This window comes from Cheilinus undulatus, linkage group 15 (assembly GCF_018320785.1).
Source record: "Cheilinus undulatus linkage group 15, ASM1832078v1, whole genome shotgun sequence".
NCBI classification, from domain to species: Eukaryota; Metazoa; Chordata; class Actinopteri; order Labriformes; family Labridae; genus Cheilinus; species Cheilinus undulatus.
In genome coordinates this window covers 40,105,268-40,224,519 of record NC_054879.1, presented here as the reverse complement: position 1 = coordinate 40,224,519, position 119,252 = coordinate 40,105,268, and the positions used below count along the sequence as shown (strand labels likewise).

Sequence of the window (119,252 nt, the reverse complement as noted above, 5' to 3'; positions counted from 1 at the left end):
AAACTGAAAACACCAATAAAAGGGGCTATGTTAGTCTCTAGTGATTATAAAATAAAGAAACCTGTGTCTGGAACCAGTCACAGGTTGAATAAATGTGTCTATGTCTGTAAGTGATCTGCTTTTATAAACACATCCATTAATCCATCATCCATCCATCATCTATCCATCATCTATCCATCAATACATCCACCCATTATCCATCCATCATCCATCCATTCATCCACCAATCATCCATCCATCAATCATCCATCCATCCATCCATCCATCAATCTATCCATTAATCCATCATCCATCCATCCATCCATCCACCAATCATCCATCCATCCATCTATCCATCCATCCATTCATTATCCATCCATTAATCCATCATCCATCCATCAATACATCCACCCATTATCCATCCATCATCCATCCATTCATCCATCCATCATCCATCCATCCATCCACCAATCATCCATCCATCCATCTATCCATCCATCCATTCATTATCCATCCATCCATCCATCATCTATCCATCAATACATCCACCCATTATCCATCCATCATCCATCCATTCATCCATCCATCATCCATCCATCATCTATCCATCAATATATCCACCCATTATCCATCCATCATCCATCCATTCATCCATCCATCCATCCATCCATCCACCAATCATCCATCCATCCATCTATCCATCCATCCATTCATTATCCATCCATCCATCCATCATCCATCCATCAATCCATCCATCATCTATCCATCCATCAATACATCCATCCATCCCTCCATCCATCATCCATCCATTCATCATCCATCCATCCATCCATCATCATCCATCCATCCATCTTTCCACCCATCCATCCATCCATCCATCCATCCATCCACCTATCCAGCCATCATCCATCCATCCATCAATACATCCATCCATCAAAACATCTATTCAGCCATCATCCATCCATCAATCATCCATCCATCCATCCATCCATCCATCCATCCATCCATCCATCAGTTTTGGCACAAAACTAGCCAATCATAGCGAGTATGTGAGGAGAATGTTTAGGTCTTTTGGCAACAATCAAGTTTATGTCTAGCATAAAAAGTATTTGGGGATTTTTTTTGTGTGTTCATGCTGCTAACAGCCACTTTAAACAACAACAGACCTGCTGCTTCAAATTTAGTTAAAGGCACATATTGTTTGCAGTACCTTCATCTGATACTAACAGTTTTAGGCTCTAAGATTTATTTGACAAAAATACTTTTTTTAATTCCTAACAGTCTTATTTGTTCTAGATAGTTATAAAGCACTATTCATTTCAATCTGTTTCATAAACATCTCGTCATGGGAGCTTCAGTCAGCTCTCATTTGTATTAGTCTGGACAGACTTTGCCCACATTCACATACCTCTCCTGACCACTCTTCATTTTTCCCTCACTGTTAGGCAGTTGAGCTTGGCATGTGGTGCCCTGGGAACAGGCTCTTCCTGTGGGAGCTCTGGGGAAGGGACCTGTGTGATAACATGACATGTGAACCAGCACTGTATGGCCATGATAAGGATTCATCAGATACCAGGGTCCACCAAGCAGACAGGGGAAGTGGTGATAAGAGGACGGCCTCTGCGTTTGATCCACTTATTTGGTGCTGGTGAGGTTTTGGAGTGCGGCTCTGAGCAGATTCTCATCCAGACTTCCCGTTGTGTCATTCCTCTGCGGGATAAGTGCAGCTCTGTGAGCTTCCATAGAAGAAGCCTGCAGGATGTCAGAGTAAATGTTTGGCTTACACAGGTCATGTATGTAGGCCTTTAGAATACCTTACAAGTTTGGTTTCAGATACATAGATCCATGCTCTCTCTCTTTCTCTCGCTACATATATACAGTACATATAATTTCTGTTACCCATAATGACAAAGTGATTTTTTTGCAAATTTATTGGAAAGAAAAACTGACAGAAATGATCAAACCCTTTGCAAAAACATTTGAAATTTAGCTCAGGTTCCTCCCACTTCTCTAGATAGGTGTTGAGATGTTTCTACACCTTGATTGGAGTTAACCTGGCAGACCCCTCTCTATAAAAGGCTTCACAGCTGACAATGCATATCAGAGCAAAAACCAAGCCATGAGGCCAAAGGAGCTGCCTGCAGAGCTCAGAGACAAGATTGTTGCAAGGTGCAAACACAAAAGGTTGCTTGGAGTTTGCAAAATAGCACCTGAAGGACTCTCAGACCATGAAAAACAAGATTCTCTGGTCTGATGAAACAAAGATAAAACAGTTTGGCCTCAATTCTAAATGGTATGTCTCGAGGAAACCAGGCACCACTTATCACCTGCCCAATATCACCCCAACAGTGAATCATGGTGGCAGCATCATGCTGTGGGGGTGTTTTTCAGCAGCATGGAATGGGAGACTAGTTGAGGGAAAGCTGAATGGAGGAAAGTACAGATAACCTACAAAAGAGTCAAGGCTGTAATTGCTGCCAATGGGGCTTTAACTAAGTAAAGAGTCTGGATACTTATGTCAGCGTGATATTTCAGTTTTTCTTTTTAACACATTTGCAAAAGTTTCTAAAATGCAGTTTTACCATAATGAGGTACTGAGTTTTGCATTAGAAATATAATGAGGCAGTTTGTGCAGCCTGCTGCCAGTAATGCTGTCAAGATTTCTCTCTGGAACCTTGCAGGTTTCTGGGGGTGTATGTGGGAGGTATTTTTTCCAGATGTTTTGTTAAGTCAATTCTTAGTGCCACTGGGGATATTAGAGGAAATCAAAACAGGCTCTGAGATTCCCTCATGTAAGCTTGCCATGTAAAACATAGACTGATGTACCTTTTATAATGTGTGAATACTACATTAAAATGCACTGGGGACAGTTGAACAGATTAGTGGATGAAGATGAAGACCAAGACATTCAATGGACTTTGTCTGTTTGACTGGCAGCAGATGATTGAATGAGTCAGCATGGCTTTAGCTGAGTTTTCTCCCTTTATGAAAAAAAACTTTTTGACAACAAGCCACTAGATGGCAGTAGAGCATGTGTATTTCTTTTGAGTGATAAGAGAATGCATCCGTTCGTCAATTATACTGCTTGTACCATTTGGGGTAATAAAGGCCTGGAGCTGATCCCAGCTGTCATTGGGCGAGAGGAGGCGGAACATCCTGGAATAGTCGCCACTCAGTCACAGGGCTAAAAATAGAGTACTGAGACAAACATGCACACTTTACAGACAATATAGAATCACCAATCTTTGGGCTGTGGGAGGAAACAGCCCTGAAAGCAGGATGTGATAAACTAATGAATGACTTAGGGAATCTACCTGGGTTTGTTGATGCACTAACCAGACTAAGCTGCTTTGGGGCCTGGGAGCTAAAATGATTTACTGAGCTCTTATTAACCCTCAATTCAACCCTGCAACAAATGTGCAATGTTTCAGCATGAGGATAGTACAACCAAAGGTTTACTGTGTGGAGTTTAGATGTAACTAAATCTACTTAATATAAGCATTTTGGTTTGTATCAAATAAGAGATTTTCAGAGACAGTCTTGAGATCTGGGAGTATAGAGTGATCCACCCCAAGGCCCTAGTGGATATCATGTTTCATTATCATGTTATACACCCAAACAAAATTACACCTAATCACAGCTACACAAGAGAGCTGAGGGCTGTTGGGCTCCAGAGGATCTGGGGGCCTGCAGTTGCTCTTCTATTATAAAACAGAAATACACATGCAATCCACAGCTACAGCAGAATACTCAAACTTTATGATTCTTACAGTCTCAGTATTTGCTCACTTGCATGCTGTGATGCTGTGAAATAAAAGACAAAGCACCTGTTCACACACCTGCCCACAGATTTGGCTGGGCTCCTGACAAAGCCAGAGAATGGCCCTCCCCATTTCTGATTTATTAATAGAATATACGTGTGTTGGATCAGTAGCATTGTTGCTAGCATTTTGGCTCACAGTTACCTCATTTTTGAAAAGAAAAGTATGTCAAGCTATTGGCCTCTGATGTTGAAATAATTCATTTGTGCCACTTTTTTTTAACCCCTTTCTAATCACTTTCTGTTCCATTTTGCCAGTATATGGTGCCCCTTTTGTAATCATTTTTTCCCCATACTTTTAAGCATTTCTTTAACCTCTTTTTACCCATTTTGACATATTTCAACCCATTTTCATTGCTTTTCCCCTCCATTGTGCCACTTTAAAACCCATTTTTGCCACTTCCAATGCATTTTTTTCTACTACCTTTTCCATCCATTTTTGTCACTTTTGCCCATTTTAACCCTTTTTCTGTCCAATTTTGAATCTTTTGAACCAGTTCTACTATATTTAAGTCTATTTGTCACATTTTATACAATTTACAAAATATTCATCCAATTATTGTCACTTTTAACCCCTTTTTGTCTCTCTTTGAACCTCCTTTCACCACCTTTTCTGCTCATTTTTGCATCATTGGACCAATTTCTGTCACTTTCTATTTTTTTTTACCCTGTTAATCCATTATTGCTGCTTTTAACCAATTGTTGTCACTTTTTTAATCCCATTTCACCACCCTTTTCACCATACCTAAGCCATTTTACCAATTTTGATGCCCTTTCACCACTTTCTCTGCTTATTTTTGCCACTATTTACCCATTTTTGCCACTTTCAACCTTGTCTGTGTTAACCCAATTTTTTTTCCACTGTTAACGGCTTTCCACCACTTCTAATGCCTATTTTGCCCCCTTTTACCGCAGTTCACTATTTGTTATGCCAATTTTCCCCACTTTTAACCCACATTTGCCACTTTTAACCTCTTTTTTGTCAATCTTTAAACCCCCTTTCACCATTTTTTCTGCCCGTTTCTGCAGCTACACACCCATTTCTGTCAACTTCTGCTTTTTGTTGCCCCTCTTAACCCAACATTGCCTCTTTTAACCAATTGTCGCCTTTTTCTTAGTCTTATTTTACCACCTTTAATGCCTTTTTTGCCACCCTTAAGCCATTTTGCCAAATTTGATACCCTTTCTATCACGTTTTCTGCTTGTCTTTGCGACTATTAACCATTTTGGCCACTTTTAACCCCTTTTCAACACTTTTATGCAAGTCATATCAATTTTAACCATATATTAGTATATATTTGCATATTTGTTATGCCAATTTTTGTCACTTTCTTCCTACTTTTTTCCCCTTGGCTGTCTCATTTTTACCTCTTTTAACCCATTTTTGCCACTTTTAACCTGTAATAATTGTTTTGAGAAAAGGAGGCTATATACTACGGCATTAATTAATTAAAAAAACATTCATGGCTTTGATAGAAGTGATTATTATCCAGGTAAAAAAAGGTTTGGTTATCACATGTTAACATTAAAATGGACCAGGAATTTGTTGACTTCTGTAGACCCCCCATTTGGCCCCAGAAAGCTCTCCCCTTTATCCCTCCTTATGGGCGGCCTTGCCTGTTCAATAAACATCAGCAACTACTAATTTGTAATTGATCATTTTTGTGAAACATTTTAACTCTTAGCAAAATAATTTTACCTAGAAGCTTCCATGGTGAGTTTTCCTGCTTATTAATCAGATTTAAATTAATATTGACATCTCTTATTGACCTACAAAAGCAAAACAAAGATCAGCATGCAGAACAGTTATTTCTATTATTAGTCAATCTTCATGCCTGAAACTGCTGCTACAGGGTAGGTGTCAGTAAAATGTTTCACTAAATGTGAAAAAATGGCTTTTTTTTTAATGGACAAAATGAGTGAAGAGTTAAAAGGTACCAGGAGCTGAAAATGAGTGAAACTAAACACATTTCCTTTAACTGGGTTTTTATTTCAGAATCAGTTCCTGCCTTTCTTGTAAGTCTGTGTTTGACTATGGTACTGCTTTCTACATGCATGTTTAATCTCAATGCTTAAACACTCTGGATACTGTGTATCAAGGAGCTTTGAGGTTCATCACTAACTTCAAAGCCCCCACTCATCAGTGTCAGGAACACTCGTCATACATTTAACCTTTTTATTGTAAAATGGATGAACAGTTTTACTCGGCGGAGAAGGCTCTGCTCAAAAGATGCTCCCTTGGTTAGTCGATGCATAATGAATACAATAAAACGAACTCAAAAGTGGTGAATACATAGTAGCAGGAATCTCAACACGCAACAAGCTTTATGCTAAAAAGGAGGAGGCTGGGGTGGAAGAGGTTAAGCTTTGCCAGCAGCAGCAGCAGCATGGTGCATCAGCATGAATGCAAGCAGGGATTAATGGGAAGTAAAATATATTTAAATACAGCGCTGTGTTGAGAGAAAGAGTTGGAAGAGCTGGGAGGCAATAATCGCGGCTGGGTGTATAACTACTATCTTCAGCATTAACTAACTCTCTCACATATAGACTAAAACATTGGTGTATTCTTATCTATAAGGCTATTCCTGGTCTACTTCCTTCCCATTTTCTGACCTAAGGGGTTCTCAAAATTTTCAGCCTGTTGTAATGATACATTAATACGTGGGATAAATGGGTATGAAGTGGTTAAATGGGTTAACTGTGGCAGGAAAATTGGAAGAAAGTGCAAAAATGGGCAATAAATGCACAACATTGTTGAAAAGTGCCAAATTATTGTGGCAAAATCCTCCAAATTGGTAAAAAGTAAAGGTAAAGGTATCTGGCAGGAAATTGAGGCAAAAAGAACTGGTATAGAAGTGGAGAAAATGAGGAGAATAGGTGGTGGAAAGGTTTTAAAAGTTACGAGAATGGGGTAAAAGTGGAGAAGAGGGTCCGAAAATAGGGTGAAATTGGATTAGAGTGATAGAAATTGGTTTAAAGTGGCAAAAATGGTGGGGAAAAGTGATGAAAATGGGTTAAATTGTGGCAAAATTTGTGTTAATTAGGGAAAATGGGTACAAAGAGGCAAAAATTGCACAAAATTGCACAAAATTGTTGAAAAGTGGCAAACTATTGTGGCAAAAATCATCAAAATTGGTAAAAGGTAAAGGCAAAGGCACCTGGAGACCCCCTCTAAGTGTTTTCTGACCCCCCAAGGGAACCCAAACCCCCACATTGAGAACCACTGTTCTCACCTACATCAGTCCGAAGAACTCTGGAATCAAAATCTCCAACCACAGGATCTGTTCCTTCTGTCTGTCAGTGAAATAACGTGTAGATACAGGCAATCAGCTAAAACCTGAATATTGGCTCCAGTTATCAGCAAGTCTGATCAAAAGTCGACTACTTCCTGAACTTTTGCTTTTATGTTATATTGTGACTAAGCTCATTTTAGTTTGTGTTGATTTTTCCCACTTTAAAGGTGCAGTGTGTAAAACTGAATATCAACATCTAGAAGTGGGTTCTAGATTTTATTTCTCTGCTGGAAACTGTGGCAACCAGTTGAATTTAATGTGTATCTGTAATGTGAATCCAATACAATATAATAACTTAATTTATCCTTTTTTCATCTATGTTACCATGGAAACATGTAAAAATCCAAGATGGCGGCATCCATGGAGGCGACCCTCCCTATGTATGAATTAGAGGTTTATTCTGAGTTGTTTTTTTTTTTTTTTCAAAATAGCTATTTTTGAATTCAGATGACTAAACACTTACTTTGATAGACCGTCTTAGAAATATTTTGCTTTATTTTACCAAGTTTGTTCAGCTAAATGCTACTAGGTTAAATATTACACACTGCACCTTTAAAATAAATATTTTCCATTTTTAGAGGTTGGTGTCTTGCCTGACATCATGTTCCCTCACAATAATAAAGTAACAGCTTTAAAAATGGTACAAATTTGCTCTTGAAAATATTTGTACACAAACTTAACCCTCAGAGCTTCACAAAGGGCTTTTTTCAACTGCAGGAATCACATTTGATCGACCTTTTCTTAATGCCCTGGTTTAAAATTGAACAAGATAGTTGCTGAAATGACAATACCGACCTTTTTTGTTTATTTAATGAAATATGGGGCACTTAGCCTGAGATCAAATTCATGTGAAGCTACTGTGCAGCATCTTTAATACCAGTGTTTTCACCCTTTTTCAGCTTAGCTCTGATCAAATGCAGTGCCTCCTCTCTGTCACTTGTCTGTGCTGGTGTGCTGCTGAGCACAGATTTACAGCAATCAGCTGATGTTATTCTATGGTTTTCTAGTGTTATAAAGCTTCAATTATACACATCAGAACGAGAATAGGTCCACTGGGCTTGCTAAAGAGAGAGCAAAACAGCACCTTTGAAAGTGTTGCATATGCTATTCTCTTTATGACACCTATTTCTCTGCCATTAGTGTGCAGATATTGACAAACAACACCAGTCAGCTGTAATGTAGCTGGCTTGTCTCAAATGGCAGCTATATAGGAGGAAATCTTAAAATGCCTGCTGTGTAGGTGGGAGATATATTTTCTATTGCATCATTTCCCTGTATGTCTCCTTCTCCCTCTTTAGTAAAAATGGTAAGGTTCACTTTAACGCAGCAGAAATGCCAAATTTTAACTGTGTGAGTCATCACAGACACCCCATCATTTCCAGGCGAATGCACATCCAAGAATCAAACGTGTAAGGCTCTGGTATGCCAGCCTGTTTTAGAAAAACAGCTGTCCTTGAAGATGTTGAGACAAAACAGCACTTTCACATCCCTGTATTAGAGAGCAGCTTTATCAGATTGTTCACCTCTATTATTACTCTGATTACCACCTCTTATATTTGATAGCACATCTTCTCTACAGTGAAGGGGAAAATGGGAGTAATGGTGAGAGGAAAATGCAATCTAGATGTCAGATAAGCTCTCGATTAACCACTTACAGAAGCAGACTCTGCGTCAGGACCGGGCCATGCCATCTCATGTTTCCACTCAGTCCGATCCTTCAAACATTACTGGCCACAAGGTATTGATTTTTCATCCCCCTGAATATCCCTTTGCCGTTAATAGAATTTACACCAGACTACCAATGTATCAAGGGGGCCTGCCTGCCCCCCCCCACACTGCTGCCAGGATCTTCTCACCCACAAAGAAGGTTCACTTGAAGCCCGCCGTCCATTAGCTCCAGTCTGTGTGAGTCCACCTGAGAGAAGACATGGAATCTGACGAGTCAGGCAAAAATGAGATTTGTGTTGGCGCCCGTTCGGACCAAAAACAGGAGCGACAGAGGTGAGTCTGAGGCTTTCGTATGTCTTCTTAAATTCAAAATTGACTGACAGCAGGGAGGTTCAATCATGAGCCATTTGGATATTTAGGATGGTGCCCCACCCATCTGTGTTATATCCTAGAGACGGCGAAATCAAATCTGATCTATAACTGCATCAGTATTGATTGACGACAGTGTGTCCCATTTAGAAAACCTTATGTTTTCTAATGACAAGACACGTAATGAGTTTAAAACTGAGGTTTGACTAACTTTAAAGCTCCTTTGAGGAGTTTTAAGCTGGTTATGAAACAAAGATGATTTATTTCTACATAGATTTATTGTATGACTGTCACCCCTGCCGCGGGGAAGCATCAGATGACATGATTAAAAGCCTTTTTAGAAAATGTTCCACCCAAAAGACTCAGCCTAAGCTGCTTTAACATGAACTCTTTAGAATGCATAAGATCAACTAGGAGATAAATCCATCCACTTCATCAACGCTAAAAGTTAGAGTTAAAATACATTTCCTCAAAGGAGCTTTAATAAAATAAATTCTAAAACTTTTACATTGAACTAATAATTTAGAAGATTAGAGTCCTGATTTTAAAAGAATAAAGTCGAAAATTTCTGAGATTAAACTCACAGTTTTCCAAAATAGAAGTCCTAAATTTATAAAAATATTGTTGCAGTTAGTCTATGGTTAGATGTGTTACTTTGAACAGTAATATTTTAAAAAGCAGCCAAACTTTCTGCTCTAAAATTATGAATCTGGAGTATTTTACAGTAATAGCCTACTTTAGTGTCTTCAGTGTTGTTTCTATTATTTTTTGTCCTTGTTGCTTATACAGAATCCATTTCTTTTTAGTTTATTTAATTTAATAAATGAAAAAAATAACTTCCTGCATTCTTTAAAAAAATCTAATTTAAGACTTTTTAAGACCTGAAGTGAGAAAAATTAATACGACTTTTTGTGCAGTGAATGGACAAAAATGAAAGGCATGAGATTTCTTAGTACACCAGACCAGGACTGAATTTTCTGATTTAATCAACTGTTTAAGAAACACCCAGATTTGATCATTTATGGCAAAACAAATCTCCTTAAAAATGTATATATTTTTATTCTTACTCGTGCAATATGGGTTTGTGCAATATACTGTATACGTATGTGGGCTGCTGGTCCTGATGGATGTGCTTCTTTATTGGTATGTGTTTATCTGTGTACTTGTTGGAATTTGTGTATAAAGGTGGATTGCTGTACTTATTGTTCTAATTTATTATTTCCCCAAGCAGACAATAAAGTGTATTGTGTCGTATCATATCATATCATGTTGAATCATATCCTTTCGTCATATTGTATTGTGTTTATTCTATCGATATGCCATGTACTAATATTTATCATAACATATTTTAGCAGCTGTACTATTATGATTCCAAATTATTGAAGTATCAAAGGAAGAAAAATGTTTTGGTTGGGGAAAACCAGTTAAAATAAGGGTGGGCTGCATGGAATTTTAAGTGGGCAACCTGGTAGCCCAGATGTTACATAACTGGACTAGTGAACAGTGTACGTTAAAGTCAGCCACATAAAATCAGAGAGGCGTCTGAGGGGTTAGGAAATGTATGACATTCAACCCTAAGTTCCCCATACTTTAGAGAATAATTATGCAACATTTTGTGGAATAAGAGTTGTTTAAAATTGTTTAAGGATAGCTAAAAAAAACTTTATTTATATATACTTGTCTCTTATCTCATAATATTACCACTTATCCTCTCTTTGATTTCTTAAATTTAAGAGACTTTGGTCTTGTTGTATAATATTACAACTTTAATCTAGAAATCTCAGATTTTTCATCTTTGTGACCCCCTAACAGTCCCTCATGAGAAATATAACAGTAAAATTAACATCTGGGGCACAGATGGTTCAGTTTCTTCCCCGGCTGTGGGACTTACCAACTAGCTGCTTAACTGACTGAGCCAATGGGGATGAATGCACATGAATCCCATTTCTGGAGTGCAAATATCCTCTGTCCATTATGTGGGCCAAGGGGGACATTTTTTCTTTCCTTTCCAAACTGTTAGATAATTATCTTGTCTTTTTAAGAAAAAATTAAAGAACAAATTGGAGCAGCATGATTAGCTTACAGGTAACAGGAAGTTGTTGACTTTTTCATCTGGTGTCAAAATTGAAGACTAATAGCAACGCTGTTTAGTTTTTCAATGCAAAAAATGTAATAAATAGTCATATTATTATAACGATGCAGATTTGTAGAATCAGAACTCTGAGCAAACACTGTGCTTTGTGCCTGGATAAAAAATGCGCCAGGGGAAGTATGTAGATCAGCAAAAAGGTAACCTTCCGATTGCAATTTACAATTTATTTCTGAGATATTGTAAACAACGCGTGCACCACTGCATTTAAATTTCTCTTTGTATTTTTGGCAAGCATCCCGGGACCCCTCCTTAGTGTCCCATGAACCCCACACGGTCGCGACCCCCACTTTGGGAACCACTGGTCTAGTGGTTAGCTCTTAAAGGGATACTTCAACATTTTGGCAAATTCGTCCATTGCCATAATTCCTATAGTCTTAGTAATAGGTTCGTTACCTTCAGTTGTCGGTGCAAGATGTTTTTAGATTGCTGCTGCCGAGTTCGGACCTGCTGTGCCAGCTCAATGTAAGCAGACGGTATTCCGGCCTTTCCTCATCAAACTCATCAAATACACTATCCAACAACTCCAAAACGCTCTCGTGGACAAGTTGTGACCTGCACATTCACCACGCTATGAAATAATCATAGAACATTATGAGACGGAGATTTTTTAAAGCTAAAAACATCTTGCATCGACAACTGAAGGTAACGAACCTATTACTAAGACTAAAGGAATTATGGCAATGGACGAATTTGCCAAAATGTTGAAGTATCCCTTTAAGCCTGATTTATGCTTCTGCATCACATCGACGGCGTAGCCTGACGCGCTCCTCCAAAAAATCCTAACTGTCATGGTGACGCGGACCGCAAGGGCTGTGATTGGTCCACTCAAAACGTAATTTCCAGCAGTTCTCAGCCTGGACTTGTTTAGTGGTTGTACAGACCACCTCCGTACATGTCTTCCCTGTCGCCTGCACTTCAACATTTGCAACAAAAGAATTTGTTCGTCGATATCGATGAGCTCCAACTCCAAACACACCCGCTCCACCTCAGTCGCCATTGTTTACTGTGACCGGAAGATAAATAAGGATTCGGATGTGACCTCTGAAACCACACACACACACACACACACACACACACACACACAGCCACACCCCTCTAGCGGCATGGCGGGGAATTGCAGAGCGACGCGTTCCCTTGACGCAGAAGTTTGAATGGTCAACGACAGCGTTGCGTCAATGGTGTAGACGACACAGAAGCATAAATCAGGCTTTACTCCATGAACATGGCAGCCCGCACTCAAGACTGGCCTGTGGCTCCTTTTCTGTATGCTGTTCCCTACTCTCTCATCAATCAATTAATCTTTGTCTGTATGGCCCAAATTCATAACCAAAGTTAAGAGCTAAGAGGGCATGTCTGTGGCCTAACATATATATAGACCAGTGTTAAACATGAATTTTATAAGAAAGAACAGTGTTAACACAGTGAGCATAGAACTAGCAGTATTTAGCCCTGTTACAGCCCCCGTCTCTGTTTCTGATTCTAGCCACTTTCCTCCTCTACAAATGAAGCATGAAAAAAGTCCAATGATAAATTATGATGAAAAAAAAATGTCATCCACAAGCTGGTGTACAAACTATCAAGATGATCTGTGAAATGATCCCTTCATAACATGAGAGTTCACATATAATAGATGACTAAAATCTCTAATGACTACAACACATTCAGAACCAATTCTATTCCACATCGTCAGGTCAATAATTATCGTAATCCATGGCATCACAAGTGATGCGTGGTCTCACAGCTGCCTCCTGATTGGCTGAGAGCTCAGCCTGCAGCAAACGCACAGCCTCTGATTCAAGCAGCAGAGCCGGCTTGGTGACCTTAGCAGCTTTCCATGGGCACATTGATTTTTTCTCCCACATTACAGATAATTGCTGGATGCTGCGAATCCTATCCTCCCAGGCTAGCAGGGTGGAGCTTCAGTAGTGTGTTGACACGAGGGTGGTTATCTGATTTGAGGAATGTGATATCCTGGGATCTCATTGACTGCCATTGACTTTTGTGTACTTCCTGTCTCCGCTATAAGTATATTTACTGGTTTATTAGGACAATTGTTTTTTATGCCTGTTGGGCTTGTTTGTGTCCCACTTTTCTGATTATTTGTGCCCTGGAAAATGTAATGAGGAGAGATCCTCTGAAAAGCAGTTTCATTAAAGAGCGCACGTTGATTTTAATGTTCGATTCAAAAGCACCTTTCAGACTTTAATGAGCTTTGTCCAACTTTGTTAATCACTTTCTAATTTGTTCAATGCATTGTGATTAATGACCTATTTGGTATTCTTCTGTGATGCAACAGATAATTATCCCAGTAAAGATTCCTAGTCTGAAAGTGTAAATCACATTATTGGGATAAATACAGTCAATGACTTTTACAAATACTTCTGTAACCTTTCATGAGGGCCAAGCAGCTCTTATTATATTAATATGAGTTTTCCTGTTCTGCATGAAGCCACTCTCATCATTTTATGCAAATGAGTGCATCTTCTGTTTGTTCTGCTCCATAAAGTAATGAAAAAGTCACTTCCTTGTTGTTATGTGAGGAACAAATCTGCTCTGATAGAGTGAAAACTTAACATTTGACAAATGGATGTTGCAGCATCTTTTGCTCGTTATCAGTATTTATTGTCAAAAATAATCATATTTTGCTTTCATCCGCCCTTAAGAGTTTTACACTAATTTAAGAAAAGATTAAAATTGAACTCTGCTGTCTTATAATCTGTCAGAGCTGTTAGCGAAAGAGCATGCAGCTTCTTATTGTTCTCAGAAAACAAATGAGCAATCCCCCCACGCACGCTGAGCAGCACATTAAATCAGATGAGTCTCAGAACACACACAGCCTATCATCGCCGTGTTAAATCATCTCTGTTGTGACCCCAAGACAACATGCTAAACGTGATCCTCGGTCGAGGAGGGTTACTGCACTCTGAACAGCCCCGCTCTAAGTGATGCGCCCTGTGTGTCACGGAAAAAAACAGGCCACTGATGCAGCGCGCTGTGGCCCAGAGGCGGGTGTCAGGCCACATGATTGGATGGATTCATGTGAAGTATTTATCTCGCAGAAAGGTCTGCTTTTGTCTGCTTTAACCTCACGCATCGCACCATATGGCCCTGCACAGCTACTGTGCAGGCATAAAGAGAGAGTGTGCTCCATTTGCACAATATTCCTGAAAAAGGAGCCTTTTTTTTAGTTAGAACATAGAAAGAAATGCTGTAACAGACAGGGTTTTTGTAACACGGTGAGTTAAACTTTCAGTTATCATAGCCTGCTGTGTGTACATGGCATGAGATGTGTTATGCAAGCACTTCTATTTGCTTGCAGAGGCAAAGACACGTGCCTCAGTTCATAACTAATGGAAGACTTTGTATGCCATTCATGCATGAGAGAGTCTGCATGGCATAATCCAGCGTGAACTATCATGATGCTAAAAAGCCTTGGCTTTAAGGAAAAATGCCCTAAAAATCTAAAATGTCGACTTATGCATAAATATTGAAAAAAATGATTGAAAATCCTGCATCACATGCTGAATACCTGATGCCTTCCTGCAGCATTTATGTTGAGATTTAATTCTCTGATTTATATAGGATTTAGGTTTGGCTCTGTTAAGGGTGACAGTTGGCAAGCAGATAGTGATAGAGTTTGGATTACGGTGGCAGCTTAATTTTTAAGCTCTCATGGATGATAAAACACATGCCATTTCCAAATGCCTCTCACAGGGATCAGATTAATATTTCAGATACTGCAATTTGGTTATGTGCTGCAATGTTGTAAATGATACAATCAAAATAATACGTCTACTCTCAATTGAATGGAGTTAAAATGCAAAACGTCACAACCCAAACAGAGCATGTTTTGTTTCCTGACAGCCATGCTTATAGAGGCAGCCTTTAGCAGCACAGCAACTCATTGGAGTCCAGCTGTTCGCCATTGATCCCTGTGTGTTTTCTGATGCACTGGCCCGGAATGTGATGTTGTTTCATTACCGAGGCAGAAGCGACGGGCTCGGTCTCCTCCCCCAGGGCACTGGCCACTCAACTTGGGCAGGGGCGCTCGTATGTAATCACAACTGAACGGCTTAGTCAGACAAGTTCAGTTGCCCATGGAGTGTCCAAATCAAGCACGGAGAAAGTTTGGAGGCAGGAGGTAAGACAGGAGCACACATCAGAGAGTGAGAGTTGAAAGGCCTGGACAGGAAAAAACACAGAAACAAGCACTGCATTAAAGACTTGTCATCAGCAATGGACCCAGACGAGAATGAACTCGGCATCTTCACTGTCATTCAGTGAGTAGTGTGCTGTGCTTACTTTATTATTCAGTCAGAGATGATTACTCGCTGCTGTCATGTCTGTGTATTCACTGCTGCTAGTTATTCTACAAAGAGTTTTGTTTGTAGAGATCATCCAAAGGTTGAAGTTTTTTGTGTTAACAGTTCATTCAGCGATGGCTTTTGTGATAAGAATTCTTGATTTTAATTGCGTTAGTTATGTCATGCTGTCTGAAGGTCATGGATTACTCATATTTTTCTTTGCCACTCATCTACTGTATGTATCTATGGATAGATTTTCCATCAAGAGTCAAAGGCCCTAGAGATGAAATGCTGCTTTCTTAGCTCTAGGCAGACATGCATTCATACATTATTTTGCTTGGTTCTCCCATGATAATGAGCAATTTTTGGTTCTTATTCAGATCTCAGCTTATTTATTTCATCATATTGGGGAAATAATGGTGGTTTCTCTGGCATATTTAATCAATATTTTAAAAAAGCATCACTATATAGTTCACTCATTCTATCCCACAATGCATTTTGTAAAGTAGTGAACAACCGATGCTCACTAGCCCTGCATTATTTACCATCATGCATCATGGTTGCTGCTCTGAGACATGATGGATGAATGAGAGGAGCAAAGGAACAAATATAAAAAATCTATTTAATACTTTTTTGTTTGTTGGTTTTAACCAAATCTGTAAGAAAATGTTAAGGATTTAAAACTGAGTAACTTTTCCCCCTTTGAGGATTACAAGACATTAGACCATCATCCTCATGCCAAAATAAGATACATTACACATAAAAATGTACACTATTTTGCCACTAAAGACACAAGCTTTTTAATCTATTAGTATTTTTAGTTTTGGGTAAAATACATCACATTTAGTATCAGTTTTTGGAGAAATTCTACTGTTAATTGCAATCCTCAGCTGTTGTCATGGAAATCTACGAGCCGATGTTGTTAAACGTTTTAATTGTGAGACAGGGATGACGTCATTGCCCACGGCTGGAGTAGTGTCTGAAATCTTTTTTGTTTTTTGCAGGTGAGTCCATTATATAGTCCACTATATGATGCTCACTGTACTGGAAAGGGAGTAGGCAATGAGTGAGTGGTTTCAGACACAGCCAGTGTTATCCCAAGATAGCGAGATCTTGTACTAGCATGCTGAAACTTGTGTATGGATGCTCTACAATGCTGCATGGATACAGATCATGCTCTGAATAGTTGATTGTGTTTCATGCATTGTATTCTCTACAGAGGTTTTCATTTTGGCTGCAGTCACTGTTCTTTAGGCTACAGTAATGTGAAGCCAAAACATGCCTAATAACTTCCAGTCTGTTTATGTATACTCATATATATTCATATGTGGATAGTCAAAAAATGCCTTAGTAGTAATGGGGGATCAATATCTCTTGATCCACTCTGTTCTGGTTGCAATAACCAAGGAGTTTAAGGGAACTCCCTTGGCCAATTTCAACTGAAAGTTTTGGGATGTAGGCTGTATTACAGGCTCAAGGTGAAGGTACAGATAAGGCTCGGCTGAGACTTCATGTCAGTAGCAATACTTATTTAAAATGTCAGCAGCCTTTAAAGCACTTTCTAACAAAACCATCTCCAGTTAGATCTACATGAACTGATTGGGAAGTAAACTAGTAAGTTTAATGTTGACTGTGTAGTATATAAGCATGGACAACACTTCTCTGTCTCTTCTGATGTACAATATTGAAGTCAAATACTCCCCACTTTAAAATAATTTGCTGGCTATATAATTCAGACCCCAGACATTCACAGATCAGAACTGGTTAGAGCCACAGAATTGATAGCACACTCTTTCTGTTCACCAAAGCTTATTATAAAACATTAAAATAACCTAACACGCTTTATATACCAATAGCATGGATATATTTCCCATACATCTGGGTAACCTCCCATACAAAGCGTTTGGGAATTGCAGGACTATTCAAAAAATTCTCTGAAGGTTCTGACGTGTTCATGACGGGCCAATCAGAGAAGCTTTCAGTGGGGCACTTTGCAACCGTTTTAAAGAAAGTTCTGATAAAACTGCTACTAAAGCTACATCTAAGCTAACTGCTACACAGGTAACAGCCATTGACTGGCTAACAATACAACAAACCCCGCCTGTAGCTACAACCTCTTTATCCTAAAACGGCGGTGATTGTTCTGTTTTCAGTTCTGCATAAAAGATATGGATTGGAGCTTTTAAAGATGGATTTGCCTGATGACTGACACGTCATCTGGACAATCCATCTGCTTCACAAGATTAACATTAAAGACCCCTAAGGTCAGAACAGTCCACTGTGGAACAGATTCTTGCGTTAGATTGATACTTAAGGCTAACATCTGTAGCGTTATTTTTGTGACATTTTCAAAACCGAGGAGCCAGCCATGACGTGACATTCGCTTATCTTATACATCAAATATCTATTAAAAAAAAGTGCATAAAGAGGAAGAAGAAGAGTGGGAGTAATTACATAAACTGCAGCCAGTCAGCAGGAGGAGCTCTAAATCTTTTGGCTTCACTCAAAGACAGCTGTGTTGCTCTGTCCATCTTAATATACAGCCTGTGGAATAGTGGAGTAGTTTGATGCAATGTTTTTTGCACAGTCTACAGTGTGTACAGACGTTCAGCTGCACAATGTAGCTATGTCTTTAGTCAGTGTCTTCTTGTCTGTTAACGTTATAAGGATCCTCACTCCCTGAGGCAGAAGACGTTAGGAGACAATGTGCATTAAGGCCTATTTTTAGATTAACTAAATATGCAAGATGGTCTTTTTTATACTTTAGGATGGTTATCTTTAACCGGGAGGGGGGGGCTTGAGAATGTGGATAAATTAGGAGTGTAGGCACCACTACACCACTGCTATTAGCTACCATCAGACAGAAGGCAAAGTTCAGCCACTCAGCCACTTAGTTAGCATTTATGTATAATAATAACTGAATGATAGAGCAGGTGGGTATTAATTCAACAAATTAACATTCATTGGAACATTTATTTCAGCCTGAGATAATATTTGCTTGAATATTTACATTGACAAAAGAACATTCACTCTGAAGCTCTGTCTTCAAATTCAATAAATACATGTTGCTTGTTTAAATATTAAATTTGATCCAGGCTCTCTCTGGATTTTTCAGTAATTATTATTACTATGAGACGCCACATCTGTCAGAACAGAAATACATGCTAAATCCTTCAAAATAAAATCGGATTAAACTGAGGTTAGCGTAAGGGTTAAGGTAAGCTACAATACCAAAAAATTATAAATTAAAAATGTGACCTGCAAAAACCTGATAACAAAGACTTTAATAAAGTTGTTAATTAATGAGAAAGAGTCAAAGATTCAAAAATCCAACCACTGTTTTCAGTTTGGTTTGTGGTAAATTTTGACTTTACACTGTTGTTGATTTATCATTTTGAAAACTTGAAATTTTTTAGTCCTCAGTGTCAAAAGTAGTCTTTTTGACAAAGAAATTACAAATTTTCTCATAATTAAATGACTTTCTAAATTCTGAGTTTGTTTTCTTGTTAATTTCCAACTTTACAATCTCAAAAAATGTATTTGTTTTACCCCCAAAAACTTCTTTTTCTTTCTTGCTTTGAACATATCCTTTTTATTTTATAAAAGCTTGTCCTCTGTAAAAATATTCTAACACAGCCGAAGTATCTAAATAAAGAGCTCACAAAGTTCATGAATGTCTATGCCAGTAAAGCTATGAAGTTAACATTAGCGGCATTGAATCAAAAGCTATGTAGCTACATTGTCTACATAGCTTGCGTAGCTGTTTGCTTTAGTTACATTTGCTAAAGCTCACACTGCTAAAGCTAACTTAGCTACATTGGCATAAATATATTATCTACATAGTTGATGTGGCTACATAAGCTTACATTACATTTGCTAAAGCTCACATTGCTAAAGCTAACTCAGCTATATTAGCATGTAGCTACATTGTCTACATAGCTTACAAAGCTATGTTAGCTTTACTTACATCTGCTAAAGCTCACATTTCTAAAGCTAACTTAGCTAGCTACATTAGCATATGTATCCAATTTAGCAAAGCTATGGAGATTACATTAGCTACATAGCTTCATCATCTGCATAGCTTATGTAACAACGTTGTTTACTTACATTTACTAAAGCTCACATTGCTAAAGCTAACTTAGCTACATAGTCATAAATACATTATTTACATAGTTTACGTATGTAGCTCTATTAGCTTACATTTCATTTGCTAAAGCTCACACTGCTAAAGCTAACTTATCTATATCGGGTTAGCTATATTATCTACATAGTTTATGTATGCAGCTCTATTAGCTTACATTTCATTTGCTAACACTCACATTGCTAAAGCTAACTTATCTATATCAGCATAGCTATATCATCTTTTTATATTTATTTCATTCAATAAAACAAAACAATCATATCCAATGTAAAATGATCCACTTTGAATGAAAAGTAACAGAATGAATAATAATGTTATATCTGCCCTGTTTAGCTGTGTAGTTTATGTAGCTATATTAGCTTACATTACATTCCATCTGCTTAAGCTCACATTGCTAAAGCTAACTTTGCTATATTGGCATAGCTACATTATCAACATAGCTTACATAGCTACGTTAGATTCAGTTATGTTTGTTAAAACTCACATTGCTGAAGCTAAGTATATGTATAGTGGCATGAACTACGTAGCTAGCATAGCTATAGTATGTTAGCTTTAGCTACAGCTTACAAAGTTAAGTTGAGCCACTGCTGTTGTATCTACTTCTAATATTGGTCTATAGGTACACCCAGATTAGACCTCTGACCTTTTTCTCTGTTTTATTTAGGAAATGTCGCCTAGTCTGTAATGTTTGCTATGTGGTTATTTCATGAATGTAACTGCCAAGACATTTTTTAGGAATAAAGTTGTATTAAAACATTTTAAAAATAGAAATATGTTTTATTTGCAAATTATGGCACTTCCATGGTGACAGTCTGTGGGAATGTGGCCTGTTGGGGCCAACCACAATTCCTTAGTGCAACATAAAATTCAGGAAATAGGAGATTGCAGGGCTAGGTAGCTAACTCGATCACCCTCTTTATAAGGATTTAGGGCCTTTGTCTAACATCATCTTAAGATCTTTGGTATGATGTACAGCAGTATTAATACAGACATACTGCCTATAACTGTTTTACTTCTGTAATATCAGATTCAGAACAATTTAAGTCAGCATTAGTCATCTTGATTGTCACGAAACTGCCTCAGTGGCCCGCTGAAAATTGAATAAAAGGCTGTGTTTGGCCTGACCTGGATCAGGATGAGACCAGGTGCATCTGCCAGAGCAAATCTAACCGTACCTTTTTGATACATCTGGATTTGAGGCTAAATGTGTTGAACTAGAAAACATTTTATACATCTGGCCTCCTGGCTACTCAAAGAAGAGGTCTGCAGATACTGTGAAAAGGATTTGAGTGGAGGATAAATTGATTGATGGATTTATCAAACCCGATAATGATCTACAAGTGTAAGCTAAAGTCTTGACAAAAGCCAGACAGAAATCTGTAGGTATAGACCCTCTACTCCCCACAGCCTCCAAGTGCTACTTTGAACCTTATCAGCAGGTGTATATAAACTGGCGAACCAAATCTGTAATCTTTTTAAAGCGTAGCATAACTCTGCCAGGTAACACTTCACTTCTTATCCCAATTAGTCCCACCGCTGAATTTTCATGGCAAAACTGCAATCAGATCTTTAAACTCCCTCTTAAAAGCTGTTTAATTCACTGAATAAATCCACCACAGCAGGTGTAATTTGTGCCGCACTAACAAATTGGAAAGTTCTGAGGTGGCTAAAGGCAGATGTATGCATGCAGAACAAACAGATAAGAGGGCTGTGTGTTGTTTTGTTCTGAGGGCAGTTTGCTGTTGTGGTCGCTGACACACATCTGGTCTAGGTCCAGGGGCCATTAATGCTAAGTTGGGATCAGAGGGCAGTAAAAGCTACAAAGTCACATCACTCCAGCCTGCACTGTGGTCTATAATGCTGCACAATCTGCAGTGCAACACTTCACATGGAAACATACTCAGGACATTTCCTGATTAAATCCACTGTTAGGATCCTTTTTAGCGCTACGCATTTATGCCCAGGCATGGTTAGCAATTAATGCAAAGTGGATGCACACTGCTTTTAAGGCGAGCAACGTGATCCAAAGGCGGTACTTGCTAAATTTGAGCACTGCTGGGTTTTAAATTGCCAAGTGTGCCAGAATGAGTGAAATCAGCTGTTTTAAAAGGGACTCAGAGAGCAGGGAGTTAGGGATCAGCAGGGCAGCAGGCTTTTATCGGTCAAAGCTTCTGCCGTAGTCTCCTTAGATCTCGCTCCTGTTTGACCCTAATATCCTGTGCCACTCATGTTGGCCTCTGGGCCGCAAGCCCGCATGGACCAACATAACTGTCCAGAATACGCTGAGTCTCTCAATCCTCCCGCCACAGGACACCATGGCTGCATCTGAAGCAATTTGTCAGACATGTTCTCCTCGCTCATCAGTGCATCCTCCACGTCTGGTGTGTGCTTCACAAAAAAAACTAAACAAAAAACAGACCGCCTGCTCCCTCCCAGAGATGTATCATCAGCTTAAACTGTCATTCTCAGAATGTAATTAGCATAATGATTCACCCTATTTTTGTTTAGAAAATAAATTTTTCTTCAGAGATTTAAAGTCAAATCCTAAATTTGTCAGTGACAATCCAAGATTCACCTTTTTATCCATCTAGCTACATCCTTTCTACAGCAGCAAAACAGGCCTGAGCCTGAGTGAAAGTGACAACATTCTTTATTGCATGTATCACTCTCAGCAAAGGCACATTGACTCACCCTGCAGAGCCTTACAAGCTGTGGCATTTTAATATACGAAGGCTGCTTCGCCACTGCAGAGGCAATAACAAATTCTAGCTTGGGACTCCTCAACTGGTGTTTGTATGCTGTGCATTTGTTTTTATTTACCCATTAGCACCTGCCATTTTTATTGATTAGGCTGTTTATTATTCTGTCAAGGGCCTTGAGGAGATTCATGCTGAATACAACAGGTATCCTTTAACCCTTTGAGTCCTTTCATTTTAACTATGCTGAAGGCTTTTTGATGTCATAGTCTTTATTTATCGGTGATGGTAAATAGTGATATTCAAGTCTGTATGGCAGCAAAGTGGGTGTTAAACTGTGAGTTGCAGGGATGTGATGACACAGGGTTGGGGTGATGGCCAGAGGCATGGCCAGGGGTGGTCTGGGACCTCCTTGAAATCTGATTGGTCTGGCTTCTACATCTCTCCAATCTGTGCAAGCTTTGGGTCCAGTAGTGGTGTTAATTACAGGTCTTTCTAGGTGGACTGAACTTGGCTGGAGACATCCATCCATCCATCCATCCATCCATTTTCTCTACTGCTTGTCCCGTTGGGGGTTGTGGGGGGCTGGAGCCTATCTTGGCTGTAGACAGACTGTAGTAAATATTGGATGCACTTAAGTGACATCAGCCTTAGGCAAGTGAAGACAGCATTCAATCTGAAACCATGGCAACCATCATAAAGAAAATGTTGTCTCAAATTAACTAGTGACAGGACAAAGCAGTGGCATAGAGACAGGTCTTAAAGTGATATTTTTAATGTGTTTATGAAGTTGGGTTGTGTGAGATACTTGGTGATATTAACTGAAATCACTAGAGGTGAATGGCACGACTATCACCAGGTACCTTATACAACCCAACTTAAGAAATACCGAAATATCACTGCTGGTTTTCTTTACATCTGCCTTGCCCCTATAATGCATGAATTAATCTCCCTATTTGGATCAAAATGGATGAATATAAAAAACACATCTCCCACAGTGTGCCCATTGAGACATTTACCATTGAGACTATTTCTTTTTAAAAGTTAAGTCTGCAAATATGTTTATTACTGATGTAAAAATTGGCATTTTAACATAAGATACATATCGTACTTCCACTGCTTCTGCAGCGAGCCTCTAGTGGACACTCAAGGAATAGCAGCTTTTTGTTGACTTCATTTTTCAACACGGAGGTTGTCACTTGGCAGGAAGCAATGTTAATTTTAGCAGCTATTTTAAATTTTAGTATTAGTTTTAGTCTTTAAATGAAATGCACTTTAGTTTTGAGTCATATTTTAGTTTCTATCCTTTATATTTTTAGTCGACGAAAACTCAAAACATTTTAGTCTAGCTTTAGTCCATAAAAAATCCTCACATTTTAGTCTTTACTTTTAGTCCAAACATTTATTTTCTTGCCTAAATTTGATACCAAACCATGGTAGTGTGTTCTCTGCACTCTACCAAACCTGGGGTCCCTGTTTCCTACAGCTGAGAGGCATAATAGATACAGCTGTATTGTTTTTTGACAGATTTACCCACAATGGAAAAATATCATGAATTTTGAATGTTAGATGAAAACTAAATAAAATTTTAGTCTAGTTTTAGTCACCTTGATAAAAACTAAACCTAGTTTTCGTCAATTTTAGTCATCACAGATCAATTTTTGTTAGTCTAAGTCTAGTTTTTGTCATGGTAAAAAAGGCTGTCGATGAACATTTTTAGTCATAGTTTTAGTCGACGAAATCAACACTGGCTGGAAGTTTAATTGTTGTAAGTCATTGTAACATTGAAATGAATAAAATAATAATAACAACAACAACAATAATAATACTAATAAGAAGAAAAAGAATGTATAGGACATAAATTTTGAAGTTAAAAAAAGATGCTGCCAATATTCGTACATTTCTTTTGCATCCAGCCAAACCTCTCATCTTCAAACCACAATTTTTAGGGAATTTTAAAATGCTGTAATTTTCAATTAATCTTAACACTGAATGATGAAAGCACCTTTTTGACACTTTTTTACCGCTTCAAAATTGATTAAAGATGTAAAGGGTGACCAAAAGCACTGATTTATGAACTACGACTTACAGTGCTTCACAAATTTATTAGACCACCCTAACCCTAACCAAAGTAAGGTTTATGCCACAGCTGCCCTAAATTAACAACATTGGTAATTACCAAAATCATTTTTTATGTTTCTGCAATGGTTAATACACCAATATGTAGAAGCTCTTTAACCCAAATGATATTTTTAATGCTAAAATATCATTATTATTGTTATCCATGAATTTTCAAGTTTACTGATTTACAAAAAAACTGAAAATGAGTAAAGCACATTAATATTTTTTGATTAATATGTCAAATTATGGTTATTTACTGCACTCCTGAACAGAAAAATTAGTTTTAGTGCTTGAATGTTATGCTTGATTAATTTCTGACTTCTCAGAGAAGCCCAGTGAGCCGGCTCAAATTTGGGTGAATTCAGTTTGAAATCCCTCATTCCTGTTCAAAATGGTAAAACGTGGACAGCTCACTGAAAATGAAAGAGTCTGCATTAAAGCACTTCATGATGCTGGATGGTCTCTGAGACAAATATGACAGGTGGTCTAATAAATTTGTTAAGCACTGTAGATAAGTAGTTGAAGCAGAGTTGTGTTGCTAGATAATGTAAATGATTGCACAGTGCACACATGCATCACTGTAAAACTACATTTTATAATCTTGGTGGTGTTTAATTAGGTTTTACTTTTCGTCACTCTTTCTTCAGGTTGTGTAAATTGTTTCCAGTCCATTAGTGGGTACAATAGAAGTGGAGAGCCCTAGCTGTCGCAAACTAGTATGCCTTTTATGCAATCTAGCTTCATCTAGCTGTGGTTTCCTGTAGGCACATCACAGATCAGGATAAATTGTCTGCTTTAAGTTCCTTTAATTGAAACCGCCTGAAACACAGGAAGAAATATCAAACCTCCTCAGATCAGAGACAAGGCTAATTGCCTCATGGGAGTCTTTTTTTTTTTTTTTTTTTTGATGGAATTGCCTCATCTGTGGTCTTTGATTTTTGATTCTTCCTTTCAGGGATAGATATGAAAAGATTGGGCTTAATGGGGATGTAGCTGAATTAAATTGTGGAATTTTAGGACACTTTTGCTCAGTTTATGAGCACTTAAACCCCCAAATTAAAGACCATGCACTTTCATCTGAAGATGAAATCAAAAGAAATATCACTAAGCAAAACAGACAGTGAACATTGAGCTGACGACTCAAAGCACAGTGAATCATAAAATGTGAGCTCAAAAGCAAATAGACGAGCATCTTCTCATCTTCTCCCTTCAGGCTTTGGTTAATCACACGAGCCTACTTCTTTTTATCTGCCTCTATTGTGCATATTTGTGCATGCAGGGATGCAAAAGTCCTGATCTTGCTTGGAGTCAGCTTAGAGTTTGCTGCTGTGTTGGGATTTGTGTAAGAAATAAAAGTGTGGGGGCCCTTAATGAATGGCCTCACTGAGAGTGAGCTTTTCAGCAGCTGAGCTGTTTTTGAAAGGTTAAAAATGAATGCATTGTACAGTATGGGCATCCTAATGTGCAGCTGCTGGGAGGCAGAGACCTCAGACTAGGAGAAGGGGGGGGGCACTTTAGGTCCTCCTGTCTGTCCAGCTGCTCCCACTGCTCCTCTTTGCGCTCACATTATGAGCACATCATGCAGCATGCCTCTGTCATATCAGCCCTCCCATCCATCGCTGTGTGCTCCTCATGTTTGATGATTGATGAGGTTAGCCTTTGGGGAATTCTTGGGAATGGGCTGCATCCCTGTGTAGTAATTCTTCTGGCTTCTTCCACGCACATACACGGCATCCTCTCACATTCCTCTCTCTCATCTCCCACCACCACCTCTGTCCCTCCCTCTCTCTTCTCTTCCCCTGGCTTCGGCTCTCTCTGCCTTCCTCCCAAAGCTGTTGTTACTGCGCGGCTCCCGCACATCATTCCACCGCGATGGAAATTAAATGAAGGTGGCTTAACACAGCTAACACAGGCATGTAACCGGGGGGGAAGCTGCTCTGCCAGATCCTTTTCCACAGGCTGTGGATTTGCGCTGCCGAGGCGAGGACACAGCAATCACTCAGCCATGCAGAAGCCCAGACAACAGGACTAATCTCTCCACCTGACTTGTGGAAGCTCCACTTTTTTTTTTTTTTTTTTTTGCCTGAATTATTTATTCCACGCAGCCAAAGACTGTTGGGACAATGGAGCCGGAGTAGAAGTAAATTTGTAGCCTAGACTGCAGTCTCCAGCACACATGGATGTGTTCAGCTTTGTGAAGATGCCAAAGCTGTCAGGGTGAGTCCGATAGATGCTGCTTCTGTGTGCGTGTCATGTAGGTGGCTTTCTTTTTTTTTTTTTTGCAGTCGTACAGGCACGATTCAGAAAGCCACACTGGAATCACATGTTGATTAAAAATGCTGAGTTATTGATTGCCCAAGAGAGCAAGTTGTGCAGTCATGTATGATGGGGAATGAATGAGGGAGAGAGGGAGAAGGGAGTGGGGGTGGTTGCAGGAGCTGATGCGGTGTATGGATCTCAACTGTCTGCATCGAAGTTTGCAAATTTATTTAATTGCACACAACGGACATGTTTGTTGCTTTTGTGATGTTATGAAAGCATAAACGCCGCAAAAATCCACTGCATTTGCCTCTGATTTTAAATCACATCAGTTGACAGATTTATGGGTGATGATTGGAGCAATTTACAGCAGAGTTTTAAGTCATTATCAGACATTTTGGGGGGAATAATCTAAAATCTAAATGAGATATAAGGAATGTTATAGAGAATGATCATTAAATATGAGCAGGAGAAGCAGAGGAATGAGCATTTTTATGATCAAATAAGGTTACAGCAATGATTATATTGAAAAATAACACATTTGTCATTCTTGCTGTTGTCTATATTTGAAGGATTTTTATGTAACAGGTTGAAAGTTGGAGACAAAATGATGGGAAGTATGTATGAAATTTGTGCAACCACCACTCCCCAGGAATTTGCCCATTTTCAGGGCGCACTCCTCACCTTATGCACCCATGGGTCTGCTAGATTGAGATGATCTGCTCCAGTGAACAATAATCCTCCTAGAGGATTTGGCTCCATCAGGAACACCACAGACCACTGGTGGTGGGAACAGCTGATCAAAAGAGGGAATCAGTAAATTAGATACAGCATGTAGTAAAGGAATAGAATAGATAAGTGTTGAAGTGATGACATTTTACTTTATTTTCTGTGCATTTCACTGCATTTTTTTCCCCAAATGCATGCAAACAACTTCTCTCTAAAGCTATAGCAGGGATTCTCCATCATGATAGGACCCTTGTTTTCCACTTAGCATCTCTACATGGCAGCATTTCTGATGCGTCTCCCAGTGGGCCCCTGACGCCACTGCATCCTGTCACTGTTAATAACACCACACAGTGCTCTCCCTGATTATGAGCTACCACTGCTACACAGGCGTTTTTGGTGTATGTGTGCTCCCTCTCTCAGCTGCCAACAGGAATTTAAGTCAGCAGGATGCTGTTTTGCTAAGGTTGATGTTACAGAGCGAGCCTCTGTGTGTATTTAGAAATGCACAAAAAAGGGACAGACTTCTTTCCTGTCTTGATCCACCCCCAGATGTGTCTGATGTGGGATACAAAAGCATCCTTTAGCTTTGGTTTTTATAATTCTTTTGTTGGGTTCAAATCTAACAAGAAAAAGCAACAGCTTCTGTTACAAAAGAAAACACCCTGACACAGTATCTCTTTTGTTTCAAGCGTGAAGTTTTGGATGGGAGTAGTTGCAGCTGCTGTGTTTGCAGAACTTTGGCTTAAAGAGCTGCTACACTTTTAATGCATCCTGCAGGTGTTTGTCAGCAACAAATCTGTGGAGATAATGAGGATAAACATCATGAATAAATAGAGAAAGAGGGAATTATCATGCAATGATTGCCTGACCCAATAAGGTTGATAAACTGTGCTTGTGTAGGCGATTTCTAAGCAAGCTGGCATTGCAGGAATTAGAAAAGGTTTATATCGTTTGTCTTTGTGTGCAACTATTTTTAGTCATCCTTATATAACAGATAGATGCATTCATTAAATGCATGAGTGGAAATGATTTTCTGGATGGTGAGATTTTTCCACAGTTTTAACACAGAGTTCTTAAAGAAAACTGAGCTAGACAGGGAGAGTTCACTCCTGAACACATTTCTTTAAAAATCTATTATGAGAGCATTATGTTTTGACTGGAATTTTTTATTTTAAATCACTGGTCCGGACACAAATTGAGTAGCCTAAATGTTCATCAGAGTACGCAAAGAGCAAAAGATCTGTCATTCTTTCGCTGTTCACATCAGAAGCTCTCGTGGATCAGAAAATGGCTCCAGGTCAGAAACGGGGGCCAGCTGGCTTGTGGACGAGGTCTCAGGCAACCATTTGTTTTGTTCTGTCCTTTGGAGTTTTTAGCATAAAGGCTGTGAGAGGCACAATGAAGTGAAGGAGAATGCAAGTCTAGTTCAGTGCCCAGGGGTTTAGTTCATCACTATATTTGGTTAATGTTTTACATAAAGTGATGTAGAGCGAGGGAGGCCTGAGGAAAATGCAGACAAATAATGATAAGAGGATGAAATACTGAAATCTTTTCATATTTAAGGGTGTATCGGGATAAAATATACCGTGCCTATAAAAAGGATTCACCCCTTTGGATGTTGTACCCTGTTATTAATTTTATAAATCAATCATGGTCATTAAAATTAGACTTTTTTGACCAAAATAAAATCACAAAAAAACCCTTTAATGTCAAAGTGAAACTCAGATTCCCCCCCTTTAAAAATGACTGACCTGATTCAACAGAGCTCCAGCCAAATGGTGCTAGTAGTCTCACAATTATTAAAATTGGAATCATTGGACTAAAGTGAATGTCTCTCAAGTGATTGTAGTATAAAGACACCTGCGTCTGGCAGGTACAGTCCTGGCTACCATTACACCATATAGTCAAAAGAACACTCTAAGCTATTCAGAGAAGAGGTTATAGAAAAGTATAAGTTAGGAGACCAGTACATCACCTGGAGTTCAGCTAAATCCATCATCAAGAAATGGAAGGAATGTGGCACATGTGTAAATCTGTCTGGATCAGGCTGTCCTCACAAACATGAGTGACCGTGCAAGAAGGAGACAAGTGAGAGGGGCCACCAAGACACCTATGACTACTCTGAAGCAGTGTTAATTTTGTCGACTAAAATTATGACTAAAAACATGACTAAAACTAACAAAAATAGATCTGTGATGACTAAAACTGCCAAAACTAAGTTGAGTTTTCATCAAGATGACTATAACTTGACTAAAATGCAATGTAGTTTTCATCGGACATTTAAATCTGTGATATTTCTTCACTGTGGGCTAATCTGTCCAAAAAACAATGCATCTATAGCTTTTCTGCCTCACAGCTGTAGAAAGCAGGGGCCCCAGGTTTAACACGGTGCATAGCACACACTACAATGACTTGGTACCAGATTAATGCAAGAAAATCAATGCTTGGACGAAAAGTAAAGACTAAAATGTGAGGACTTTTTATGGGCTAAAACTAGACTAAACTGTTTTGAGTTTTTGTCAACTAAAACTAGACTAAAACAGAAAATTACTTAAATTACTTAGATGTGACTAAAACTAAAATGCATTTCATTTAAAGACTTAAACTAAGACTAAAATTAAAAATAGCTGCCAAAATTAACACTGCTCTGAAGGAGCTACAAGCTTCAGCAGCTGAGATGTGAGAGACTCTGCACACAACAACTGTTGCCTGGGTTCTTCAGCAGTCAAAGCTTTATGGGAGAGTGGCAAAGAGAAAGCCACTGTTGAAGAAAGCTCATTAAATCTCAAGCAGAGTGCACTAAAGGCATGTAGGAGACTCCATGGTCGAGTGGAAGAAAGTTATTTGAGCTGAGAGACCAAGATAGAGCTTCAGACAAACACTGCACATCACCACAAACACTCCATACCTACTGTGAAGCACAGTGGTGGCAGCATCATGCTGTGGGGATGCTTCTCTGCAGGCAGCCTCAAAGGCTTGTGAAGGTAGAGGATGAAATTCATGTGGCTAAATATAGGAAAATCTAAGAGGACAATCTTAGCAGCTTGAGAGCAGATTTATTTTCCAGGAAGACAATGATTGGAAGCATACAGCGAAAGCTGCACGGAAATGGTTTAAAGACAGCAAGGTGAATGTTCTGGAGCAAACTGAGTAAAACTGCAGTCTCCAGATGTGCAAGCCTGATTGAGATCTATCTACACAGACTCTGTGCTGTGACTGCAGCCAAAGGTACATCTACTAAATACTGAGTTGAAGGGGTGAATATTTATGCAGTCACTTGTTTAAAATCACATATTTTAATGAAATTGGCATTACTTTGTAGAAATCTGTTTTCACTTTGACGTTAAAGAGGGGTTTTTTTGTAATTTTTTAAATGAAAAAAATTGAATTATATTGACCACAATTGATTGAACATCAAATCAATTAAGCGGTAAAACATCCGAGGGTGTGAATATTTTTTCTAAGCATTGTACATGCATATATATATCTAAGAGAGAAGTTATAAATTCAGCCCTATGAAAAATGCATGATTAAATCCTGGTGTTTCCCATGTTGTTCTGTTGCAGCACACTATTAAGCAGTATTTCTCACCGTTTTCAGCTGTTAAACAGGTAAACTAGAGTCAGGCAGGGCTGTTAGTCTCCGTTACTCTCTGCAAAATAGCAGCAGGATCGTAGTGGGTGGGCTGTTTCCCAGATGCAGTATTATTCCCACCCAGAGGAGATTAACTAACCAAAAAACCTTTCTATATAGAGGCACCAGAGAGAGCTGCTCAGGATAGTGCTGTTGCCCATAGCAACAACATCACTGCTTCCAAAGACAAACACAGAAATGCAATATTCAGTTGGAATAATGGGAGGAAATAGACTCTTTCCTGAAGTGACTGTTGCTGTGTAGAAAATTTCAATAAGCATGCATAATGAACCAAATTATACTCAACCTGGCTGTCTGACTGATGTTTTTTGTAAGTTGTTTGCTTCTTATGAAAGTGATTTTGTTTTATTTTTCTCTAGTGTCAGAAACGTAGATGTTATGCAAAACAAAATGATGTAAAAGTCAAGGAATAGGAGAGAACAGCAGCATGAAATCTAGAAGTTAAGTGTCATAGCATGCACAGCAAAGCTTACAGTGACTTAAAAGCAGAGCTGAAAAGAAACAGCAGGTTATACTACTCTGTGCACATATTGACCGAAGAATTCGAGCCAAGGTGGCGGATGGAGGAGTCAAACTGAGGGCAGCAACATTTCTGAAACAGAAGGATTAAACAGGATGGAGGCGTTCTAAAACACAAGCCCAGGAATAAGGCCTCTATAATCAGAGACGGTCGTCTCCATCTGAGCCACTTCTCCGCTGTACTCCACTTCCAGCCTCCTCCCGGGAGGTGGACATCTCATCGGCAGCCTCTCCGCAGATTTCATATCCAAACAGAATCGCATTAGTAGTCTAGCTCTGCATAAATGTCTCTGTTTAATTCAAGAGCGAAGAGAAAAGCGGCGTCACTGCCTCTTCAATATGTAAGTCGTACTTGAAACACCTCACTCCCTGTCTCAGATAGAGAGGGGGAAAAGCTTTGATTCTTATTAGGCTGGGTGGAAACTGGAAGCGTATGTTTGGTGACTGAGCCTGGGGTACTAAAATAAAGATTAAAGAAAGACTTTGTTTTATAAATAAGAAGTTTTAAAACCCCAAATTATCACCCACACTCTGCTCTGTGTTGAAGTCCATGTATCTCTGCATGCCGATGACTCTGTTTTCTTCTAATCAAACCAGGAATCACAGTCTGGAGCCCAGAGGGGTTCTAGCAAACATTATGGTTGGCCGGACTCACACTCAGAGCCTGTTTAGAGTACAAAAATCATTCAGAGACTACTCCCACTCTAAAAAGTTGTTCCGTTTGGACCAGCACATGGCTAGAAACACACATACGGACAGACACTTTTATGACAATGTGTATCAAACTGGATCAGAAGCAATTAATCCATAGTGGCATGAATCTGCATGTGAGGGTGCAACAGCTTTATGCTATAAAGGAGGAAACTGGGGTGGAGGAGGTTAAGCTTTGCCAGCAACAGCAGTGTGGCACATCAGCATTGATGCAAGCAGGAATAGGTAAGATTTAGATGTTTAAATGGATTGCTGTGTTGAGAGGAAGAGCTGTGATTGGCTATGGGAGCTGGGGGGGGTGGTTATTGGAATCGGCTGGACATCTCAGCTGATTATGGCTAGCTGTATGCTTTCTGTGTTCTGCATCAACTAAGGCTAAGCTTCTTTTATTGTGCAATTTAAATGTGCAGCAACATCAGCTGGGGATTGGTGATAAATAAAAGGAGAATAAGACTAATAAAAATATTGTACAGGGTATTTTTTCATCAAAATTGAAGAATAGTAACCTGGAAAACATTCCACACACAGCACTTGGGAAAGGGCAGAGCCTTTGAAAAAATACTCAGATGGTGATTGGATGACTCTGCCGCACCTGAAGGTACTGCCCCTTGATGCTGATTGGTCCTGTCACTTTCCAAACAGTTCAGACAGGAGCTTTGCAAGATGGATTTGCCAGTGAGAAACACAGAAACGGGGAATCCATCTGCTTTGCAAGATTAGAAGAATAGTGAAGTAGTTGTAAAGCAAACAAAGTTTTATGATTTTAACAAAATAATGACACAAATTTTCATGCCACAACTCAGTAATCTGTGCAAACAGATTCCATACAGATTCTCTTAAACATATAGGCCTATCATTAATTGGAGCAGTCAGACATTACTTTCTGCCCATTTAAGCTTTGAACCTCGTGCATGATTTTGTGTGTTATTAATGACCTTCGGATTCACACTACCTCTCCCAGTGCACTGTGGGATACAATAAGATTGTTACATAGGGTATCGTAACTCCACTATACAGGGTATAATAATACTCACCCAAAATTCTTACAGTACTACAGAGTGGTGAATAGTCTATGTAATGCACTGAGTAGATATATTACATACATAAATACACCTATGTATGATTTCCTGTGACACACATTCATCTAGAAAAACATCTCAAACTTCAGTGCTATTTTATTATGCAACAGTTAATTAGGCAGAAATTAGTAATCAAAAATAAAAATCAACAACAAATCATTTTATAATTAAACCAATTCAACTAGTTCCACAATATAACTAAAAGCGACCTGTTGCCGAGCAACCAATCAGTCTACTGCACTATTACTACTGTCTGTGTCCATGGTTACCGCTGATCAGCCACCTTGTCATGTGATAATTTACTTGAAATCAATGAAATTTAGCTGGAGAAGTAAATTGAATGTAGGCATATTAGTATTCAGAACATCTGGCTGATTTGGTGTGTCCCATTTAAAGAGTTTCAGTTGATGAAAGTGCACATTTAAAGGCTGATTAAGTTACTGTGGAGCAATGCAGGCTTATCCCCAGCAGAGGAAATCCTCCATAGCCAAACAAATCCTGACATTCATTGCACACCACTTTTCCTCAGAAAATAAATAAATAAAAAAATAAATAAAATCAAAGTTACATATTGGCACATTATTTGTCTGAAGCATGAATTAATAAAAGAAGCAAAACATAAAAAAACAGAGGGCAAAAAAGGGTTGACTAATCAGGTGAAAATATACTAAGCCTGTATCTTTGTAAATAACAAGACCTGTTTTTGTTTGACAACATGTTGTTTGCTATCACATGAAGATTCAGAACAGTGTTCTGCTCTCCATACATCTACATCTGTGGGTGAATGATTTAGTGATTATAACCAGGTTATCAACCAGGTCACAGGTGAAATAAGTGTTTTTTAGAGATGTATGAATGTAAGGGCAGGGCCAGCTGGTGATGTAAATAAGGCAGTTGATTTCAAACTTTATTTGCCTGAAGTACAACTAAGATCAAGCTAAAATCTCAAAGCACACCATATCTATATCAAAGCTACATTGCCTCTTCAATATGTATTATAGAATCTTTAGTCTGGGTCCTTTGAAAGCTGTAGCCTTTGAATTGAAGCACACTTATTGTAAAAAGGTCCAGTAATGTCATATCAGCTCAATGATAGCAGAACACACACACAGACTCAACCATTTGTTTAATCAGTGACAGTTCATACAACTCCAATCATTCTTATCCTGCCCTTTTTAGTCTCTACTGGTGTTCCCCAGGGTTCCATCCTGGGTCATCTACCATTCATAATCCATTTACTCCCTCTTGGCCTCATCTTCCGTAAATTCAGCATCAACTTTCATTGCTATGCAGATGACACCCAGCTGTATCTCTCCACTAAACATACCTCCCCTTCCACTCTCCACTCTGTAGATGTTTACAGGAAATCAAATCCTGATTTTCATATCACTTTCTCAAACTCAGCAGTGATAAAAACAGAAGTTCTTATTGACATCAAGTCAGCCTTAGCCAAATCCGACTGTTTTTCTCTAACAACTGATCATTCCTCAGTTTCTCCTTCCCCTCATTTCATGAGTCTGGGTGTCATGCTTGACAGCAAACCGTCTTTCCAATCACGCATCAACAGTGTTACCAGGTCTGTGTACTTCCATCTATGCCTCCGTCCATCCCTCGCTCCCAAATCTATCCCAGCTATTTTAGTCCATGCTTTGACCACTTTCCATATTGAGGACTGTAACTCCACTGTCTTTGGTCTCTCTCAGATATCCCTTCACAAACTTCAAGTAGACCAGAATCCCTCCATCCATATCTTCTCTATAAGCCAGTAATCACATCACTCCTGCTCGTCAGCAACTCCACTGTTTAACTATTACATTGACTTTTTAAGATTCTGCTTCTCACCTTCAAGGCCTTCCAGAACTTCACCCTCTTTTCTTTTCTGACCTCTTGCACATCAGCACACCCTCCCGCACTCTCTGCTCCTCTTCCTCTATCTACCTAATTGACCCAGCTGGGATCTAGAACCTTTAGCTACCCGCCTCTTGGACTCCTCTGACATAAACTCTCTCTGTTTTCACATCCTGTCTCAAAACCCATCTTTTCAAACTTTCATGTTCAATCCGATTGATTGATTGATTTCTGCTAACCTACACACAGTTTCATTCAATGTTTTAATTCATTCATGTATTTTTGTTGACTTATTGACCTTAAGTGCTTTGAAAGGTGCCTATAAATAAACATTGTTAGTGCCAGATACCTCAGAGCAAGGACCCTTGTTGTTTTACCATTCAGACCAATGAATTACTTATTTGGGGGCATTAACATGCTTCAAATTTTCTAGAAAATTGTCCCCCAGTGGAAATTTTGTATTTTGACTTAACAGTACAAGTTTATTTCACAAGAGCCGTACACTAGGTTTGAGCCACAGGCATAAAAATTGTACATACGCCATGTGTATCAGGTATAGACAAAAAGTCTCCTGGGACCATCTTCTAAAATGTACAGGAAGTGCACTAAAAACAGGTAAAGGTCAAATTTTTGTTTTTCAGCTGATGGTGAGGTTGCACATTTTAAAAAACTAGACAGAGGAATTTTATCTGATTGACTCTAAACATTTTTGGCTTATTCTAGAAAAGATGGAGATCGGTATCTGTGTGATTTTTCATAGGGCAGGCCTGTGATCGGGGCCCAAACTTGGCCTATTTTTTACTACTTTTTTGCAGTGTTTTCAGCACAATAATACCCTGCAATTTTCAGTGCTTAGTTCAGTCATTTATTCAACAAAGGAGGACAGTGGATGGAGTCGGAAATGGGATGAGAGTATGGAGCAACATGCGGCAAAGGCCCACAGGCCGGACCCGAACCCAGGCCCCCTGCGCACATGGGCCACACCCCAGACCGCCAGCCCATATGTGCACCATTATTTTTCATTTTTTTAATTTATTTTATTTATTTGAAAAGGGACAGTGTACATTAATCAACATTTAAACAAATGTAAATGTAACAGAGTTAGCCAAGAGGCTAATTTTCATTGGCAGTCCCTTTGCCAGATGCTAAAAGGCATTGCAGAATAAAATATACATCAGTAAAATAAGTAAAAATAATATGAACATTTACAGCGTGATTCACAAAAAACAATCATTATGTCACAATAGCAATGGTACAGTTAACGCTATGGTTAGCCACAGCATCAGTGTTAACATTGTTGGTTCCCAACCAACCATTTCTTAACATTATGTTTGAATGCATGATAGGATGGTGACTCTCTAACTGGTTGTGGTATTAAATTCCACTGATGTGATGCTCTGTAGGAAAAGTCCTGTGAGGATGTGGAGGGTTTCTTTGCTGGGCTGTAGCACACTGCACACTGCAACTCAGCTATTGCTACACACCCAAGGTTTAAGGGCCTTTTAATGCTGCTTGCATCTCTAGTTATTATCATATTTATAAAGTAATTCAGATTAATAAGGTGTAATGACCTCTGCAGGATGCTTTCTTTTCTTTTCCCGTTGCATTCCCTGAAAAGCCTTGAGGAATTACAAACTTATGGGAATATCTCAATTCTTACTCTAGCCATTAGCACAGAAATGTCTGCACAAGTTTGCTCCTGAGTGAAGATGCCACTTCTCAAAGGAAATGCTTTTCTAAAAAAAACCACAATGTAAAAATACACTTCTTTGATTCTCAGTATGTGTAAGGTCAGGCCTGTTGCACCTCCCTGTGGTTTCATATAGCCGACCTTCATGGAGACTCTCAGTGTAAATTATTCAACTATCTTGAGTGTCTGCGTTGGAATGTCCTCATCCTTGCGGCATGTGGCTTGTCTATTATGCACAGTTAGTCACCAGCCTTCAGTGCCTCTGATGAAGCGGCCTGTATTCAGGCTATTCAGACAGATGAGAGGGAAAGTGAACTACTGTGATAAAGCATGGATCACATTGTTCATGCAATTTTTATGAGGGACTGAAAAGGGATCTTTTGCCCATCTCTGACACAATTAAACTAATATCTCTCAAATTAAAGTCCGACTGAAAAGTTGGGTGAAACTTGCACGGATAATTTAAATTAGAGTATCTCAGAAGAAGAAAAGACTTTTTTGATACCATCATGTAACTCTGGTTTTAGTGACTGTGGTAATAGCAGGGTTTCACAAAGTTATGAATATAGATTTTTATGAGTCATTCTTTTGAGTGCCTGTTATGGATTACCTTTGCTTACAACTGAGTAGAAAAGAAAGCAAAATCCAAAGAGAAGCCCAAAGTCACTCTGCATTTAGCTGATTTTCATCCTGAGTGAAATCCTTTTGGGACTCTGCTCTCAGCTTTGTGTCCTAATTGTCCTCGCTCTGACTCTTGGGTAACCTGTTCATGAATTGTGCAGCGTGGCTTGCCCACTTGGCGCTCGATTACTTAGTCCGATGTGACTGTGCGGGGCATCATTTATTAATGCAAGCTGTGGAAGATCAGTTTCACTGTCCACCAGCGGCTGAACCTTTTCAGCCTCACTTTATGCCGGAGTGCTTCGACTCAATAGCATAACCCAGCTCCAGCCTGCAGACAAAAGAAATCAAAGATCACATTATCTATGACTGCGCTCTTAATACTGAGACTCTGACGCTGAGAGACAGAAAATGGATTTTGGGGGGAAAATTGTCAGAGCAGAAACATATTTTGAAGGCAAAGCGTCTAAATATGTAAGTACAAATACTTCAAAATGTTTAAAATCTTTGCAGAAATGTCTTTGCTGAAGGTGTTTTCCTGCACCATCGAGATATTTTGAGGCGAAATTTCCGTGGCCTTTATGGCAAAGCAGCTCTTGACGTATTTGGGTAAATCTGCGACATCACACACGGCTCGTGTTAACATGAGTGTTAGCTTCATCCCAGAGGCTGTGCACAAGTAGGACTCATCAATGGGGTGAGCATGGCTCCAACAGTGTCAGACAGTATCCAGTTGTGTCCACACACATCATTTGAGCAGCAGGAAATGTGTTCTAAATATACTCCATGGAGGCCAGCTCCCAGCTAATGTACTGCAGGTCAGATAAATCCATATCCATGTGGAAACACTAATATCCCCCAAACACAGAAATCCTTCTGCTTCCTGTGTTCAAACATTGTATAGAAAATAAAACACAAGCTCCAGTTTTGCTGCTTGTTATTGAATGAATTAAATATGATTCAATGCATCAGGTAGCACTTAGGTGTGCTTTATTGGTTTGTGGAGGTGAATAAACTTCAGCTTAGGTTGCACTAATTTGCACCCAAGTGCCTCACCTTTCTCCCAGCTTTTACATTCTGATGACAATATTTTATTAATGTCTCATGCATTGACACGTGGGCCCGTACGGGCATATGCACACCCACACTATCAGGGAGTATGTACTGCGCACAATTTATTATCATCGGTACAGTAACTGGGGAAACATTTAGAGGGGAAGAAAGAGGAGCTTTGAATAATGAATGCGAAGAGCCCTGTTACACGGCAGACAAGACTTTGAAGTGACATAACTTACTGCCACCGCTTTCATAGCATCACCAGTGAGCAGGCACAAAGACGGAGATAAAGGGGGGAGCTGGAGACAAAGAGACACACGAAAACATTTTAACCAATTACAGCTCTTCTGAATAGCTGCACCTTTCCAACTTGGAAGAGCTGAAAGGAAAAGTTTGGTGGCTAAAAATCGCAAAAAAATCAGCTGAAATCGACATAACACACAATGGAGTCATTGTGGTGTGAATGGTGGTTAAAGCTCTGATGAAGTTTATCAAATCATCCTGGCACTGAGCGGATCAAATAAGCACTTTATAAGAAAATTCCACAACGCTTTTTTTTTTCTTTATAAAGAATGTGCTGACATCTTGAAATAAAACCAATTTCATGCCCCTCAAAGCACAAGAGTGAGGCATGACAACTCCGCCTGTGTGTTGAGCTTATGTAATTAATTTGATTTGTATTCACTGAGTGAACTGTAGCTATGGGACATTGTTTATCACACTGGAATCTCTTGAGCGGAATCGTCTCAAATCAGCCCACCACTCTTTAACTTCTATTATGATTTAAACATCTCTGTGACAAATATTAGAAGAACTCTCGAGGTTGGATTAGCTGTTAGTACACTGTAAAACTCAAATTAACACTGTCAGACTTTTACAGTGTCTACAGAGTGTTGATTTGAGCTGGAGAGTTGGGACCTCATCACTAAGTGTCATTATTGACTCTTTAAAAATGGACTCTTCTTTACACTAGTGTTGATGAGCATCATTTAAAACAAATAGTGTGTTAGTATCATATTAACACTGTAAGGCAGCGGTTCCCAACCTTTATCCCTAGGGCTCCCCCGCTCGTATCTCATTAAACGTTGTCATTGACAAAATCCCAGTATAATAGGCCTTCTTGTTTTTCCACTATTATGACAGTGTCTTAACCCCTTAAATCCAGGTGAAATGAGTCACAAACTCCTCTCCAGGAACACCCAAATTAAAGTGAATAATTTTTTTTGAACCATTTGGAGTACAAGCAGAAACACGGTGTCTTTAGAAAGGAAACACTCTGAAGGTTCTTCTTCAAATGCCACACTCACTGTAGCTGCTACTGATATTAAGTAATATAACAAAAAACAAAAATATTTTTCCCATCTGAATTTGTAATGTGAAATGGAGGCCTGTAGATTCTCAACTAGTGGGTCATGAAAGTGTTTCTGTAAAAAAAAAAAAAAAAAAAAAAAAAAAAAGGTGGCAAAAAGTCTCTAAAGTCCTTAGTGGACATGCATCGATACCTTTTTTTGACCATGTTTTGCTGTGAAATTGGGTGCATTAATATGTTGATGTAAAAATATACCACAGCCTACAGTCTTCACTAAACCACCCCTTACACTCATCCTACCCCTCACACAGTTTGTCCATGTCTATGTGTTCCTGTAAAGCATCCTTGGGTTTCTTGAAAGGCGCTATATAAATTCAAGATATTATTATTATTATTATTATTAAATATTTCAACACATTTATCTCATTTTCTTGCGATGAAACAGCTGCTTTCCCATGACAAGACATAACGATGGGGAAGGGGGTGTAAAATGTATCTGTTTTGTCCCGTTTCTTTATTTTGCCATATATTTTGGTCCAATCAAGCTCCAAACTGCAACATGATCAATTAACTAACCCTGTGTTGGTGAAAACTTTTGGAAACTTGAGTTGCGATTTGTCATTAGGGCGTCTGGTGGGTCCTGAGACTAGACCAGTTGAGAACCACTGACTGTACACTCCCCTTCAAAAGTATTGGAATGGTTAGGCCAGTTCCTTTATTTTGCTATAGACTGAAAACCAACTGCAACCAAACTGATGGAGAGATCCTTCATCATGCAGCAAGATAATGACCCAAAACACACTGCTGAAATAACAAAGGAGTTCATCAGAAGCAAGAAGTGAAGGGTTTTAGACTGGCCAAGTCAATCTCCAGACTTTAACCCTTTAGAGCAATGGTTTTCTTTTTTTGCCCAAGGCACACCAAAAAGCAAGCTGACGTCTCAAGGCACACCATATTAATGTCCTTGCAAAATAGCCTCTTTAGCATGTGTAGCAAGTAGCAACATGTCCCAGTCCTGACTGCATGCAACGTGAGCAAGTGCTAACTACATCAGTTTGATTACAGAGTTTCCTTTTGTAGCATCCTGACACTCTGCAAGTGATGCTCTGCAGCTCTCCAGGTTTATCCCCACTCATCCTGTTCCTATTTTCTCTCTGTCGCTCCTATTAAGATGGACAAGTAACAAGGGAAGAGGTTGCACAAAGGATGACAAGACACCAGGAGTGTCCCACCAGAGGATATTCTTAATTTTCTTCCACTTTTCTCACTCCCGAAACTTGTTAGTTTGTTTTACAAAGAGGAGTGTGTTGCATTGATATTCTCCATACCCATTTATGAACTTGTGGAGACACAGTGGCTCACAGCTGTTAGAGGCACCATACCTCCGATTTTCTAAGTAAAGCATGAGATGTCATATTTTTACATGTAAATTTATATTTGCATATTTAACAGATGGACAGTGATTATGTAATGCTATATGATGCAATGCAATGTGTAATGCTTGCATGCAGTAAGGACATTGGTTATAGTTTCTTTAGTTGTTGCATAGTTGTAGTACTTATGTAAAGTCATATGAATTTTCAAGGCACACCTAGACTTGTCTCAAGGCACACCAGTGTGCCACGGCACACCATTTGAGAACCACTGGTGTAGAGCATACATTTAACCTGCTAAAGAGGAGACTGAAGGGAGGAATCCCCCAAAACAAACAACAACTGAGAGAGGCTGCGGTGAAAGCCTGGAAAAGCGTCAAAAAAGAAGAACGTAAAAGTTTGGTGGGTCACAGCCTTGACGCAGTGAAGGAATTGCGACTAAATATTGAGTCTTAGTCACTTTAATTCATTTTAAGCTTCTCTGTTCCAATACTTTTGCTTGCCTAAAAATTTGGTGTTCGTTACAAATAAAGCTATCTTCTAATTTGTGAATCAAATCCAGATGTAAACACCTGGAAATAAAAGCTGAGATGTTGCTCTCTTGTCTCATATTCATGGTTTTGTGTCAAACCCAAATGTTGTCAGTTTACAGCAAAAATAAAGGAACTGGGCCCACCGTTCAAATACTTTTGGAGGGGAGTGTAGCTGGGAGATAACAGCTGGAAAACTCAACTAGACCAAACTATGAAGCCTTAGCTAGTTCAGGTTCAAAGCTGATAACAATAGAACAGAAAATGAGGATTTTACACCTGTTTTTAAAAGTCCAGGTGTTTCCAGGTAGGAGACTCTAAAAGGAGGTTGGCAGGCATTTTTCTATTTAGCATTTCTAGTAATTGTCTGGAAAAAGACATTATTAAAGCAAATACAGAGAACTTATGAGAACAACAATTGGGAATTTTAAATTATACAAAACCGGTCCATGGATCTTTATAAATGTTGTCATGTTTTTGGACTAAAAATGTAATTTAGATTATGGAAACCCTTTCTGATGCAGCAGGACAGTTTTTGATGAATTATTATGATCAGCAGAGCTTCTGATGGTGAGATGTGTCACTTTTATACTTTAGTTGTTTGTTGTCTGATGAATGCATTAATTATGGCTACTAACATGGTCAGTATCATGAGAACCAGAGCTTTATGATGGTGTATAACATGCTATATTCACATTTTGAAAATAACTGCAAAAAAAACCTGCCAGTCTGATGGTCGGCATTTCGATTTTTATGGGGTTAAGGCCACTCAAAAAATAAATAAGTGAACAAATAAACTCAAAATTCTCACGTTTAAAAAGTTAATTTACAAATGAAGAAGAAATGTTTGAAAATTTTGAGGTCATAAAGTCCAGAATCAAACAACTGTTTTCAATTTAATTTCTTGCCAAATTCTGTCTTTACATTTTTGAAAATTTATGGTTTTAAAAACTTGAATTTTGGGGGTTTATAATGTCAAAATTTAAGACTATTTAAACACAGAAAGTTAAAAACCGTTCATGTATTTTTTTCAAACATTTTAAACTCTGAAATTCTGAGTTTGTTTTCTTGTTAATAAACAACTTTATAATTACAAAAATTTGGATTTTTTTTTTCTTAAGTTCTGACATTTTGCTCAAAAATTAACAGATTCTCTTTCTATTTTTATCTTTTATGTTGTCCCTAATACGCGTGTGTACATATTATTTTGATATCAGAGCAGACAGGGTCAATCACCCCCACAAGATCTTCTACATACCCCCAAGGGGGGCCCCAACCCCAGGTTGGGAACCACTGTTGTAAGATGTACATACTTACATAATAATTTCTAAAATTATGGAATATTCCTTAAACAAATATTTCCTTTCACGCAATTTCCAATAATTGATACATTACAATGCACCACTCACAATTACTAGAGATAACCATTTTATATTTGACACCTGTGACAAAGTCTGGTGTTTTCTGATGAGCATGGAGCAAAAAAAGTGCAGGGTTAGCACGCATTCTTTGATAAGAATCAGCTCGTCACCCTTCCCATATCAACCTATGTGGGAAATCAGTAACAGTGGATAACTTCACTCATGGTGCAGAAGAGTCTAACATCAAAATCAGCAATTATCCACCAGAAACATGAGCAAAATAAATTCCAGCAGTGATCATTGTACAACAGGCAACATTAAAAAGACATATAAATGCATCTAAAAACACCTTAAACGTCTAAACCCATAAGGCATGATGGGAAAACTTTTGAAGAGATTTGTAATGTCAGTGTGCAGTGATTAGATGAACTGACTGTCTACAGAGTTGGACTAATGTATCACTGACCCCAACACTAAGGACCATTTCACTCAGAATGGAGTTATAATTACACTTTTGGAGTTAAAATCAGTTTTAAAAGGTTTAACACTCCCGGTTTGCTGTATAGCTTTAAATGAAACTACATATAAATAAAAAAGGCTCATGCTAAACTTGTCCTTTTTCTCCTTCTGAAGCCACAGGACCAAATCTTCTGGCTGGCCGCCCCCTTCAGGGACCTGGAGCTCTTCACAGGGACCCCCCAATGGCTGGGACATGGGCACCAATAGAGAAGGGCGTGACTGCTACATCAAGTAAGTGCCCTGTGTTTAAAGAAAAACAGAGGGGGAGGCTTTTTTCCTCCATCCCCAGATGTTTTTGCCAACCTGTGATTATTCCAGCCACGTCACTGCCTCCACACTGTCTCCATCTGTGCGTTCAGAATACTGATTGTTCCCTCCGTTGCTGCTGCTGCTGCTGCTGCTGCTGCTGTTGCTGCTGCGCACACTCTGCCCCTGCCTTCTCTCTCTCTCTCTCTCTCTCGCTCTGCTCTCTCTCTCACACCCACAGCACTCCTCATGCAGTCTCCCAAATGCAGAAGAGGGCTTTTGGGAGAGTGCGTGTGCTGCTGCTGTTGAGAGAATTCACCTGTGTTTTTATGTGTGAGCGTGCGTGAGCCCCTTAGAGGATGTGGGGTTACTGTGTTGGCAGCGTAATTGATCCTCTGTAATTGGCTCTCCTGGATATCTGCACAGGGAGGTAAAAGGAAACTCTTTATACTTGTATGTTTGTGTGGGTATTTTATGATCTAACAAGTGAATCTTCTCTGTTGCTTTTCTTTATTTTTCACACTTTAGATGTGTGATATGCATTTACACTAGATCTGAAAATACTGCTGCGTTTATGAACCCTGTAACCACTACAGTCATGCTGTTCTGATTGTTTGCACCTTCCACTCTTCACATTTGTTTATCTTCTTGAAACTCTCATGCAATAGCATGCAATGCTTTTTACAGTCTCGATGCATCACTTTAATGTGTGCAATATGTGCATATTTGCATGCAGATAGGAGGTGAGCACTTGTCACACACGGGTTATAGCATGAGAAGCGTGATGTCAGAGGAGTTATATAAGAAGTAAGGAGCAGTGAAAGTGCTGGATGCAGAGTGTGCCTGGTTGAGGCAGATCACGGAGGCTGTTTTGGCTCCAGTCGCAGCTTTCTAAATTTGACAAAGACTCATGAACAATCGAACGTCCGCCCCTCTGACTGTTCACGGCCATCTGAGTCGCTCAAGGCTTCAGGGGGCTTTTACTAAATTGTTGTATTTCTCAAAGGAACACATGTCTAGTCAGCGTGACAGGAGCGCATGAATAAAGCAAGAGCCATTTAATATTTACAGTGTGACACGAGGTTTTTAACAGAGATGTAATGCACTAGAGACTGCTGGGGAAATATTCTGGAGAGCAGAGATGTGTATCAACGCAGAGCAGAGAATTCCTCCTAAAGGCTCAGCATGAGTAGGCAGAATGGATTTTTCTTGACAAGGTAAAATCCTAGACATGCCAACACTGAAGCCACTTCAAATAACATCATCAAAAAAGCATAACACTTTAAAAACAAAGCAAGCTTTGGGTTAAGCCTCACTGGAGGAGTGACACAGCAAAATTATGGTGAGAAAAACTGGCAGTGATTGAATGATTTTACCACACTTTGTTCCAGGCAGGACAAACATAACCGCCTCTGTAGCACCAACAAATGTGAGCCATGTCAAAGCTGCCTCTCAAAATAAGAGCGACAAGATACTGCTGCTGGTAATGAACTTACTCCAATTTGTCCAGAAAATCTTTCATGAAAACAGAGGGAATAAAAACAGTCTTGACAGTCAGGCTGGAGATTCTTTCCACTTATTTCGCTTCATCTTGTTAACGGCGGGGCTCAAAGTGCAGCGTCTGATTGCTGTATAGAGCATTGTGGAGCTACAGTAGCAGCTAATGAGTATGATTAGGGACCATTAGATGCATGGCTGTCTGCACAATGGGAAAGCAGCCATGTTTAGCAGGTGGCTGTGCAGGGGAGGAGACAGCACTCTTCCTGAATGCACAAGTCCATATGGTTTGGATTTGTGCACAATCTGTTGGTTATGTCATTTCAGATATGAAACTAACACAAAAAATGTGAACTGAAGGCATCTTAGAAGTTCATGCTGCAGTTACTGTTGTCAGGAAGAAATTCCTTGTTTTATTTTTTTTTTTTTTGGTTGAAGAAAATGGGGTCACTTTAAAGGGCATTTGAGGAAATATTATATTTTGGAAATAGGTGCAGATTACAGATGAACAGAGGTTGATACTTTTTTGAACCTTTTGTACCAAGTCTTGAGGATAGCAATGATGATGTTAAATAGAGGCTATAGCCAAAATATAAAAAGCTCCCCCTACTGACTGGCTGCTGCAAATGTCCTAAACCCCACCCCCTCCATGTTAACATATAGGACATGGGTCAAAGTAGGAAGATGAAATAAATACCAATTTCATTTTTAGAACCCCAATTTCTTATGTGATAGTTATTTGGGACCCCCTTGAAAATGAGATAATCCATTTCAAGGGGTTTCCCTCTGAGATAAATTTTGCAATCTATTATCATTGATTCTCCCTGGTGACTGTGCGTGCATTTAATTCAGGTCTAATCGAGCAGCTTGAAGTGGAGAAAATTCTCCGAAAACAGACAAATTCATCACAGGGTCATAGGTGGTCAGTGAATTTTATGGCCAATGGATTTTTAATTTGAAATGAGAAATTCAAAATCAAGAAACAAGTTGTTTCCAAATTATTATTGAAGATAAGCAAAAAAACAAACAAAAAAAAAAAAGAAGAAGAAGAAAACATGCCCTTGGACCTTTCAGGTAGTTGATTTCAAATTTGAAATCAAATAATGGAAAACAAAAAATGAGCCATTTTCTGATTGTCTTTTCCACTATCCAAAAGGAATAGAAAAAAATGAAAGAGTGAATGTTTCAGAACTCTGGTGATGTAACATCCTTTTTTCAGGACAAATACAGGAAAAAATGGTTGCATTAGTGTTTTGCTCTATGATCTTCCTTTTTCAATCAGAACACCAAAAAATAATAATAATAATTAAATGGAAAAACAAATTGGAAAACAAAAATGAAAAAAAAAAGTGTTTTAATTTCCATTTTTTTTATTTCCAGTTCAAAGTGAACTGACTGAAAAAGCTGACAGCATGATTTTCCATGTTATTTTCTTTTATATTTTAACAGTAACTGGGAAATAAAAAAAACTATCTGCTATAAAGTACACTAACATCTGGCCCTCATTTCTCAAGAAATTTGGGTGTACGGTTGTTTTCATGCACAGATCGGTACGTATCAATCTGAACGTGAGTGAAGGATGCGGTCAAATCCCACGCCACATCTCAGCTCGTCTTCAAGTTGGTAGACATGCTGTGTAGCTTAATCTGGTGGTCTTAGATTTGATATGGCTTTTAAAATGTATTAATATTACAGTCTACCTTTGACAATCCATGTGTGCAATATTGTTATTTGAATGGTCTTTAATCAGCATGAGCTTTCAGGTGATATCATTACTATTTGTTTAATTTGATAAACAAGCTTTTCTTTATGGATTTACTTTGAAATAGGCTGCCTGCAGTAATTATCAATGTTATTCGCTGTTATATCACTTACAAATACTGTGGGAGATTTAAGCAGAAAAAAATAGTAATTCAGGAAAAAAGATAAAACTCGAGAGGAAACTACATTTCACTTTTTAAAAAATTTAGGGCATTTTTATGTTTATTTGATAGGACAGATGATGAAAGACAGGAAGGTTTTGGAGAATGAATGAGAGAAAACATGCACCAAACATGAGGAAAGACCGAGAATAGATCCCACTCGAGGACTATAACCCCTCCCTATAGGTGCCTGCTCTACCCACTGAGCTACAACGGCGACCACGTTTCGCTTTTTAAATAAGAAATATTCTAGACTGCTGTAATGGAGTTAAAGATTCATCAAGAAGAGAAGTGTTTCACAACAAACAATTAAATTGTATTGACCTGGAGTGTGATTAAGAGCTGATCATAAAAAAACAACTTCTATTGAATCATAATTAATCAGCATTTTTGAGTCTTAAACCAATCGAATCAGCTACTGTGTGTGTAATTGTGCGTGGATGCACAGCTGGAGGCTGTAAGACAGAGATCGAACTTCATCAGGTTCTCTAAAATGCAAAAAATACTACTGATATGATTGGCAGAAAGCTTTTCAGATAAGAAACAGAAACGATAACAAACAGTTCACTTGTTGACTGGACATTTCAGACATTCTCAAACCTCTCTATAAGGCCCATGAACAGTCAAAAGAGAGCATTTTATCTCTGCCGTAAACTGTCATATCACTGTCAGCCCCTCCACCATTATAATTAGCCTTCATTAACAATAATCATACCTGAGGTACTGAAGCTACTCTCTTCTCAGTCTGGGGCAGTTTTAGGCTGGTAATCTCCTCTAAGAGTGCTGCTTCGTTTAAGAGCCAAAACACACGTTTTTGTTGCCATGTTAAGAGCAGACCAAATTTTCCTAAACCTGAATGTAAAAATTTTTAATTATTTTATAACTCTAATGTGTTTGTGAATGAATTGTGATAACACAATCATATAAAAGTAATTTAACATGGAAGTATGAATTCAATATTCTGGAGTCAGGTTGTTCACAATATAACCTTTAACAGTAGCAGTGATTTCCTTCCATGGGTGTTGTTTCTGAATCCCTTTAATGACACTTTTCAAGCTTATTTAAATGTTTGTTGTTTTCAGCCGCTGCATTCATATTGCTCTAATCACGTTTCTGAAATCACATGTGGACCTCGTGATATGATTTCCACACCCAAATCTTTGCTGGTTTCTACACCAGTTTGATAAATAAGAGCCAAATAAAGCTGGTATGTGGTGGAGTAGAGTGTGGCTAAAGTTAGCAGCCTGCTCCAACAACCTTTGTTACTTTTTGCAGATACTCATCACATTGGTTGAGTAGTTGTACATAAATATACCCCTCAACATCCTACATTTGGCTGTTCCTCATGTTTATGTCCAGCAGAGAGCCAGTGCAGCTACAGCAGGAGGCTTCGTCACAGTTTTAAACAAGCAATCTCACCAGGATTTCAGACGTATTTACAAAAAAAAATTATACATAATTAGTTGGCAAATCTTTCACCAGCTCATTTGTTATCTGAAGTTTTCTGAATTTAGCCATTAAGCCGGCTAACTGTGCACATCCCTATTTACTATCATGCTAACTGATTTTAAAGTATTCATCTCTCTGACTAGTTTTGCTTTAATTAGTTGTACGATGCAAAGAGGTGCAGATGTAACACCATGATTGACAGCTCTGTTGATAAATTTACCTTCTTGCAACATTTTCGACTGAGTAAAAAGAGCAGAGGAAGAAAAGGGGTCACATTACAGCTGTTTGACTTCTAATAAGAGTGTCTGCTTTAGACCAACACAACAATCTGCTGCTGTTCACCATTCTGACCTGATGGATCTCTGATGTTTAGTCTGTAAGTTAAACGTGTGCTTTGGTTTGCTGTGGCATCAATTCTATGGTGCCAGCCCGCTCTGTGACTCTAATTTACATCACTAGTGAATGATGTCAGTGGGGCTATTTTAGCTTCATTTTTCTGCAAGAGAAGGAAAAGAAGGGCAGGATTTTCCACATCAATAAAGTCAATGGTTATGAACAGAAGCGGGCCAAGTAGGGCACTGACTCTTGTGGCGGAAGTGTGACGTCCGTATGGACTATATATATCAGTATTGTATTGATTTACTATTGATGTGGCAAATTGGATGGGGGGTTGGGATGCAGCTTGGCCACCACAGGCTGCATCATGGATGCACCCCTTATCCTGAGTTATCATTATCAAACATCGAACCTATATTTTTAGAAAAAATGAGGATGCTAGTTGCCTCAGCTGTTAAGATTACACGCTTTTAATAAACTGTGTTTTTGTTTGAAGATAGTCCTGCAACGCAGAGCTCCAAAAATAATATGGAAATGGTTTAGAGCATTGGTTCTCAATGGTGGGTCGGGACCCAAAAGTGGGTTGCGAATCTATTCCCAAAGGGTTGCGAATGTGTGCCAGGCAGAAAGAAGCCCTAAGTAAGGAAAGGAAATTATTATTAAATTTCTATGGAAAAATTGAGTAAAATAAGATATATGCATGTGTTTTCTTCTGTAATGATGTGCTTTTAAACCTGTTTATTTTGCCTTGTCTCTTTATTCAGTGTGTGTTTTTTTCTATTTAGGGTCCAAAAATGTATTCGATAAATATGAGTGGTTAAACATAGTGGGTCTTGATACCCAACCAGCTGAGAACCACTGGTTTAGAGTAGACAGAAATATAACAAAGATCTAAAAGAGGTGCATCTATGCTTATATTCATTGAGTCTGTTAGTACTGGTAGCATTCTTCTCCTCCAATGTGCAAACAGAAAGGGAATTTGTTATGTAACCAAACTTCAGTTCCGTGAATTTATTTGACACAAACATGTTTTTCTTACTCTGGTGATTGTCAGAGTAGCTGCCAATTACCTCAGGTCAGTATGATGCAGGAACAACCCACTCAGTGCATGTTTTTATTCTCACCTATCTGTGTTGTATCCACAGACTTACTCCTCTCCCATACTACTGTATGCATCCATTCTTCATATCAAATTATTTAGATTAAAACACATTTCCTTAATCTTATTGGTGGCCACTTTTTAATTCTTCCTAAGTTTTCTTTATTAGACTGGTGCAGTAAGTCCTCCAGTGCATTCACTCGATGTGATTTTTAAAGTGTAACCTGTTTTGTTTTAGGAGAGAATTTAATACATTTGCTTGATGTTGCCACAGAGTTTTGTTCGAAAGGGAATTTGAACAAAAATAATAGTTCAGAATGAAATACTCCAGAAAAAATGAGCATTATACTTCAGTGTAATATACTTCAACATCATTAGAATGCAGAAAAGAGAGCTGATGCTGTTTCAGTCATTTGATTACACTTTTATAAACATCTGCTACCAATCTCACTAATGGCACACTCTCTGCTTTCTTCTTTTTCACAGAAATAACAAGTCTACATTTCAGACAGACGTATTGTCGCAAATGAATTATACAAATTTAAAACCTCCTTTTATTGTTTGAACTAAATAAGCAGCATATTATTATAGAGGCCTTTATTGAATTACCATAAAAAGAAGATCTGCTGCCAGCTGCTGCACAGACATTATGTGCTGGATTCCTTCATTTAAAACAAGTTTTTTGTTAGATGTTTTCCATTAATGTTTTTGATCCATTTTATGTAAAAAGTGACTATTTTTGATTGCTGGAAGTCTCTCTTCCTTCCTCCCTCTTTGCTCTTTGATAGAACAAAACAAGTAAGTGAGAGGAGGGATCAATCCAAAAAACATGATCCTCATAATAGGATTCATGTGGAAAACTACTAGCTTCTTAACTGGAATACAGTATCGGTCATTCGGATTGTTTTAAGTCTTCAGCTGATCTAAGGTGAATTGTGTTTGCTTTTAACATCAGCCTATCTTGCACTGAGTTCAGCTTGCATCAGGGCTGGTTTGCCAAAGCACTGGTGGGCCTTAGGGTACTGCAAGTGGGCTGTGAGCAGCCTTTTACCCCACATATAAAACCATAAACATAACATCTAAAATTTAAAATCAAGTTTTAAATAATCATCAACTACTTGAATACATGTTTAAATGTGCCTTTAAAGTCTAAGAACTAAAAATTACATCCGGATGATTAAGCTCACACGTCACCTCATAAATATTTGCTTTGTCTGATGTGCAGAATGGGTGTCGTGGCTAAATTAATGATGATTCTCCATTTATAATCCTACTATTATGCATTAATGTAAGGAATGGTTAATGGAGGAGGAAAATATAGGTGGCTTTACAGATGCCTGTTTAAACAAAATAAGTGCTGATGGCTCTTTAACTGTACTCAATGGCAATGCCGACACTTTCTTGTGGCATCAATTACTTATTTATTTAGATTTATTTAACCAGGAGAGCCTCATTGAGATCAAGAATCTCATTTACAAGACTGGCCTGGCTGCTTAACAATTAACAGAAACAGACATGAAATATTAAACATAAAAACAAGTCAGAGACACAAGTCAGAAGGTCATCAGTTAAAACAACTACATCCTCATGCATCTTCCTCCAAAGCCTTCAATCTACTTTTAAAACATCTTAAAGAGACCAGCTCCCCCAGACATACATGTTCCTGCAGAAGATTCCAGGCTGCAGGAGCAGGAGCAGCGTACCTGGAACTCTTTCATAAATCTAAAGACAGATCTCAGGAACGGATAGTAAAAGTAACTTTTGTGACCGAGTCACGGAGCAGAGACTGTAGCTTTCAGAACTTTTCACATGAATAAACTCCCAAAAGTATGATGTGTATGATGAAGCAGATTTAGAAAAGCCTTATACATAAATAAGGATATGCCAGTGAATTATCCTACGTTTGGTCAAAGAAGATCCTCCAACTCAATCAGACAGAGCACAATGATGAGGCAAGGACTATAAAACGATAGAAAGCGAAATAAAGGGGGCTTTTAGGAAATGTGGCTGGGCCAGTAAACTGTCATTATAGAGACAACAAAAAATGCCTGGTATACCAGACTACCAGTCCAACCCTGGCTCACATACAAAGGCTGTGGATTGATTTAATTTTTAAGTAATGATTTCTTAGTTCAAAGGTCATTTTAAATGTTCAAATTTATGCATAATTCCCTAAAAATCAATCATCTAAAGAGTCTATTAAAAAAATAGATGTATAATAAAACTCACTTTATTATTACGATATCAGATGTACCCCTTAGCAGCTGGAAACAGGCTACAGTTGCAGCAAATGCAATCATAGTTGAGTAGTTTTTCATGTTTGCACAAAGCCACGCTTTGAATCAAATACATGGCAAAAATAAAGACAATCATTTTGTGGTTATAAAGCTGCAACAAGAATGCACAGGCACTTCTTTACACCTTTAGACAGTTTGCTTTAAAGTGCTTGTTTACAAAATATGGATGTGTGGTTTCATGTACAGTATATTGACATGGACAAAGACTCTATCTCCTTCTCTTGTACAAAACTGAAACCAAAGCGACCTCATGATGGGAACTCATAGTTATTTGAAGTTAAAAGGCTCCTTTAGGCATTTGTGTGATGCCTTTTTTTATTCTTTCATTATTTGTCAATCGAAACTTAATCTACATGGTTTTCCTAGAAGGCCATTAGAATACATTTGACACTCTTGCACCATGAGTGAAGTTACTCACTCAGTTAGAGAAGTCCAACATGTGGGGATCAACTTTATCACAGTAAGGTTAATGTACTGACCTCTGCAGAAGAGACATTCCAGGGTTGAAGTGCACCTTTCAGTATTCCTTACATGTAGTTTATCAAATTATCATAATTGTTTTTAATGAAGATATCTAAAAGAAAAAAGGGAAAACTGCAACATGTAAATCACATATTAAATTGAGTCATACTAAAAAATGTATTTCCTCTGCTTACAAACATTTGTATAAACAGAACAAATATTTTAAGTATTTTCAATTTTTCTGGTTTTACAGTGCAGCATCTAAAATTATAAGCTGCACAAAAGAAAGAGACATTATTGCTCCTACCAGCCTTATGGCACACCATCGAATACTTCATGCCTGGAAATCTTCCACCTCAGCACCTCAGTCTGCCTGGTGAAAGGACTGGATGCTTTTTTAAGCCCTGAAAAAAGAGAGAAGTTCACAATTAGAAGTTGTAATGTAGGAAATTGTAGCCTTTGTTTCCTTTTTTTTTTAAATCACTCTTTCTTGTCTCCTAAAAGAGTGATATGTTTTGACCCACTCCATTCATTTAGCCACTCCTCTGTCTCGATCTCATCTGACTCAAAGTGAAATTGCACAGAAATCTACTCAGTTAACAATTACAGCTGCCCACTTGGAGCTGGATTGTGGGAAGGCGTACTTGGATTTTGGGCTGTAGTTTGTTTTCTTTCATTGTTGTTTTTCCGCATATTTTTAAAAGTACTTAGTTTAATCTGTTCTCTGTTTGATAAAGCTATATTCAGTTTAAAGAAAAAGAAACAGGGATCTTTAAATTTTGTAAGAACTTTGACCCAAAAACCACGGCAAATTAGAACAGATTCCCTAGAACAGATTGAGAAAGTTCAATAACTCTACTGTTAATTTTCATTATGTTTTCTCTGATCTCTCCTTCTACCTGCGCTGTTAACTTTATAGTTTGAACCATGTAACAGCTGTATGGAAGCCCATTTCAGCCAAATAAAAAGGAAAAGTAGTGAAAGTAAGGTCATTCTTGAAAAAAAAAAATCCTAAATCATAATTATGAGATAAAAAGTCAAACATATGAAGTCATAATTTTGACATTTATCTCATAATTATGACTTTTATCTCATAATTCTAACTTTTTATCACATAATTTTTAGTTTTTATCTGATAATTTTGACTTTTTATCTCATAATTTTGACTTTTTATCTCATTATTGTGACTTTTATCTCATAATCATGACTTTTATCCCATAATTTTGACTTTTTATCTATAATTTAAAATTTTTATCTCTTAATTTTGACTTTTAAATCATAATTTCAACATTTTATCTCATAATTATGACTTTTTTCTAATAATTTAAACATTTTATCTCATAATTATAACTTTTATCTCATAATTCTAACTTTTTATCACATAATTTTTAGTTTTTATCTGATAATTTTGACTTTTATCTCATAATTTTGACTTTTTATCTCATTATTGTGACTTTTATCTCATAATCATGACTTTTATCCCATAATTTTGACTTTTTTATCTATAATTTAAAATTTTTATCTCTTAATTTTGACTTTTAAATCATAATTTCAACATTTTATCTCATAATTATGACTTTTTTTCTAATAATTTAAACATTTTATCTCATAATTATGACTTTTATCTCATAATTCTAACTTTTTATCACATATTTTTTAGTTTTTATCTGATAATTTTGACTTTTATCTCATAATTTTGACTTTTTATCTCATTATTGTGACTTTTATCTCATAATCATGACTTTTATCCCATAATTTTGACTTTTTATCTATAATTTAAAATTTTTATCTCTTAATTTTGACTTTGAAATTATAATTTCAACATTTTATCTCATAATTATGACTTTTTTTCTAATAATTTAAACATTTTATCTCATAATTATGACTTTTTATCTCATAATTTCAACTTTTTATCTCATAATTTCAACTTTTTATCTCATAATTTCAACTGTTTATTTCATAATTCTGACTTTTCATCTCTTAATTTCAACATTTTATCTCATAATAATGACTTTTTCCTCATTATTTCAACTTTTTATCTCATAACTATGACGTTTTATCTCATGTTTTCAACATTTTTCTCGTAATTATTACCTTTTTCTCATTATTTCAACATTGTATCTCATAATTATGACTTTTTATCTTATAATTATTACTTTTGTCTCATAATTTCAACTTTTAATCTCATAATTTCAAATTTTTATCTCATAATTTCAACTTTTCATCTCATAATTCTGACTCTATATCTCATAATTTCAACATTTCATCTAATAATTATGACTTTATTCTTATCATTTCAACTTTTTATCACATAACTCTGTTTTTTTTTATCCCATAATTATAAATGATGACTTCATTTTGATACCTCATAATTATAACTTAGGGTTTTTTTTGTTGTTGTTGTTGTTTTTTTAATTGCCCATCTTCCACATTTTTCTTGTTTAAGTGGCAGAAATTGGGTTCCATACACCTGTTAACACAGTGGAGGTAGGATTTAAGATCTAAGCAGCAACCAGTCAGTAGGGGGAGCTCTTAATATTCTGGCTTCACTTCCAGGCGTCTATCTTCAGTCTATGAATAATCCTTCCTTGACTGGGTGACTTTTGCTTGACAAAATAGGTGAACAAATTTTCTTGACGTATCAAGCTTTAGATACAGTGCTGACTGTACACCTTTCTTTCTATAGACTTCCTTCTTTTACCAGGTATGAAAAATAGGTACAAATTGCCCTCATTTGAAATGCCTCACTGAAAATTTTGGATTAAGGCCATCCTTGTGCTGTTTGATTAAGCTTAAAAATGAGGTACAAGTAACAGGCGGTGTCTGCTTCACACAGAAGCTTTGTGCTGTAGACGTCTTAACCCCACTCCAAACATTGACGGCTGTTTGACAAGAACTGGCAGGTCGATTGAGCAGTGTTTGCAGATTGGATGTAATATGTGTCTTTCTTTCTCTTTTTATCTTTTCTTTTATGTTAGAGTTACTTCATGGCTGAGGGAATTGATTCATAAGTGTACCTCTAGTTAAAATCGAAGAGAAATTTTCACAATGACTGAGTTCATCCAGTTCAAGACTGACACCCAGACAAAAAAACAGAAGCTTGGAACAAACTCTATATAATCATTCTGTCCATGTCATCTTTCATCCCCTCTGTTTAGCAGCTGCATTTTACATTCTGATGACAGATCATGCTTTTTTCTGCTTTTAGCTCTGGGAAAGAATTGTCGAATCCTCCTCCGACATATCAGTTGACTGTCACTTAGCTTTAAACATCTTGTTTTTTCATAGCATTGGGCCGCGATTGACAGATCTCACTGCGTCTTTGTGCCATGAGAAATAAATTGTTAGTATTTAGTGTTGAACAGTACATGTGTCAGGAGTAACTGTGAATTACACACTGTCTGCCCACGGCTGTAATTAACCAACATTGTTGGCACCATACGGAGCTGCTGCTGCTTCTGCTTTTGCAGCCAGAAAGACTGCAAGAACTCTGATCACAGAATGTGCAAAAGACGCTGCTTGTTTACAGCCGTTCAGCTCAGAAAGCTAAAAAAAAATAAAGCATTGATCAGGGTGTAAATGTCACTGTAAAGTCTAACAGTCAGCTTTTGATTACGGGATTCATACAAAAAGCACAGCTTAAACTTGTGTGGTCATGAATTTCTTTTAAGACACGACACTTGACATCATATCTGCTCAGCGTTTTTATCAGTGTGGCGAAGCAAACATCTGTGAGTACTACAGAAAACTGTGACTGCTGCTTGCTAGAGCATACACTGACTTGCTGCAGAATAGTACAAACATTGGAGCTTGATTACCATCGCCCACATGTTCTATTTTTGCAGTGTAGCACTGGTTCCTTATTTCGAAACAATACCTGGCATCCTGCCTTTAAACATTTTGGGATCTAGACACAGGGGTAAACAACCCTACTCTGCACAAGTAGTACTTACAGTTATTTTTATTTGGATTTTTGTGCTGATCTTTCCAGGCTGCTTCACAGAACAGAAACATGACTATTTTAGTGGTTAGTTAAATTCAGTCAGCATTTTAAAAAACTGGGCCTTCAGCCCACAAATGTTTGTATTTTTAATCAATCTGCATGTTATCATCAGTGTGAATCAGTTAATTATTTGTTATAAAAATGCTTGGAATGGGATTTTTATCAAAAACAATGCACATTGCTCGTCCCTGAGGTGACATCTTTAAAGGGTTACTGAATCCCAGTGTGTCAGCTAAAGTGACAGAGGACAGAGGGGGGATAAGACATGCCCACTCACTCCTTCCTGCTGTCCCTCATCAGCCACAACATCATTCAGTCAACAATTCTTTCAGATTTTATCATTAGCCATAACCACTCAAGGTGAACTTACCTCGAGCTATCAGTGTGAAACGAAGATATCTGGTCATGTAGGGCAGTGGTTCCCAAAGTGGGGTCTGGACCCCTGAAGGGGTCACAGGACACTAAGATGGGGTTGCAGGATGCCTTCCAAAAAAGAAAATTTTAAAATGATTTAAAGTGTTATATTGTATCCATTATTGCAAAAAAAAATCATAAAAATTTGTTCAATTCCAAATAAAATCTAAGTTATAAAGCAAGATTTTTGCTTAACTTTAAGTAATGTGTACAAAAAGACCTTAAAATACTAATTTTTACTTGATACTTTGTGCAACATTTAACCACTTCCAGGAACAGCGGGGGTCCCCAGTCTCTGGCGCTGTAATTGAAAATGGAAACGTTTTGGAACCGCTGATGTAGAAGATAGAATCTCGTATGCCCTCAATGTTGTTTCAAGGAAACAAAGAAGATTTTTTCACAATCTCGCACAACATTCTCCCAAGTCTCAGTGCCACAGCGATGTCTCTGATTTGCTGATCCCACCTTTATGCATGAAACTTTCCTATTCTGTCCATTTCTGCTTCAACTTGTGAATTTTATTGTTTTCCAAAAAAGACGGTAAAGAGAGCAAAGACATAAAAAAACAAGCAAGAACATTATCACCTTCATTTTAAGGTTTAATTATGATCTCAGGCAACAGTACTACATTACCCACAATTCTTGAATGCAACATCTTTGATTGGTGGAGCTGTGAATTTCAGTCAGCCACCACAAGTAAACTTATGGCAAAAGGGCTCAACAGTGTGATTCATTTTTCCACAGCTGATTTGATTATTAACCCTTTGATCTGAAGTATTCAGTCTCAACTTACCATGAACTACCAGTGAGTGAAACAATGGGACATGTTCCTGTAGAGGACAAAAGTTTGAAAGATATCTACCTAATTTTAAAACCCCTTTAAAGCCTATTGGATCATAATAGATACAGACTTTTATGAGACTTCTATCTAATCAACGTGGTCAATAAATTACTCAAAAACCTTTTGAATAAAATCAGATAAATAATAAAAATCCCCTCCAGTGGATTATCTTAAAATTCTTAATGTATTAAATGTGAAACAAAAAAGTATATATGTGAAATTTTATGACAGTTCTCTTTTTCTGGATTTCGGTAGGAGGTTAAATAAATGTCCTAGTTCCAAAAAAAGATGATTTTTGATCCAAAACTACTAAAATACCAACAATCCTCGAGTGTCATAGCAAAGTCTCTGATTGGTGGGGTCTTCAGATATCAAAGACCTATCAGCCAATCCGACAAACGATGTTTGATGACTGCTCATGACAATACATGCTGCTGCAGAAATGCTCAAACTACAACATATTTCAACATTATTATTTCAAATATAGTAACCATAACAAAGATAAAAGTGTAGAAGACAGGTACATATATGGTTTAAGATAGGACTGAGAAATTTGTGAAAAAAAATCTAATTTCATTTTTTTTCCCCAATATTGCGATTACAAATTTATATGCAATTATTTTTAGGTTCCTCATCTTATGTGTTGTTTAACAAATACAAGCAATAAATCAGTCTATATTATAACCAGCACAATATTAAATAAATTAAACTAGGGAGGAAAGATTTTGGCTCACAGAGCAAATTTGATATCAATCTTACCCTGAAGGTGATGATAATTTGATCTTACTCTTGTTTTGATTAAGAAAATCATATCCATGAACAGGAAAAGAAGGATTTTTGTAAACTAATTGAAAAATACTTGAATGAATGCATAATCTGTAGAGCAAAACATTTCTGCAGCAAAAAAATTGTATTAAACTGGTATTTTGACACATTTCAGGTTAAGGAAGTAGTACAATTTGAAAAATTGCAGCAGGCCATATTGCAATTTAATCATATTTGCAAGGAATTGCACAGAGCTAGTTTGAAAGCTTGAAAGCTATCATTAACAGTGGAAAAAAATGAATCATGATGGATTGTGGGATATGTAGTTCCTTCCTTCTTGTAGAGAAAATGTGCACAATCTTTGCCTTTTTCTACGTTTTTGAATGCTGTTTTTGCACTGAATCAAATATTTCACAGTCATGAGTGCTCAGATAGCTGTGTAGCTTGGTTTATGCATTAAAAGTGATGTAAGAAAGATTTTTCAAAATGTCCAAGGGAGATAAAATGGTTAATTTTATTTCCTGAACCAGCGCAACTGAAAAAGTGCCCAAGCACTATTGAGCTCTGTGGTGACAACAGATGGCATAACATACTTCACTCGACATCAAATCAGCTAGTAGACATTTTTCCAAAAAATTCACCAGGAGTAAACAGTTTTTACCTGTAGAGGGCAGTTTCTCTACATGCTCTTAATATTTTTATTCTTTGTGCTCAAATGTCAAGATTTGGCCTCTAACTGATCAACACTACTGCTAAATTGTATTCAGGCAAATGTAGTTAGCACTTATCTTTAAACAAATAAACACTGAATAAATGAACAGGTCTTCATCTGAAAAAGTTGTCTGAAAGTTTAGTTTCTCTTTAGATGTTTTTAAATGGCCACAAAGAGTCCAGTAGGAGAAGAAATTAAAATGTTTCAAAGACTTTTTGGTTTATTTTGGCACCTCCCTTTGGACAGAGAAGGTTCTTTTCTCCCTGTTGAACATGCCGTCAACATTCAAGTCTTTTCTGAAATGAAATATTAAACATAAGTCATTCCATCTCACACCTACCCCCCTAAGCAGCATTTACACGCTTTGAATTGTTATTATAAATAATTATTTATCTTTTAGCTGGTAGTCTTGTTTGTTTTTACAGTTCATATCGGTGCAACAACATTGATTTCAGTCTGTTTCATGAGCAGTTAAAAACTCCTCACAGGAGCCTAAAGACGGAGATGAGGGGTAAATCAGAGAACTTCTCTACTTTCTAAGTGGGCCGTAAGGTCATGATCAAAATGTTTGCTGTGTATTTTAGATAAACTTTTTAATTTTCACAACTAATCATCTCTCTCCTTCAGAGGAAAATTACCATATTTTTATAACATTTAATTGCCTCCAGAATGCCAGTTTACTCAAGGCATCAGCCAGACTGTTGAATATTCCAGTTATTTACGTTGCATTGTTCTTTTTGTTTTCTCCACAGCCACGTCTCCCAGAGCAGCTCCCTGGAGGAGGTTCGCCTGGACGGGGACAAGTTTGTGCCACCAGCGCCTCGGAAGGTGGAGATGAGACGGGACCCAGTGCTTGGCTTCGGATTCGTGGCAGGCAGTGAGAAACCTGTTGTGGTCCGCTCAGTCACACCAGGTAAAGAGCCCTCAGCTGCGCTCTAATACAACAGTGACTCATCCGATCCACGGCCATTATCAACACGTTCCCTGAAGGAGATGTAATCCTCCTAAAATGTAGCGAGTAAGGAGAGATGAAAACCCACTCAGGCTGCGGTTTACGTCGATGATTCATTGATTTTAACAGCGCTCGATGAGTAAGCATTCATTAGAGCCCTGAGCCATTAGACAGGAGTCAAGACAATCTGAGGAACATGGCATGACTGTGCACAGTTTGTAGCGCTTAGCTTGTGTTTGGTGTGCATTTGCAGGGGGTCCATCAGAAGGGAAGCTGATCCCAGGGGACGAGATCATCATGATTAATGATGAGCCAGTCAGCTCAGCTCCCAGGGAGCGGGTCATTGACCTTGTCAGGTATGACAACAAACCGAGGTGAGATGCCATTTGACTGCTGTTACAGTTGTTTCTAGTCAGACAGTGCCATTATTCACTCTTGTTGAAAGGTTTGGATGCATAACTAATTCTACCTACACAAATGAATAAATAAAACTGCATAATTTCACATGATTTACACTAAATATATGTGTTCCAAATTCTCAGCATGCATTGCTGTGTATGCCGAAACCCCTGAATGATTACTAGATTGGCAATGATTATCTAAGTATGTGATAGAAGCACACTGGTAACAGCAAACTGTCCCAAAAAGGATTGCACCTCTCAAACTGTACAATGGCAGAGCTCATGAGTCAGCAAATAAGAGGCATACAATAAAAGTAATCAAACATTTCGGCAGATAATGAATCAGTAATGAAAAGACAGTAAGCATACTGTTGTGAATTCAGTTTGGGTCTTACTTTTCCAATGGACCCTAGTGGTCTGGTTTGGTACCTTGATCTGCTTGTGTTGCCACGGCCAACGGCACCCGTCCTCTGCAGGCTGGAGTGTGAGCCGCATGACAGTAGCTGTGTCACTTAACTGGCATGACATCATAGCAGCGAGACACAGCGTAGCCTGCCAATAAATTGAAAGAAGAACACCACACTGTTAACAAAGGGTAACAGTGAAGGACATCAAGCAGTTTGTTGTCTTTCCTCTTGGCTGTTTTGTCAGAGAAACAGCAGGCCACTGGGAAAAATCCAGTCATGATTATTTTCCAGTCATTGTGCTGAGGAGTAGGGGTCAACTGATTAACGGCCTGACTGAGGTTGATATTTGGCATTAGGCCGATTACCGATACAGGCATTATTGTTCCATTAACCAATGAAATTAATTCATCTAAAAGTGTGCTACTTTGGCTCCACAACAATGTGTGTCTTCCCCTCTGGCTTTATTTTCATTGTCCACAGTCTCATCAAATGTCCTGTACTCAACACAATCTGATTGGCTAGATGTCACATGAGTACTAGCCAATCAATACATGAGCCTGGGTGCTACTGACACAGTGACCATGTGACATCACTTCCTGTTTTGTTGCTTCTACTGCCGTTTCTCATGCTCATAGACCTTTGGCTAAATCATTTATTTTCCTTCACTTTTTGATCTGGCGATTTTACTTACGCCACATCAGCTACATTTTGTGCATCATAATAAATGCAGATCAGTTTCAAATATCGATTGCTGGCCTCATGAGCTGCTAATAACCGTACCCACATCGTCCCTGAAAAACCAATAGTGGTTGACGCCTATCTCAGAGTGTCCTCATAGAGAAGTGATCGTTAGCTGGAGGCCTGGGGGCCACATCAGGCCCCCCACGACTTCCTATCCGGCCCCTGGAGGATAATTAAATTCAGAAAATTTGAGAAGGAAAAATATGGCATGTTATAGTTTAACTTTTTTTCTGAAAGTTTAAATAAAACCTTCAATTTATTGACTTTTCAAACAAGAAGCAAATCATATTCTATTTCTGTAATCTGGCATGATAAAAAAAATACTTATAATTCCTTTTTTGATTAAAGCTGCATTTTTAAGGCTCTTTGAGCGTGCTATTTTTCATTTCTGGGAATGTACAAAAAAGATCTGTTTCCTGCATGTGTATTTGACCAATCAGAACACAGCTGATTAGTTTCAAACTCAGTGATGGACATCAAAAGGTCTCCAGAAATATGTAGCTAAAATATCTCAATCGCCCCCTTGTGGCTGGCTTCAGTATAGACGTTAAGAGGTGATAAGTATATTGCCTCACTGTTAAAAGCTTCAAGTTCCATTCATTTTTAAAGAAATAACATTTTTACAAGAATATGTTAATTAGACTAAAATACTGATTTCAGTTTAGTTTATTTAAATGTCCGGCCCCCACAGTATATGTCAAGAAAAAGCTGGCCCTTGTGTGAATAGATGACCCCTGCATTAGGGTCAGATAGGTATGCTCAGTACCCCAAAATAAGGGTCCCAAAAAGTAGGAAGGCATGAACTGGTTATCTTATCACTGTATCATACCATACTGAAACCACCAAACCACTTTGTAAAATAGATCCCAAAATTTTTTTTCTTGATTTCTAAAAAAAATAGAAAAATGCAAGAACAAGTACATATTTGCACAATATAACAGTACATTATATAACTCTTGTGCTATCTTATTCAGAGGAATCTTACTGAAAAAAAATAGAAGCACATTTAAACCATGGCATGTCTTTTCAACTAAAAGTTGGACTTTGTGAATTCTCTGTATGGGTATAACTTTTTTTTTGTCTGTCACCAGATGCCAGCCATCATCAAAACTTTTGACAGGAGGGAAATTGCATTTTTTTTCCCCTGGTTTACTATAGCACTATTGTAACAATTCATTAAAATCTTAGAATTTAAAAAAATAAACACATGCTAAAGTATTCAGTACTGTGACAATCACCTTCAAGGAAATCCATTTTGGATGTAGTAAATTAGAAATATTTCATTTTTTGTTTTTTAATTACTAAAAAAACTGTTTTTGCATTTAAAGAGGCATTGAGATGTTAAATTCTTTAATGAAAATCTCAACCATTATTAAAAAATGTTTCAAAATTAAAGTTGCTGCTCTTCATTAACATATTGAACACTGAGATAATCACCTTATAGAAAATTAAATTTGCACGTAGTTTCTGAAAAATGTTTTTTTTTTTTTTTTTACATGACAAAAATCTTTTTTTCTTTCCCTCCAAAAAATCAACATTTTATATTCATGATTAGGTCTGATAATGATTTCAAAAATTGGATGAAAAAATAGTTGGAAAGAAATATAAATGTGGGTTTTTTTTGTTTTTGTTTTGTTTTTTTGTGCTGCTATTTATGTTTGCTGCCATTTTTGGTCACAAACACCCTGATTGTAACATTTTATTTTACACACTCTGAGGGGTAATGCTCTTTTAGTTGGAAGGTTGAGCTTTATGGAAGTAATGAACGAACGCATTAGCTATACATTAGACAGATATCAGCCCATCTAAATATAATATGGCCTGGGAAGCCATCAGTAACCTTCATTTTCATGGTAAAACATAAGAAATGAGCCTTAATTTTCACGATTAGTGCATCTCTCTTTTTGGCTAAACCATGACAGCTGAGGAGAATGTAGAGAAAGTACAAACAGGTGAATCAAAGCACAGTTTAGGGGAATGACTACAGAAAAAACCTGTCAGAAAGATAAATCTAAGCACTCCAACTACTTTTACTAATATTAGACCTTATTGTTGGGGGATATATTGTTCAACAGGCTTATTTAAACACCTTAACCTTAAATGATCAGTAATATCCATCAATGTATTTTGCTTTTGTTATGCTACAAACTTCACATTTCTGCTGGTTATATGTTTGGTTATCGTAGCCACCCTCTATATTGAGTGTGATCGAGCTGTATGCTGCTGCTGATACTTCTCCATGTGTCCCATTAGATAAATATCAGTGACATAGCTGAGTAGTTGGCTGAGTAGTCATTCATTAGTATGAGGAAAAGTGCCCATGCTGCAGCTCCTTCATAGCTCCTGTAACCTTGAAAAGGCTTGTTCTCTACACTATGTTCTCTCAGCTATTGTCCAACAGGAAGTTTGAAAAATAATAACCTACTCCCTGTATTTTTGTTTTCCCCCACTCAATTAATGAATTATTAAAAGTTTCTCTTTTTGTATGTTGCAGGAGCTGCAAGGAGTCCATACTGTTGACTGTTGTTCAGCCATACCCAGTGAGTCTCTCCGTCCTCTATGAATGAAACAAAGTGCACTCCAGTGGGATGCTTGTGTGTGTTTGGAGGGGATTATTTTGTTGACTCCGCGAAAGCAAGACATTAATCATGCCATATGTTTGTTCTGGCACTGTATCAGTAATGCCTTAGCGGAGAGTTAGTGCCCCGCTAACTCAGAGGGAGCTCATGCTGCAGTCCTCTCAAGTCTCATCTCATGTTGTAGCGTCAGAGCTTTGCAGGACCTCGCCGCAGACACTCAGGGTCACGGAGCATCAGATGGTGATGATTGCACCATATCAGGCACCTTTTTTTGTTTCAGTGAAAAATTCAAAAGCAGCTAATGTGATTGATTTTCTCTGGCTTTATGGACCAGCTATGCAGAGGTCATGTCATAAATTATGGTGATAAGTCCACATTAAAACTATACTGAAACTATTTCAGTTGTAACTTAGGTTGTGTAACTGTTAAGCTGAAAGGTAAGGTTTGTAGTGCAATGTTCATATTATCAAGATGTTGTCACTGATGACTAATCAGGTTACAAAACAAAAAGAAGTTTTCTTCAAAATGCAAAACTGTGATAAATACAAGATCCTATTTATTATAAAACAACAGAAAAGCAATCATTTAATTTAGTATGCAAGGCAGTCTGACTGCAGCCTGCTCATACCTGACGGCCACTCTCACAACCGTTCATCTGAAACCCTGTAATACACGCTAAAACCTTCTAAATAAAACCAAATTAACTTCTGTTTAGGGTTAGGGTAAGGGTTTGGATAGCAAAGTTAAAAACCAAATTACAAAACATAAAAGCAAGTTAATAGTCTGCTTACAGGAGAAAAGCTTGCCCGCTACAAAAACATACAAACACTGCCAGCGTCGCTAACTTTAGCTCTGTTAAGCTATGTAAAGCCACATTATGGAATAACACCGCATTATGTAATAACCCTAACCATAGGACCACAGGCTCCAAGGCCCTACCCAACTACCTTGCCCTAACTCTAACCGCTTAGTGACTTATGCCTAAACCTAACCCCCCTTCAGGGCTCTAGACTAAACACCTACCCAACTACCTTGCCCTAACCCTAACCGCTTAGTGATTAGAAAATGCAGCGTTACTACATGATGGATGGAAAATGTATTACATTATTACATAATGCAGCATTATTACATAATACAAGCTATGTAGCTAACAGAGCTAAGTTCACAAAGCTGCTACATATTTAAGTTATCTGCGTTAGAAAGCTAGCCTTAGCTATGTTTTCAAAATCTCATGTTGCTAAAGATAACTTAGCTATGGATAATGAAGCTACATAGCTAACATAGCTAAATAGCTAAAGATAAGCTCACAAAGCAGCTATGTACTTGGTACATTAGCTTTCACGACATTGCTAAAACTCATGTTGCTAAAGCTAACTTAACTATAGATAACTGAACAACATACCCAACTTTCTATGTAGCCTATGTAGCTAACATAGCTAGAGCTGAGCTACATTTGGTTGTTCTACATTTACTTAAGCTGACATTATTTAAGCTAACTTACCTGTAGATAACAGAGCTACAAAGTTAACTTAGCTATGTAGCTAATATAGCTAAAACTTGGCTCACAAAGCAGCTATGGAAGGTATGTAGCTATGTTAACTATAGCTACATTTTCTAAAGCTCACATCACTAAATCTACCTTAGCTACAATGGCTTATGTAGTTACATTAAGCTAAAGCTAACAAAGCTAAAATGGGTCAAAGTTTATGCAACCACTTCCAAAACGGATCTATGCATAATCAAATCCTGGATGAGGTCTCTGACCTCTTTCTGTTTTATCTATAAAATTTTTCTTAGCCTGTAACTGATGCTAAGTGATTTCATCGATGTAACTTAAAGCTGAATTTTCTCAAAAAAAAAAAAAAATGGAAAACTGGAGATACGCTGTACCCTCAAATGACGGCGATTCCCTTCTGAGACTTATGGCGTCTCAGATGAACGGTCTGTGAGAGTGGCCATCAGCGATGTTCGATCTGCAGCCAGAAAAGAATCATTATTTTCTCTCCAAAATGAGTCATTTATCATTTTCTGCATCAAAACAACAGTGGCAAGGTATTTTTAATTGCAAGGTGGAAAATATTGTAAACAATAACACAAAAAAAAATTAATTTAATTACAACACAAACCAATAAATTGGAAAAAACAGGGAAAACATATTGTTTTAGATGTCTCTTATTTGTCCTTAAAGCTTTTTCTCATATCTGAGATTGTATTGATAAAGTGACTCTAATTTTAGTGTATTGTATCATGCGTCATAGTCTAAAACTTGAGAATTTCATGTTTAGCATATGTCTTTTTATTTTGTTTATAACTAATAATTTAGCTCTAAACATGTTGTCTAAAAGGCTTTGAAATTTAAGTGTTTGTTCCTTTTTAAAAGCTAGCAGCCACTTCACAAACAAACTTGAATAAGGGTTTGATTTGCAGAAAATAAGGGAGCTGTGTTCCACAATACTCAGAGGAATAAGCAGCTCTTATGATGCAGCCTGTAATTGCCTCCGTTTACCAAAGCCTCAATGACACAGCAGCAGTGTGGCGGTGCTCCCTCTTATGCCCTTGCACAGAGCTACCTTAATTGTATCAGCACTGTGTAGGGAAATTTTTCAATGCGGGAGCATGTCCTTGAGTTGTGTGCAGCTGAAAAACACACATAACCCTTTTCCTGAGGAAGTGATTGTCCTTTTAAAGCTCTGTTTTTTTTTCTCCTTTCTTTTCAAAAGTCACCAAAATCAGCATTCATAAGCGCAGCCAAAAAGGCCAAATTAAAGACTAATCCTGTTAAAGTCCGCTTCGCTGAAGAGGTCATCATCAACGGCCAGGTTCCAGTAAGTCTCACTCAACACTGATGCACTACAGGACACATCAAGGCTACAATCAGGGGGGACGACAGCAGCAGGCTTGAACTCTTTAAGCTGATTTAACGCATAAAGGAAATATTAGAACTCAGAAATCACTCAGTGTAAAATGATGACATTCATGAGCAAGAAATGCACCTCCTCCTCATCTTATTCTGTTCCTAACTTCACTGAGATGTAATAGAGTGAGGGTATGAGTGACAGAAAAAAGGGGGAGAGCCTCCCTGATTTGTCGGATGTGTCACACAGAGAGGAGGATTTTTAAGAGCAGGCACAAAGTAGAGGGACTAACAGGCGGTTGTATCCTCTCAGCAAAAGACTACAGAACAAAAATCATGATTCATCTGTTCTACTTCTATTTCAGCTCATTAAAAAGACACAACAGATTGTTAACCTGTTAGAAATAGAAAAAAATGTAGCTTGGTTTGATGACAATATCTTTTATAGTTTCTGCCTTTATTTAAATCAAACAGTCAGTCATGGAGGAGGGCCTTACTTACTAAAAATGTAAGCATGGAAAACCGTCTTAAGATCTAAATATTTTAAAATAATCTGTTTACCTGCACTTGCAATGCTCACTTATTTCATGCTATGTTGTTTGTTTTATCAGGACACAAACCTAAGTGTAAAACTGACAAGTTGTGGTTTCACAGCCCAGTTATGTGTGAAATTACTTCTTGGTTGTGCACAGCAACTTTGTAGTCCTGCTGTCACTGTGAAAAAAGCCGTCAAATAGTGATCTATAAAGGAGCTAGTAGGCAGATTACGTAACCTACAGAGCCAGGCTAACTGCTCCCCCCTACTACAGTCCTCTGTGCTAGGCTAAGCTAGCTGTCTCGTGATGTACAGTTTCAACTTTCAGTCCGAAAAAGTGATTTTGCTTCTGACATGATTTCTGTCTCATCCTGAAGGAAACAGTGAAGGACAACTCCCTTCTTTTTATGCCAAATGTGCTGAAGGTGTACCTGGAGAATGGGCAGACGAAATCATTTAAATTTGACAGCAACACATCCATTAAGGTAGGTGACAGATTAAATCTTAATTCACTATGAAATATAGCCATGATGTTGAGCCTGAATGCTGAATGTAACTCAACTGCATTATAAAGTTCAAGTTCTCTATGGCTTTCACTACCTTATGTGAACCTAAAACACATGTTTCTATGTTTTAACTTTGCAGAGGAAGTTCTCATTACATGTTTATTGGTGGCCACCAGGGATGTAACAATACCTCACATCATAATTGTAAAACTACAGTGGCGGACTCAGGATGTTTCAGGGGCAGGGGCTGAAATGATAAAAAAGGGCACCTCTTGTGTGCAGTGGAGCAATGTCATTCAAAAAATGTCAAAGTTTTCTGCTTAAATAGTTGGAAACCCTGGTTAAGATTGAACATGTTATTATGATGATGCCTACAACACCCCTGTAAAAACAGACAAGGAATTACAAACCATTTAACCATAGATTTGACAACGATACACAACTTCATTGCATTTTTGTTAAGTTTTGTGTCCTCATCCACAGATTGTTTATTTAACATTTATTTTAATAAGCACTATGAGAGACATACGTTCAGTTTTATTTTGAAAGGTATATTACTTCCTGTCGTAATGTTTTTGTTTTGCAACCTTCTTTACGACACTTTACGTCTTCTTTACGCTGAGCTGTTGTAGCGAGAAGTTATTACTCCGTTGTTGTTACCCATAGCCACTGAAGTAAGTATGTACCGGTGACTATGATGATGACTATTTTCTCCTTTTTTGGACATGTAGTTACATCCATGGAGAGGACATCCTGCCCAACTACTGGAATGCACTTAATCACTTATTGTCCATTGGAAAGCCATAGGTGGCAGTACATCCTGAATACCGTAGACCATTTTAAGACAGCCTAGAGACACTTTGTCACATCAGTGTTAATTCTGGCAGTTATGTTTAATTTTAATCTTAGTTTTAATCTTTACATGATTATTACATTTTAGTTTTAGTCACATTTTAGTCATTTCTATCCTTTTCAGTTTTAATCTAGTTTTAGTTGACGAAAACTCAAAACATTTTAGTCTAGTCTGAGCCCATAAAAAGTCCTCACATTTTAGTCTTTACTTTTAGTCCAAGCATTTATTTTCTTGCCTAAATCTGGTACCAAATCATGGTAGTGTGTTCTCTGCACCTGGCCAAACCTTGGATCCCTGCTTTCTACAGCTAAGGGGCAAAAAAGATACAGATGCATTGTATTTTGACAGATTTACTCAGGGCTCTTTGTCAAACTCTGTCCGCTTAAGCCTGGTACATACCGTGCGATTTTGGACTTTCCAAGACGAAAGATGACCAACCATGGCAACATCTTTGGTCGTGGGTTTAAAATGGTGTTCTTTGGTTTCACTGTGAGGCAAACTGACAGACTGTCTTTGTCCTTGTCTTGCAACCAAAGATAGCCTGGGATAAAATTCTGACAGTGTCAGAAATGCTTCGACCCATGTTGACTAACCAACCAGTGAGAATGCAGGAAGAAATTATTTAATGATAAACGCAATACTAGTGCTAATAAATGCGTTAGCATTAGAATGGAGACACATCCAAACATCAAAGCTTGTGGGACTCCAGCAAGGAGAAAAATCTTGATCCCTGAAGTCTTTTTAAGCATTTGAATGCTACGATTACAACGGTTTTGTTGTTGTTTTGCTTCATTATTCAACACAGCGCTGGCAGCGTAGATGGATGATGCATACTAATGGAGTTTATTTCTTGGATAACATTGTAAGTCATAGCCTGTGATTCAGCATCATTTAGTGGAAGTTGTTATCCTATAGTCTGCACATATCAAACATGATGTCATATGAGATTCGTTTTGCTTGGTGTAGCATGCCAGAAACTTACAAGATTGCGTATGTATGAGGCTTTAGAGAGCACAAAGCCAAATGTTGTCCACCTAGATGGCACAAGAGAGAGCAATTTGTCAAATTTTGTTCACTCAAAAGGTATCAAAGATGGCACCTTAGTGTGTTTACCTACCATAGTGGCGTACAAGAGGGCACTTTTCAGGCAATTTTCAAACATAAGGCAACAAGGGGGCAAACCCCCCCCCCCCCCCCCCGTTTCCACTGATGCAGATGGTGCTGCTTCAGCTTCTCAACTTCACTGTGTAGGTGAGGCAGCAGCACTGGTCAGTCACATTTTATAAAGAAAACTATTCATTGATTCATTAGTAACTGTACAGTCTGAAAATTAAGAGGAATTGGTCAAGCATAGTCATGAAAATAAAAAACGTGTAAGCAAATTGTCCTTGTCAAAATGTCTGTTTACAGAATTAGCACAGTAGCATTGCCTAGAGCTAAAACTAAGAAATACAACACAATCAAGCACAAGTTTCATGTTCTAATGTGGGCTGTATTTCATTTTATTTATAGAGTTTGCTGTGGGCCAATTAAAAAGGAACCACTGCCACATTTGGCCCCAGAGCCATAGTTTGGACATCCCCGTCCTAAACTAAGAGTGCAGGACAGCATCTGCATATTAGAAAAAAAGACGAATGAATGAATGAAAAGCCTCACTTGTTACACGGGAAATCACACCCTAATAGGTGCATTTATTTGAGGAACATACCAGTTGACTTCTCTCTCTCTCTTCCCCTCTGTCTCTCATAATTCACACTCTTACAAACGAGCGCATACATGCAATGGTGGTTATATATGGATAAAAAAAGGTCAGCAATTATATGTGTAGGGTCATGAATATAAATTGGCTTCATTCTCTGGGAAAACTATAAAAATGGTGCTTAAATCATATCCTGAGCCCTGCAGTGTGATGTATATTATAACTTGAGAGTACTGTTACATCCCTAGTTGTCACACTTAACCATGTGTACAGCTGCACTGTTTTGGCAACAAGCAGGATGCTGCATCTGCACATTTCTGGTGCTGTATTAACTCTGACTTTGTCTTTATGGAAGGATGTCATCTTGACCCTGCAAGAGAAGCTATCCATTAAGAGCATCGAGCACTTCTCTCTGATGCTGGAACAGAGAGCAGAGGGATCTGCCAGCAAACTCATGCTCCTGCATGAGCAGGAGATGCTAACTCAGGTGAGAAAGCGCTTTGGGCAGTTAGGTGGGAGAGGCATTTTATCTCCAGGATGCACACATGTATTTTTGTATTCATAGTACATGAGAATGTCAAGGCCTAGTTTGACATTTTGGGAAGTATGATTATCCACTCTCCTGCCAAGAGTGAGAAAAGATCGATACATCTCCAAAATAATCCCTCAAGAAAATCACTACAGCTTGATTTTACTCTCCAGTTTCTGTATGGATTAAACCAAAGAGATGAAACATGATAGGCAATGTTATGAGACTGGTAGTTGGATTTTTTTATACCTTGGAGAAACAGCTATCCTGGATTTATCTACTCTCAAACTATCTTTCCTCCAGCTCATGAAGGAAAACAAGCTCATTTCTGACACAGTCTATTCCTATCCCATCATCATGACAGCCTCATGGCGTAATACAAAACCCAGCTTTTACAGTAAAGCACTTCCCATTCATCTTATAAATACGTATAAGAATTTACTTGACTGATGGAGCCCTCTTTATCTTCTAACTTGTGCTGCAGGTGACGCAGAGGCCAGGGTCACACAAGATGAAATGCTTCTTCCGCATCACATTCGTCCCAAAGGATCCGGTGGAGCTGCTTAGAAGAGATGCAGTGGCTTTTGAGTACCTTTATGTTCAGGTGAATATCAACAGATGCTATGTTTATACATGAAAGTTTATGGTGACAGTTTTGAAGTATCAAAGCGTCTGAAGACACCTTGGAAGCAGACTTCCTCTATAGTTAACGCCGTAGATGTGAAGTTGTCTTGAGTTTCATGATAAGAAGAGTAACTGAAGTGTAACCTCCTCCTGTCCTCTCCCTCTCCGTCTCCTTCAGAGCTGTAATGATGTGGTGCTGGAGAGATTTGGGTCAGAGCTGAAATACGACACGGCTCTCCATCTGGCTGCCCTGCAAATGTATATTCTAACCATCAATACCAAGCAGTCCCAGAAAGTCTCCCTCAAGTATATCGAGTAAGTAGATTGATCCTCAGGCTGAGATATGCAGGCTGGAAGCTAACTATTAAACTATTTGTTTCTGGTGACTCCTTGCAACTATAGAAGTGACAAGACAGTCCTATAACACAATATAACAACAGACTGTGTCTCAATTCAGCTGTAGCATCCTCTGAAGGAAGGATATGTAGTTCATGAAGGATGCACCGGCTAGATCCTTTGTTGATCTCGGGAAGAAGGACATATTTGTCATTTAAAGAAGCCTTCAAAATGGGACAGCCTAAAAACAATGTTGCCATGTTGTTCCTTTTGAAGGATACAGCCCCTGAATTGGGACACAGCAGTTGAGTTCACTGTTATTCTACTGCAAATCCAAGAGATACATCCCCACTAGTTAGGTAATGCTTCTAAGTGTATTCTGTCACTTAATCAATGCAGCACCTCTGGGTAAAGTAAATCAGTTCCTGGTCAAGAATGATGACTCGACTGTTTTTCCCAGTCATGGAGCGACCTTCTCTAATCTTTGTGAATTGTGCGTCTGCAGGAAGGAGTGGGGTCTGGCTTTGTTCCTGCCTCCCGCCGTGTTGTCGAGCATGAAAGAGAAGAACATCAAAAAAGCTCTCACTCACATCCTCAAAACCAACCAGAATCTGGTGCCACCTGGTAAAAAGGTAGAGTGCACCACTGCTTTTCTTTCCCTCCATCTTCCCTCTTTAATGTGGCTCTTCATCTCTCTCTCTTTGCTCTGCATCTTAAAAGACTCTCGACTGCCACCTAGTGGGGTGCTGCATTTCAAAATGAGAGCATTTGTTCTTGGAACAGATATTTCTGTATCTCAGTTGAAGGAGAAGTCATCATTTCATTGATTTTAGTGGGGTTTTTTTTCCATCTGATATCTCTTGTTTTCTCCAATTCTAGCTGACTGCTCTGCAAGCAAAGGTCCATTATCTGAAGTATCTCAGTGATTTAAGGCTATATGGAGGACGTGTGTTTAAATCCACTCTTGTTGTGAGTAACACCTTTTTTTTTAAAGCAGAAAGCGGATAATACTAATGCAAGTGATGCATTTATTGGCCTTCTCCTTTTGTTCACAGCAAGGTGAGAAGCACACAGAGGTGACGTTACTGGTGGGGCCCAAATATGGCATCAGCCATGTGATTAACACCAAAACAAACCTGGTGGCACTTCTGGCTGATTTCAGCCACGTCAACCGGATTGAGATGTACACAGAAGACGAGAACCGGGTCAGAGTGGAACTACATGTTCTGGACGTAAAGGTAAGAAATCATTACACTTCAAATAAATCATGTAGTGGCCGTTTACTAAATTTCAATTACAATTCTAGCTTCCCATGATCATAAAAACAAGATCATCGAAAGCAAACACTTCCTGTGCCACTTGTTTTTTAATGTGTAGTAAACAGAGCATATGCTCTCTCCTTTAGGTGTTGAACCTGCTAAATGTTCATATTTTTGGTGAAAAGTGAATTCAAACAGTTCAATTTGCGACATGTGGGCGTAGCTGAGACTGAAGCCACAGCGTGAGCATTCATGCTCCCTGAGGTACAGAGAGATAAACAGCAGTGTGAGCTGAAGCTTTCTACGGAAGAGGATTAGGGACAGAGGGGAAGAAAAATTATAGTGCTGTGCACTTCAAGATTAAAGTTGAAATGATGAGAAAAAGTCAGTAGCAACAACACTGGCAAAAACAGTGCCAAAAAAGTGGCGTAAAAGGGGCAGAAGTGGCAGAATGAGACAAAAAGAGCAAAAAATAGTCAGAAGTGGGAAAAAAAAGGAAATGGTAAAAATAAGCAAAATGGGAAAATATGGGCAAAAAGAAGGGCAAAAATGTGTTGCATGTGGAAAAAAGGAGTCCACTAAAGTGGCAAAATGATCCAACAGTGGCAAGAAGTGGCAAAAAAGGGTCAAAGATGACATAATGGGACATAAAAGTTCCAGAAAGGGTTGAAAGTGGCAGAATCAGGCAAAAAAGGGTTGAAAGTGGCAAAAGGAAATGGCAAAAATAAGTAAATGATCATGCTTAACAATCAGTGATGTTTGCCACAATCAAGTAGCTCTTGTGGTGGTTTTATGCATATTTTTGTAGTTTTCTAACAATAACATGTCTGTTCAGCAGCCGTTACAGCCTCATTCTGCTTTTACGCTCTACCATTTGTTCAGTCCTCATTGTCCTCTTCTCTTCCTCTTTCACAGCCCATCACTCTCCTAATGGAGTCTGTTGATGCGATGAATCTGGCCTGTTTGACTGCTGGCTACTACAGATTACTGGTCGACTCTAGGCGCTCCATCTTCAATGTGGCCAAAAACACAGACGGTATGGAGACGAGCACATCTGAAATCATCAGAAAATGTTTTTAAATATGCATGTTTCATTTTCTGGTTCCTCTTTGCAGGCCACGCAGCAAGAATAAAGCAGAACTACCAGCCCATCGAGTGTACATACAGCACACCGCATAAAGGATCTGAGGACAGGAACAACGTAAGGGGCAGCCAAGATTATTCTGATCAGGAGTTTGAATACCTCGACCACGGGAGGTGTGAAAGCCAACCGGTGTATGTAACAGAGATCCACCAGCCCCAGCACTCGATGCACATGTCAGAAAGAGCAGAGTGCTGTAGAATCCCTTGCACCCAAACTTACCTCAATGTCCCAAGGCCTAAACCCCAAGACTCTTCAAGGGGTGCAAAGGTCTCCTTTATATTTGGAGATCCTCCTTTGGACAGTGTAAACCCCCAAAATCTGGGCTACCAGAGACTGATGGATGAGAGCCCAGAGATCCTAGACAATCACAGCCCCATGTACAGGCGACTCGAGGAGGACTATAAGATGATGGAGGCCATAGAGGAGGGGGACGGGTATCACTACTCCACCAAAATCTTTGGCACAACCGAATGCATCGAGGAGCCACTGCTGCATGATATCTGCTACGCGGAGACGACGGATGACGCAGAGGACGAGGACGACATCAGCTGTGAGGAGGACATAGTGATGAGTGACATTGACAAGCCCATGTTGCTCTCGCTCTCAGGGTCTAGTGATGACATCATTGACTTGACCTCCCTCCCTCCCCCACCGGAGGGGAATGACGAGGAGGACAATGACGTGCTGCTGCACTCTCTTAACCTGGCCATCGCCGCTCCTCCTCCCGGCTTCAGGGACAGCTCAGACGAGGAGGAACAGCAAGGGGCCGGGTCTCGGGTCAAAGGGGCCTGCAATGATATCCCAGTGTCTCTTATAGATTCAGTCCCCACCCACAGAGCAGGGGGCCATGGGGAGCCTCTGAACGAGGCAGTGGTGTCCACCTTACAGGCCCTAGAGGCCCTCGCTGCATCTGAGGAACAGAGTCCGGCACAGTCAGAGAGTAGCACAGGTTCTCCTTTTACTATTGTAACATTCATCCATTAACACCACTCGACTTCCAGCCATTCACTTTGATTTGTCATTGTTTATTTTGTTTCACTTTTTCAATAAAGCCCATTTTGTTCTATGTTTTCATTTGTGTGAGTATTTCTTCATTCATTTCAGAAAAGTTGTGTTCATTATTCTTTCATTCATTTTCATTTCCAACATTTGTGCCAATTTGTTCTTCATTTTGTTTGTTTTCTCACATGCACACAGTTTAATGATAAATGTTTGATGATTGTACAAAGCTGTAACACATTTAACTAAAGGTACAGTGTGAGAAATTTCAAATAGTAGCATTTAGCAGAATGAACTTGGTTAAAATGATTATTTTTAAAGGCTTACTAACTTACTGTTTAACCTTAAGTATAGAATTGTTTTATTTTTATAAACTTAGAATAAGCCTTTATTCGTACATAGAGGAAGGTCCCCTGCCATCTTGGATTCAGGCTGATATGATACTGCACAAATATGTGTCTAATTAGTTTGACCACAAGTCACAAAATTTTTTTGTCTTCTTGTCCTTGTAAATTGGGTTGTCAAGATTAATCAAGTAAGGCAGGATTAATTATGGTCTATAATTAGTGCAATATTTTTTTTATCGTGATTAATCACATGATTTAATGTCTCGTTTTGCTTTAAAGATTCACAGACAGCTAAGAGGACAAGTCAAAAGTCATCTGAACCTTGTGATATCACATATTTATCCTTATATTGTCTCCTTATATCCTTTTCAATCCATGGCAAGTTCCTTTTTCTGTGGTTAAATACATATCATAATCTTTAATCTACCTATACAAGCAGGTCCGTATTCATACGGTTAATTTCGTTGACTAAAACTATGACTAAAAATGTTCATTGACAGCTTTTTTTCCATGACAAAAGCTAGACTAAGACTAACAAAAATAGATCTTTGCTGACCAAAACTGACAGAAAGTGAGTTTAGTTTTCGTCAAGATGACTAAAATGAGACTAAAATGTAATTTAGTTAGCTGAGTAAATCTGTTAAAATACAATGCATCTGTATCTCTTTTGCCCCTTAGCTGTAGAAAGCAGGGAGCCCAGGTTTGGCAGAGTGCAGAGAAAACACTACTATGATTTTGTACCAGATTTAGGGAAGAGACTAAATGCTTGGACTAAAAGTAAGGAGTCTAAAATGTGAGGACTTTTTATGGACTAAAACTAGAGTAAAATGTTTTTGTGTTTTTGTCGACTAAAACTAGACTAAAACTAAAAAGGGAAGAAATAACTAAAATGTGACCAAAACTAAGAGACATTTTATCTGAAGACTAAGACTAAAATTAAAAATAGCTGCCAAAATAAACACTGGGACATGGACTCTGTAAACCTTAAGTTTATGGAAGTAGAAATATCTAAAGTCACATTAAACAGTTTAAAATGTACACTTCAGGAATTTTAAAATGCAATGAAAAGGGTGCAATTAGTTGCAATTAACTATTGAAATTCTGAGGTTTAATCTCGATTTAATCTTTAAATCTTTTTTTACAGCCCTATAAAAATCTTTAACTTAGTATCCATTTTCAGCTAGGCAGTCTGGCTGAAGACCACAGATCTCAGATGCCCCTTCTCACAAACCACTATGAGACGCTGCCTCTGTCAGAATGGACATCCATGCTAAAGCATTCAAGGGTTGGGTTAGGGTTAAGGTAAAGGTTAGGATACCAAATGTAAAAAATCTGACACATTCACATAACATTTAATAACACTGAGTAAACAGTCCACTTACAGGAAAAAAGCTTTTACCATGAGAACACTCTAACCTAGCTAACTAAGCTACATTAGCCATGTAAGCTACATAAATAACATAGCTACAGAGCCTTGGAAGCTAAAACTTAAGCTGACAAAGCTATGTTAGCTAAATTAGTTTATGCTATATTTGCTTAAGCTATGTATTTGCATTACCTAAGTAGCTAAAATAGCTAAACGAGCTGAAGCATTGTTTGCTAAAGCTCACATTGCTAAAGCTAAAGCTAACATAGCTACTTTGGCTTATGTAGTAATGTTAACTATGTAGCTAGTGTAGCTACATTAGCTTTAGAGCTAAAGTGAGCCACCGTCTATGTATGAAATATTGCTTTGTATTGTGAGCAGTGTGGTGCTTTAATGAATGTAACTGCCAGACTTTGTTTATGAATAAAGTTTAAAGCTGTACTTGTTGTGATAGAGGCGGTGTCTCACAGTAGTGGTCTGCAAGTGGGGTGTCTAGGGTCTGCAGCCAAACCCCTCTCTTTTCCCGTTATTTTCCATCCTCAGCTATTGTTCTAAGCACCATTGTTGCTACATGTTTTAATGAGACCACAGTCAATGCCCTCTACTAGAGTAGTGTCTGAGTTCGCTTATGTATTGTTCGGATGAGCTGCTATAGTCTTCGATAGACGGCTCACTATAAATTGGATAGGGAGTAGGCCATGAATGTGTGATTTTGGACACAGATTTAAAAACTCCACCAGAAGTAGGCATCATAATCTAGAATTTGAATGTTAGATGTCACTAATATTCCCTGTTTTACACGCTGTACCTTTAAGTCATTTCTAGCACTTTAATGTAAAGTATTTGACTGTATCTTTATTTTAGAGATGATTATTTAAATTCAGTTGTCACTGCCTATAGCTATGTTTGAGTGTATCTGTCTGATGTACTGTGGATTTAGTGGTTAATGATTGTCTCTTTGTGGTACACAGGTGTAGAAATATCACGAGCCTTTAGTCCTGACTCCTCAGACTCTGGCAACGAGACAAACTCCTCTGAGATGACGGAGAACTCGGAGCTGGCCACCGCTCAGAGACACTCAGACCCCCACCTGAGGCTTCACGTGGCCATGACGGAGGGATACCATGCGATGAATGATGAGAAAAGAGAGGGCACCGCGGCTAGCGGAGGTGGCGTGGGAGCTATGCAGTACAACCCCCAGGAGCATCAGGAGGAGGAGGCAAAGTCCTCGGCTGTCACCTCCTCTCAGATCTTTCACCCAGACGGCGGTGAAATGGAGCCGGAGACGATGGAAATCAAATCAGTCAGTGAATACTTCACCAAGATGCATATGGGCTCGGTAATGAGCAGACAGAGAGGAAAACAGAAGGAGGCTGAGAGCAGAAACCAAGGAGAAACCTGTGAATCTCACACGATTCCTCAGGACTCAGCTAAAGATGAGCTCCCTCATCTTGTTGGGAAGTATAACGCTTTCACTGTGAGAGATTCCTATTACATGAATCAACTTGATCTGGGGCGAACTCACTTTAAAGACAAGCATCAAAAATGGCAGCAGAGAGTGCCTGGTAACAAAATGGCAGAAAATCTGTCCACAGATAGTGTGAATGAGTCACAGGCTTCCCACGCAGAAAGGTTGACAGTAAAAGCAGAGAAACAAGACTCAGATGAACGTGGCCAAAAGATAGATATGCACACTCGCTCTCCATCCAGAGGGCCTGCAGAGGGGGACGCTGCTACCCAAGAGAGCGAGCAGCAAATCAAGAATCCACCATCAGAGCAGGACATCACACGGTTGCATGAATACCACTTGAGCAAGCGTATGTCATCGATACAGAGCGAGGGCATTCATTCTCTCCAAAGCTCACAATGTTCCTCTATAGACGCTGGTTGTAGCACAGGCAGCAGCAGCTGCGTCACTCCCATGGATTCCCCTCTTTGTGCCACAGACAGTATGCATGTTCTGTCGGAGTCATCGCTCAAGGGACTGAATTATGTAACTGCTGAGGAGAGAGCTTATGGGCCCTCAGGTCAGGTGAAGGCTGGCCATCCCATAGACCCCACCCTGCTGAGGAAGATCCATGCAGCAACAAGTGCAGAGCCGGGGTCACGAGGGACAGGGGACGGCAGTCACAGGATGCCCAAGATAAAAGAAACCACAGGTAAAACTAAACAGAAGGGTGCTCTTTACTGTGTGTTAATGCATGAAATTAATCCACTACAGTCAACACCAACATCAAAAACATCTTTTACAGTGCATTCAGCTCTAAACAAAGATCTGCTTAATAGGCCCATGTTTGGAATAACTAAGTAAGATTTATGCTGCACAAATCTCTGCTAAGGTAAAGTGGATTTATGGAAGCAAACAGCTGAATTTTCACCTAGATATTTTCCACACATTGAATCACACAACTGAGCGTCAACGCAGCAGGATGTCACCACGTCTGTGCAGACGGGGCTGATATATCGGGATCAGGAGGCGACTGGTCATGCATGTAAAAAAGCATTTTCATACTTTTTTCAGCAACTCTGTTGCTTTATCTAGCATCTGTGTTTTTCGTAAGTTGTATTGTGGGAGATATATAGTAGAAATTCACTTGAAAGGAACTCTTCAAATGTCTTTTAGTTTTAATGCTTTGTGGATCTGTGATAGGACTATGGATAGAGTTTGAAACAGAGATGAAGTGATGGGGAATGGCATGTAGGGAATAAGCTAAGGCCATCTGCTTGTAATACTATAGAGAATGTAGAAAACTGGGCAGTGTGCGCGATCTTTTAAGGATCATACACCAATTGCTCCGCTTTGTTAGGCAAAAACTGCAAATATTAAACATGCTTTGTTGAGCCAAGAATCTTTCAGTATCTTATGGTTCAATGTGATTGCAATTTTTAGGGTTTAGGTTCAGTTCAAACTATTTTTCCACAACACATCTCCTGTTTCTTATATGATGTTGATTCTCACTACTCCGGTCTGCTGTGCATTAAAGGTCACATATTTTACCCCTTTAAGACATGTTTATATTGGTCTCAGAAGTCCCCAAAACATGCCTGTGAAGTTTGTTGCTGAAAAAACACTCCAGTATTGGATCTTTGCATGTCTAAAACCCCCTTTGTTTCAGCCCTGCTCAGAACAAGTGGTTTCTGTGTCTGTGGCTTTAAATGTTAACGAGCTGTCTGACTCTGCCTCTGATTCAGCCCCTCTCAGGAAATGCTTGTGGCTTAAAGAATGTGGCTCTCCTGATCCTCCAGCTGAGAGGAGGGCAGAACTTTCCTTCAAGTGGGGAGGTCCGACCCAACCTGGGGGCGGGGCTAACACCCCACATGACATCATGAGGGGGAAGTCTGAGAGAGGCTTGTTTCAGCACACATTTTGTGAAAGGTGGAGAAAGAGAGGGGAGGAGGGAGTGTATTTTTCTGGTTCTTGGGGGGACTGTGGACAGGCCAGGAGCACTTATTTTTGTTAGAAAAGCCTGAAAAAGTGCATTTTGAATAATATGTGACCTTTAAGGGGCTGTAACTTACTATCTAACATTAAAAATCCTAATAAAATGATCTCAAGATCATGCTTAAAAAACTCTGATTAATTAGATTTTTTAAATCAATTGATAGCACCACTAACAACATTAAGACCACATGTATAACTGTGAACTGACAGTCATTTGGGACCCTAAAGGACATAAATAAATCAGAAGGGTTACAGGACGATGAATTAAAAATCTACTGATGTTTATGTTGAAAATAGATGTTTTTATTTTGTACAAATCTATAAAAAAAGTGAAACACATTCATGTTTGTTTGTTTGTTTGTTTGTGATTTAAGGGAGATGCTTAACAGTTCTCTTTGTTTCCCTACTACCCCTAGTGTAGCTTGCACACAGCTGAAGAAAGTTGGGGAAGAGTCATCTTTAGCTCTCTCTGAGACCACCACCACAACATTGTCACCATCATCTTTAAGAAGTAGCACAGAGCCCAGCGGGCTAACACAGGCCCTACTAGAGCCTGACCCACACATTGTGGCTTTCCCCTCAAACGGATCTTCATGTGACCCAATGACAGGCAGCCTCAGAAAGCCACGCAGGGTTCGGACGCTCAGGAGGAGCTTGAGCACTATAATGCCAGGTTCAAGGAACTTAGAAGCCCTGTTTGTGAAGACAAAAACCTCACTTAAAGGAAAAAGCGTTGGTCAGAGCTGCCAATCTCAAGATCCCACAAAAGCAGAGAGGATATTCTCTTCTAAAACCTTGCCCAAGAGTTTGTCCCAGGGTTCAGTCGCACTAAATCCAGGTGGTAGAAGGCAGGTAAGAGGAGCCTCCTCATCACTACCAAAGTCTTCAACATTAAGGCTGGATGCAGGTACATGGAAGTGTCGTGGACCATTCAGTCACTGCTTCCTGAGGAGAAAGTCAGATACTGAAGCCCACGATGAAAACAGAGAGACGCCATCACGTGCTCTGTTCTCTCTTAGCTCTGTTTCTTTTAGTCGCAGAGAGAACCCAGGCACGACGGCCAAGCGTAGTAATAAAGACACGAGCCTTAAAGCAAGGCTGGCTCGTGTAAATTCAATGAAGGGGAAAACCTACAGCCTTCACACAGGGTTTGCACTCGCGAGAAAGGATGCCTTAGATATGGTCACTGTGTTGCGTTCCAGCCTCGGTCACTCTTCCAAAGGTGAGAAGCGTGAAGTCGACGAGGTTGACATGGATACACACTCCCAGCTGCTTTTAATGCAGGCCAAAGTGCTGGGCAGCGCCTGCTCTCAGATGGCCGTGGAGTACAGCAGCCCAGAGGAGTTACTGCTCACTCTGACGCACAGCTTTCACACGCTCTGCTGCTTGACTCAGGCCTGCATGTCGCTGGTTGAAGGCCTGAGCAGCGAGAGGGAGCGGCGCGAGGTGGTAGCCAAGGTGGAGGAGGTTGTGATGAACTACGTGAGTCTGCTGAAAGCTGCTGAGATGGCTTCAGGAGGCTCCCCCGGTGACCAAAGTGTGAATGCATTGACACATCACTCTGCCACCATGTCTACTATTATAAACACACTAACTCACTCGCTGCAAACACTGCTCAAAAAGTAAACTGTTGTTTTTTTGTTATTTATGTTCTAATTATTGATTTTAAAGCCATACATAAGAGACATGGGTGTAACAACCAATGTGAACTGCTGTGAAAAAGAATTACTTGCCTTGTGTATACAATATTTTATTATGTAAAGTTAAAATGAAATTATATGAAACAGTAAAGTTTTAAATAGATTATATGAAGACCTTTATGAAGATGAATAAATCACTTCTCTCAAGTATATTATCTGATATATCATAGGGATTATTTTGATGAGAAATTGGTTGTATTAGGGACTTAATATTTAGATTGCTACAATCTTAAAAGATCCTTGTTTATATTGTAAAAAAACTTTATGTTAAAGAAATGCATACGATATACAGCTACTGACAAATCATTGCACAGGAAAAGACATGACCTTTTATTTGCTGCAATCACCTTAATTTAATGAAAACTTTACACATGAACACTGAGTACTTTCCTGTTTTTGTCAACATCATTAAAACTAATTAAAACTTTTCAGAAAGTCTTTCTCAAATATTTTTTGTCTGCGTGATTTAATAACCATGCATGTCTGTCATCATTCTCACCTTAGATTTAACATCGTCCGCTGTGGTAAACACATTCATGATCACTGATTCCCCTCTTAGGTGACGTCTGACTAGAAAGAAGCAAAAAAAGAGGTAGAGAAGGTGACTTCAAATATAAAACATTGCTCTTAAATATGCATTATTCATACAAAAACACTGCTTGACCCATGTTTAGTTTTATAACTATGTTTAATAATTCATGATATTACAATTTACTCAAGCCGAAGTGGTGGTAATGCTCTTTGCATTAATGATGATGACGGCTCATTTCACTAAGAGGACTGGAGAGTGTTCGCACAGCGGCGTATGTGAGGGGAGCCAAGCACCTGCCACATGGGGCTAATGCATATCAGAGCTATGCTTGTAACTCTGTGAGGCTGATTAATGCTAATATTAGCATTAACATTACAATACCAACATGCCCTGCAACAACCTATTTTTCTGTTTGCCTGCTGGTATGTTTAAAAGCACAAAACAAAGTACAGCTGAGGCTCATTAGCGGTCCTGAACTTAAGGATTTTGCTAATTCATGCTTTTACCTGATGATGGGAGTATGAAAAATCACAGACATTGTTCCAAATTCCCTTCAGGGGGGTTGAATGATTGTGTCTGGTTGCATGGTAAGTCATTCAATAGTGGCTGAGGTAGTCTGGCAGCAAATGTACATGTCTTGGTGCCCTCTTTCACAGACCATTTATGTGGGACGCCATCTCTTTCAGAACTTAAGTGCCATCATTTGAATAAAGTCTAACATTTAGATTCATGAACGACACTGCAAACATTACAGACATAGCAGTATTTCATAAATAAAACCGAGAAAAAGGTCAGAGATCTAATCTGGGATTAACCTTGCAAAGCAGATGGACACACCCGTTTCTGTGTTTTACACTGGCGAATCCATCTTGCAAAGGTCCCGTCTGAACAGTTTGGGCCTGGTTAGAAAGTGACCGGACCAATCAGTGTCGAGGGGCAGTACTTTCAGGCCTGGCGGAGTAAGCAAGCAGCGACAAGAGGCCGGTGTAATTATGGTGGAAGAGATTAGCGTGGATGCTGCTAAAGCGCCAGTTTTATCAGAACTTGATGACATTTCTTCATTAAAAAAAGAACAAAGAACAGCATTGAGCTGTTTTCTTTTCAAAAATGACAAAAGTCTACAGTCGCCATGGTTCACGTTATGCAGTTCTCTCTGGAGTTTACTCATCGGCAGTGGTGCATCTCAGTAGCGGCTACGTCACGTGTTTTGTTGCTCTGATTGGCCCGTAAAGATGTGGCAGACAGAACGTTCATCCAATCACCCTCTGAGTTTTTTTTCAAAGGCTCTGCCCTTTCCCAAACACTGTCTATGGGAGGTTTTCCAGATGGATGTGTGAAAACAGATCCATCCGGCATGTCAGGTTAATCTGGGATTCTATCAGCCTGTTTTGGAAGATAATATAGCTACACTAGCTACATAGTTAACATTTCAATGCAAGCCAGTGTAGCTAAGTTAGCTTTAATAACATTTGCTTTAACTAACGTAGCTAAAGCTAATGTTGCTTCATAGATAATGTAAGTGTGTATCTTATGTATCTACAGTTAGCTTGGTAGCTTGGAAGAGATGCATGTGCTTTGTGAGCTTAGCTTTAGCTACATTGGCAACATAGCTACATTATCTATGTAGCATATGGAACTAGCAGAGCTACGTGAGCTACTTTTGTTACGTTCAGTTTTTCTTATGTAGGATTGTCTTTTGATCTGTAAGCAGAATGTTTACTCCACTTAATTAAACTATTTGTAATCAGGTTTTTCAGGTCAGGTCTTAACCTTTCAACTTCTGCTATCCTAACCCTTACGTTAAGCCTCACCCTAATCCTAAATGGAAGTTTAATCCCATTTTATTTCAAAATTTTTAGCATGTGTTTCCATTCTGACAGAGGCGGCGTCTCACATTGACAGTGTGGGAAAGGAGGCATCTAAGATTTATAGTCTGCAATGATATCTTGAGTAGTTCAGCAAGACCAAAAAAGTAGACAATCACAATCAGACTGCTATTTTCTTCCCTGGAGCTGCAAAGCTAAAAAGTTATTTTCTCCTGTGCCTCTCTTATATGATTTAATGCAGAAGATAGATGCTTTATTTGACTTGGATGCAGAGATATACTATATGGATAAAAGTATCAGGCCACACCTGTTAATTACTGAATCAGGTGAATCAATCAGACCCGTTGCCACATGTGTATAAAATCAAGCTCCAAGCCATCTCAATTTGCAAACATTTGAGCTATAAATGGGTTGTTCTGAAGAGCTCAGTTACTTCAAATATGGTATGGTATGGTACTGTCTTTGCAATATGACTGTTTGTGAAATTTCATTCCTGCAGGATATTTCACAGTCAATTGTAAGTGATGTTATTAGAAAGTGGAAGCGTTTAGGAAGAACAGCAAGTCAGCCACAAAGCAGAAGACCACATAAAATCACAGAGTGGGGTCAACAACTGCTTAGGCGCATGGTGCGTTAGAGTCGCCAACGCTCTGCTGACTCCATATCCAAAGAGTTCGGTACTTCTACTTGCATACAAGCACAAAAACTTGGTGGTGGGTGCTTCATGGAAGAGGTTTCCATGGCTGTGCAGCTGCATGCAAACCTTACATCCAAGTCTAATGCTAAGCACTAGATGTGGTGTAAAGCACAGTGACACTGGACTGTGGAGCAATGGAAATGTGCTCTGTGGAGTGACGAATCACACCTCTTTGTTTGGTAGTCAGATGGTCGAGTCTGGGTTTGGCGGGTGCAGGAGAACACTACCTGCCTGACTGCACTGTATCAGCTGTGAAATTTGGTGGAGGTGGGATAATGGTATGGGGCTGTTATTCACGGTTTGGGCTAGGCACCTTATTTCCAGTGAGGGGTGATCTTAACGCTTCAGCATACTCACTCATTTTGAACAATGCTATGCTTCCAACTTTGTAGCAACAGTTTGGAGAAGGTCCTTTACTATTCCAAAATGACTGTACCCCAGTGCACAAAGCAAGGACTATAAAGACATGGTTTGATGAGTTTGCTGTGGAAGGACTTGACTGGTCTGCACAGAGCCCTGACCTCTCCCCATTGCACCTTTGGGATGAACTGGAATGGAAATAGCAAGCCAGGCCTTATCATCCAACATCAGTGCCTAAACTAGTAAATGCTATACAGAATAAATGGGCACAAATTTCTACTTCAAAATTTTGTGAAAAGCATTCCAAAAAGAGTGGAGGCTAGGGTAATGAACAGGCATCCAAACACTTTCGTCCATATAGCGAAGATCCCCTAGATACCTGCACACTGTGTAAGATATGCAAAAATATCAGCAACACTAGAGTTGCCAATGTTTTTCACAATTTTGATTGTGCCCACAGGTTTGCATGCTGTTTTTGGTGGATTAATTCACCTACCTTTATGAAAAACAATTGAAGTTTCTGCACTTATCAATACTATTGATTATTAAAATTGTATCGTTTTAAGGCACATCATATAGAAAAAAATTGTAAAGTATAAAAAAAAATGTTGCCAACCTTAGTGTGGACTGATCATAAGTAGCTAAATCATACTCAGCTGCAGAGCCACATATTATGAACAGATCAAAATAATATTCTATCTTTGCTTGAAGAACCAGTAAACCTCAACAGAGGAGTACATTTCACTTTCCTACGTACACTCATCAGAAATGAAACTGCTCTTTCCATTTCTGGTACCCACCTCATTACCCACAACTCCTCCAGCTGTGCTATGACACTGTCCTAAATAATAAGCTGACTGCTATCCTTGGTAGTTATTCTCTAAAGCAAACCACTTTACAGCATATATCATATATGCTTTATCATATCACAGTAAAAATGATCGCCTGTTATCAACTCGACATTGTAAAAGATGACAAATTTATCTGTATTTAGTTTGTGACAATGAGGAAGTGATACTGGCTAATTATACATGCCATGGGCCTTACCCAGCCATCTGTTACTTTCATCTTATCAACTCATCAACCCATCATCAATGTTCTTTCTGCACTTGATGACACTCAAGACTTGAAGCAGGACTACTTATCAACCTTTCACGACTACAATGTTCTTCCGTCTGGTGAGTACTCGTTTTTTTGTTCATATGTCTGGTGTATAAAGCTTAATAATTATTACAAGAGGGGGAAATTAAAAAAGTTTGCTAGTGAAATTAAGTGGCACTTACATGTACTTAGTATGCTTAAAGTGTTTTGCCTGATAAAAATTATTAATGTTTTCTTGGTAATGGAAGTGTGTTATTAGCATTCTACCAGTAACACTTTTTTTTCCGTACAGATGTGTTTGGTGCTGCTGGGCCTGTTGTGTTGTCTCTCTGTGTTGACAGCAAGCGTTTCTTACCCAAAATCTCTGCAATGTGACGTTCACGAGACCAACAACGGGAGTGTGGTGACGGTGGACTGCACTGGGAGAAGCCTCACAGAAATCCCCTTCGGCATCCCCAGAGACACTACCAATCTGACGCTCACCATTAATCATATTCCAAAGTTAAACTCCACCTCTTTTCACGGTCTGGAGAACCTGACTGAGATTGACATGAGGTGCAACTGTGTGCCCATCAAAATTGGTCCCAAGGACCGCATGTGCACTAAGAGTGTGACTATAGAGACAGATACTTTCACCAGCCTGAGGAATCTCCGAGCCTTGTATCTAGATGGAAATCAGCTCTACAGTATACCCAAAGGCCTGCCTCCCAACCTGATCCTGCTGAGTTTGGAAATCAATCACATTGTTGAGATTTCTAAAGCAAACCTCAGCGAGATTAGAAATATCCAAATGCTTTACCTGGGTCAGAACTGCTATTTTCGTAATCCGTGTAATGGTTCCTATATAATAGAGGCTGATGCATTCTTACAGCTTAGTAATTTAACACTGCTCAGTCTTAAGGCGAATAACTTATCCTTTGTTCCTCATCAGCTCCCAGCGAGTCTGAAGGAGCTGTATCTCTATAACAATAATATCCCAAATATCACCGATGAGGATTTCAAAAACTTAACCAACCTTGAGATACTAGATATAAGCGGGAACTGTCCTCGATGTTACAATGTGCCTTTCCCATGCACCCCTTGTCCAAATAATTCCCCTCTTAACATCAGCATGGCAGCTTTTAAAATGCTAACAAAGCTTAAGACACTTAGGCTTCACAGTAACTCCCTGACACACATGCTATCCGAGTGGTTTGCCACCATGACAGAGCTGAGAGAGCTCGATCTCTCATCAAACTTTCTAGCAAGGGAAATAGGTTTCACCAAATTCCCACGTTTCCTGAGCAAGCTTGAAGAACTTGACCTTTCTTTTAACTATGAGCTTCAGAGGTACTACCAAACACTGAGACTGAGCCACAATTTCTCCAAGCTCAAATCTCTTCGAGTTCTCAGACTAAAGGGTTTTGTGTTTCAGCAGTTGAAGCCAGAGAGCGTCGCCCCTTTGAAACTTCTCAAAAACTTGGAAGTTGTAGATCTGGGTACGAACTTCATTAAAATGGCAAACCTTAGCATTCTGATGGAGTTAAAAAGCTTTAAAATAATTAGTCTGTCAGACAATAAGATATCGTCCCCCTCTGATGGTCAGCATCTTGTTGGTTTCTCTGAAGGAGAGCCTTTGCAGTGGTCTCCCATGCCAGCTGCGGCTCCCTATCAGAGAAAGGAAGTGAGAGAAATCCATTACTTCAGATATGACGAGTATGCACGCAGCTGTAAATACAAAGACAAAGAACTTGGAGTTGTCACATCCTTTGTCAAGAAGCAATGCAGTCAGTTTGGCAAAACCCTAGATGTGAGCAGAAACAACATTTTCTTCCTGCATTCAAGATTTTTAAACCTCAGTGAGCTGAGATGCCTAAATTTATCTGGGAATGCAATGAGCCAAAGTCTGAACGGCTCTGAATTCACCTATCTGAGCAATCTGAGGTACCTGGACTTCTCATCAAACCGTCTTGACCTTCTCTATTCGACTGCTTTCCAAGAACTCAAGAGTCTTGTTGTCTTGGATATCAGTAAAAACAACCATTATTTTGAGTCCGAAGGCCTTACTCACATGCTTAATTTCACTAAAAACTTAAAATATCTGAAAGTGCTGCTCATGAACCACAACAAGATCTCAACTTCCACTAACACAGACATGGAGAGTCAATCTCTAGAGAGGTTAGAGTTCAAAGATAACCGGTTAGATATGATGTGGAGAGATGGGGACACCAGATACTGCAATTATTTCAAGAGGCTAAGCAATCTGACTGTTCTTGACATATCTCATAACAATCTCAATTTCATCCCAGCAGAAGTCTTCAGTGGCTTGCCAGACAAACTGTCTGAGCTTTACATCAGAAACAACAAACTAAGAGAGTTTGATTGGGGGAAACTGCACCTGATACACTCTTTGCGAGTCCTTGATCTAAGTGGAAATAGTTTAACTACTGTTCCACACATGCTGTCAAACTGTAGTCAAACCCTCCAGAAGCTCATTTTACAGAAGAATAAAATCGTACAGCTCAGCCCAGATTTCCTTAAGGACGCCTACAACTTAACCTATCTAGATCTAAGTTTTAACAGCATACAGCACATTGACAAATCTAGCTTTCCAGATGATGTAGTCAACCAGATGTCCATGCTGCTGTTGAACAACAATACATTCCTCTGCACTTGCAATGCCACTTGGTTTGTCACATGGCTCAACAAGACTACAGTGACCATTCCCAGACTGGGCACAGACGTCACCTGTGACAGTCCAGGAGAACAAAAAGGTCATCCTGTCATCTTAGTGGACCTTCAAGCCTGCCAGCACCACTATCTGTCCATTATCCTCTACATCCTCATGACCTCCGTCACCATTGCCTTCCTCACCCTGTCCATCTCCAGCCACCTCTTCCTGTGGGACGTTTGGTACATCTACCACTTCTGCAGAGCCAAGCTCAAAGGCTACAAGCGCCTGCACTCCCAAAGCTCTGTCTATGATGCCTTCGTGATATACGACAAAGAGGATCCGGCTGTGTCAGAGTGGGTGATGAAGGAAATGTGCGTCCATCTGGAGGACCGCGGAGATCGCCGTCTCACTCTGTGTCTGGAAGACCGGGACTGGATACCTGGATGTCCCCTGATCGACAACCTTTCCCAGAGTATTCACAAGAGCAAGAGGACCTTGTTCATTCTCACTAGCAGATACATTAAAAGCGGCAACTTCCAGACGGCTTTCTACATGGCCCACCAGAGGCTAATGGATGAGAAGGATGATGTTATCGTGCTGATCTTCTTAGAGAAAGTGCAGTGCAATTCAAAGTACTTAAGATTAAGGAAAAGGCTGTACAAGCGGTCTGTCCTGGAGTGGCCCACAAACCCTCAAGCTCAGCCGTACTTCTGGTTTACCCTGAGGACTGTATTAGCAACTGAGAGTCACAAACAATACAATAATCTCTTCAGAGAGACACTGTGAACAGAACTGCCATGCTGTACTAACTACTTTCTCCTGTTTCCATTGTTCTCTGGGGTATAAAATTGTGATATCTCATTATTAAGTGTGAAAAAATGAATTTATAAGTAACTGTGTCTAAATCTTGAATTTCCTATTTACTCTCATGTTTTAGAGAAGTGGTGGAACTCTCCTCAGTCTTTACAGAGATGGCTATAAATTGAGTGTTCCTTGAAACAGCAAACAGATTCAATATAGGGAAGTGAGAGCGATGACCTTCCCTGCATGCTACTTCCGTGTCAGAGCACTGTCATCAGAGACGGCCACTTCATTGCTTTTATGATTGGATTCAGCAGACAGGGGCTTTTTTTTTTGAGCATGTGCTGAAAATTAAAAAGAGAAGATTGCAGAAATCAAGCATGTCTTATTTGGCTTGTGATGACATTGAAGACAGGTATCATTGATTTTTGGGGGGTTTATTTCTGATCACAAAGTTCCAGAAAAATCTCATGGTTTTCAAGGATTCCAAGGAGCCAGTACAGTCCACGCACAATGGTGAGTTTTATTGAAACCCCACCCATGTACACATCAGTAGTCTTGTTTTGTGTATATCTTTGTAAATATGTACAGGATCTGCTTCAGACAAGATATTTTGCAGCAGGATGTCTCTATCACCATGTAATATATTTACTTGTTGCCAGTGTGTGCTTTACAAACCAATGTATCTATCATATAATAATAAATTAATCTGAATTCTTGTTCATGTTTGAACCAGTGGTCTCACTTTGGGTCATTCAGAGTTTTTTTCTGTTGTGAAAAAGGGTTGTTCTCTAACGAACAATAATTATCAAAGTTCTCCCACAACTGCACCAGAAAAAAAAAAAAAATATCTTTGCGTTATTATACCAGTTTTACCTTCTCTATAAAAGTTAGCACCTTAACAAGAAGCTGTCCTTAAACCGATTCAGTTTTCAAATCCACAAAACCTATGAACTGAATTCAGTTTTCACATCACTCAGGTAGATAATTTAAGGAGACACTTATTCAATTCAATTACTTATAGGATATTTCAGATATTTCCATTTGATTGAAGTTAAAACTATATTGCACTCACTGTATAAATCTGATAGCATCACTGTATAACCGAATATCCTTCGGGATCAATAAAGTATCTATCTATCTATCTATCTATCTATCTATCTATCTATCTGTCTATCTATCTATCTATCTGTCTATCTATCTATCTATCTGTCTATCTGTCTATCTATCTGTCTTTCTGTCTATCTATCTATCTGTCTATCTGTCTATCTGTCTGTCTCTCTGTCTGTCTGTCTATCTGTCTATCTATCTATCTGTCTATCTATCTGTCTATCTATCTGTCTATCTGTCTATCTATCTATCTGTCTATCTATCTATCTGTCTATCTGTCTATCTGTCTGTCTATCTGTCTATCTGTCTATCTATCTATCTGTCTATCTATCTATCTATCTGTCTATCTGTCTATCTATCTGTCTATCTGTCTATCTGTCTATCTATCTATCTGTCTATCTGTCTATCTATCTGTCTATCTATCTATCTGTCTATCTGTCTATCTGTCTGTCTCTCTGTCTGTCTGTCTATCTGTCTATCTATCTATCTGTCTATCTATCTGTCTATCTATCTGTCTATCTGTCTATCTATCTGTCTATCTGTCTATCTGTCTATCTATCTGTCTATCTGTCTATCTGTCTGTCTATCTGTCTATCTATCTGTCTATCTGTCTATCTATCTATCTATCTATCTATCTATCTATCTAGAGACGATATTCTTGCACTGAATACAAATGTAAATTGGAGTGTAATTTGGAAAAATGTGGGAAATAGAGAGTTAAAGGTAGACTGCTTTTTAAGGAAGTCACATTATTGCAGTTTGTTTTTTCTGTTACAATCTTATTTAGAGGCTGGTGCAAAAAGAAACCTCTTGAAACATATTTTTGGTAGTGTAAGTACAATTTAGAAGAATAAAAGTTGTTATATTGTGTATATAAAATCAGTGTTTCACTAATACCCTTTTCTCTTTGTCTACTGGCAAATCAGAACACAGCAAAATCATTATTGTTAGTTTTACTCCCATAGTGTTTAATCAAACACTTTCTCAATTCTATCTAGTTCTCATGGGTTCGGAGTTAAAATAACATTCTGGAAAGTGCTAAAATTTTTAACTCTCTTATAGAGTTAATTCAAAACACTTATAATGTTACTATTTTTTCACATCATGGAGTTTTTGTAACTCAAAATTGTCCTATTTCCCTGCACTTTGGATGTGAATTTAAAGCATCAATTATTTCGATTATTGACATGGAGTAATACACTTTTCATTATTGATAAAAAATTGACACAACACATTGAATAACTTAGGCAGAGTCAGGTGTCTTACCACAAAGGTGGACCAAAAAGACAGATGCAGAGGTAGTGGTGCTGACTTTCACTTCCATAGAATGCACCCTAAAGTGAAAGTCAGCACACCACTGTTAAGAAAAGCAAATCCTCTACCAGAGGCACGAAGTGACCAATACAGTGGATCACTGCACTCATGCTGCAGAAGTGTTTAAAACAACAACAATCCACCAGGAAACAAGAGCAAAGGAATCTTGACAGTGATCAGTGGACAACAGGCAACATCTAAAAACATCAAAACACATATAAATACATAAAAAACACATAACACCAAGGTTATAATAGTTTGGATTTTAAACTAGTTTTCATTAAGTTTTCACCTTTTGTTTTAAATTTCAGTTTACATTAGTTACTACAGCTGGGTAGTTTGTCAGTATGCTTGTTTCAAAGACTAAAAAAAGGATATTCTGTCTCTAATTTTATTTTATTTTAGTTTATTTTGTAAGCACAGAATTAAGTTCTAGTTAGTTTCATTTTTTGTAAAGCTTAGTTTTTTACATATTCGCATTAACTAAAATGATTTTTAGTTTTTAGTTTTAGTTAACTTTAATAACCTTGAATGGAGTTAAATTAACATGGAATGCATTAAAACTGTCTGGTAACTCCAACACTAAAGGCTCTTAAACTTTGAATGGATTTAAAGTTACACTTTGATTGTTAAAATCAACTTTAAAATGTTTAACAAATGTTAAATGTTTAATTGTTTGCTGTGTAAACTGTGTCTGTCTTTCTTAAACACTATTTACAGTCTGCTTTGTAGTGTAAAATACCACACATAATCAGCCACAGAAAAGCATTCTGAAGCAAACAAAATACAAATCTACAACAAAGAGATATTAATATGAACACACTAAAAGTATGCAGATTCCAATTCTGAGACACAAGCATGACCCAGTATGACTCAGTGACCACAGAATTGTATTTGTGGCCACAGCTGTCGTTGCACAAAAGCAACTCAAGTCAGGGTTAAAATAATATGAAAATGGGAGCACAAACCAGGGGCAGTCATTGCATTTGAATAGAGGTTCATTTACAAGCTACTGCCATCTGGTGGATAAAGATGGTATCACTCTGGGGGACATAAAAAATTGAAGACAGAGTTAGGTTGTACACAAATGCTAGGTAATATACTGTAATTTATATGGATATAGTTACATTGCATTAAAGTAATGTTCTATGTTCCCTCCGACCTCATCTGGCCAATAATGAATGCACCATTGAATAAGTGGATTTGGGGGAAAATTATGCCAGTTTAGTTTACAGTAGGATTCCCTGACAGTAACAGCAATATTTCATTTATGACTGGAATATTTATTTTAACTCTGTAATTATTCTATTTGTTAAATATTTTTATGAGCTTTTATATCATTAGTCAAAATCAACTGATATCTATACCTGTTTGGCACCACTGCAACAACAATATAACACCTAAATAGCCAAAATTGGGTATTTTCTAGTTTAATCACCAACATTGCTGTCAAACACCTGCACACAATCTAAACTGCAAGAAGCCCTCGATTCTCACTAGACCATTCTACTTTTCCAAATGTTGCCAGTGTTTTTGTGCAATTTATATAGTGCTCTCTCTTGCATTAGGTTAAATATATGATGAAGGATTATTGCATTTTGTTATTTTTTAAAACCAGCAATGATTTGAGAATACAGAATATTTTGACAATCCCAAAATGCTGTCAGTGGGGTCTTTAATAATTCGCACAGTGCAGAGCAGTTTGTCCATATTTTTGGTCACTAAAAATTAAAGAATATTGGATGTGTCATTGAGCACCTGATTCTGTTTTGTTCATATCTAACAGAATCTTAAATATTATTTTAATTTAACTAGAATCACATCAAAATTATCATTCTAGTGTTGTATTGTGACATCCATTTGTAATTTCTTTATGGAACGAAAAAAGACATATAAATTAAGTGTTGTCATTCAACCAAAACATGTTGTGATATGATCTTTGGTCCTTGTAGAATAGCCCTGACTTAAATACTAAAACAGTTTTCACCTTCGCCAAGGAGGTTATGTGATTGGCAGGGTTTGTTAGTTTGTTTGTTTGTTAGCAACATAACTCAAAAAGTTACAAATGGATTTTCATGAAATTTTTAGGAAATGTCAGAAATGGCATAAGGAAGAACTGATTAGATTTTGGGATTGATCCGGATCACCGTCTGGATCCAGGAATTTTTTAAATGATTCTTTACTATTGGGTTATAGGGCTAATGGCGGAGGTCTGCGCTCTCCGAGTGTTTTTCTAGTTTTCTGCATGATTTTCTGCTGACATTATGCTTTAAACTTTTATGATTTTATCTGATTTATCTTTAAGTGAGCCTGCTAAAGCCAGACAAACTGTATGACTTCAATTACTTCATTTGATCACTGTTATTGTTCATCTACAGACCCTCAGACACTGGATGCCCTTGCTGCTGTTCACTCTGTGTTTCCATATTGAGCCTGCTGCTTGTAAACCTGCATGGATGATGCCGCAGTTCCCATGTGACGTCAAATCCGACAACACCTCAAGCGTCTTGTTTGACTGTAGAGGGCGCCACCTGTCAGAAGTCCCTCATGGGATAACGAGCAATGCGACTGATCTTAAATTATCAGAAAACTACCTTAAGAATATTTCTGCTGATTCGTTTTCTGCCCTGCAGAATCTGAGTCAACTCGACCTCAGCAGGGCAAACAAAAACAAAGGGCTGATCATCGCTGCAAATACTTTCAAAAATCTAACCAAACTACGTTCACTGAGACTGACAGGCAATCGTCTCACTGATATTCCTGGCAATATCCCTTCGAGTGTGGAAATCCTTGATGTGCACTTCAACAACATCCTGAGGTTGGACAACAGGAGTCTTGCTGGCTTAGCAAATGTGACGCAGCTATGGTCATCGAGAAACTGCTTCTACAGGAATCCTTGTGGGAAAGCCATAACAGTCATGGATGGTAGCTTTGCTCTTATGCCCAAACTGGAGAAACTGGACTTGTCCTTTAATAACATCACTAAAATTCCCCAAGGGTTGCCAAGATCATTGAACTTCTTGCTGCTGGCATCTAACCAAATACAGTACATTTCTGAGGATGATTTTTCTGGGCTCCCAAATTTAAAAACTCTTTACATACAAGGGAACTGTCAGAGATGCCACAACGCTCCATATCCTTGCGTTCCTTGCCGAAACATTTCCATTGGCATCCACCCTAATGCTTTTCATGGTTTAACTCAGCTTGAGTTACTGAGCCTGGCAGGAAACTCCCTGACCCACCTGAATCCCTCCTGGTTTGAGAAGTTAAGGGAGCTTAAACAGCTATTCCTGTCTTTTAACCTCTTAATGAATGAGATAACCAAGGAGGCGACTTTTCTAACATGCCTTCAGAAGCTGGAAAAAATTGATCTCTCTTTTAACTTTGCACACCAGTACTATCCTTCACATGTCAACCTTTCCAAAGAGTTTTCAAATCTGGTGGCACTCAAAACTTTGCATTTGGAGGGTTTGGTCTTTCAGAATATCGGGCCGGACACTCTCAGTCCTCTGTACATGCTGAAAAATCTGTCTGTGCTAAACTTAGGCACTAACTTCATTATTCACTCTGGTTCAATGATATTTAAAAAATTCTCCCACCTTAGAATGATCTACTTAGGGGAAAACAGGCTTTATCCAATGCCTGTGAGAGATTCTCCAGATCTAAGCAACAGATATCACCAAGGATCGGACGTTTCCATCCCACCACTCCTAGCACAGCATCCAAAAGATCAAGTTTATGAGTTAACACACGGTCTTGTCAAACAAGAGTGCTTTGACTCTGGACGTGTCATAGTCCTCAGCTCAAATAATCTCTTCTTCATTACTCCATGGCAGTTTGAGCAATATGGAAATGTTTCGTGTCTCAACCTCTCAAGAAACGGCTTTTCTGCGGCACTCAATGGAACGGAGTTCTCTCTGCTGCCTGATCTGACGTACCTGGACCTGTCCTTCAATAAGATAGACCTAGCCTTTGACAACGCCTTTCAGGAACTGAAAAAACTACAAGTGCTAGATCTCAGTTTTAATTCTCACTACTTTAGAGCATTTGGGGTAACTCTAAATTTGAATTTCACAAAAAATCTGCCTGTTCTAAGAGTGTTGAACATGAGTTATAATGCTATTTCCACATTAACGACAAAACGCATATGCAGCAAATCTTTAACAGAACTTCGGTTTAGTAACAACAATCTTGGCAAACTTTGGGAGGACAAGCTTGGCTCATACAAGAAGCTTTTTACTGACCTTACTAATTTGACTATCTTAGATATATCCCGCAATAGCATAAAAACAATTCCAGGTGATGTTTATGAATATTTACCACGCAACCTCACAACGTTTCTCATACACCAAAACAAACTCTCTCATTTTCAATGGGACAAACTGAAGTGGCTCCCTTGCCTTCAAACTTTAGACCTGAGCGGCAATTTCTTAACTAAAGTGACAGGATCAAACTTAAACATCACAGATACTTTGACTTTTCTTGACTTGAGTCATAATCACATCTTCCAGTTGGATCATGGCTTTCTAAAGAGCGCAAATACCCTGCAGATTCTCAGTCTTAACAACAACAAACTGACCATCATCAATCAATCCACTTTCCAATTTTGGCCTAAAAGTCAGATTAAGACTTTGTTCTTGCATAAAAACCCATTCCAATGTACGTGTGATTCCCTAGATTTCCTTCTGTGGATGCAAAGCACGGATGTAAAGATCCCTAAACTGAGCACTGCAGTGTCATGTGGCGCACCAGCAAACAGGAGGGGTCGTGCTTTGATACACTTTGACATCAAACAGTGTGTGGATGACAGCAAGGCATTTCTGATATATATCTTCACATATTGTTTCATTATTGTTTTCATGTTTGTTGCAACAGTTACTCAATTATTTTACTGGGATGCCTCATATATCCTACACTATATGAGGGCTAAGTTTAAGGGGTACAGGTCTCTGAGCTCACCTGGCAGTGCTTATGATGTCTTTGTGATGTACGACACCACAGATCCACACGTGTCTGAGTGGGTGATGAAGAACCTGCAAGTGAAACTGGAAGAGGAAGGCGAGAAGCATCTTCCTCTGTGTCTAGAGGAAAGGGACTGGACCCCAGGAGTCCCGCTGGTGGACAACCTCACTCAGAGCATCCGATACAGTCGCAAGACCCTGTTTGTATTAACAAAGAACTTTGTTAAGACCGGGACTTTTAAGCTGGCAATGTATCTGGCCCACCAGAGACTGCTTGATGAAAATGTGGATGTGATAGTGCTGCTGATGCTGGAGCCCGTCCTGCAGCACTCTCCCTTCCTGCGCCTGAGGAAGCGGCTGTGTGGGAAAAGCGTGGTGGAGTGGCCGAGAACAGCTGCCGCAGAGCCGTGGTTCTGGCAGAACCTGAGGAGCGTGGTCAGAGTGGACAATCAGGTGATGTACAACAAGACTTATTCAAAGTACTTCACCAACAACTGAAGAAAGGGCAATCTGCTGGCCTTTGGGGGTGTGCCGTGATAGCTGCATGACTCTGTGATGGATTATTTTGTGTAGATTTCATTATCTGGCAAAGAAAAAGACAGACAAAACTTTCCAGATCTTATCTCCAAAGAGGAGATAAATGGGGCCAAAATGGATACACAGAAATAAACACAGAAGAGGAAAAACAAAGGAAGTGGCTACAGACTACAACACAAGAACATCATGGAGGATAAAAGTCCTCTCAGACAAACATAAAACAGACAGTCACAGAGAAGTTTTATGTCATTATTACAAAATAAACTGTCTTCATACTGTCATTTTGTATAATAACTACCATGGTCCATTACATCACTTCTTATTAAAAATTGCTTCATTAAAAACTGCTGATACAATCACAATGATGCTGCATTCCATGTATTTTGCATCTGCAGATGATACAGTTTATAATAATTGCAATTTAGGAACATAAAGCATGTCTTCACCTGTTATTTCAAGTCTTAATAGTCATCAAGATAAAACTATCAGTTAAAAAAACAAAATATGTGTTCACTAGCAAGGCTGTCCATGGAGGGGGGGGGTAAAGCGGAGAGCTTTCTATTGTAATAGACCACAACGGAGAGTGTGGTCTAGACCTCCTCTTTTTTGTAAAGAGTCTTGAGATAACTTCAGTTATAAACTGATTCTATACAAACAAAGATTGATTGAGTGATTGATTAAAGACTGCTTAAAGGGATAAAACCATTGATTAATTGTGATAATAGTGGCCTAAATGGATAAAAAGGGGAAAAGTTAGCAGGAAAGTTGATGGAAATGGTTTAAAGAGTGGCAAAAATGAGTTAAAAGAGTTTCTAATGAGATGAAAGTGGCAAAAATGGGTGGGAAATTTGTGAAAATGGGTTAAAAGGGGCGAAAAGTATCATAAATGGTTTACTAGTGGCAAAAAATGGCTGGAAAAAAGTAGTGAAAGGGGGTTAAAGAGTGGCACAATGAGTTTAAAGGGGCAAGAACGGATTAAAAGATGTAAAAATGAGATTAATGTGGCAAAACTGGGTGACAAATATGCAAAATGGGAGCAAAAATGGGTGGGACCATTGTGAAAATGGGATAAAGGGGCAAAAAAGTATCACATATGGGTCAAAATAGGCATAGAAGGCTGGATGATAAAGTGAAGGTGGTTGAAGATCAGCACAATAAGTTTAAAGTGGCCAAAATGGGTTAAAAGAGGCACAAATGAGATAAAACTGGAAAAAGTGTTTCTAATATATAAAATGGGATCAAAAATGGGTGGACAAATTGTGAAAATGGGTTAAAAGGGGCGAAAAGTATCATAACTGGGTTACTAGTGGCAAAAAATGGCTGGATAAAATAGTGAAAGGGGGTTAAAAAGTGGCACATAAAGGGGCAAGAACGGATTAAAAGATACACAATGAGATTAATGTGGCAAAACTGGGTGACTAATATGCAAAATGGGAGCAAAAATGGGTGGGACAATTGTGAAAATGGGATAAAAGGGATCATATATGGGTCAAAACCGGCAAAGAATGCTGGATGACAAAGTGAAGGTGGTTAAAGATCAGCACAGTGAGTTTGAAGTAGCAAAAATGGCACAAATGAGATAAAACTAGAAAAGAATGGTTTCTATTATGCAAAATGGGATCAAAATGGTGGACAAATTGTGAAAATGGGTTCAAAATGTCAAAAAGTAGTAAAAAAAATATAATAAATGGGTTACTAGTGCAAAAAATGGCTGGATAAAATAGTGAAAGGGGGTCAAAGAGAGGTAAATGTGTTTAAAGTGGCAAAAATAGGTTACTAATATGCAAAAAGAGAGCAAAAATGAGTGGAAATATTTTGAAAATAGGTTCAAAGGGGCAAAAGGTATGATAAATGGGTTACAAGTGGCAAAGAAGGCTGGGTAAAAGAGGGGCAATAATGAATTTGAAGTGGCAAAACTGGTTAAAAGAAGCATAACTGAGCTAAGAAAATGGCAAAAACAGTTCAAAGAGGGAGCAAAAATGGGTAGAAATTTTGTGAAAGGGGTTAAAAGTTGCATAAAGTATCATTAATGGGTTAAAAGTGGCAAAATATATGGATAAAGTAATAAAGGGTGTTAAAGAGTGGGGAAATGGGTTACTAAAATGCCTAAGGGGAGCAAAAATGGTTGGAAACATTTTGGAAATGGGCTCAAATGGGACAAAATGTGTGATAAATGGGTTACAAGTGGCAAAGAAGGCTGGGTAAAATAGTAAAGGGGGTTAAAGAGCAGCAATAATGAATGTGAAGTGGCAAACTAGTTAAAAGAAGCATAACTGAGCTAAGACAATGGCACAAATGGGTTACTTATGTGCATAGAGGGAGCAAAAATGGGTAGAAAATTTGTGAATGGGGTTAAAAGTTGCATTAAGAATCATAAATGGGTTAAAAGTGGCCAGATGGATGGATAAAGTAATAAAAGGTGTTAAAGAATGGCAAAAAAAAGGTTAAATTTAGCAAACATGTATTTAAAAGGTTGCCCAATTGATTGAATCAGTGGTGAAAAGGTGTTTAAAGTGAAGAAATCAAACACTAGAACCCAATAACACACTTGACCCACTTTTTGTTTGCATCAAAAAATCACAACTGTGGAGGGCCGATTCTTTGTTTTTTGTCAGAGGTCCAGCCAGTTCTCACTAGCAAAAATATCACTTGGAATCCTCTTCCTTGTTTCATTTCTCCACTTTAAATCCACTGGTAAGTACCTCGTTTGCCCACACGAGGTCGCCCCCTACAAAGTTTCTATGGTTAATGTCTGCATATCAAAAAATAAACCTGTTCAATAATTGTCTCCCTCATAAACATCTATCCGATCTAAATTTTACTTACTTTGTCAGCAACAAACACAAGAGGCGCCATATTTCCTGCCCTTTGATATTAAGACAAAAGGAACTGTTTTTACTCTGTTTCAAACGGTTGAACCGAGGTTTGCTTCCATAAAGAAGCTTAATGTACACACTGCCGCTGATTTAAACCTAATTAACGTTATCGATATCCACTGGATAGGTATAAATCTTTAAGTGAAAGGTAGTTTTTGAAAGCAGGCTTCGGACGGCACGTTGTCGTGACGTCACGGAATAATTTGCATACTGCGTGGTATTTATTGGGAGATGAAAGCTCGAGCGAGCACTCTGCCCCAGCTTCAGCCAGAGGTGCAACCTGTTATATCTCTGACTCAAAACTCCGGTGAGTATTTTATTATTTATCGAATAAAATGTGAGTTAAATAAAGCTTGCTTTATCTCAGCCTTTGTGCTGACTCATGTAGTCGATGTTTTGTAAGTTTAGAAACGTCTATTCTCCCAGTGTGATTATTAACATAAAACGGCAGCTCGGAAAGTGGACACAGACGCAGGAGTTTAGGCTACTTAAATTGCATAAAGTCTTAACTTATTTGCAGAAATGTGACATTTTTAAATATACGCCAGAAATGCCGCTCAGTGAGCGAAATTTCGGGATTTGAGTGAATATGAAACAAATGCGTTATTTATTTAGTTTTAGCTGAAAACGCTAATCCCTCTCAGTTATGTGCTCGCGAGTCAGGTTGTTCAGGTGGCAGCCAAAGACCGTCTGCTCATCTCGATTGCGTAAAAGGGCGGTGGTTCCTCAATTGCACTCGCTCAAAACTGACTGCTTTTTTTTTCTCCTTTTACCCAGGAACTGCAAAACGGACACAGACTTATTTTTAATCAAATGTCTCATTATATTCCAGCTCCTTTAAAAATTTATGTGTAAACGTTTAGAAGTAGTCCCTGAAACTTGACTGTGCCAATTCTGTCTCTTAATTAGCTGTCCACATGCTCAGCTGCGTCCTGATTGGATTCAACAAAAGACGGCTAACTGAGTCTGGCATTTCTTGTGTTTCAGACCTTCTGCAGATATGTCTGACAAGCCCGACGTTGGGGAAGTCACAACATTCGACAAAAGCAAGCTGAAGAAGACGGAAACTGAAGAGAAGAACACGTTGCCGACTAAAGAAAGTATGTAGTGTATCCAATGAATCCATATCACCACATTTACAGTCAATAACCTTTAAAGCCGACTGAAACTTTTTTTTTTTTTGCAGTCATCGAACAGGAGAAGGCTCAATGAAGACTGGTCCTCCTTTGCAATGTACATTCCACAAGCCTTGCCTTTTTCAACCATCAAGTATGCAAGTTGAAGGTCATTAATTGACAAACAATGTACCCCACACCACTTGCCTAAACATCCCTTGTGCACTAAGGAAGTGCAGCTTGATTTCAGCATTGGGTTCTTGGTCATCTTTTGCAGTGGAGCTTCAGAGCGGGCGTGTCATGAAACAACAGGGGGACCAACGCTTTGTAATGTGCAGCCCTACTTTTTCTACTTATGAATTCCAACAAAGCAAGTGATTTGTAAAAAAATCTGGAATGTGCAAGTTTGTTCAATATGCAAATAAAAATGTAAATTGACTTTAATGCATCCCTGTGCATCATTAATTCTGCTCCCTTTTATGTTTATCCCAACTTGTAAGAAACTTCAGGAATACATTGACCATGAATTTGGCTTTTAATCTCCAGCAGAGATGCTAGCATGGGTGGCATCTGTCTTTAATGCTGGTAAAGTTAACTGACCTAAAGTGCCAATAGTCAGTGCAGTGAAAACTAGGAGCTCTGTCCTTATTTGAAACTAGGCTTCCTTAAAGAGCTGGTCTGTTTGGCTCAGAAAATCAGATTCCTAACTTTTTCACACCTGGACTTTACTGTTGTGCAACTGAGGAAGAAACAAAAGTTTTAGATTGGTAGTTCTTAATGCACCAGCTTTACGCTGAGACAAATTTTACAACCTCAAATATTGCAGTTTTCAAAGTAAGGGTGTATTCTTTTTGGTCTAAGGCTGTTCTATAACTTGCAGAAAAGAGGAAACACTTGAGGCACACTTTTGTCCCATGCTAGGGAGAGAATTTTCACACCCTTCGTTTAACCAGCCTTTCAGTCATGTTTGGGCTTGTATGTTGAACTCAAAAGTTCCTTCCTTGCAGCTGCACAAAGTCTGAGCAGGAGCAAAGCCTCAGTATTAACCCTCTCTGCTTCCAGCTGTGGCTACAGCTGCTTCTTAATGTGCAAGTGCTAACAGTTTTTTGGGGACTCCTGACAGACTGGACAAGTTACATCTTGTCAAAAGGGTCTCAGGTGCTGACTGGAGAATAAAAGTCTTATTCAATTCCTATTGGCAGTCACTGCCATGAAAATGTCAAAACACGGCTAGGGTACAACAAGGCTCTGAAAGTAAATTATGTTTAAGAAAAATAACTGCCTGTGATTTATATGTGCCCTCTTAGAACTGGGTGTCCCCTGATGCCCTGTGCTGTAATTACAAGTGACTTGTACTCACTGAACAGCCTGTTCCTGAACTAGTTTGGTGCTAATATCTATAGGCTGAGGTCATACGTTCTTTTTTTTTTTAAGATTTATTTTTGGGCCTTTTCATGCCTTTATTAGATAGATGAGGACAGTGGATAAACTCAGAAACAGGGGAGAGAGTAGGGAGAGACATACGGTAAAGAGCCACAGGCCGGATCAAACCCGGCCATCCACGTACATGGTGCGCACCTTAAACCACTCGACCATCTGAGCGCCTAGTCATGTGTTCTTATATACATAAAACAGGATGGAAGCACTTTAGCTCCTGGACACATGTATAATGTGTTTAAAATGGTCTCTAGTGCTTTATGCAGTAAAGTTTTAAAGGACAAATTGCAGCCGGATCTAAGCGTTAACCAGAGCCTTGGTGTTAGTGACCTATTTGTGCAAACCATACTGTTGAGAAGGCTGCACTATTTAGAACTGTTACTAAGAAAGAACTGTTACTTAAAGAAGATAAAAAAGAACCTGTTCTACCTCGTTCTCCTGCACAGGAACGACAGCTGTATCTCATGCGGGGAGAGAGAGCGAGATTATGTAAGTGCAGTGTGGCTGTAGACCATAACAGCTGTGCTGAAACAACAACAATAGGCTCCGCTGAGGGATTGGCACAAATTCACATCCATCCTCTTTCCCATGAGGCTGCATTTAATCTAGTCATTTTAGTATGGGAAAAAAGGGAATTTGTTTACTTTTTTGCATTTTTAGAAGCAACAAAAGGCCAAGTTTATACACATCTATTATGACCTACCCTCTTCCCATCTCCCATCACCCTTATGTGCAGTCTGGCCACACAAGAGCTCCTCAGTGCCTGATAACAATGTGATACTTTGGGTAAAACAGAAGCTAATACGACACATTACAATGCACAGCTTTCTCCTTTCCCTCTCCTCACAAGAAAGACGAATGTCACTTGTGGCCCCAGGCACATTTATTTATTTCAACAGAGGCAAGTTAAAATACATCTCGGCTGTGCTTAACCTTCTTTCTGCTAATGTTGCTAATCTGGGTCTGCAAAGCCAAGACCTAATAAATGTCCATGAAAAGGGATGCAAATGACACTGACTTGACACTAAGAGCTGATTGTGGTCAACTTGGCTCCAGGCACCAAAAGGCCATCTGCCAGTGTTGTGACGGGCACCCTGTGTGGCTCAGACTGCTAGCCGATACTGAGAACACAGATGCCTCTGAGACGGCCCAGTGCCACATACGTAATGATAATGCAAACACACTGGGAAGGCTGCTCCTTAATAGGGGGCCTATACTGTATATCAACAGCAAACTACTGTCAGTTTGACTGCTTAAGAATTGATCTATGGTGTGATATGTGACATGGTACAGCAAACCAAAACACAGCAGATGTGCTTTTAAGCATCAGTTTTATGACGCTGTGGTCACACATTGAAAACTGAAGCACTAACTTGCTTATTTGTGCTGTTCGTTTGTATAAAGACATAAAAAATGAGCAACAAACATTTAAAAATGACAGAATAATGACAGTATCTTACAACTTCATTACTGTAAAATCCTAAAATATGCAACATTATGAGAAGCTTTTGGCTGTTGTTCATTTTAGTGACCCTGGGGCAAAAAGAGCTTGACAGGCAGATGCTACCTTTCTGTCAATCAGAATGCTGCTGAAATCAATCTGTTAGTGTGTGGTGTGCTGTGCTGTAGTTCACCACAAACTATAGGAACAAAAACATCTGTCATTGTTTATCATCATGACTGGGGTCTCTCATGTTTTCAAAATCTTTTCAGGTGTGCTAGGCTGAAGAAGAAATTTAAAAGATGACACTGAGCTGTGCCTGTCAGCAGAGGTAGGTAGTAACACGTTACATTTACTCCGCTACATGTACTCGAGTAGTTTTTTTGAAAAATCCTACTTCTTAGAGTAGTTTTTGAGCAGAGTACTTTTTACTCCTACTCCGTTACATTTTTGATTAAAAAAACGATATCCTCTACTCCATTTGGACATGCATTAGTCGCTACTTTTACTTGTCTAAAATTTATTTTTAATTAAGTATTTTTTTACACTCAGCTGAGCTCTCACAGCAGCGCGAAGTAAAATCCTCAGCACAGAGTAAATAGAGGAGTGACCCCTCCCCCTTAACTATCAGCAGTTGGAGATAATGTTAAGTAACAGTAATTTTACTTGAGTACTGTAACTGTGTAGTCTACTCACCACTGCCACTGTCAGGGAGTTCCTTAGCGCTGGAGTAAAGGCCTGGTCACCATTTGTCTGGTCAAGTTTCAGGAACCACTCGTGGGGCCGAGCTGGAGGATCTCAGGAACATAAGCATTGGCAGATCACAGATGAAGGCTGGAGCCTCGTCCATCAGTTCAAGTCCTTAAAGATGAGCAATAACAAAGTTCATATGTAGCCGGTAAAGCAAAGCAAGAAAAGCAGTAATGTGGTCACTTCTTACCACATGTTAAGCCTGGTAGAACTGTTTTAACTACATGCAGTCTTTGAATGTTGCACTAGCTGATGTCAAAATAAAGAGCATTACCATGGTATAGTCTGGAAGAAACAAATGCATGGATGTTTTTTTTCTAAGTCGGCAGGAGAAAGGTTGGACCAGGTTTTGGTTAACTGCCTTAGTTTAGCAAATCAGGACTGCATAACGTTGACACCTAGGTTGCAGGCCTCTTTGAAAAAACCATGCCAAAAATTATGTAGCTAGTGTTGGGGCTTAAGGAAGAAATGACTTCAGATTCGGGGTTATTCAGCTGTTCCCGTATCTGTTCTCTCTAGCTGCTAATTTTCTCATCTAAAGCAGAAGAAGTGTAAAATAACTTCTTTCTTTTAGTAGTCAAACATGTCTGTGTCTGTGAACCTTTGGAGAGGAAAATGTTATGAAAGACAGCTCTGGCTTAATGGTATTACTTAATATGCCTGATACCTACCCCGCGGCGGTGGTTTCAGACATAAAAAAATTGCTGAATGGAAACAGTTAATCTTGTCAATTATTGTCTTGTTTGCTTTTGTAGATCATGTAGAGACAGCAGTGTCAGTTTCAGCTTGTTTCATTACCAGTAAAAGAAACACCAGAGGAGCTTTAAAACTGATTTTTAAAAAAAAAAACATTACACGTCATAATGGCAGCATATGGATATAATGTTTAACCATGATGTCTGATTTATAGAAAATGCTTTAGGTGGATAGAAGTAATTTTTGTATCATTTTAACATGCAGGAGGAAGTAAGACAAATGCACAACTGCAAGTGATATAATGATTTAAATAAAGCACATCTTTGTGTCTCTTCCTTCTTCATGGTGAGCATAAAAAACTGCATGTAGGTCTGTCTTTTTGTGCTCTGTTTCCATGGCAGCAGACAGGAGATTTCCACACATTTTCACATGATCAAACAGCCTGCTGTGTTGGTCAGAGCTCTACGTCTCTTCATTTACTTTTTGATGTAAAATCAAGCAGTTGATGGCTAGAATCACTAAAGCAGTGCACAGGAAACAGATTTAAGAAATCAACATGAACCTCCCCTTTAACTCCTGTGTGTATTTTTGTGTCCTATTACTTATATGATCATTAATGTTTTATCTTCATTAAGTAGCCAGCATCTCTACCTGTAGTGATAAAGATTTTGGCCCTTTTTAAAGGTCCAGATCGGTCATAAGAGCCAGAGGGAGAAAAGCTGTTCAAGTTAGTCTGGAACATGGCACGTTTTGTGTGCAATATTAACACTGCTGCACAGGAAGTCAACCAATCAATGATCTGCGGATCTAGCTCCACCATTTCACAGTCAAATAGGTACCCTTGTTACCCCAGTAGAAGGGTGCCAAACATATAGAATGGAACCGATCTGTTACCATAATACCTTACCCAGCTTTTGACAATGGCAATGAAAATAGTTGCGTGCCATACTGAACCAAACAGAACCAGGCTGCTTGAGAGTGGTCTGACTGCAGGCTGCAGATCTCAGACACCCCCTGTTTCCAATACAGCAGATGTCCAGAATTAGATTTTTTTTTTCCAACTTTATTCTACAACAAAGTCTGGCAATTCCACTCATTAAATAACCACACTGCAAATGTACAGACTAAGCAACATCTCATAAATAGAACAGAAAAAAAGACCAGAGGTCTAATCCAGAATAAAGTTGTGTATAGACATGTTTAAGAAGCTGTTACATAAATGATAGCTCATTTTAGCTTTGTTAGCTTTAACTAAAGAAAAACTGAGATATGCTAGCTGTGTGGTTAATATAGCAATGTTTATCTTTAGCAACGTGATCTTTAGTGAACATAGCCAAAGTTAATGTAGCTACAATGTTTATGTAGGTAGCATAGCTATGTAGCTAACATATCTTAATCTAAAGCTGGTGTAGCCTTGCTAGCTACACACTTATCATGACTATGTCAGCCAATGTAGCTACCTTTGCTGTATCTTTAGCTACATGAGCTTTATCAAATGTAGCTACAAAGCTAATATAGCTAAAGCTAACATAGCTATAAAGCTAATGTAGCTAACATTGGCTATGTAGCTGCGTTGGGTTAAGCAAACAAAGCATGAGCTAATGTAGCTAACATAGCTCCTTTAGTTTTGGCTACAGAGCTATGTTATTGATGTAGCTTACATAGCTTATATAGCTTATGTAGCTTTGTTGGCTTTGGTATGTTAGGTGCTTTACAGCCTTTTTATGGGGGACAAGTTTTTTCTGTAAGCAGACTGTTCAGTCGGCTTTGTTCAACATTTTTTCAGAAAGTTTTGTCATGCATGTCCCTCAGCAGCAAGTCACAGTAGTGAAATGCAAAGGGGGAATTCAAGGGTGGGGGGGGTGGGGGGTCGTCAAGGAGAATAAAACAAGACTAAAATGTTGGATTATAATGGATGTCAGTATGTTCATCAGTGCTTTTTAAATCAATTCAAGTATTGACAGTAGGTGAACATGAGTGTTTAAATATAAGATTAATATTACAATTTGGATGATTTAATTAGTTCAAAGATAATAAACATTGTTACTAAAAGTATAGACTAAAATGTAATGACTTTTTATTAAGTAAAACTGGACTAAAATCTTTGAGTTTCTGTAAACCAAATTAAAACAAAAAACTTAACTATAATGTGACTAAATTCAAAGAACATTTCAATCTAAAGAACAAGACAAAGTTTAAAATAGCTACCAAAATTAATACTGTCTTAAGGTCCCTCTACACTGGCATCTCTTTAAAGAAAGAAAGTCCCATCATGCTCTTCCATGTCGAAACAACTCTGTTATTCCTCATGGCCATGTATGGCTATGCTTGGATGTTTAAGTGGAAGTGTGTTTTCAGTTAATAAATATATATAGTCATCTGCAATGAAAAGCTGCTTGGCAAAGTACAAATAGAAAAACTACCCAAGTTCACCTACCCAGTTAACTCTTTTCCAGTTTCATTTTATTCAGGTCAAAAATCCTTTAGGAGAAACTGCTTGAATATGCCCAATCATGCTCTCATGTTAAGGCATGCCGTTGGATTTTCAAGGGAGTCAAAGCGCCTGTGAGGGGTTTTAGCCAGTCATGAAACAGGCTGAATACAGATGCCCTTTTATAAGTTACAAAAGCAAAGACTAAACAAGAGATTCCCCTGCAGAATTTGAGCGGGATAAAAGCTCATTTATATTAAATCTAGAGCACTCTTTGAAATTATTTCCAGTGTCATAATTATTACCAGATAACCAGATTGTTTTGGACAAGTCCATTTTTAACTAGAAAACACCACAAATATGAGCAAATGTTTCCATCTTTATTGTGGGAGAGATAAAGAAAACAATCTGCCCTTAAAAAAAAGGACCAAATAATGGGAGACTCCTGTTTCCTGAAATATGTAGAAATGAGGAGTCATTATAACTAATACTTCTGCAACAGCACTGGAGTGGTTGGTTACTGGCAGAGCAGATTATTAAAAGATTAATTCATGCTTGGTTATAAAAATTATTCAAGCGGGTGTAAGAGTGATGAAAAAAAAGCAGTAGCTGAAAAAAAAGAACCTCCATCTGCGTGGGGAGGTTCAGCGTCTTTATGTTCTTAATTCACAACACACCAAAGAAAGCACAATTCATCTTTGTCTGCATTATGGGACCCACGGTGGGAAAAAGGAGCGCAGCTATTGTGTGATAGGTAGACACAAAAGCTGAGGGTGTGAGCCGACCAATCCACTGACACCATAATGGTTGCTATGTGTGACAAAGAAACTCCAGCCTGAAGTTTTGTTTCAGAGGAGAGAGCAGATGTAAATCTATCTGCCTAACAAAATGATCAACCAGCAGAGATTAAAAATATTTACCTCTGAGCAGAGTTTGATAGAAACGGTGGAAAAGTGATGCAGCTATCTACAATCTAGCACGGATACTTGAAACCTGACAGAGTAAATAAAGGCAGCATAAAAAACAAGACTGAGCTGCCAGACCTGTTTCTTATTCTCTGAGGGTTCCTTACCTTTAAGGTAACCCTTAAGGTAATAAACAAGAAAACCTCCACTAGTGGAGAATGTCTCTTGCATTATAGTGCTTGGTGTAAATTACAAAGGAGCTCTGCATAACTACAGAAAAGTAGAGCAAACTGATGTGGAAGAGAAAGAATGCATGTACCCTGTAGTCGCACATTCTCAGAGCAGTTAAACTGGATGAAGGAAGTACTTTTTTTATTTAAAAAAATGAAGAGAGAACACAATTTATACTACTCCATTCTCACCATCACTGACACTCGATTAGATGTCTGGCTGTGTCATCTATAGAAGTCATCGAGCAACTTGCAGTTCATTTTTGCTGGATGTGCACTTCTCTAATTACAAACTGCATGAATATTCAGTTAGAGGTTAGAAACAAGGTTAAAAAAATACATTAAAACCAAGCTAACCTTGTGGCAGGCGAGCAGCAAAGATTAAAGCTATATTGAGGTCTTTAATCCAAATTCCCTTAGCAGAACTGACTAGTTCAAAGGTTAGAAAACTGCAAGAATAGAGTGAAAACTGAGCATATTTTTTAAAAGGCCTGCTGATTAAAACTTAGTTTGTTGAGTGTCTCTAATCTTACAGCACTAGCGGTCAATTCTCTTGTCATGCTAACATAGCTAGCGTAGACTTTATAGCTTTGGCTACTTAGCTACATTATCCATGGAGCATACTTAGCTGCAAAGATCTGTTAGCTTTAGCCTTAGCTACATAAACTGTGACAGTGTTTTCATGTAGGAAAAGTTTTTTTTTCCTGTTCCTTTTTAGTTTAGGGAGACCTAATTAAAATGTTAGTGCTGGACATTAAAAGTCCATGCTATTTCTCCACTGTGCATATAAAGTATGTCACTATTTTCATCAGTTATGTTATGTCTTTGTTTGGTCTTGACAATGTGAAACTATAGCCAGGGATTTTTCTACCTGATGTTGGCCCTATAGTTGGGGAATGGAAATCAAATCCAGACTGACTGACTAGTCTAAAAGTTAGTAAATCCTCAGTAAACAGTCAAAACTGAGCACAGTTTTCAAGATTTGCCTGTTGGTTAAATTTGGTTTGTTGAGTGTGTCTAATGCTAGCAACGTGAGCACTAACTGTTAATCCTCCTGTCATGTTAATGTCTACATTCCTGTTTTAAATGCAGTTATTCATTGCTCCAGGTATCCTGGTTATACCAGTCACAGCCTGAATTCGTGATTTCAAAATTATCTTGCCTAAGGCGCAACTCAGATCAAGCCAAATTCTCCAGACACACCACATTCAGATCAATCCAAATGTACTTTACCTAAAAACAGTTACACAACTTAAGCTGTTTTATAGCTGCAGTAAAAACATTTAACTCACCAAATTCCCAAAAACACAGCAAAACCTGTCTCAATGCGTCATACCACTTGGATACCACTGGCCTACGTACATTTTTATCTCATATTTACAGGCCAAAATTCGGCCTGAAAAGTGACTCCTATGAGATGCTTTGTGTTTATTGTGCTTGTTAATTTTGGGGCAGGAGGCCCAGAGTTTCAGACAGTCTAGCCCGAGATAACATAGTCCATGTTTGACATGTTTTACTTGAACCAGCAGCAACTGCAATCGCCCACAGAGTATGTTTCTGAAGCTGGAGATGAACTGCTGGATATAAGAGATCTCACGATCATGGGAGAACTACGAGCTCACACAGGAATTACTAAATCAACGATTACATCAGATCAGTGGTTCTCCACTGGTCGGGAGTAAGAACACACCACAACCTCCTTAAGAGAAATTGCGACCCAAATTAAAAAATATATATTCAACCACTCAAATTAATGTAATGAAAACTGTTGTAGTTTGGACCCTAAATGTAAAATAAAAACATGTTAAGTAAAGGGATACTCAATTTCTGGAGACTGTGTTATCCAAAAAAGGGAGATAAATAAGTAGAAATCTACTTCTCATTATGGGAAAACCTAAAAAAAAAAAACGTTTGAACTTACTGTATGTTCATTTAGGGCTTCTGTTCAGAGACTTTTCGTGACTATTTTATCCCTGGAAAACATTTGTGACCTGTTGGAAAGAGACTCACTACCCACTTTTTTTTCTAATTTCCATACAGAGTAAACCAGTCAACAGAGTATGACTTAAACTAATCTGAGCAGCACAACCACAGGTTGCATTCAAACTCAGCTGCCCCAACATCATGGAAAGGCAGTCTAATCCCTAAGCAGGCCCACCTACAAAAATTACTTGGTCCCTCATAAAATAAATACATTAGTGATGTACAATGCCACTGACATGTTATGTTGGAAGATATAAAAAATTCTGCTGTGTTTTAAAACCGAAATGTTAGCTGTGCAAGCAAATTGAGTGTGTAACTAAGTTCAGGCAGGCCATGGAGTCAAGCACTGCTATAATTCAGATCAGCTGGTCTCAGGCAAGTCCTCAACAGCTGATGGCCAGCTGATCTTCATGCTATTGGCTAATCACACTCATGCTGCCTTATTTAAACTGTTATTACCTGGCTAGACTCTGCTGCACTCTCTGCAAGCTGCTCTTGCAACCTCCTCCTTTATTTTGCTTCTGACTTAAGCAATGCCGTTCTGTTGTCACTGATGCCTGCTCTGCACAGAAAGAGCAGGAACGTGTGCTGTTCCTGCTTAATGCTATCCACATAGGTTTATAGAAAGGCAGGGGGGGATCCTAAAACAGCTATGCATAAATAAATAACAGCAATTAATAACTGTTAATAAATAAATATTTATAGCCAAAAATTAAATGTGTCTCTTGACAAAGTGGTCCTGACTGAAATACGTTTGTGGAGTTTTATGCAGGATCAACAGACCTACATCAGCTAAAGTCTTGTTCCTTGTTCATCCGCATTCCTTAAACTTTAAATAGTTTTTCAAGGACTGAAGCTTCTTACTCTATTCAGCCTTAAACTTAAATTTTTGTTTTTTTAAGGTCAAACGTTTAGGTCTGAAAGACATTGAAATATCTGAATGAATATCAGTATTGGCTGAAGTTAATTTGTAAATACCAGCATATTGGAAATGGGCAAAAATAATATGTCATGCATCCCAACAATGTATAAATTAGTGGGTCTGTGTTTGGGCCAAATACACCTCCTCTCTTGTCCTTTATTTTCAGAATCCCAGCTTTTATCCATGTCCTGGCATTGTTTTAAAATGTCTGTTTTAAGAAGGGGGCTACATTTAGAAACAACACATTTTTGAAGGAATAAAGGAAAAGATCTTCATTTTTGTTGCTTAATAAGTAATTTTAAGTAATTTTGTTTGAATATTGTTAATATTATTTAGGATGGACCAAGCTTCATGGCCACCCCCAATGTGACTGGGCCCTTGCCCCCCCAACACCCCACCCCATGGGTGTCCTTGACATATTAGAAACTGTTTCATCATGTATTTGTTGTGTTTTTTAAGTTTGTCGGGTGGTTTCAGGGCATCAAACAATGGTATATTCAGTTCTCTTCTATTCTTTTTTTTACAGACAGGAAGCTGTGACATGAGCACACAGCATAGGAAAGAGACACAACCAAACCAGGAAGTGAAAAAAGTTGCATGGCTGGATAAACAAAGGCAACAAAGGCCCTGTTTTTAAAATTCTATTTATAGATAAGGGAGATTTGTGTACTTTATGCTTCTTGGTTTAGTTTTCTTTGGTTTATCTTGTCTTGTCATCTGATAAGCTGTGCAGATGTGACTCAAGTGCACTGCTGGAGAAGCAGACGACTTTGATTGAATGTGACATGTGCATGCAACCTTTCAGCCACAGCAGTCACCCTGGTGAGCTCAGCAGCTCACCAGCTGTGAGCACAGAGACAGAAATGCCCCTTTTCAGCATCGGTGCTTTCATATACGCACAGTTTATGTTTACCAACAGGAAGAGTTCGCAGCTTCAAGGTTTAAGCTAGCATGTTAACAGTGAGCGTGTGTGACAAAAAGGACAGGAAGTGTGAGAAATAAGAGTGAAGTGAGATGTCAGTTTTAAGGTTATGATGGAGGTTGTGTGTTAATAATCATGTGATGAATGCTGGAAGTGGGTGTTTTAGGTCGTTTGGAAAAACAACAGGGTAAAAAAGCTGAAAGCTTAAAAAAAAAAGCTAAATATGTGAGTTCTACAGAGTGAAAAGCCAGATTTATAAAGACTCTTGAAATTAGCCTTTGAGTGACATATCCAACAGGGAAGAGACTAATGCATGTCTGGGAACATTTCATGCTGAGCTGTGATAAGTACTGTGATAAATCTGCAAATCAAGTTTCACTGATTTGACATTATTCGAGTCAAGGGAAGCATATTTGAAAGAACTTATGACCTTGCTAAATTCAAGCTTTGTCCTTTGGTCTCAGATGCTGAGTAAGGAGTCCTTAAATATGACAAAGAGGGCAGAACTGAGAGAATATATAACCTCTACAGGGACAGGCAGTGATTAGGAATATGTCTTAGTAGGGATGAGATAGAGCGAGGTGAAATCATTCTACAGGGACGTCTTTTTGGTTAGTGTTTAACACCAGAGGTTATGTGGTTGATGCTTTGTCACAGTTCTTTCTAAATGGTCACGTGCTCCAAGAAACAGAGCTGTTCCCCTCTGAGAACTGGCTCTCTGTGTCCAGAGTGCAGACTCTTGATGAAGTGACCAGAAAACCACTTATTCTTAGACTGGTAACTTCCTGAAGAAAGCACACATGAGATGCTTACAGCTAAGCAAAGAAGCTTTGATTTTCACTGGCAGGCTTTGTCAAGGTTGTCGCTGAAAAAATGTCTGACATTTCCCATGAATGACTGGACAGAAAACATGTTTTGATCACTGTAAATCCACAAAAAGAGCAGCAGCTCTACTAGTTTTCCCTCCAGCTAACTTCTAGTTATAGTCTGTATACATCATCATACCAGAGACAAAGGATATGACAAATCCTTAGAACATCAGTGTTTCATCTCCTCCTCCTTCTGCTACAGTCACATTACTGTTTAACTTACAGTACTTCTTTCTTGAGTGTTGGTGTAATTCTGTTAAAGATGAGCACATCTCTGAGATGTTATAAAATCACTTTTTAGCACTAAAAGTGTGCAATTTTAATTCTAAAAGCATTTATACCATAATTATTGGTACCACATGTTTCATAACAATATAACATTATTTGATTTTTAATTCTATGAAGCAGGAGGGGATGCTAAGAACAGCCTGAGGGCTAAATGTGTTGACTAATCAGTTACTTTCCACCCCTGGCTAGTGGTAATGGTGAAATCTGATTGGCCACTCCCAAATCCTTAACAATAATGGGCTTTTTTGCCCCATAAACCTTTTTGATGTTGCTTCCTCAGTACGTACACGGTACATAAGTTCCTGTTGTTACAGTGGCTTTTAGTTATGATGTGTTTGCCAATATTGTGTATGGATTGTGGGGTTGGGGAGGGGGTTAGAGGGTTAGGTGGATTGGGTTAGGGTCGTATTTCCTCTTATCGTCTTTTATCTGTCTGTCTGTAAAGCTCTTTGTACTACATTGTCTTGTACAAAAAGTGCTATATACATAAAGTTTGATTGACTGATTTAATGATCCTTGGCCACTAATATTGACTGTTTCTGTCTTCAAACATGTTCAGAGTGGCACTGTCATCCTTGCCTTACCTGAAGCCTCTCTGAGCAGATAGCACAGTAGTCCATTCAAACTCACAGGTCAGTAAAAAGTGGCATTTTTCATTCCCTTTGTGATGTAGTTCTGCTTATGTCTCTTATAAAAAAGCAGAGAAGGTGGCAATGTCTGATTTGCACAAATACATTGGGATGGTTCATTGCAGATTCTTGCCAACGTATCTGAAGAATTAAACACTGGGCAGGAGTTAACTTGCTGTTTTTGCCAGTTAGAAAAATAGTTTATCCAATCTGAGGTGCCTGGGGCTTCTATGTCTTTCCACAGTATGAAACAGGTATCACTACAGTTAGAGTTTGATGAGCATGCATCAAACTTCAAAAATCTGGCACTGGAACATTCTGATTCTGATTCTGATGAATACATGTAGTACATTAGATAGCAAAAAAGGAAAAAATGTGATTGTTATCACTCATTTGGACACTAGTGCTGATAAAAAAAAGAGTTATCAGGCAGTACTGTTTAATCTGAGTGTCACAGGAGCTGAGTCTCAACTGAGAAGTTTTAAAGGTGTAACAGGATGTGGTAAAAGAGCTGCAGTGCAACACTGCAGAAACTCAACCATACCAGCTCATTAACTAAGCTTGAGCACTGTAAAAGCATTTATATCCGTCTGTAAGACATGCATACGGAAAAGAGAAACTTGTTGGTTGTACTTTGCATCACCAGAAATTAAGCTCAAGTTTTAAAGGTGGTGAAGAAAAACTTGAGCTCCTCTAGCTTTTTCACCTACGGTGTTAGTGCATTTAGAGGTGTGTGAAGATGTAAAGAGGCATACACTGAAGTCATCAGAATGTTACTGCATGTGCCAAGATTTTAGACTGCTAGTGCTCGATGTTAGGAAACAGCAGGGAACATTCTGTGCAAATTCATAAAAAACAGTAGAGAACAGCATGATTAATGGTCGTGTTAACATGTACATCCGAATGAGAGCTGCACACATTATGCTCATGGCATGCTTTTATGTAATATGTGACTGTGCATCACATATGTGTGCAGAACATACATGTAGTAAGTCCTGTAATCATTTTATGTATGGAAAAATTGCAGTAGTTGTTTAGGATTAACTGACAGTTTCAAGTTCTAACAAACAGCATGGTTACTACTCTCTGAGGAATGTGAGGCTTTAACTCCTTTAACAGTGTTGCAAGATGCAGCAAGTCTCAACTGGATGAAGGCATGTCTGCCAAATGCAGGTACTCACTTGTAGATCCTTCATATAGTTATTTTTACATGTATGATCGTAGCACAGAAACTCTCTTTCCTGCCCGAGTTTGTCTGGAAATGGTTATGAAACAAGGCGACTAAAGCAATGGCATTCAGATTAGGTCTGAGAAGGGTTTGATCTCTTATTAATTAACGGGGATAAGCACTTGAGAAAGAGTTGTCTGTGTTTGTACAGCAAGAAGTGGGTCGGTGCTACAGTTGAGACAAAGCCTGCTCAGAGCTGTTCAACTGTTCGATTGACTTCTGCTATTTATGACTTTTTCTCTCTTCCTTTTTCGTTGCAGGCTGTTTCCACTTCACGCTGTGCGCCGCCGTAGAGGAACTGATAGGTGTAGCATTTGAGCTTCATTCCTGTTTGCTAAACATTATGCAAGCATGAACAGAGCAGAAGTTACATAACTTTTTTAGGGGATAAATCATGCCAACACAAAGTATGTGTGCAAATAAACCACTCATATGTGACAGTTTAATAATACATTGTGTATTGCTCCATTACTGCTGCATGTCTGAACCGTTTTCTATCTCTCCTCATATTTGTGTGTTTGTGGATCCCTGCAGCAACAACAGCAAAGCTCTTACTATCTAGAGACAGGAAATGAAGTCTGGTTGTTTTCATTGTCCCGATATCCACACAAGACCGTAATAAGAGCAAATCCATTTTTATATGTAATCTCCAGAGCCTATAATCCCTGCAACAGTGCAGGTACATTAAACCTCTTGTGCACACACAGGGTCAGAGTTAGAAGTGATACCGCAGCATGTCTTATCCTGTTATGCATGCACTTTATATGGTTGCTGCACTAAGGTGAAATGGGTTCTCCTCAAGGGTGTATAACTGTGTAATTATACCCAGCATGCACCTCTCATGTTGGGTGGAATAACGGCCAGATTTCAACTCTGACCTGTGAGGTCTTACAACTCGCAACAAAAGGTTAAGAGGTGAATTGAACCCCTCCAGACGTCAAAGAACAATGCAAATTGTAGCTGCAGCAAAAAATGTATCACTGTTAACAGGTCGTTCCTTTATTCAAGGTATTTTTTGTGCATAAAACATAAAAAGGCTGCTGAGGATTGAAGAACAAACTGAGAGAGGGTCATGGCTTTAAGGAAAACTGTCAGTAAGAGAAAACAGGAAACATCAAGATTTCAGGAGTATGAAAAATAAGTTGTGTCTAATAATAAAAGGACTTTATTAAAGCGGCTCTTTAAAGGAAATGTATGCAGAAACAGTCACATATCAGGAGTTGTAAAGGGGAACTTCTACTTTAACACCAATTTACAGAAATGGAAGTTCAAAAGCTACACTCTATGTTAATGTAAATGAAGTCTACGTATACACAGCGTACGTGCTGATGTATGAAGTCTAGTCAGGATCCACCAGAGAGACCTGATTCTGGAAGTATTCACATCCACCAATATGCTTCCTTCTTTTAGCAGTCACAGAGGACTAAAGAGGGAAGTGAAGAGTCATCAGGACTGAGTAAAGTAACTATAAAAAAAGATGCACGCTGGACTTTGGTTGGTTTGAAGTGGAGATAGTGCTGC

At 38.7% G+C, this 119,252-nt stretch overlaps 3 protein-coding genes across 3 annotated transcripts; all 3 read left to right on the top strand.

The window, feature by feature from the left end:
* The first annotated feature begins 26,640 nt into the window (after nt 1-26,640).
* Nucleotides 26,641-83,480, top strand: frmpd4 (FERM and PDZ domain containing 4). The gene is made up of 17 exons (XM_041807420.1): nt 26,641-26,760; nt 43,916-44,032; nt 60,597-60,757; nt 61,050-61,152; nt 64,840-64,885; nt 67,645-67,749; nt 68,691-68,798; nt 71,727-71,858; nt 72,385-72,504; nt 72,703-72,839; nt 73,366-73,492; nt 73,740-73,829; nt 73,916-74,098; nt 75,035-75,155; nt 75,235-76,212; nt 78,947-80,134; nt 81,839-83,480. The coding sequence occupies exons 1-17, from the start codon at nt 26,720-26,722 to the stop codon at nt 83,041-83,043; spliced, it is 4,962 nt and encodes a 1,653-aa protein (XP_041663354.1). The 5' UTR covers nt 26,641-26,719; the 3' UTR covers nt 83,044-83,480.
* Nucleotides 83,481-87,645: 4,165 nt separating this feature from the next.
* Nucleotides 87,646-91,088, top strand: tlr7 (toll-like receptor 7). The gene is made up of 2 exons (XM_041807418.1): nt 87,646-87,710; nt 87,926-91,088. The coding sequence occupies exons 1-2, from the start codon at nt 87,696-87,698 to the stop codon at nt 91,070-91,072; spliced, it is 3,162 nt and encodes a 1,053-aa protein (XP_041663352.1). The 5' UTR covers nt 87,646-87,695; the 3' UTR covers nt 91,073-91,088.
* A 419-nt stretch (nt 91,089-91,507) lies between these two features.
* On the top strand, nt 91,508-99,298 carry LOC121522772 (toll-like receptor 8). Its single transcript, XM_041807419.1, has 2 exons — nt 91,508-91,603; nt 95,890-99,298. The coding sequence occupies exons 1-2, from the start codon at nt 91,601-91,603 to the stop codon at nt 98,968-98,970; spliced, it is 3,084 nt and encodes a 1,027-aa protein (XP_041663353.1). The 5' UTR covers nt 91,508-91,600; the 3' UTR covers nt 98,971-99,298.
* The last annotated feature ends 19,954 nt before the right edge of the window (nt 99,299-119,252 follow it).

What these genes read in the sequence shown, in the direction of transcription:
- frmpd4 (XM_041807420.1), top strand. Translation starts at nt 26,720, where the DNA reads ATGGATGTGTTCAGCTTTGTGAAGATGCCAAAGCTGTCAGG. An exon ending in GGGCGTGACTGCTACATCAA is followed by an intron (nt 44,033 to 60,596) that starts GTAAGTGCCCTG and finishes TTTTCTCCACAG; the next exon opens with CCACGTCTCCCAGAGCAGCT. An exon ending in CTGTTGTTCAGCCATACCCA is followed by an intron (nt 64,886 to 67,644) that starts GTGAGTCTCTCC and finishes TCTTTTCAAAAG; the next exon opens with TCACCAAAATCAGCATTCAT.